General features: G+C 39.7%; 7 protein-coding genes across 14 annotated transcripts; 3 read left to right on the top strand and 4 right to left on the bottom strand.

Annotated features, from left to right (window-relative positions):
- Positions 1-18,432: 18,432 nt before the first annotated feature.
- On the bottom strand, positions 18,433-27,439 carry RBM46 (RNA binding motif protein 46). 2 transcript variants are annotated; one of them, XM_015861017.3, is made up of 6 exons: positions 27,341-27,439; positions 26,686-26,750; positions 25,678-25,839; positions 24,282-24,749; positions 22,887-23,669; positions 18,433-19,403 (listed from the first exon to the last, which is right to left on the bottom strand). In XM_015861017.3, the coding sequence occupies exons 3-6, from the start codon at positions 25,826-25,828 to the stop codon at positions 19,378-19,380; spliced, it is 1,428 nt and encodes a 475-aa protein (XP_015716503.2). In that variant the 5' UTR covers positions 25,829-25,839; positions 26,686-26,750; positions 27,341-27,439; the 3' UTR covers positions 18,433-19,377. The 2 variants fall into 2 exon arrangements, with proteins under 2 accessions (XP_015716503.2, XP_015716504.2); XM_015861018.3 differs by having other exon boundaries at positions 25,678-25,830; positions 27,341-27,436.
- An 8,239-nt stretch (positions 27,440-35,678) lies between these two features.
- Positions 35,679-38,958, bottom strand: LRAT (lecithin retinol acyltransferase). The gene is made up of 2 exons (XM_015860953.3): positions 37,904-38,958; positions 35,679-37,518 (listed from the first exon to the last, which is right to left on the bottom strand). The coding sequence occupies exons 1-2, from the start codon at positions 38,447-38,449 to the stop codon at positions 37,366-37,368; spliced, it is 699 nt and encodes a 232-aa protein (XP_015716439.1). The 5' UTR covers positions 38,450-38,958; the 3' UTR covers positions 35,679-37,365.
- A 3,041-nt stretch (positions 38,959-41,999) lies between these two features.
- Positions 42,000-82,195, bottom strand: LOC107313042 (uncharacterized). Of its 6 annotated transcripts, XR_014945229.1 has the most exons (22): positions 81,994-82,195; positions 81,779-81,879; positions 81,088-81,157; positions 79,724-79,854; positions 78,886-78,974; positions 77,570-77,669; positions 76,043-76,086; positions 74,813-74,890; positions 68,994-69,190; positions 66,737-66,801; positions 66,101-66,207; positions 64,058-64,169; positions 60,225-60,327; positions 54,892-54,931; positions 54,625-54,676; positions 52,666-52,777; positions 52,093-52,143; positions 49,241-49,324; positions 48,605-48,645; positions 47,620-47,743; positions 43,930-44,020; positions 42,000-43,505 (listed from the first exon to the last, which is right to left on the bottom strand). XR_014945229.1 is itself a non-coding variant. In XM_085544799.1 (21 exons), exons 1-21 carry the CDS (start codon positions 82,160-82,162, stop codon positions 43,431-43,433), a joined length of 1,995 nt encoding a protein of 664 aa, XP_085400925.1. In that variant the 5' UTR covers positions 82,163-82,195; the 3' UTR covers positions 42,000-43,430. The 6 variants fall into 6 exon arrangements, 4 of the variants coding, with proteins under 4 accessions (XP_085400925.1, XP_085400926.1, XP_015716437.2 ...); XR_001554753.3 differs by lacking the exon at positions 52,093-52,143; XM_085544799.1 differs by lacking the exon at positions 48,605-48,645.
- A 4,702-nt stretch (positions 82,196-86,897) lies between these two features.
- Positions 86,898-92,117, top strand: FGG (fibrinogen gamma chain). Its single transcript, XM_015861008.3, has 10 exons — positions 86,898-87,053; positions 87,144-87,188; positions 87,632-87,815; positions 87,909-88,002; positions 88,930-89,060; positions 89,584-89,717; positions 89,846-90,030; positions 90,726-91,003; positions 91,342-91,508; positions 91,895-92,117. Exons 1-10 carry the CDS (start codon positions 86,967-86,969, stop codon positions 91,907-91,909), a joined length of 1,320 nt encoding a protein of 439 aa, XP_015716494.1. The 5' UTR covers positions 86,898-86,966; the 3' UTR covers positions 91,910-92,117.
- A 4,702-nt stretch (positions 92,118-96,819) lies between these two features.
- FGA (fibrinogen alpha chain) lies at positions 96,820-103,057 on the top strand. The gene is made up of 6 exons (XM_015860931.2): positions 96,820-96,912; positions 98,697-98,825; positions 99,546-99,729; positions 100,024-100,169; positions 100,789-101,824; positions 102,199-103,057. The coding sequence occupies exons 1-6, from the start codon at positions 96,862-96,864 to the stop codon at positions 102,906-102,908; spliced, it is 2,256 nt and encodes a 751-aa protein (XP_015716417.2). The 5' UTR covers positions 96,820-96,861; the 3' UTR covers positions 102,909-103,057.
- Positions 103,058-105,316: 2,259 nt separating this feature from the next.
- FGB (fibrinogen beta chain) lies at positions 105,317-111,465 on the bottom strand. Its single transcript, XM_015860929.2, has 8 exons — positions 111,342-111,465; positions 110,113-110,316; positions 109,328-109,511; positions 108,502-108,729; positions 107,911-108,024; positions 107,254-107,376; positions 106,789-107,074; positions 105,317-105,913 (listed from the first exon to the last, which is right to left on the bottom strand). Exons 1-8 carry the CDS (start codon positions 111,450-111,452, stop codon positions 105,685-105,687), a joined length of 1,479 nt encoding a protein of 492 aa, XP_015716415.2. The 5' UTR covers positions 111,453-111,465; the 3' UTR covers positions 105,317-105,684.
- A 3,130-nt stretch (positions 111,466-114,595) lies between these two features.
- PLRG1 (pleiotropic regulator 1) lies at positions 114,596-124,019 on the top strand. Of its 2 annotated transcripts, XM_015860928.2 has the most exons (15): positions 114,636-114,679; positions 115,851-115,957; positions 116,503-116,645; positions 116,870-116,923; positions 117,029-117,122; positions 118,105-118,195; positions 118,384-118,485; positions 118,886-118,978; positions 119,327-119,476; positions 119,596-119,697; positions 120,127-120,229; positions 120,808-120,916; positions 121,759-121,898; positions 122,611-122,804; positions 123,447-124,019. In XM_015860928.2, the coding sequence occupies exons 1-15, from the start codon at positions 114,671-114,673 to the stop codon at positions 123,504-123,506; spliced, it is 1,551 nt and encodes a 516-aa protein (XP_015716414.2). In that variant the 5' UTR covers positions 114,636-114,670; the 3' UTR covers positions 123,507-124,019. The 2 variants fall into 2 exon arrangements, with proteins under 2 accessions (XP_085400924.1, XP_015716414.2); XM_085544798.1 differs by lacking the exon at positions 115,851-115,957 and having other exon boundaries at positions 114,596-114,679.
- Positions 124,020-143,302: the final 19,283 nt, after the last annotated feature.

Here is a 143,302-nt window from a genome sequence, read left to right as displayed (position 1 = left end):
ATATTTTGAAGCTCTGATCCAAAGAATATTTCAGAGAATGAAGTGGATACTTTTTCTTTATGGAAACACCTCAGCAGAAGCAAGGGAAAAAAATGATGCCAGCCATTTAACAGTTTTATTAATAATCTAGCGACCTCAAAGCACACCCAGCCCCAACACCTGACCTGGGCAGGGCTTCCCCCACCAGCTCAGGATGCCCAGGGCCCCATCCAGCTTGGCCTTGAGTGCCTCCAGGCTGGATATGGCTCTGGGCAGCCTGGTCTGGTGGTTGGTGACTCTGCTCATGTCAGGGGGTTGAATCTAGGTGATCATTCTGCTCCTTTTCAACTCAGGCCATTCTATGATTCTATTCCATGTGAGCCTCAGAGAGACTTTGCTGCTGAAATCAATCTTCCCAGTGAAAGAAATGTTAAGTCAGGTGTGAGAAAAGGTAAATAAAGTGCTCGTTTCATCCTGTGTCCCCACTGATGGAGAAACCTTTTGCAGACTTCATTGGCGGATGATTTCTGGCTGAGAATTTTTATAGCCAGCTCACACATTTATCGATAGCTGCCAACCCAGAGTGAAGACCATCCAGAGAGCTAATAGCAGACACTCAATGGACAGCCTCTGGAGTTATCCTGGATGCTTAAACACTGAGCACAGTTGTTTTGCAAGGGCTTGTTGGCCTGTGGCTGCCCCTGTGCTGTAGGACTGTGCTGGCTCCCTGGAGAGCTGCCCAGCTCTCACTGCACTGCCTGCGAGATGAGCTTAAAACAACTCATCAAATGTTGAAGCACTTATTTCAGCTAAAACACAGTGTGTGGTAGCATGTCATCTCCTGGCCCTTTGGTTCAAGTCCAGACAGTACATTTTAAGGTCAGTGTTGGAAAAGGAGTAGGATCTTCTTCCTGATTTGCAGGGCTTCCCTAAGCACCAGAGAGAGCTTCCCGGCTGTGGCACATCCCACAGGAGAAACATCCCACAGAAGGAAGGAAATGGCTTCTGAGTGTTCTGCCAGAGGTTCTTCTGCTCACCGCACTACTGAGGCAGGCAGCTGGACTTAGTGAAGCCCTGCAGAACTGAACTGTGAGGGGGGACAGCTGGAAGGACATGGCAACCCCTTGTCATTCCATGGAACCACTGTCCCTGGAAGTGTTCAAGAAACATGTAGATGTGGCACAGAGGAACGTGGTTAGTGGGCATGGTAGGGATGGGTTGATGGTTTGACGAGATGATCTTAGATGTCTTTCCAACCTTAATAACTCTATGATTTTATAAAGAGGAGCAAGCACTCAGAAATCTCATCTGTCTCCATGTTTCTGCTGGAAATAAAATACCAGACCTGGACAAGCATTTCTCAAATAGGTCCAAAGATAGGGGGGAAAAAAATCGTTGTGTTAGAAAGTAAAAAATATCCTAATGATTTTTGCAAGAAAACCACAAAATGCTCAAGACGTTATGACATTTGAGAGCAGATAGACATCCAGAGATGAAATTAAAAAGTCACAGCTGGAATATGAGGATTGTGTGATTTGCAAAATGGTTTCTGGGATGTTCCAGCCGTGTATTTGGCATCTATTCACTGCCTAATGGGCCAGAGTACAATACTCAGTGCAACATCTGATGGGCTTTTCTGAAGGCTTCTGCTCATTTCAGAAGCTCAACTTTCAGAGAGGCTGCAGAGAATAAGCGGTTGCTGCTGGGGCATCAGAGCACTTCTCTGCATCCCGGGGACACTGAAAACATCAATTGTTTTTCCTCTTTTGTTATTTGATTTTGGTTTGTTTTAGAGCTGTGTACTTAGAGCTATGGCTCCCTAGGTTTCCCCAAACAATGTACCTTAATGAGGAGGTGCCATCAATTAGGAGGACAGACAACGGCTGAAACTATATGTCAGTTCAGTCTTTCATATTTTATAAGGAATGTCTGGAGAAGTTCACTCAGAACACCTCTGTACAGCAGCTGCTGTGAACTGCATGAGGGAGAGAGGCAAGCTGTTCTCATGGGAGTAAGTAAGAAAGAAAGAAGTGCAGGTAAAAAAGGCAAAAGAACAAACAAAGGAACAACAACAACAAAATCATACCTCTACTGTGACCTTAGGAATTTATTTATTAGCTCAGCCAGGCAGCTGTAGCAATGGATAGCCTAAAACCAGAAGCACCCTGAAATGCTCATGGTCATGTTAGTTTCTGGCCAAAAGATTAGATCTGATATCCATACACTTATTAGAAGTTTTATTAAGTAATGGCAACTGACAAAGATCTTATAATTGTATCCAAAAATAAAGATGTGTGAGTGTTGCACACACACCTTATACTTGGAACTGCATTTTCTGAAGAATGGAGGAGATCTTATGATGGGTCTCCACTCAGGTCTCAGGATATGGAGATAAACAGATGCACTGAATGGAAAGTCAGCCCATGTAACTGGTGTAAATCTAATTTTAGATTGTGCTGCAAATAAATATACATAGCCAGCGGTGGTGTTAAGACTGAAAGCTTGTCTATGATCAACCTCACTGCAAAGAAATCATGCAGATATGTGAATTATAGCTGTAGTATAGCAGAGCTAAATACTAAAACCTATGACTAGTAAAGGTACTTAGACCTAATGCAACATCTTAACTTTTTATTATTATTATTATTATTTCCAGATATAAAACCTTAAAGGAAAGAAAAATCTTTATTAGCCCTAATAAATGCAATGAGTATCCCACCAGAATTTCTTGAGATGTTTTTGAATTGAAAAATCACATTGTCCTTAACAATTTGACAAAAGTAAAACCTTCCCCTTATGAGTAGAAGCTTAGAATTTTTTATTTATTTTTTTACGGTCAGCATTGGAATTTCCAAACATTATCCAGAGCAACTGTCCCTGCTGAATACCCCTGCAGGTTTTTTCCATGAATATGGATTGAAATTGATAATTAATAGTCACCATTTCCACAACTCTTACTTCTGGGCAGTAGCAGTAAAAGAGTTTAATTTGATCTAACTCTGCCACAGTATTTCAAGAAGGACAGTTATTTTTTACCCCTCCTTGGCAAGCTACTTTAAGATGTCAGTTCAAATTTTTGGCACTGACGTCAAATCTATCCGCAGAAAAGCTATTCCTATCCTATAATTTTCCACTATGCAATTGACAGGTTTGTTGGTTCTGCCATGCCAGAAGAAAGGGGTTTAGTCATTTGTTTTGTCTTGGTGGCATTTTCATGAGGAAGAAGGAGCTGGCTTTGCACACACAGCTTGCTTTGGGGCAAGCAGGAGAAGAGCAGTGGCTGTGGCTGTGATGAGAGCACAAATGTAGCTCACAGCTGTGTATTGTCTAAGAATAATAAATGTATTAAGAGAATCAATAGCTATAATGATAGTGGTGGAAAAGGAAAAAAGTCTTTTATAACAAGGATAGTGAAGCACTGGGAGGGGTTGCCCAGAGAATGCCCCATCTCTCAAGACACATAAGATCAGGCTGGACCAGGCTCTGAGCAACCTGATCTAGCTGTCAGTGACCTTGTTCATTGCAGGGGGATTGGGTGGTTGGACTGGATGACCTTTAAAAATCCCTTCCAACTCAAACAATTCTACAGAACTAAGCTGAACCAGCCTGTAAACCATCAACACCTCTCCTTCCTACCCCCTTTCAGGCTGGTGGGCCTGTGGGCCTGCTCTCCCCCTGTCACGGACACAGATAGGTCTAGATAGCTCTGTGACGCTACACAGTGCGAGTTATTCATATTGCATCAGATCAGGACATCAGGAATGCAAAATATTTAGAAATGGTATGTGATGTGAAACTATCTTAGTTGCTTGGGAGGAGAGAGCCAGCTGCCCTGCTTTCCCTGGTTAGCCAGGAATGAGCGTACCGTTGGAGATTGTAATCAGTCAACAAATGTTCAATTTCATTTCATCCTTTGTATTACATTTTAAAAAGCAGGAGGCAGGTTTTTAAGATTATTTTCCTTCATTAGATATTTGCTTACTCAAGCTACTGTCTTCCAGAGATAGCCATATTAGAGGTCTGCATATCTAACAAAAGCATGCGTCATCATTGTCCCAAGCAATGAAACACAGTGTCTGTCTTAGGGAAGCAATTGCTCCACTACCAGAGCAGAAGATCAGGCTACAATTGTTTTCTTCAGCTTTCCAAATTAAGAGAAAACATCAAATTGCAGCTCCCAATCCAGCCCTCCTTGTACGAGGAAATGATTTTAATGTGTTATGCTGCCCCTGAATATGCACAGGATTCGGAACAGCTGCTAGGGTTTTATGCTCACCATTCTTTTCCTGCAACACCAACAGTTTTTGCCATCTGTAACTGAGCTCTACTTTGGCTTTACAGCACTCAGAATTGTAATTGGGGGAGCTGAAAGATGAGTGAAACATTAACTCTTATACAAGCATTTCCCAAATCACTGTGCAATAAAACAACTACTTTCACTGGAAAAATAAAAAAGAACAGAAAGGACATCTAGTTAGAAGTTCAGGTGAATGTTGAAAGAGCAGAGGAGTGAGTAACACATTATGTAATTATGCTGCAAAAGTGTAAGTATGTCTGTTGAACCAAGAGAATCGTTTAGGTTGGAAGGACCAATAAGATCATCCAGTTCAACCATCAGCCCATGCCTGTGATTGCTCTAGGCCATGTCCACATTGTCATGGTTCTTGAACACATCCAGGGATGGTAACTCCATCACTTCCCTGAGCAGCCTGTTCCAGTGCCTCACCAGATTTCTACTTAAGTGTTGTGTACATACACAAAAATCCTTCAAAACAATGCTAAAGAAGAGCACCGGAAGAACTCCAGCTCTGTTCCTAACTCAGCTGCTGCCCATACTGATCATGGTGAGAATTTCCCAGAGTAATCCATGTGGGACCCAGCAGGTGAGCAGCTGCCTTAGCAGTGGAAGGGTGCAGTGAGATGAGCTGTCACTGGAAGCAGCTGAGTGGGAAGGTCAAGAGATGATAGTTCCACAGCAGACACGTTGTGCTCATGGAGAACAGCGTTACTTGGGTTTGACTGGTATTTGCAGCACTGCTGGCTTGAAGTGAGTCCATCCCTAACTCCTAAGGCTTGGAAATAAGCATAAAATTATAACCGTTAGTAAAGCTGCTGGAGAAAGCAATGCAGCCAGGACTGTCGAACAGGCTCATCTGTTCTTTCCTCAGCATTCATCCTACCGTTTTAAAAATGTTTCTGACAAACAGAGGATGATGCTCTTTTTCCTACTGATGGTTCCCACATATCAAAGCTGCAATTCAATTATCTGTGAAGCTTTTCAAAAATCTTCAGCACTGCAGCAAAATTTAATGTGGATTAACTTCCAGCTGGGAAAATAATAGGTGGAAGTTTTGCTCCTTTACACATAAGAGAACAAAACCATGAATGTTTTTACATAAAATGGTAGCAGTTTCTTCTCTGTGTATAAATTATTGCTGATAACTTGAGATAGGCAAAGAAACGAATGGTTTTGCAGCTCGGGCCTATGTGTGTAATTGGTTAATTTTCTGGTCTTGTTTGTGCTTTTTGCCTGACTCCTCCAGCATTGCACCCCCTCTGTTTGCTCAGGGTTGTGGCTCAAAATGTAGAAAAAAAGACTACAGTAAGAATTTTCATTTCACATCTCATTTCTAGACTACTGACTGCATTATTTACAGTGCCTTAACATTAGGGAGAAAACAAAATGTCTCGGGGTTAAATTCTGTGTCCTATTCCAGTCTTTCTACATCCCTGTGGATAAAAAATCTTTTCTAACCACCATGAACTAGACTGGAAATGAGCAAAACCAGTTACTTCCCCCAGGTGGGCACTGTGGGGTAAGTTACCATTGCTGCCAGCTGGGCCTTGTTTGGGGCTTGGGCAGGTGGTGGGTAGGCTCAGCACCTTGCAGATGAGTGCAGTTCTGCCATTAGCTGTTCTTCTCTTCAAGGGGCATGCTTGCTGCTTTGCACCTGGCAAAGCATCTGTTGGATGTGTGCTGCTGAGAGCTCCACAAGGTCACGAAATGCCATTTTTACGTAGCTTATTTTTAAGCTAGCTTTGTGGTTCTGTGCTATATTACTGTGCTTCGGGTGTCCTTGTTTCTTGCAGTGACTGTGTTTTGCTGGTGCTCAAAATCCCATTGGTGTTGTTTATCAGCAAGTCACCTCTCACTGCTTTTAGCAGTGAAAACTAATGTCAGTGTTGTAAAGGGTCATGAGTTGGTCAGACTGGTGGTTAAGTCTAGCTGTGGAAGAATTGTTGATGAGAGTGATGGAAAAGGGGGGTGAAATCAAGCTTTCTGACTGCTGTTTTTGTTTTTTTGCTTTACTTCCCGAGCTGTTTTTCAAGTCTGTCATGCTTGCAACTCAGAAGCTGTGCTCTGATGTGTAAGGTGGCTATATGGAGAAATGTGTCTGAAATGTAATCCCAGAACATCCCCCTCTATCAACGCCTATGTGTCAGCAAGCGTGGAGAGTTCTACCGGTAGGATGGAGGAAAGAATAGAATAGAAAGTAGTCCTGTCTGATGCTACCCATCTCTGTGGAGCCTAACAGGGAAGCACTGTGAGGACAATAAAGCACATGCCCAAAGACTGGGGAAAAAAGGGGAATGAAACAATACAGAGATTTGAATTATGAGATGAGGAAATGGATGATACCAGTGCCCTAGTTGATGCTAACACAGTGGTGGCTTGATTATGTGAGGAAGTGTTTATGTTAATGAACTTATTTTGTGATTCAATTTTCTTTCAACTTTCACCATCTGCTTTAAAATACATGTTTTCTGTTAGGGTTGTAATAAGTACATGTGATTGAATGCTGCCTTCTATCACAAGTAGCTCTTGCTATTTAAATGTAAATTGTATTTTGCCTGAATCCGATCTGCTAGATCTGGTCCTTCCTTGAATTACCAAAGGGAGGGAAACATTTATAGAAAGATATATTTGTCTCTTCTGCTTTATTTGGAAATGGTCCATCAAAGTGTAGCTGAACTTTGTAATGTTTGGAATAATGTTTTGAGCTGGTGGGAACTGTTTGTAGCAGGGAGATGTCTGGTTTTCCTCATTAGCTGCTGTATGGCAGATTTCATGATTAGAAGTGGAGTGGTTTGGGTATTTCTTTCCGCTGTAAGTAAAACTTAACTATCTGTATCTAAGTGCAAGCCTTCTAAAATGGAAAGTTAGTTTGTTGATGCAGTGTGAAGATTTCCACTAAGCAAGAAAGGAAGTCTATGGTTTTGAACAGTTTTATGTTCTTCTCAAAGGGGTAATAGTGAATGCTCTGCCATCAGGATTTGTATGAAACTCTGAGTACTTGAAGCCTCCAACTGCTATGACACAAATCTATTCTGAGTGGAAGTGGGGGGTCCTTTTAGTAATGGAGGTGTCTGGCCGTGTGCTCTATCTACATCCTGTCCCGCTACCATCTGCCTGCTGAGAATCAGTGACCAGGGTCCAGAGGCTGCAATGAGAGTAGCTGGATTGCATGTCTGTTCAACACTGTGGTGTTCATAAGGAACGTAAGTGAGGCCCTCAGCTCAGCCATGCAATTAAGTATTTTTATTTTTATTTTTTTATTTTATTTTTAAGCAGATCACTGTTTTACTTCCAAAATCTATGAGAAGCGAAGAATACAGCTCAATGTTAAAATGGGCTGGTTGGTGGGGATCTGTATGATTCACCCCTGCTAAAACTAGCTAAGCTTACTTTGTTACTTGTTGCTCAGTAAACACACGCTCCTTCACACGCAGGCACTGAAGGATGGTGCCAACTTTGTTTTCTTGATGACAGACTCAAAAACTAACTCTGCTTACTAATATCTCTGCATGTTACAAGAGGGGTGAGCATTTGGTGTCTCTCCCTGGTCTCACCCCAGCCTGACTGCTGTAGAGCAATGCATGAGAACAGGCAAAACCTAAATAGTAGTTATTACTGGAGATTGGACTCCCACGGGAGATCTTCATGTTTTATAGCAGATGCTGGCCAGTATAAAAATGGGAGCTGATGTTAACATTGCTTTTTTGTCAGAAATGTCATAATCATGACTAACTTAATTGAATTTAACTAACTTCCATACATATGTGTATTTTAAAGATAAGATTTTTAAGGTAATTGCTTTCACGTGTAGCTCTTCTTTTTCCCCCTTTGATTATAGCTGGCACCAGCTAGTAGAGCTGTAGCAGTTTTTGTGCTACTGAAAAACAGACACAAATGCCAGGAAAATTAGGATTCTTTCTCTTAAGAGGATGACCCTTAACTCATTTTTAATTTATTTGATTTTATATATGGACAGTAATCCTAAACAGATGAAGAATCTTTCTGGATTTGCATTTTATATCATTTTAGCACCAGAAAAACTCATCATGACTAAGTTAATTTTTAGCGTCATAATAAAACTTAATCAGAACCAACTGTCTCTCATTCTGAATGTTATACATCACACATTAGTTTTACATCTTAAAAAGGGACTATTTGAGAAGGATTAGGAGGGATCTTCTAATCCTCATTCCATTTCATCTGTTTTATTAATAAACTCTAAATACTCTTTCTAATTATGTCATGCTCTCCATGGGTCTGATCCCTCAAGATGCTGACTGTCTGAGTTCGCAGGGATGACCATCAGTGTTATTCTCCAACATAGATCCTGCTTTCTCAGAAGTCTGGTTTGACCAGAGTCCTTTTGTGCTCTCTGGTCCTGGCTTTGGCTATATGCAGTCAGTGTTTCTTCCAGCAGGATGCCAGCATGTTGCAGTTCTTTTTCTGTGCTTGAAAAGAATGGTGTAGCTGCATCAGGTTTCATGGGGCATGGAACCTGTGGGGACATGTCTGTACTCAGTGTTTATCTCATGTGTTCACAGGGCTTCACATGTGTGCCAGTAACTGCATACTCGGGAAGCATTAAATGACAAAGTAAGATAAAAAAAAAATCGCAGTTATTCATGATTCAGAAGCCATGGCAAGGGAGAGAGAAGGCTCACAAGTATAAGAAAAGAATGTGGGATTTTAACACTAGTATTGAGTGATTTGTGCAATTAAATTTTGTCCACTCATGTCTCCTCACATGTAGCGATTTATAGTCATGTTGATTAAGCTGGTAGGAATTCTGCCTTTAGCTTTGATATTGCCAGACTTCTGCAAATGCCACTACAGGGGGTGAAAAACTTGAAGTGAATGCAAGTGGGGAAAAATAGGAAGGGGGAAAATAGACTGAGGTCACCTTGTGAAAAGGGGGGTGGTGATGGTACAAAACTGCTGCTGCTCCCTTTGCAATACATTTGTGCTGTCAACAGGAGAACAGAAATGAGCTGAACAGCATATTTTGGGTAACTCCATCCAAGTAGTTTCCTTTTTTACTGTTCTTCGCAGCCTTACAGTGCAGCATTGTGCCAATAAATGAGATTGATAGCAAGTCTCCTAGAACAAAACTGCCTCAGCAATCATCCAGGACAGCTTGTCAACTTTCCTGGGGCTTGTCAGGAGTGGGCAGTTAGCCAGACCTGACTTCTTTGGTAGCAGCAGCATGCTTTGGGCCCTGGGGTCTTTCTGCTCTGCAAAGATGGAGCTCATCCAGCCATGGAGTAAGGGGGTTTGAGGAATTCATGGAGGAAGGTGATGGCTGGAATCTACTGTTATTCCCAGTCTGCTCTCAATTTTCCCAAAGAAAGAGGGAGCCATGCAGGAGACAAGACACATGGTGTTTCTGAAGCAATGTCCATGTTAACTGTGGTGGGTTTATATATTTAGCGGAGATTTAGACTGGATATAAGGAAAGGCTTTTTATAGTAAGAGTGGTGAGGCACTGGAATGGGTTGCCCAGAGTGGTGGTGCCCCATCATTGCAGACCCTCAAGGTTGGACCAGGCCACAAGCAGCCTGACAAAATTATTTGTCTTCTGATTTTTGAGATTCCAGAGTTCCCCTGAGCCATACTTACAAGTTTTTCTTTGCAGTTGGAGTCAATAGGAAGACATCACTTAATTGGCTAGACTTTTTTTTCCACCAGTAGCTGGAGCTACTGGAGAAAAACCCCATATCAAAAAGCTTCAGTGAATACCCAAAAGGCGGCGCTAAGGAGTTGGAATCAGCAATTTATGCATTAGAAAATACAAAGGTTAATTGTTTATTTTAGTAATGTAAGGATTACTGCCCATAAACATGAGTGAGTAAACAGCAACATAACTCAGAGAGCGCTGTCAGGAAATACACCAGAGAAAACTTGACCACAAGTAAGCCTGAGCTGCAAAGTGTGAGACAGTCCAATCTCAGAAGAGAAAAGCTCAGGGTGAGTCACTGTAGTAGCAATCATAGTATCACAGAATGGCCTGGATTGAAAAGGACCGTAATGATCATCTAGTTTCAATCCCCCTGCTCTGTGCAGGGTTGCCAACCACTAGACCAGTCTGCCCAGAGCCACATCCAGCCTGGGATATTGCTGCTTTAAGAACAATGCATGGAAGAGTAGGGGCATGAGGGTTTTCACTCAGCACATAAAATAACATCTATGTGGAGCGTGTTAATGTACCTTTGAAGGTACTCAGTAGTGAAAGAATGAAACTTTGAGATGTAAACTCAAGATGATGATCTACACAGTACTTAACTGTGTATTTAATAAAAGTATTATATGTGTTGCATATGCTAGGCTGAGTCTCCTGTTAGCATCATGCAGGCCAGGCACCATTTCAGGAGATGTAAAAGGAACAAGGGCAACTAATTTGAATGTGTATAATTCTTGTCTGTGGCTTTGTTGTTGTTCTGTGGTTAAACATTAAACACTTCACAGCCTTTTTTCTTTTACGTATGAGGACTTCTACAGTTCCTTCCTTCAAATTATAGTGCAGTAAAATGCAATTAGTATTTTGATGTGGATGAAGTGACCTTTCCCATCTGATGTCTCCAACAGCGTGCTTACTCTCACATATATGGCTTTGAAAAGCTGATGTCTGTGCAGAACAGAGGGTTCTACACATCATCCTGACCCTACCTGTAGGGAGGTGTGCTGTGTCCCTAGGGCACAGGTCAAGGATATTTCCTGGTCTTATCGGTGCAAACACAGTGAGCTGCAAGAGATCCAGGAGACTCCTGGAATCTACTGATGATAACTTTCTAGTTCAGGTACTGGATAGACTGACCAGAGGTGAAATGTTGCTGGACCTTCTGCTCACCAGAAAAGAGTTAAGGTTGGAGGTAGCCTGGGCTGCAGTGACCATGCCCTGGTTGAGGTTGTGATGTTGAGGAATGAGGTTTTGGGTGGGGAGATGGGGAAACAAGAAGCAGGGATAGAATTACATCTCGGGGTGCAGCAGCTTGGGAGGGTCTCCAGTAATCCACTCAAGGCAAACTAAGCAAGCTGGGAGGGGAAGCAAGTTATTAAGGATACAGAGCTAGGACTGGCCAAGCTTCCTCTTGGCAAAAGGCTAAATGTGCTAAAACCTGTTGGTCAAAAAGGGACCTCTGAGGACCATCTAGTCCAACTATCCTACAATGAACAGGGACACCACAGCTAGATCAGGTTGCCCAGGACCTTATCCTTGAAAATCTTCAGGGATGGGGCATGATGGGGCATCTGGCTTCTGCTGAAATATGTGGGGCAGGAAAAGTGGGAGAGGATACTTCTGTAGGGGCAGCTTCTCTCTCCTTGCAGGGCCCAAGGGTCCTCTGCAAACCCACTGTGTGCTGCCTTTCTACATGATGCTACTACATAATTATAGTTCATCCACTCAGGGCAATTAAATCTGGTAATTTAGTTGGCTTTTTTCCTCGCTGTCAGATTAATCTCTTAGATGTAGTGTTAGAATTCTGTGTAGGTTTTTTTTTGTTTTTTTTTTAATTCATCTTCTTAAAAACTCATTTTCTATGTCTGTGTATTGGGACCCCAGCTCAAAATAACAGCAGTGTAGCAGAAAAAACCAAGCTGCTTCTGCTAGAGAAAAGCCAGCATCATTACTCGAAATATACTGAGAACTGATAAGACCTGGCTGCCTTAGTGACTTGAAAGACATGTTTAATTTCTTTAAAGCTGGAAGTTAGCCAGATTTTTACCTTCTGAGCATCCTGAGATTTACCATGTGTCTGAAAGGGGAGTTTGTGCACAGCTGCAGCCCAGCACTGCCTGTGGGTCCCCCTGAGGCAAATGTTCCCAGACCTGACATGTGCAGCCTGGGGATCTGCCCAGGCTGGGGCATTTCTGGCACTGCCTGGTTCCCTGGCTTCCTCTATTATAATGTCTTCCATAGTAGCAAAAAATATTCCTCAAGGCATGCCTTGCTTCCCCTGAAATATCCAAGCGAGGGGATGATTTGATCCCAGAAAAGACTCTCCCCATGATGATATGTTATTCAGGTCTGGAACAAAACGTCCTTTGCAAGCAATCTTTTTTTCCTTAATATTTGTTTCCAACCAAAAAGTTGTCCTTGGTGAATTAAAATAGCCTTTTAATTAGCCTGAATTAAAATGCATGCACAAATAGATCGAGGTATATGTCTGAGGCCTATTTAGTGTGCATGCCTCTCAAAATCAGATGCAGATGTAAACATTTTGTGCTAGGGAGCTTAGCACTGGGTTTTGGATGTGGAGATGTCACAGTGAATGCAGGCAGTCACAGTGAATGTTCCATTGCTGCTGGACAAAGCCGTATAATTAATTTAATAATCAGAGCCTTCACTGTTGCAGTCAGTTGTCTTGTCAGCATTGGCTGATTAATAATGCCTGTTGCATAGTGCTCCCTGTCTGGTACTTTGCAAGTACAAGGATTCACCATGAATACCATATCTCGCCATTCACTGCAAGTACTGAGCTGTGCTTTCTTCAAAGCCCAACCTGATCTACTCCCTTTGCTTTGATTTGATCAAAAACTGACTTCAACTTTTGCATGGGACACTGTGAAGAGCCCACTGTCTTCCTGCTGATTTCCAAAATTCTGATGCAAATCCACAGGAAAATAAACTTCTCTGTGAATTAGAAAAGAAAAAAAAAGTCTGCTTCACCAATGACATTTACATTCTGTGAATTAAACAGTTGTAGATTTATCTCTTGATCCCTTATTAAACTGCTGCTTAGCCACGCATTCATATTCAGCTTTCCTAATCTTTCCTCATACATTTTTTCCTCCAAATCCACAGTCACTTTGATGTTTTCTCTGAGCTCCCTGTGAATGTCTTTGTTTTGGATTATTTTTCCCCGGAGGTAATAGTTCCCATATTTTCAAGCCAAAACAACATGTTACTTTCTGTCCTGGATCTGTATGTTGTTCTCATCAATGACTGGAGTGTTTCCAAGCTTGTGGATGCTTTGCTACTCTGGTAATGTGTGTGTTTTCTCATATAGGTCAGGACTTAACGCGCATGTATCAGCATATGCACCAAATTTCTTCCTGCTTTGGGCCAGTTTTTGCTCTACATGCTACTTGTTTACAGCCCTTTTGGTTCTCCACTCCTAACTTAGCAGAACACTTACAAAGGCTGATCTACCTTAGGGCTGGTTAGAGCCTGGCAGGGCCCTCCTTATCTCCCTCTGCAGGGTACCTTGGATTATCCCAGTGCCTCCGCATCACAGCTTTCCTGCGGTCAGATGCTGGAAACCTTTCCTTCTTGGAGTTTTGTGTAGCAGAGACTGTGTCTAACTAAGTCTTAGTGGCCAAGCCTAATGCCTTGAGATGTTAGGGAGCACCAAACAAAAAGACTGGAAGTTAAAAATGAAGTAGCAGTTAAAAATAAAACTGAAACACAAACATCTTAGTATTAGCTTGTTAGTTTGTAGCCTGAAGCCGAGTGCTGCTCTTCTTACCCACACTGGGACAGAGGCACCAGCAGGGTGGTGATAAAAGGTGAGAAAGCTGTGCTTAGTTTTTTGGGTCTTTACCTCGTCTACCTCTTCCTACCGAGATACCAGTTAACCATAAACATTTGTATTCTTCACCTGTACTTCAGTTCTATTGTTGAAGTTTCCTCTTGTAGCCTCATAGATCATTATCAGTACAGACTTTGGCTGACGTGGCTGGGGTTTGTTTTCATACAGCCTCTGCTCCCTGAATCTCCCAGAACTAATGAAATAATTCTGAAAGTCACAACAGGTGTCATGTCAGGTGCTTGGTGAATGGTGTTTGCATACTTGATTCTGTAAAGGTGCTCTTTCTAGCCCATTTACAGCCCCACAAAGCCAGCTGAAGCATTAATCTTGCACTCACATGTAGCACACTCTCTCATCTTGTCCCCAGAAGATAAGCATTTTACTCTTGATCTCTCCCTAAGAGCAGTCCTTGAATGTTCAAGGTGCAAAGTTAGTGTGCTACTGTCTATGGAGTGTTTTGGGTCCTGTCCATCAGAGGGCTACAACAGCATGGATGGATGCACAACAGACAATCCAGGTAATATCAAACCAGTAATAGGCTGAGAAATAATTTTGCTCTTTTTACATGCTCATAGCACCCAAACCACACACAGGCAAAGTAATAGGCAATAAGGTCTTTCAAGCATGTGATCAAGCAAGTATGTCTTAATCCCCAGCCAGTATACTTACTTTTCTCCTTTCTTTTGGTGTTACCACAGTAGCTGTTTGGATGTATCAATATAAAATACATGGCTAGATCATAAGGGACCATTTTTCCATTGGGTAGGTATCTTGTTGCCAGAGAGGATCATTAGAGTATGCGCACGATGGATGTATCAAACTCTCCCTCTATAAAACACTGCTTGTAATGAAAAGAACTGAGATTATATTTGATGCTTAGCAGAGGTCTGTAACATAGGCTTCCTATACCACAGTTTTGTTAAGAATATGAGAAAACAGAACCATCAGCAGACAGAAATGAGCTGGCCAAAGTCCATATGCTAGTAGTGCTGAGTGCATAATCAAAGCAATATCCTGGTAGCTAATCATAAAAGCAACCCTAGATCTGGACATACTCTATATGAAAATAATCTGGAAATCCACAAGGAGCATATGTTGACAGTAAACAGTGTAGCTGAGAGCAGTCAGCATTATTTTATGTAAAAAGAAATTCAGAACCTTTCAAAACACCCTTCATGCTTTTGTTCTGATTCTTTTAAAGAAAAGATAGTATGAGCTGACAATGAAAAAGCAGCAAATAATTTCCACTTAAATACAGGAATAGACTAAAGGCTATTGTGGAAGAATAATCACTGACAGAAGAGAATGAAGGGAAATGCGCCAAGCTAAAGTCTACAAAATTATGCAGAAGCAATGAAGAAAGAAGCATCAAAAGAGAGCTGACAAGTAAGGTACCACAGCTTGGGATACAGTCAAGCTCCCTGGAAATTAGGCCCAAACTAGTAGATGTTTCCTTTCTCTGGGCTTTTTTCTTTAAATATACATATATATATATATTTATATGGCTCACTAGTATCCATCTGTAACCTCCTGCAACATATACTCTTTCATACAAGTCAGTGTGTGTCAGTGGAAGCTGAAGTACCATGACAGCTTTCTAAAGTCCCTCTTCTGCAGAAGGGCTCCCTCAGCTCATCTTGTTCATCTACACTTTGTCATCTGATTCTTTGGTCAGAAAAGGATGGAAAAAGTGGCAGTCAACTATTAAAGAAACCTTTTCCCCTCATGGTCCTGGAGGAACAGGAAGGTAGGAGCTCTTGTACTGCTATGGGAGTCTACGTTGCATGCCCTCCCTCATTGCTGAACACTGAAGTAAACAAAAGGAGCAAGGTTACAATTTGGAAGAATAAAACATCATCAGGTTGAATTTCTCAAGGAGGAAAGCAAAGATGATGAGATGCAGTGAATGTTTTACAGCTCCCCCATGCGCATCTGGCTTAGCCACCACCACAATCTCATGCGTTTGCTAGTAGGTCTATTTATTCCAGAGATGTAATTTTGCTTTCAGGCTCATTGGCTTAGGCTGTCTTACTTCCTCTGTTCCTTGTGAGGAGCTATTATCTATCCAAGGGATACAGAAAGAAATGCTGAGGCATTTCTTCTATCAGAACAGCTTTTTCTAAAAGAAGACAGCTTGTTTCCTGCAGTAGTCACAAAGATCAAGTACCTATTAATATTAGTTATGCTACACCGTTGATTAAACAGTTACTGCATGTAATCACTGAAGTACGTTCAGTTGTTCCTGAAATATTTAATGTAGAGCATACTGAATAAGTTAACCGTAATTTGTCTTTCAGTGTGGTAATGCATGTATGTCTTATCCACATTAAGATTGTTCAGGTGGTATTCTTATTCAGGTATTCTTATTTATAGTCAGACCTTTGCGTATCATAGCATTATGAATCGTAAAACCAACACACTTAAATCAAGCTATGAGGCAGCTATTCATGCAAATGCAATTAAAAATGTTTGCTCGTACTTCGATTTTTTGCTCATAAATTCCTTCATAAAATTTCAGACAAGATAATAAAATTTCCCTGAGGTCTGCTGTTACTCCTCTTCAGGCTGCTTGTAAACTCCTACTTGTTTAGATGCCTTCTCTTCGTAAGTACTAAAGAGGAGTGTGGGTAGTTTTCTCTCATGACTGTTGCTTTAAACAAGAGGTGGCTTTCTTTTTGTCTAGTCAAAAAACAAGCTTTTTTTAATCAGTGTTCCTCTGATCATAGTCTGTACTATAAGACTTCATATGCATAAGGCACTGGTGCTCTCCGCACCCATGAGAAAGCTATTGCCACAGATGAGCTGTTGTCCATTTCCTGACATACCTCTCTTGTCTGTGTAAAAATACTAAAAACTAAACATCTTGTATGTATCATTGTGTGTATGTTTCGTGGCCCTGCTAGGCAGGGGGGTTGGAACTACATGATTCTTGAGGTCCCTTCCAACCCGGGTCATTCTGTGATTCTGTGTGATCTTCTAGGAAGAATTTAAGCTTTAGTCTAAAGCAACTGAAATCGGGCACTTCGACACCATTGTGTGGTCCTTATAACCTGTGTTATCCTGTAACGTATTGAGATGACATTTTTGCACATACCTGAGCTCTTCTTTGCCATTTAACTCTTCCTCAGTAAGATCCACTTCATTTCTGAAAGAGCGCGACACCTGAGGACAGCCCAGGATCCAGAAGTTGCATCCTTTCTTACTGGAACCTCTGGAGCTCTTCTTTTTGGGATACTAATTTTGTCTTCATTGGAGTAACACTACCAGTATCACAGCCCAGAGGCAGACTCATAAAGATCATACAGGGGTAAGGTGTTTCTTTTTGTTTCTGAAGATGTTTCTTTTTCATTTGCCGCTGGCTCAACAAGCTTCCATTTGTTCAGAAAGTTGACCATTTTATCACTTGAAATGTTTTGACTTCTCCTTACAAACTAAATCAGTGAACACCATGCCTGACCTGACATTCTAGTCCTGTGTCCTTGGACACTGTGACATTTCCAGCATTGCAAAGATTAGATGTGCTGCATGTTTTTTATATGCTTAGTGCATACTTCCCTCTGCAGGAAACTCGAAGTCAGTAGCAGCTATAGCCTGTGGCAGCACTGTGCAACATGAAGTGTTAATTCCTATAATCTACAGAAATGGGTACTTGGTTTTGGCCAGCAGTCGTGGTGTTATAGTCACGTTTTGAGACATAGACTCAATGACAGCAACCAAATGCTACTGCTGGTTCAGCTGCTTCTCTTACAACTTCGTTCTGATCTGGAAAACAAAAACTTGTGGCTGAAGGCTGTGTTTAGCTCACACCCTCCCAGTACTTGTTCCGCTGCAGTGTTTGATCGTACTTGTGTACAGTCAAACTTACAAGGAATACTTAAAATAACTGAGAGGTACCTGTTCATATTAGTAACGATGGGAATTGCTAGCCTATAGCAAACTTGGTGGGGTTTTTTGTTGGGGTTTTATTTTTGCACCATAATCCTTTGAAATAGGCAAGTTACAATCCTATTACAACCCTAGGCTTTCTGCAGTACTGGCCAGCCCTTCACCCCCACCACCCTCAGACAGTGCCCAAATGAATACGCAACTTCACTTTAGTTCATGACTTAATTAGCCAATAATGCCATGTATACCCAAACTTCTAATAGAAGTTTTATCAAGACTTTCTCGCACATGCAAGAAGTCTGCTGTATTTTCAAGGTAACTTTAAAGATGCCTATTTGAAAACCTTGCAATAAAAACACAGAATTCAAAGACTTAGGGCAGATAAAAGCAAAGCAGTTTGCAAACCGCAATACTCAGGCTGACTTGGAAAGTAGCTCTCACATAACAGCATAATGCTGAGTTATTCTACCCAAACACTGATTTTTTATTATTATTTTTTGTCTTGGTCTCAGGGACTTCATTTAAACATGAGATAAAGCAAGTCTCCTTTTTCTTCCTCCCACCTGAGCTTCATAGGAAACAGTAAGCCACTAAATTCAACTTCATGTTCGGCAAAGCACTTCAAACTGGAGCCTCTGGCCAAAATTTACTACTACAAAAATCAAAGCGAATCCTACAGAGTCAGTTTGCAAATGCATGTAAGATGCATGTAAGATTCTAGTATTTGAGTACACACACACCAAATGCTAACAGCATAAATTTAATATTCAAATTCAAGTGAAGAAGTAAAACACAATATCACACGTTAAAATTCACAACACTTAAAACGACTGTGTAGCTACCACTGAATACAAATAACGTGTAGGTAGATCAAAATAGGCAATGTATTGATGAAACATCCAACTGTAGTATTTGACTGCATTAGGAAAAATTGTTCAACTTAAAGCACTCAATTGCATTGTTTTCTATCTTCTTTTTTTCCCCCCAACCAACTTTTCAAGTAAAAAAATAAAAGGAAAAAGCTTACAACGATGACTTGTACAGATCACGCCATTATATTCTTCATCTTGATCAGGAGCTGAAAGCATATACCGAGTTTTAAAAGGAGATAGATCCGCTTTTAAAACAAAGAAACAGAATAAATGCATTTTCTATAGACGGAAATGTTTGTAGGAAACCTTCTTCCTATAAAATTTGTGCTGTTACAGAAACAAATCTTTGAGTGTGGTATTTACATTTCAGATTACAGCCAATAACAGAAATAGCAGGAATTATCTGTATGGTTGAAAAGGCAGCATTGGTTTTTAAGCGTTTCCTTAAGATTACTTGCAACACAATCTTAAAAATACTCCGAATGAAACTCATAATACAAGGGGGTGGGAGTCATACCAAACTACTTCAACACTAAAATAGGCTACTGTTGTATAAACTATTACAGATAATGAAATCTTTTAAACAAATTACTTTTAAAACAAATTTAATCTAACTAAAACGATTTAACATTGAATTGCACTAATCTTCAAAATTGAAAGTTTAAAACGTGTCCTCTTGAAAAATCCTTCAGCAGGTAACGTGTAATCTGAATTTCCAGTAATCATGCATCAGTGTGGTATTCTTCCTTTCATGGCAAGATTCGAAGTAACAAATAACACATTTTTTCAACTGCTCAACTATGTTCTTCAGGGCGATTCAAGCTGAGTTAGGTGTACAGCTGTCTGCAGAACAGGAGAGAAAAACGGGGGGAGGGGAAGAAAACCAGACAATTTCAGCAAGCTTACTGCATTACCTATTCAAAGATGGACTTAAGATAAGCACGCAATGAAAGCATTTGATGCCTTATCCCACTGCTGCATTCTTCTCTTTCCTCTGCACCCCAACCCCAACTGAAATCCTTAAGGTTTTTCAGTCAAAAGTTTAAGCAGCATCAGATAGGATCTAACTAAAAATAGAAATGTAAATTGAGAACTTAATTTCAGTTTCTTTTTCCTTTTCCTAAGTTCCTAGAAAGCTTAATCCTGAAATAAAAGCAAAGTTCTTTGGTTCTGAAGCTATTCTCAGACTCTTTTAAAAACAAGCTTTACAATTATGACCCTGCGCTTCACCTTCCCTGAAAGCAAAGTATTAACAAAGACTATTTTAACACGTATATTAGATCCTTGTTTTAAACTGTATTAATTTGTTACATCTAACACTGCCAGAGCAGCAGCCTTTCATATTAAGCCTTCTGACTGAGGTGTACATTTGCTAACAAGTTCTGACAGACGTACTTCATAAATTGTCTTCAACCAACTGACCAGAAAAGGACACTAAACCCACTTCTAGTTTGAAGTGACTGACTCAATTCAGTCAACTTATTTCACACATACACACAGTCCGACCTTGTTCTATCTTTACTTTTCTCCAAGTTCTCCTACCACAGGCTCAGATTTTAAAGTCTATATTCCCTGACTACAAGCAGCAGGGACAGAAAAATACTGACCTTCAGGACAAATCCTTGGTACGTCTGGAAGTTTCCAGCAGCGAAGTTAACACTAAGCATTGATTTAACATTCCCTTATAAGCTTTTAAAACCAGTCCCATGGCACTAAAACAGTAATCCCCATTTTAAAAATGAGAGTGGCCTCAGCGGTGACAGATATCCACACGTTACTTAAATTTATTAGTTGTACTTCTGCAAATCAGGGTAGGAACACAGTATTTCTTTTCTATGAAACAGGCTACCCCAGGAAATAGCCCAAATATCACTACAATAACAAATCCGGTTCTTAATGTGAATCTAAACCTGGAACTTTAAGTGATTCTAGGTATATAAAACATAATTCCTTTTTTTGCCTGCATACACTATAACAATTGACACAATTTAGGTAGGTCTATTTTAAAACAATGTAACATCCATATACCTATAAAATACTATCTTCAGAGGAAAATTCCTTGTCAAACCTTGTGAATAGCACCAAGGCGTCATGCAACTTCTAGGGACCGACTGGTGTTGAAATGCCATTCAAAAATGATGGGGGAAGTTATCACCGTATCTTCTACAGAGCACTCAGTTTTCTTTCTATTCTGTTCCCTTGCTCCTCTCTCCACCCCCAAAACAGTGAGCTGTCCCCTTCTGGAACTTCAGCATGTAGCCATGCTCCACTTCTCTCAGCTGAACACCCAGACTCATCATTTCCACGTATTTCAAAGATCCTGATTTTTTTTGTTATTTTTTTTAACTTCCTTCTTCTGTTCATCTTTCAGTGAAACGCAGGGTTTGTGTTTTAATCGAGTTCGTTTTCCAAGTATTCACCTGACACCAAGTGGCAGGTTGTCGTACTGCTGTCTGTTCAGGACTACAAGGCAGCAACCAAGTAGAGTTACTTAAATACAGGAATATCCTTTTCAAAACAGTGCTTTGCACTAGATACAGGACATCACTCATCATTTAATTAATGGGAGACTATCCAGATTTTAGGTATTTTGCTGAGAGTGTTGATTAAAAACAACCAACTGCTGTTTTACTTTACAGCAGAATAAGAAAAGTTCAACACAGACTTCTAATATTTTTCTAAGCTTGTTTGCATTCTAGATTTGACCACAGCTGTGAACAGCGATTCTCAGACCAACATTGCACTGTAGTTGTTTCTGTGATTCTTTCCCAGCTGAATATAGGAGGGAAAAATCACTTTGTAACAATAGCTGTAAGCCACAAAATGGGTAGATGTGCATGGCCGAGCACAGAACGTGGAGCTATCACTGTCCTTTAAACAAGCTAAGCCTCTCATCCCTACTTCTAGTTTAAAAATCCTTTTGCATTTGGGGTGACACAGGTTATAAAAGGTACAACTCTAATTGTCATAGCTAGGAAAAGAAAGAAACAGGCATTAACGTTTGCAAAACCTGGCCTAGGTTTTACAAAAACTTACAAATAAAATACTGCTGTTTTGTTATTAAAAATATATAATTCTCTAGGGTTATCTAGAGAATAATATAGAGTTATCAGCCTCTTGGAGGTGACCAGTTCATACAAACTGAACACATTGCTGCTGAAGTGCAGACAGTGCATTAAGCTTTAGGTTTCGGAGGTTCTTTTCTCAGACCTTTTGAGCATGAAAAATCAAAGCCAATTAAGAGCAAAATTGTATGCACTAAGAAAAAGACTCTTACATTTCACAGTCAAGTCTAAATTAAGTCTGCTACAAACTGCATTTCAAACAAAAAAAGCCACCGTAAAATAAATTCACTGCAGTACAAAGGATATTCCAGAATAATTGCTAAGTAATAGTACTAGGAAGAAGAGTATCAAAGTATCACTAGGAGAGTGGTTAGGCCCTGGAACAGGCTGGATGCCCCGTCCTTGGAGGTGTTCAAGACCGGGTTGGACGGGGCCCTGGGCAACCTGATCTAGTAAAGGTGTATGTTTGGTGGCCCTGCCAGGCAGGGGTGTTGGAACTACATGATCCTTGAGGTCCCTTCCAACCCGGGTCATTCTGTGATTCTGTAATGCTATTTAACAGTTTGCTATCCAGCAGTAGTGTTTCCAACTCACTAAACAAGAGCGGGAGAGAAAAGGGGGAAAATATGAGAAAGGGGAAGAGGAGAGGAATATAGCAGGCATGGCTCTTTAACAACCTTCAAATCTATTTACCTAAGGTCTTAAATTCTGATTTCTTTTAGAATGAAGTTTGATCAAATTAAGACAACAACAACTAGTTAAATTCCCTAGAAATCCCTTCTGTGTTTTAGATGTATTACCGAATTGAAAAACACTAAGCAGGAACTAGATGTAAAATGCTACACTTGACATTAGTTATTTTTACAGAGCAGCAGCAATAATGTACGATCAGAACTTCAGTGACTGCTTTCTCAGTTACAAAAAGCCTTTGTCATAGAAGCCTATAATATAAAAAATCTTCTAGTAGATATATTGACTTCAGGATACTAAATAAATGTAAATGAAGATTCCAGACTTCGCAAGAATTAAGAATAATTGCATCAATTCTCTCCCATTTTCTGGTTTAAAAAGAATAGAGAACAGTAAGTGACAGCAAATTTTATCTCAAGATCCCACCTTTAGTGCCATCTAGTGATACTGTGCTAAAGTGTTGTCTATAGAGGAAGTAAAAAAGCTTTCCAAAACTATAAGCAAATAACAATTTTAAATAAACACTCATAGCTTCAGTTCTTAAGACCTATTCAGAAGCTTTTACGCTTACCTAGATGTAGAAGTGCCATTCGTGCTGCCAGTTCCCTCGCATCTTCTAATGTTGTACAGAGTTTGTGTGACATGAAGCAACTCTGGGAACCATCTGCAATACTCGGAATAAGCACCTTGCACACCAAATGTACTTTCCCATCCTGACTTGTGGTTGAATACAAGTAGTATTCTGGTGGTAACCAGTTATTTTTGTAGCACAAGTAATCCAGACGCATCACAGCAGAACTGAAGTAACTGGATTTTAGAGAATACATGCTAATTGGAATAAGCTTTACTCCTGGAAGAAATGGGTATGGATACCATTCAAGTTCAGGAGAGCTTGGACTGTGCTGACCATTAAGACTAAGTGGAAGACTTGCAGGTTTCCCTACAGATTTTTGATGACCGTCTTCTCTGCTAGGAAATTCCATGAGATTTTCAGGACAGGGGCTTACGTGACCATTAAGATGTTGCTTCCAAGTACTTTCTTTGTTAACTGGCTTTGCCAGTGTTACCTCAATGCTAGCTCCATCAATGCACTTTCCATTCATTATAGACATGGCAGCAACTGCATCCTCTCGGTTGTAGAAATGAACAAATGCATAATCTCTCAACTTCTTTACGCGTTCAACTACCCGTGGTTTGAACTTGTTGAATTCAGCTTTAATTGTGTCCTCTGTAGTAGAAATCATTAAGTTTCTTACGTACAACACTTTAACTCTCCGCATCGTTTCTGCATCAACTTCTTTCTCTGGGCATGCCCAGTCAACTTGAACTGCACGACCCCAGAGCTGGAACGTTCCTACAGCAAAGAGGCAAAACATCAGTCAAAAAGATGAAAATAAAAATCATTCTTCTATGCTACCTTTAGCAAAAGCAAACAAATATCATGTGTAAAGTGAAACAGCAGTGTTTGATGCCTGCATGCACTAAGCAAATGTGTAAGATACTACTGCCTGAAATAATCAACAAAGTGAGACTTGGCAAAAATTCAACCTTACAATCCTTCGTGTAGTCACACTGTCAAATTTTCTTTTTACCTTTACCTAATCTCTCCTCTTACAATACTTTTAATCCCTTCTCAGAAAGGGTAGTCAGGCATTGGAATGCACTGCCCAGGGAGGTGGTGGAGTCACCAACCATGGGAGTGTTCAAGAAACATCTGGATGTTGTGTTGATGAATATGATTTAGCCTGGAAGTATTGGTAATGGTTGGACTAGATGATCTTGTAGGTCTTTTCCAACCTTGATAATTCTGTGTTTCTGTGATTCTACTTTCCATTCCACTAAGAATAAGCCCATTCCAACACAATACCCTTAAAATAATTTTCTATGACTCTAAGAAGGTGATCACACCCCTTCACCTCTACTCCCCAAAAACACTGTCCTCCAGTTTGCTTAAGAGTAGGTTTACCTGGCAGTAGCCGCCTTCTGGCCATCGCAGCTGCTCTGTGAGACTCATATTCTATGAAAGCAAATCCACGATTTTTAGTTCTGTCTGCGGCATCTGGACACACAATGACATCCACCACTCCTTCCGTAATTCTTTTCATTTCTTTCAGGATTTCTTCTTTCTTCTTTTCTTTTGGGATTGCTCCAATAAATAGTCTGCAGTTGTCCAAGCTTATGCAGACGCCAATAAATCTCCCTGGACGAATTTCATAATTATTAAGAATCTTGATGGCTAGCTGGGCATCCTCTTTAGTCGTGTACATCACAAAAGCAAAGCCTCGATTCTCACCGCTGAATTCCATCATCAGCCTGAGCTCATAGATCTTTCCGGCTCTCTCGAAAAGAGGGACCAATTCATCTTCATAAATGTTACGAGGGATCTTACCCACAAAAACTTCACATCCACGAGGTGGTGGAGGACCTTCCCAACCTTAAAGTTAAGTTGTGCAGCAAAAAAATCTTAAGCCAAGCGTCACAGTCACACCATCACCCAATGCACTTTGTGCTGTTGGATTTTAAGTGTTATTTTTGAAAACTGGTATATTTGTATCTTTTTAGATTCCATAATCTTAAGTGCAAACTGCACACACAGGATAATTCTTTAACATTCATCTGCTTCCTTCCCTTGAATTTGTATGACAAGCCACTGAAACCAGCATTATTTACAACATCACAGTGTTTTAAATAGCAACAGACACAAGTCGGTTGCAAGAGTCTGCATTTAAATCATATCTTTACTTCTCAAAATCATGTTACATATTAATACACCTGATAGAACTTAAGAAAGAACTTGATGTATTTTCTACTTGTAACATTTCCGAGTTATAAGCATTTACCTGCACTTCTTGCCCATATTTTAGGAAGTTTTATTCAGAGTCCCCAGTGCCTGTATTGTTTTCCCCCCAATGCCATTCAAAAGGTCTGAACATTATGGTTCCACCTTCTCCATTCATCCACTATATAAAGACACCCTAAGAAGGTACGATATGGGACAATCATTTTTTTTCAGTGGCCAAAAACCATGAACATTTTTCCTCTTACAAAGCGATCAGTTTTCACAGGTTGGAGCCATATACTACAGGAATAAAATAATAATAATACAAAGATCCACAGAACAGTTCCATGTTTCTGGCCCCTCTGGTCTATAAGGATACACCTAAGCACACGTAGTCTTCATTTTCTGTCTCTGCCATGTGCACTGACAGATATGTTCAACAATGCTATCCTAAACTAGAAATGAAGCCCAAATTCAGCAAAGTCATCAGGCTCAACAGAGTAATAATGGACCAGAAAGTATATTTCTGACATACGCAGAAACACAGTATAGGTATCCTTATGTTACCCAAAGAAAGGCTTACCTGGTGGAGGCCCACCAAATTTTCTTTGCCCGTTTTCTTGAATCATGTTGTATCCAGTCTTGTCTAGTAGGGCCAGTAAAGCAGCAGCCTTGTGATTACCGCCTCTCATTTTGTCAGATCCACTTGTTGCAGCTGAATTCTCCTCATTCATATCTGCAATAGCTTCAATAGTACATTATGGACATTTCTACTCAATCTCAAACTGCTATCTTCATACAGAAACCACCAGAGCACAGAAACATGTGCAATAGTTGGCTATTTCCTGTGGCTTCAATAAGCAGCATAAAGCTACAATCCTATGTGCAGCTGGTATAATCTATGAGCTTGATTTCAAAACATAGTAGTAAACTTTAACCAGCGACTATATATTCCATCCTAAAGTTCTAATTTTATACAAGTCACGTCATAGCTATTTGATAAATATGCCATCTCTTTAAACACAATAATGAATTACTTCATAAAACTTGTCTCAGTTGTAAAGAGACCTAAACGCTATCTGCAGTGACAAAATCCTTATCGCTATATTCTAGGGAGCACCAGTGATTTTAGAAGTGGATTTAAGCCCAAAGAATACTTCTGAAATGCACTGTGTCCACCACTAGTTAATTCAAAGTATTCAAAGAATTTAGTGACAAAAATAATTCAAATAGAATCAATATTTAATCAAACTTGGTGGAACTGTCTGTCAAAACTAAGGGGCGGAGATAATCCCACTTCTGAGTTCCTTGTTTTCATGTTTTTATCCATTTTCATGCTGTTGAAAACCAATAGGGTTGTTACTGCTACATCCACTATTTGGTGGCATGCCAAGATCTCCTTTGGTTTCTGTCATATAGGTCACAGAGAACAAACCAAACCAAGAGGTCTATACAGGAATATATGAACTTCACCAGGCTGTTTAAAAAATTAACTTTAAAGTCAGATATGTTTTTCCAAGGCCTTTCTTTCTCTCCTTGCCCTATGTTTCCTATTCCCCAAATTTTCTGCCTTAAGGTCTGCAATACTTACCCAGGCAATCTTCAACACTTCAGTCCCTTGTCCAAGTGGTAGATCCAAGTGCTACGGTCTTAATTCTCCAAAAGAAATTGAACAAAAACAAAACATCAAAGCAAAACAAAACAAAAAAGACACATCATCTACAACTGTTGGGTTTCTTTTTGTTTGTGTGTTGGTTTTTTTTTTTTAATATCCCTTATATTTTAAGCTTTCTTTATCAATAAGAAATTGAAGCTTCACTAAGCAAAATCCCAAGGAATACCACACCTTCCTGGCAAGTAAAGCAGTTACAATCACATCCATTTTCATCAGCACGAGCCACTTTCTCCTCTTGAACTTGCTGCTCTTGGACATTTTGTCCCATCACTGAACCTTTCCTTCTAGCTTGGTCACCCCAATACACACACAGCTCACTTAACACCTGGCTGTGTAACTCCCTAGCGCTGCCTGAAGCAAGAATTACTACAAATAAAGCCACACATCACACAGTAAACACTATCCACTCCATCTTCAGGCCTCCCTACTAAAAACAATAAAGAGACCTGTGGTAGTTAGAAGTCTCACATACCCCACTACAGCTCCTCAAACTAACATTAGCCTGAAGAAACCGATACGAGATTTCCACAAGACTCTATGCCATAACTACTATTACTCTTTTTTTCCTCACCTCAGCTCACCCCACCACCTGGACGGCCGCTATACGCAGAACGGCGCTGCCCGACCCAAAGCCGCGGCCTAGGCGAGCTGGCAGACAGGTGTAACTGACGGGAGGCAGCAGCCAATCAGCGCAAGGCACACAGCGGGGAACTGCGTGCGAGCGCTTTTAAAACGGGCGGGCGTTGGCTGAGAAGGGGCTGCTAAGCGCGCGGGTAGGGAGCGGGTGTTGGTGTTATGGAAGCGGCTGCCCCTCACAGCCCGGCCCGGCTACCGCAGTCAGCCTGGTCTCACAGGCATATTTGGGCCTCCAGCACAGGTTCTGCTGTGTGGACACGCACTTGTGCACTAGGTCTGCGCTCAGGCCTTACTGTTGGCATTCACGTTTGGACCTGATAATAAAATAATTAGCTTAATAAGGATAAGAGGTCCCCCTGTCCTTTCCACACACACCTCACCCTTCTCCTCCAGATTGTGTGAGGGCTTTGCACTTCAAGCTCAAAATCCCAACAAGTATGGGATTAGGCTGCAAGGTCTTTTAAGTCATAGCTATCAGCACGCTGTGGCCCATTTTTCTTCATCTAGCAAATGAAAGACACTCACAGCCAAAATACCATCAAAGACTTCTCATGTACATCTTCCATAAGCATTAAAGTCAAAAGTGTTCTTCATAAGCTAAAGAATTAAAAAAACCTACAGATATGTGTATCTCATAACCTCAGGTCTTCCAAATAGAGACTGCACACATGAAAGCATCTCATGACTAAAACAAAACCATTTCATGAACCCAGATTGCGCTCTCTGAATTATTGCTTTGCTTGCATTGGAAGTAGGAGAATCCTCACCAAGCAAACCCCTCAGTCAATCACCTAAAAATTAGTTTTACTTAATTTTAATTATGTATACAACGTGCAGTTGTGTTAAGTAAGTTGGAATAGTTGGAGTGGACAAAACTTCTCTATTCCTCTTCCAAACAGATACTTCCTGCAGCACATTCTACCTTGTTTTTAGTCTTCCCCCTTCTCTCACACAGTACTGGATTGCATTGTTCATTCAGAAGATGTAGCCCATACATCATTTGAAAAGCTGTGACAGAAGATGGCTGATTAACATGCTAATACCCATTTCTAGCAGAGACTACCGTTCCCAACAAAGTGTTGCTTCCCTCAGTCATAACAACTCATTCCCTCCGTACAAAAATGCCACTCATCCAAATGAATGCCAAGTTTTAATTCACTCTGTTGTTGTTTTTTTAAATGAAGACATAATAAAGCATTGCAAAAAGGATAAGGTTCAAAAGAATGTTATTTATCAGAGAAGGTATTGCTTTATTGCTTTATTTAAATGCTACCCCACTACGTACCTTTTTAACTTGTGAACCTGATAAATATAAATCTACTGTTGGGTTATTTTACAAGAGCTTTAAGTATTTTTGCATAAATTCTAGTTAGAAAAATGCTTACAATCGCAAACAATATGCTGCCTGCTCTAAAGCTTTATCAAATTCCACTTAGCGTCAAGGAGACCCTGTGTTAGCCTCCTCATGAATGTCTTTTTGAAACTGTCACAGGTCTGATGGATGAGGAACGAAGGCAGTCCTGCCAAGATTGTGCTGTTCATTACTTTGGCTGTATTTGAAAACGTGAAAGAGGCCTTTTCTCTTACATATTTTATTTCATAGCACTGCATCAGACAGTTGCTTTTCTTTTCCGTGTAGGTTATTTTTGGTAGCTGTAACACTGAAGTCCATTATGTTTTTTAACTTCTCTTTCATTGGAATGCTAGCAAGCCACAGCATATACTCCTGGAGCTCCTTTTCCCCCCCAGCATTGTCCACTTCTGTACTGGTGCAGGATTTCTTGCTGCTTGCATCCATAGTGAACATTGGGAAGAAGCCACTGTAGGAAGGATACAACCTAGCAAGGGCAGGCATATTCCAGGCTAAAGAAAGTCATCATGCAGGACACCGTGGGACTAAGAGGTGTAACACACAATAAATTCTTGAAGGCAGCCACGGTACAGGGATAGTGGTGCCAAATGGACCACTTTCAGAAGAATTCCAGTGCAGACCTGTCAAACGCAGTAAATTTCAGTTCCACACCAGGAACACGTGAGAATGTTAAGACCAAGTGGAGCAAAGGTACATGAAATGACTCTTCACTGCTCCCCTAATGCAAGCACCAGGCAGCCAGTTTTCAATAAAGGGCCGTTTTTTGTATAAACCCTGACTTTGCCACAGAACCTTTCAAAGGCCAGACAGATAAACTGAAAAAGAACAACAAGAACAAGAGACGTTTAAGCAGGGTAAATTCATTGGTGAACATTTTACTCAGTGTTATGAATACAAGCCTCAGAACTGGAAGATGATGAATTGTTGTTTGTGGAAATGTTGGACACCGCATCTGGACTCTGCCTGTACCTGTAATCTGTCTTTAAATGCTCACTGCATATTGGCAGAGGAGGGTTCAGGGCTAAATTAACCATTGGATATTGCCAAGTTCATTCCTGTGTTCCCAAACTTTAAAAAGAAAAAAAAAAAAACACCCCTTGACTATAAGCTCAAGACTCTCAAAGGCAGTCCAGCTGTTAACAGTGTCTGGTTGTAAAGGACAATCCAGCACAGAATTGCTGCAATTCTGGATGGAGAGTCCAAGTTTCCTAAAAAATACTGGGAGTAGCCGTGTTCACAAGGAAAGACCTTCAGAAGAAGCCAGCTGAAACATGCATTGCCTCAACTACTAAAAAAGCTAAGAAAAAAAACCCACAAATGGCTGCACAGAAGCCACAGTCTGTAAGCAATTGTCTGAACAGAATTGCAAAATGACCAAAAAATAAGAAAGCTGCACAGCTTTGGCATATATCATTCTTCAAATCTTAATTCAGTGCAAGCTCCTCAGTGATCAGGATGTTCACATATGTTTATGAGGCTCAGTTACACAGTGAGCTCTAAACTGGTATCACAGATTCAGTATCTTTTTCCATAAGAACAGACTGCTGCACACACAGATTAGTTTTTAATTGCGGGATTTAATGCTGTCTGTGAAAGAGATCTTAACACAAATATTCCCTAAACTGAAAATCCAAACTATAAAATTATCAAAAGAAAGTAATTTCTCTGGCTGGTTTGAGTAGCTATTTTCAGCCTGCCTGTATAAAATAATAACAATAGAATACTCTGCAAGTCATAAAAGCCACATAATAATTTTGAAACACATTTCATGACTATGTATCAGATCTATTGCCTGGGTAACTTTCAGTGCTTTCATAGTATGAGAGTTACTGGAATCGCTCAGACACCTGAAATAGAAATGCTCCATTCCTCACTGGAAATTCAGTTTGTTGGCCAAGCAGAATTTACTGCTTTCTCCAGGCAAGTTTTTGAGAGACGTTCCCAGACTAATCCTGGTCTGTCAATTGATCACATTATACAAATACTGATTTAGACTGACAATGGAAGAGCTCTTACGATGTGACTGAAGCAGTCTGCCTGTTACCTGAAGTTTGGAGCAATGCCTAAAGGAGAATAAGAAGTCACCTTTCCCATGCAATTATCAATGCTAAATAGCTAACAGAGAGATGTTACTTTGCCTCCAAGTCACATCTTAATCAGACATTTAGATTTCCACAGGAGCTGAGTTTTGTGCTTTTCCCAAGCTCTGTGAAAGACCAAAAAATGGGACACAGCAACATGACAGAAGGCGTCACAGACTACATCTCCAGGTACTTCAGGTATTGCAGCCTTACTCACTATAATAGCAGCAGGACCAGCACAACAAGTAGATGTTCCAAAAGGAAGAATGCTCACATGCCTCCAAAGATATAGGCTCATAGGCTCCACAAAGGAAGGACCTCCAGCAAAAGATCCTTCCTCAGAGGCAGTCAGCCCTTAAATGTGATCTTCCAGCCATACGGGTGAATTATCTTCACCTGTGCTCCCAGGGCTGACAGAGTCTTTTCCCCAGGTGTTCAATCAGTGGTTCAGGCTGTAACTCAGCAGTTCCCGTACACTCCACCTCTTCAGGGCATGAACCAGTGATTGAGTCAACTGGAGGGTGTGCCTGCCCTAATAACTAATCCAGCACACTGTGACACTTATACAATTGCCCATCACAATAAGACAATTGTTTGTGGTTGAGGTTCCTGCTCTCTCATGGGCCAGTGCTCTGTGGTGTTATTGGAGGCACACAGTTGTTTGGTACAGGTCCATCTTATGTTCCATCAGTCTCACACAGGTCATCACCAGGTGTCATTCTTGATCTCATATCAACATTGGAGCACTTCAATGACATCTCCCTCCTTCCAGTGATCCCAGAGACTTCCAAAGACTCATGGGAAGCAGTACAGATGTTTCAGAGGTACCAGAAGGGAAAGGTCTGCCCTCCAGGGCAAAATATGGGCAGTATTCCTGTCCTGAATCAACACTTCAGCTTATAATGGGGCATGTCCTAGCCAACTGTGCCATACCCTTTGGCCAGATATCTGTGGCTGCATACCTATATCAGGTACCAGAGTGGGGGACTTGATTTGCCACAGGGACATAATGAGGGTCCCCTTAGCAATGAAGACCGGAGTGTTGACCACTGTCAGGCTGTGTACTGATTACCAAAGGGACTAACAAATCCCACACCTCCAATAATCTCCCCCAAGGTGCAAGTAGGCCATACCACTTTGGTCCTACTTGCACCTTCCAGGGCCATTCTGTTTTATGAATACCAGGTTTTACATTCTCAAGGGCAGGGAGCAGAAGGTTATTTTCACTGCCGATATGGGGTCTTATCTGATTGTCAGGGCCCACAATTTAGAACCTAAGAGGGCATGCCCAAGTCACCTGAAGCATCTCTAGGGCACTGGGTCTGCCATCCCTAAGTCTTTCATTCAGTTTTGCCCATTGGAAAGCCTTGTGTTCCATTCTCCCCCAGTTGCCCCCTTTTTTGAGTCTATATAAAAGTCTCAGCAGCTATGCTAAATGAAATATAAAGAAACACCAGTATCCCAATAAACCTAACAACTCCTGCAGCTGCTTTGGTGTTTAGGGACTGGGAACGCCTGAACTTCATCTATGACAGCACTGGGTAGTACTTTAATCTCAAGTGGGTATGAGTACAAAACAGGATCAAGAGATGGTATTCACTCATGTCCCACAAGCTGCAGTGATGTGACAGCATGATGCTAAACCAAACAGCCTTCTTCCACTTGGGCTAGATGCAGTTCTGTTTTCCACAGCTATACTGTTTCAGGTTCTGCAGGCTACCAAGTCGTCACTGGCTCCAGGTTACTCAGTCTGTGCATTACCCCACTGCTCAGACTGACTGTGAATAAGTCTGGTTGAAACCAGGGGCCTCCCTCACCCTGAAGGTACGCTTGGAGCTAAGTACAATCTCGTACAAAAACAGAAATAGCGCAAGTTACTGTGGTTGCTATCTAATTCCTGTCTTTCAAGCAGGGCTACAGGAGACCTCTCATTATCTTCGCACCTGCGATTCTTCACTTGAGAGCAGAAGTCATTAATAACTTTCTTCCTACCATGTGACACTGGCAGACCCACCCTTCTCCATGCTTCTGTGCAGTGCTAAATGGAAATGTACAGGTACAAGATTGAAGGGAATGTAGGTGCAAGTCTGAGTCAGGCCTAAGACTATGCAGAGCATTATGCAGCTTGGCAAGTTTAGCAGAGCATAACCCTTCATTTGCTTGTAATTCTTAATTATATGAAGCAGTATATCTACTTAGCCTCACGGAAAACTCTGGTTTCACAGGGAATGAAGTTGCCTTCTGGTAAGGAACTGTACATCTCATTTATCTGCTATGTTCTATGCAAGAAACACACAATCTTATGCAAGTTAACCAAGTCTTGCAGCTGGCAAGAAGACAGGAAGACGTCTATTCTCCCAGTTACAGACACAGGAAAGACATTTGTGGCTTAGAAGCTATAGGAGAATTAGAAGAAGAAACTAAAGGCAATAGTTAGGTACAACAGGTATCTGAATACAAAAAGAATGCTACACCAAAGTGGCCAACGTTTGTTCTTGCCTCATGGCATTTGCCATCTGCTGGAGGCACGTGCTAGGAAGAGGCTCCCCCGCCTCTCCAGAATCGCTGTAGGTTTCACATTTTGGCAAACCTTATAAAACGTTGCTGCTGTTTCCACTCCCGCACTGCTCAGTCAGGAAGGAACCTAAGGGTTTGAGTGACAAATGGGAAAAGACAGCTATACCTTCAAACTCTGGCTGGGCTAATCAATGAAGAATTGATTAATAACAGAAAAGGAAATCTAAAGCTACGAGGCACCTCACAAACGTGGCACTGTGTCTTGTGACACAGAATCAAAACATAAATCAGTTTTGCTACAGAGAACTGCTGCACTCAGATCAGTGTAACTACGATTTAAGCTTTCCCACAGCCTCTGTTCTCAGCACCATCCCCTAATGCTCCTGTGACCAGAAGTGAAGCTATGTCACAATATACGACAGAAATCTGAGTTTTAAGAACATTTTCCAAAAACCAGCCCTCAACTATTTATATTCCTATAGTAGAACACGTGTTCTGTTCTATAAGCGCAGTATCCTGAAGGATTTCCTTACGGCTTACAGGAAAGCGCAATTCACTACAGCAAAGGGCCTCAAACAAGCATGCTGTAGCATCTTCATTTCAGACCAGTCAGCCCATTCAGGACAATTAAGTGCTTACAGGGATCGTGCTGAGCTATTATTTCAGAGCCAGGAGTCAATGGCTCCGAGAATCACCTGAGAACTTTTTTCATTTCAATGGAAAAAGGTGATGCGAACTAATGAGTGTCTAACACAGTTCTGTATCATTCAGTAGCGCGTGACTATTTAATATGAGGACACGCAGCAAGTAATACTGCACCATATCACTTGTAGAGATGACAGTACTGGTGTTTCTTGTAGCTGCAGCTTGCTTTCTAAAACCTGGCTGCATGCATCAAGTCACGCAGCAGTTTTAACTCCCTGTTCCCCATCCCTTCAGATCTTAACAAGTAATGCTGTTTTTGCTTTAAGAGCCTCTGTGGTATATTCTCCTTCAGCACAGGAGGACCCAAAGGTGAGATCAAGCAGCAGATGACTACTCACCCACAAAATGAGTAATCGGTTATGTTCCAAGCGAAAATAAATACAGACAGAAAGCTCAGTGTTCTAATGTCTTCGTTTAGGAACCTTTCCCCCTGTTTTAAACACAGGTTTTGTAAAAACATCTCGAGCCTCGTGAATGCTCATTTAATTTGTGTTTTCTTTGGAAAGGCCAAAGCGAAACATCTCTCCTGTTCACTTGGTGCCCTCACTACGTGCATTTCCCAGCGGCGCAGGGCAGTGGTTACACCCCTCCATTACACATTCACATTTAACCACACAGCTTCCCAGAACAGCCCCACCGCTCAAATGACCTGCAGCTCTAGATTTACGCTCCCTGTCACCACCACTTAACAGTCATCAGTGAACAGTGTCTCTTCGAAACGCACCAGCTTTCCCAACAGATGAACTGCTCCGCAGTTTTCCACGGCTTTCTCTTACAACTGGCTCCTTCATTTCAGCAGCGTCGTACCTGAGCTCAAGGCTGAAACTCAAGGCTTAATCTTGGGGAAGCGCTTATTTTTACTCAAGTCATTACAGAAAAGAAGTTGACACTGACATTTACCAAAATACTTCAGAACGTAACCACAACCTGCTGAGCTGAACATGAGAATTCATGCCTGCTAGTTCTACTTTTCCCTTAGTGCATGACTTACCTGACTTGTGTCTGACTTCCACAAAATCTCTGTGTCTCTTACAATTGCCATCAGCAGGAAAACCTTCTCACCACACAGCTGGATTTCTCTTCCTTCACCTATGCTATTCCTCATCTCTGAGGTAAGGCTACAGCCCCACAGTCTGCACTGTTTCGTAGTATTCCGTAAGCTTCTTAAAACTTGACAATTTGAAGGGCAAATCTCTAATACTAATATTAGATAACTGCAAGAAGCTGGTTTCATTTCTTTCATTGAGATGCTTATCAGAATCCCAGTGCAGTGCCATGGGTTAATCTGGGTGCTTCCTGTGCAACACAAGGCAGAGCATTGGCCCTTTGGTACAGAACCTAGAGCAGGGATGTTTCTCCACCTTCCAACAATCCCTCTTATGATGTGGTTACTGGTCATGACCCCACTGCGAATGGGGTCATTATATAAGCGAATCATAAGAATTACTGGAATTCTTATAAAACCCCTGTAAATAAAGGGTGAAAGAAAAGCACACTTGTAATCAAACACTATATAAGTGCATGTTAATGGCCCATTCAGTGACCTACTGGGACACATCGGAGAAATGCTATAACATTATACTCCATATCAAGAGACATTTTCAAACGAATAAATTCTATTTATATAGTTACAATAGTGACTGGTGACTACAGTTCATTACCTTATGCACAGCGAATACAAAAAGCTCCTTGGAATTGATGTAAATATTACTGACATGTACTCTATGAAAAAGCAACTCACGTTTATTAAAAAAAAACACCTTAACTTGGAAAGTTTACTAAACACAGTTACGTGGAGCATCTCAGTCTTTGAAAGCAGAACAGAAACTTTGCAAGGACCTGACTGTAATCAATATACAACTTCTTTGGAGTTGGGCTGCAGACTGGAAGTGCACTGAAAGCTATGCTGAAACCCACGCTCAGTTGATGACAGCAATAGTGCTGCTGTTTCCTATGAGACTGGAATTTCACTCTAGTCTTTGCATACTTTGTCAGTTATAGTGAAGCAGCCAGAGAGGAAAGATGATTAGGGAGCATCATTGTGTTTGCCTTTGACTAGAAAGGGAGGCAGGCACACTGTGCTGTCATCTAAGTGCGTGTAGAGCAAGACATTCCAGAAGCTGAATGATATCCTTGCACACTTTAAGACACTGCTGAGGAGGAAAATAAGCAAAAAATAGAAGAAAAAGTATCTTCTAGCACTGAAATCATTGGCAAGATAACATGATTTCCAATTGAGCTTTACACAGTCTTGATCAACAGAAAGGATGCAACATTGGAGATGGAATGTTATTAGCTGGTTTGCTACTGGGTACTTATTTGCAAGAGATGAGCATAGAAAGACATCTTCCTTCACAGTGGCTGCAGGAACCACACCAATGAATGCTGATGCCTTACAACACCCACGTAGCTCTAATTACTGTGGGAAAGAAAGAGCTAAATAAATACGCATTCATTTTCCTCCCCCTCCGTGCCATGTGCCCTGCAAGTCTAGAAACCCATGACATCTGCATGTCAGAAAGCAAACTGTTTTCCTCCTGTACTGCCTAGAAGCTCTCTGCAGCCATTTGCATTAGCCATACCCTCCACTACCAGCAGCAAAGAAAATGCCAAGGGGCTGCAGAATTTCTATACCACCAACCCAATCAGAAAATTGTTGAGCATGCTTTTTTTTTTTGCTGTTTATTGATATGAATGAGACACCTGTGGCCATTTCCCAGGAGGGAACTCAACGCTAATCTGGCCAGATGTGTTACTGCAGCACAGCACCCAGGCAAGGGCCACCTTTTCTTTTTTCTTGGCTATCAAAAATGCTCAGCTTACCTGACTGCATCTTCACAAAAGGACATTTCAGGAACAGAGATAGTAACTCGGGAACATTAATGATATCTACCAAAGTAAGAAGTAATTCTGAATACCCATCGCTGTGTGGTACTCAATCATCTATTTTTATTAATAGCTGTAGCACCCAGGCACGCAGCTAGGAGATAAAAGAACATGAAGGGCATGAGCAGAATCACTTAAGGCTAAAGGCATGCAGCAGAACTGCATCACACCCCTACGCTTTCATTATTTTAAAGGTGTGTGAAAATGTAATGAGATTTTCAGGAAATCTATTATTTGGCTTACACAGTAAGCTATACCTTGTGCACTGTGTTCTAGACAGAGTCGCATTTGAAAGTGGCACACAAGGTTTAAGTAACTTTACACAGCGCCAGCAAGTAATTTGTGCTCTCATAAATACAGTAGTGTACATCCTATATACAAACAGTTGCGGGCGGGCTGTTAGCCAGCCATCCACAGAATGAAGGTAATGAAGATCGTGGGGAGTGTGGTGGAGGGTGCCAGACCGAGGCAGATGATGGATGCTAAGCCCACGAGCACTGAAGCAAGAACGCTCCTCTGGTCACGAAGGATCATCTTGACAGTCTCACAGAACTGCAAGGAAAAAAAAAAAAAAAAAAAGAAGAAAAAGAAAGAAAGAGTAAATCGTCAGGGTTAAGGAGCAAAGTGTTGAGATGACAGCTGGGATCGCTGCTTTCTCTGGTACAGAGGGGGCTGCTGGTGCCACAGCGCTCACATGTTGTTGGAGAGCATGCAGCCCGCAACTCCGTCACCACGGAGCTTTAACTAATGTCGTTAATCAGAACTGAGCCCCGTTTCCAGCCAGCGGAGCTGAGGCCGCATCGTGTCCCGCAGCCCAGCACTGGAGTAACGCGGGGCAGCGCACCCGCAGCCTGCCAGCTCTCAGCGGCACTTCTGACTTCGGGAGCCGGGCACTCGCTTGGGGGATGCTCCCTCCGCCCCATCCCCAGGGCTGTACCTTGTCGGTCTGGAAGCTGACCGGAGCTCCGTAGCGGCAGTAGGTGACGAAGTGCTCGCAGTTGTTCCAGAGCAGGCTGTACGCTGTGGCGCCCACCAGCTTCTCTGCCCGACGGGCGGCCTCCTCGCTGCCCAGCACCTGGTCCTTGAACAGCCGGTCCATGTGGTTGACCAGGATGCTGCCGCCATAGGCAAAGTCCTCCACCGTGTCCACGCGGATGCTGGCCGTCTTGGTGATGACTCCCAGGATGAGCCGCTTGTTGGTCACCACCCGCTGGATCTGCCGGCGGTCGTCAGTGAAGGCGGGCAGGATGTCAGGCATCAGGTGGGCGACACGGTTCTCACCCAGGTAGATGCCGAAGTGGATAAACAGTGTGCGCGGCACCTCCAGCAGGTCACCCCGCCTGAAGCAGCTCGTGTCGTAGTAGCCGGAGGCGGCCGGTGGCGGCTCCCCGCCCTCGGTGCCCGCCGGCAGCGCCCGGACGTGGACAAAAAGCAGCAGCTTCTCCAGCAGCAGCGAGGCCGCCTGGGGCACCGACTTCTTCATGACCGGCCGGGCCAAGGACGGGAAGAAACCGGGGAGCCGCCGAACGGCCCCGCTTTTCTAGGCGGCCGGCCGGGGCGGGGCGGGCACACGGGCCGCCCCATCGGCTGCGTGCGGGGAGCGCCCGCCCCGCTCCAGCGGGGAATGCCGCCCGCAGCCGGGACCGGAACGGGGGAACCAGTCCCCGTCACGATCCAGCTCGTCCCGAAGGGCTCAGAAAGAACGGGAAGAAAGGAAAGGGGCATCGCCGTGCGTTTTGTTTCACGCTAATCCATTATGTGAATGGCTAACTCCTGGCAACGATGCCTACAAAAGAGCGGCTCTCACCGGCCAACAAAGCCGACCCGTCTACAGGGTTCGGTAGCCGAGCCGCTTCCCGCCCGCAGGGCTGCGGGATGATGGATGGGGCCGGCATTCATGGCACCTGGGAGATGACAGGGCCCGTCCGTGCCTCAGCTCCCTGCCCGCCGCCTTTGTGCTGCAGCTTTCTCCTCTCTGCACGCCAGGCGCTGAGCAACAGGGGCAGAAGCGCCGGGTGAGGGGCAGGTTGTTGGAACGTCCGCACTCTACGCCGGGTTCCCAGCGGCTCTTCCCTGCAGGTTGTGAGCACACTTGTGGTTGCCGCACAGCCAAGTGCAAGGGAAGCTGAGTAACATTTGGCACCTCGCCACGGGCAAAGAGATGTGAAAGAGCAAGTTATTTTTCCTACGAAATTACTTTCAAACCGAGAGCCTGGGGACCACGGACAGGAAGCCCAGAAGAACCTCAAGCTGTGGGACTCCTTTGGTTGCTCCAGGAGAAAGGGCTCAACATCCCTTTGCTTTCCAATGCAGAACAGCTCTGGTACGAAGGGCAAGGCCCACCATGACACGTACCCAGCCAAGGTTCAAGGGAGGTTCCCACACACAAGAACTATCAGGCTTATCACTGACACGAAGCAGTTTTTCCACCACTCCTCAGTGACGCCAACACGTTATGAGAACACACTGCCCTCCCCATTCCTCCTGCTCCAAGCAGGGAGCTTCCTGAGGAGCCCAAGATTGTTCTCAGCTTGTTTCACCTACACAGATGTCCCCAGGAACCTCCTTCAGCCTCTAAGCACAGAACAGGGCTCCAGCTCTGCTTGCCAATGCGATCAGGCATTTGGGATTTTCTCTGAAGAGTCTCAGCCAAACTTTTTATGCAACAACGGCTTAGCTCTCTCCAGTCAGTTACAAAGAAGGAAATACCCTGTAGATGCAGCTCACGGTGCTAGTATGAACCAGTGGATTAGCAACAAGTCACATAATTACATAAAATCTTTCAAATCCAGATGTTTCGATACACCTAGAAAGGTTGATGCATTTGCTCACAGCTATTAGTAAATAAAAACATGGGCAAGGAGCTTTATGAACTTTTAATTGGTGCATTTTTAAGGGACTGGAGAAAGGGTGCAGGTTAAAAACACATCATGGGGCTGGTCCAGAGATGGAACACTGTGACACAGCCAGAGGTTTTCAGAGACTCGAAGTCCTGGCACAGAATCATTCATCTCTCTCTCCTAGAAGCATAAACCTTCCATCTCGAGGCTCCCACCATCCAGCCCTACCGTCTCAAGGTTCCCTCTTCTCAGAACTGCTAAGGGCCTGCATGGTCTCTTTTGAAGCAAATGTAATCCTTCACAGCTACAGGTCAGGTCTCTCTCCTACTCAGCACAAGAGAGGAATTCAGCTGAACCCCCCCAACAGAAACAGACATTTCCTAACTGGATCTTTTACTTGGAGACATCCTTTGTTTGCCTTCTTAATATCCACGAGCTTTAATCCCCTAAATCCCCATTTCAAGTAAATCCAGAGAAAAAGCAAGGATGAAACCGAAGAAGAAGAATCGCAATGAGGAGACTCAAAGTCTTACCACGGGGAAGGGTTTCAAAGGAGTAATGTGACAGGTGTGACATTATGCAGTGGTCATTTCCTCATACCCTCATACCAAAGCACTATCAAACTTTGACTCTACCTCCCCCTAAAATCACTCAATGTCAGAGTCTGAAACCCCACAGGAATAAGCACAAAAGGCATCACACAGATGACAGATCTGTGGAACTGCTTCACTCCGTACTCACCTCACATACATTGTGGCAGCAAGTGAAATCTACCTTGATAACACTGCTTTGAAACTGCAAAGCATTCCATACAATAACAAACTCAGTTCTGAAATAAACTCTTCAGATTCTGGAACAGCAAACCTACAGTCCAGCAACAGTCAGCCATCTTTCTCAAACTGCCACCATGCAAAACCAGATTCAAAAGGTATAATTCTTTTTTCCCTCTGCTCAAAAGAGGGGAAAAAAAAACCCAAAATATGTTGTGCATGAAAACTGTTTTGTCAGAGATGGCCAAACACAAAGCATACTTTGTGCCTCAGACTAAGCCTCCAGTTACTTCTTTCCCATCTTCATGGATCACTTCTGTGTAATAACTTGTAGAACTTTAATAGACTGAATTGCCTCAATGCTGGCAAGATCACTTTGACATATGAAATATGATGCAGCAAATAAAGTGCTTGTTTGGACTATTACCTGCTATGGAATAATTATTTCATGACAGACCCCATGATTCGCCTTTGGGAAATGCAGTAATAAAGCTGAAGGAGGTGAAAGAATGCAGCGTCTGTTCTGTATTGCAGATGAGCCACAGCACAAAAAGTATTCCCAGGTAAGAGGCATTAGCCAGTTTCCATTACACTAAAAACCCAGTACATTAGATGGACCCTTACTCTTAGGATTCGAGTCATTACTGTTTCCATCCTCCCCTCACAGTTAACAGAAGTGAAAAGGCAGGAAAGAAAGGCAATTGGAAGTGCAAGTTCTGCCTACACAAGGAACAGCCCTGCTTTAACAAGCAGGCAAAATGCATTTGTTAGCTAAAGTTAGATAAGTCAATGCTAGCGGTATTCACGCCCACCTTCTACTACAATTTATGCTTTAAACAAATGTTTTTCAATTACTGAGTCTCTACTGCAGATTAACAAACAAATGCAGCTTTAACAAGCTTTCAGGTCAGCTGGGATTGCTGGAACAAATACAAGTTCATGAATTTAGAACACGTTAAGGAGGATAAAATCTTTGGATGGGGATTTCTGAGAGTATCTTTTGCAAGAAAAGTACCTGGTGGGCAATGCCATTTGTTTTACACTGATGCCATGAAAAAAATAATGGACAGAAAACATATTTGTGAAGGATGCATACACACGGTGTAATTGCGGGGATAAAAAATAACCCTTTTGTATTCCCATATCCAATCCTTTTGAAGAGTTCTTTTAAGCAAACTGCAGCCTCCTCTGCAGAGCTCTGAGTGCCAAACTCTACAAAAGTCTATCGTTTGCTCATTGCATTTTTGTATCAAACAAAAGCAAAGAACAGAGAAGACAAACTCTGATGGAAGAAGGGAACCAACGAGACAAAGCATGAAACTATAGATAAGTGAAACAACCCCAAAACAAAGAGTTCTAAGAACCTCTGAAATATGTATCAAAGTTCTCCAGTAGAAGAGACAACTTAACGTGGCTAAAACAAACTCATAAATGTATACTTTAATTCCAAAATAGTTGCATACACATTTACAGTCACTTAAGCAGCATATCGAATAAACTGCATATATTTACCGTAGCCTTTCTTATCTCTGCAGGTTTGCTACTGAGGTCTATCTGTTTATTTGTAATTTCCTCTCTTTTCTAAACAAACAATGAATGTAAACATAAAAACCAGCAAAAATATATGAAGTCGCATACTTTTCTGCAATGAAGTAATGACTGATTTTCATGACAACTTCCATGAAGCATGCTGTATGCACAGGTAGGATTTACAGCTGGCTATGAGAGTAACGTGTTTAGATGGATAAAGCTCTCGCTTATACCTTCAAGTCAAAACCACAGAAAAGGTGGGAACAATTTGTTGTATAATCCTCATTAGGAAGCAAGTGGAGAGGAAACTGGTAACAGTGGTAGCACAGTCTGAGATTTGGGAGAACAGTTTGGTGAAGTTTACCCAATAAATGTGCAGAGTAACATCTGTATGGCTTCTGCAGAAGAAATAGAGCTATTTTGGGGGCCAGAATATCCTGACAGTGCCATAGGAACTGTGACATAGATCTTGGGAGTCTTTGCTTTGGGAGTCAAGTGAGAAAGTTTTGAGTACCCTAATTTGGATACAGGGGAAAAGGGTGGATGGAGAAAGGGAAATGCGGAGGTGAAAACTGGAGTCAGAGCAGACACAAGAGAGTGCTTCACTGGTATGGACTTGGCAGGGAGGCTGGAGCTCAAGGATCTTTAAGGTCCCTTCCAACCTAAGCCATTTTATGATTCATTAGGTAGATGTTGGAAATAGTAGATAAATCTGTCATTAATTGGACAAAGAGCTGGAAAGTTGGTGGAACACCACCAAAGGGCTGCATTTACTATTGGTCGCTACATAGTAGTAACAATTGCAAAATTCCATCACCACGCATTAGGGAAAGCTGTTCTCCTGTGCCAGACAGCGCTAACTTCATGGTGATGCACAGCAGGTTATCCAGCTTCACTCTACACACAGGATAAATACTGTTGACAGGAGCTCAACTATACCGGTCTATTTAATTTTCAAATAAAGATTTAGAGAAGGAAAAGAGATGGACGGAACAGAAGGTAATTTTCATCTTGGAACAAAGACTATTTTGTCTCATAATTAAATGTTGTGTTGCAATTTGTTTAGTTCTATTTTACAGGAAATAAATTAATTCTTCATCAAATGTATTATCTAGACAGGAAGTGTCATCAGTCACAGACAAAGCCATTAGCCTGGCATTACTCAAAACAGTTATTAATTTATGCCATATAGCTAAGCCTATGAGAGATAACTGTCACTGATTTCTCTGTGGTGACTTTCAAAAGTCTGACTCAAAAAGCCAGTTCTCCTTTATGACATTTTTATGCTACTCAAAGTGTTAAAAATGTTTGTATCGAGCACCTGTTACTCTATCAATGATTTTAAATCAGGAACATTTTTAATCTGGAAATCCAACAGCATCTGCCCAAGTGCTTTGCCCTGTAAGGAGAGAAGAATAACAACAACCACTTACTATCTAAATATACAGTCTTTGTAAATAATGTTTAATGACAATGTTTTATTTGACACAATATGTACTTAGAGATTTCAAGTGAGTTTTCAATCAAGATCTGGATCATAGATTCACTCAAATCAAACTTATCTTTTTTGTAATTTATATTTATCTCTTCCATTTAATTGCCTCACTTGTGAATTGATGTAATTATATGTGAAAAAGCATTTTATCTTAAACAGATTGAACAGTTTGTTCAATTTGTTACCTACTGCTAAAATAAAGGAGTTCAGCTCTGCTACCACCTAGCATCATCCTACTTTGTGAGCAGTCCCACAGCTTACAACAAACCATTGAGAAAACAATACAATCTTTAGTTACAAAATATAAACGCATTAAATCAATACATGCCTGCGGGTCACTTCTTAGGGACGCCACGCCACCACCACCAAGGGAATTCTTCAAAACAAAATTTAATGCATGGATTCCTGGCAGTTCATATCTGTAAAATAAAATTTATATTCTTGTTACACCCCCTCCACCCCAGAGATTTTGGACAAAAACTCATTTAAGCAGAACAGAAGCAAAAGACTGTGCAAAAACTTGTGTGCTTTTGATAACAGCCTCTACTGGTAAATCAAGCCGAGAAGTTAAACTGAAGGTTAACATTTCCTGCTTTCTTGATTCTTAAAGCGGTCGGACTAGATGATCTTGTAGGTCCTTTCCAACCTTGTGATTCTATGATTCTATGACTTGTCAGTCCTTAATAGTTCTAAAGGAAGATCATAAAGTAATAATTCTCTCCCTATTTAATGTCAAAATTCATAAATTTCTAATTAGCCACTTTTCTCATTTCCATCTCTCCTGTCATTTAGAAAGCTCTATAGGCATGAGTTACAAATCCAGTGTGATTTAAGAAAACACAATGGACAGAAGGAAGTATTTTTAATATTTCCTATATCTGATACTGAAAAAAAAAATTAATCACATAATCCCCAGAACTCACTTTTCTGACGCTGCCTGCCAGCTGATTTGGAAGTCATGCTCAGTGTTACTAAGAAATAATGATGACTCAGTAGCTCAAACTCTTGCAACTATGGAGAACTTTTAACAAGTAAAGCTACATTTCAGCACTTCACTGGAGCCACGTGCTTTGTTAAGATAAAACAATTTGATTTTAGTATGACAGACCCATTTTCCTGTTCCATCCTGGCTGATGCATTTCCAGTTTGGAAACTTTTGTAAAAGTCTGGCAAATGGCTTCATGATTTCCTAGCAAAGCTATTTCAAACTCCATAAATAGGGCTGTAGCATGTTTCCTTTTGCCATTCCTTGCACAGTTTTTCAGTGCTTTGTCTACTTCTGTGTACTGTTCCAGTGCTCTTTGGCTTTTTGCTTTCCTCCATTACTTTCTTTATCTAAGGACTTGATGGCTTTCCTTTTTATTTATTTATTTCCCACCCCCTTCTTAGGAAAGAATTTAAACCCAACATCAGCAAGACACGAGGAATAACTGAAAAAGACCTTATCCAGCTCTTGCTGTGTTTCCAGATGTTTGACTGCTATAGTTTAAATCACATTTCCTCCAGTACTGCTTGCTTCTCTTTAGTCATTTATCTGATCTTCATCTGTTTTCAACAGATTCTTCAAATCTGTTTTCTAAAAAAGCTGGATTTTCTTGCAGTATTCTTCTATGGTCAAGGTTTATCTTCTCCAGTCCCTCTTAGTATTGTAAAAATTAGGGCTATTGTTGATACTATTCAGCATTCAACAGCAATGTCTAGAACAGAGTAATTTTAGCAGTGTCATCTATGTAACTGATTCATAACATAATCAGCAAGGATTACAGAACCTCACAGCATTTTTGTATATGCAAAAGCAATTTAAAAGTATTGGTATCTGCCAAAAATTTATTGTTTTGTTCCTCAGTTCTTCACAGCAAGAAGTCCTTAAAAAAATATCATGACAGATACAGTTCTAATACAAATGCAATTCTGTGTTCTAGAAATAGGTAACTGCAGAAATAATAATGAAAGATGTTGTAGTGGAAATGGTAAGTCACGGCTTGAACCAGTGATGGAGCACCGGGTGGGAAGGCAGAGGCAACCCAGGGGAGCTGAGGTGCATGCAATGCAATGCAATGGAATGCAATGGAATCCTGGATCTCATTTCAGGAATGACAGTGGAGTCAAGGGCATCTTGCTGGAGTTCCCTGCCTACCTGAGGCCTTCCAAGGGTAAGCTTCTTTTCCTGTTTCTGTGCCCATGGCCACTGCATTTGAGCACATCCTTACCTGCTTTAGCCTAGGACTCTGCTACTCTATCATTGCTATGTTTTCCATTGTGTTACAGCATTACAGTTGTGTACAATTCTAGTGCTGACAGGAGATGAGAGAGTTCTCAATAAGAAAAACAATATGTAGTAAACTAGTCAAGTATTTCATTTTCAGGTTTTGTGTGAGAGAAATGTTCCCTTCTCCAGTCATATTCACTCTCTAGCACTTCTTTAGCACAATCAATTCTCAATTTATAAAGCGCTGCATGTGCAACACCACATGGGTAAGCTTGTATTGGCAAAATGAAATGCAAAATGACTAAAGGAAAAATAGACCCTTTCACTTGCAGTATCATCTTGTAGCTACCATATACTTTACCTCAGCACTGATGCTATTTTTTAAACAGCAAAACCATTCAGACTTATATGAGACTGACATCCTCCTTTAAACACAGCAAATTTCTGAGTATCACTCTCTCTTAACTTTGCTTGACTTGGATTAGCCTAACTTTGCTTGCACATTACTGCTACGCACAGGAAACACTATGATTAATTGTTGGGAAGGTACTTCTCTTAAGTGGTGGATGAGGGAAAAAAGCAATTGTACTGTCCTGTCTTTATCTCCAAAAGATCATCTTTTGCTACTGTGTTACCTGAAATTCTGCAAGCTTCTGAGTTGACAGTGTTCTTTGTCAAGAATAATCCCATCTTTTTTTGTTTATCTATTCTAAAAGCCTTAAGGAAAAAGAATGAAAAGCAACCAGCTGACAATCTCTGTTCTGTACTTAAGTAGAACCATAGTTGGTATGTTTTTAATAGCAAAAATAATGTCTATTGTTTAACGACTCATATTTGAAATGAAAGAAAATAAGACAGCCCTTCTTACGACAGTAAAACCTAAAAATAAATGAACAATTTAAAAGAAATCATGCAATCTGAAGCACACAAGCATAATACTTACAACCCTAAACAGTTCCACACATGGATCTATTCTTTTTTCCCCCAGAAGTTTTTCAGTTCTCTCACACAGCTCCACTGTCACATCATTAAAAGAAACCAAACCCAGGAACAGATAATCTAATTAATCAAATTTAATTGGCTTTACCCAGACATAGCAAATTTGAACTTTTATTTATGAACATAAAGAGCATTAGGGAACCACAATTAATCTATTTCTATACGTATCATTAGAAGGCCTGACACTGACATTTTTTTATTTTTTCCCCTTTCTCTGGTCTGTTTCAGAGGAAATTTAATTACTTTCTAAATATTAGAATTCCTTAGATCTGTAGATTTGTTAGCACTTAATGAAACGGTGGATGAGATCTGCATAGATCTGTTCATCACGATGCTCAAAGAGCAGGATTTAAAATAGCTCCAAGTTCTCTGGGCTTTGAGCTGCACCTTTCTGACTCATACTGTTTGACCAAGCAAAAAAGGCACTTATTTCTTGTCATCCACAAAAAGATGTAATGATTTTGGAAAAATGTCCATTGAGGTAGAGGAAATATTATATCAAAACAGGTTTTAGAAAGGTAAAGAGTTTGTTGCAGTATCAAAGTACTTATTTTTAATGAGAAACATCAGTTTTAAAACCTCTCATCTGCTTTCATGGGCACACTTAGAAGAAAGAGCACTACTTCCTCACTCTGTCAGGGATTTCCAGTTCCTCCTTATGTAGTGCCTTGGAGGCACAAGAAGTTTCAGTTACTATGACTCCTGCAGTTTCCAGATTAGGAATATGTTTCTCAAAAGTAGACTACAAGTTATTCCTATTTTGCAGACATTATTAGGACAAAAGAAAAAAATATACAAGTGTATACTCACCTTGATACTAGCTCTTCTTCAGGTTTTTCTCGCTCTAAAAGGTGTTCGAAGTAGTTCTCCAAGGCTTGAGCAGTTAAAGTTTTCTTTAGATATGGATAATACAGAGGATGCCGTGCTATGACACCTGTTAGGTAAGATGAGCATTAGTTGGAACATGAGCTGTTGAAACCTATTGCAGTTATCCTTTCAAAACTGATTCGAGGTCATCCTCTCAACTGAAAATGTATGTATGGATACTCTTTGATGAACTCCTGAATAAAGTAGCAGGACAGCTTTTCCTCTGACAATAGAGAGGTAGTGTGTTGCATGACATGGAAGAAGGCTCTCAAACCACATGATATTAAAACCACAATTCTTCTAGGTGCAAATGAACCCTGCTACTGGAAAACACCTAAAGAAAAACAAAATACCAAAACCAACCAACCATGTGAAGTTCTCTTTCCCTAAAAGGTGTGCAGGCCTTAGAGAAGTAATTGTAGCTGACCATAAACAAAGCATAATCAGATCAGTAGTAAGTGCAACAATGGAAGGTTTTGGTTCTTACCCCCACTAACAGCAAGAAAGGACAGTTTTTTATTGCTATAAGTATGCTTTGATAAAGTCTAGGTAACTTTATGCTGAAGCCAACATTCCACAGCAGGTTCGGGAAAGCTGATTCATGTCACAGATCTCTTTATCTAGGGGCTTAGAATTATTCATCTCATAGGTTGTTTGTTGTTCATTTAACAAAGCAATAGTTTCTTTATATCTGAGAAAGCCTATTGGCAGCACACAAATAATTTATGATCAGGCAATGCTATATTGTATTAACAGAACAAATTAAATAAAATAAACTTAAAAAAAAAATAAAATCAACACCTCTTCACTCTTCAACCCCAAAAAAGCTTCACAAACAAGGACAAGAAAACTGTATTCCTTAAATATAAATAACAAAATCCATCAGTCTTAGCATGACAGCTAATAGCAAATCAAATCCCAAACGCACCTTTAATTCATACTGAGCTTTGAACACCAACACGCTCTCATCTTCCAACAAGTAAGAGAGCCAATTGTTGCATGCAGAAGTAAGGAATAGAAGGAATTATTAATCAATACAAGAAGCAGCATAATCAATGTAAAGCCTGCACACTGAAATACACCACTTGGATTTACAATATAATTAAAAGCATTCCCTTACTTTGAAGAACAACTTCGGTGTTTCTTAACAATATTTAGTCATTTAAACGAAACAAAATTAACATACAGAAATAGTGTACACCTTCAGACAACCAAGAAATTATATAATAGACACAGAGAAGTAGCAACTAATGTGCAGGAGAAACACTAAGAATGTGTTTCTTAATTTTGGGGTGCTTACTCTTTGCAACCCTAAACAAAGCTTTGTAGTTTCAGACATTCAAGGATTTTTCTTAATACCTCAGATTTCAAACAGCTGCTGAACGCAGACCTACAGATACTGAATTAGTTAAATACTGTTTCATTTGGATTATTTTGTTTGAGCACTGAGGCAATAAAAGAAATGATCAAGTTATGTTAAGAGATTTCCCCAAAAAATTAAGGAGAGCACATGGTGGCCTCTTATATGAGAAACTTAATCCACCTTGAGAAGAAAGATAAATACCTATGTTTGCAGAGTTGCCTTTGTCTCCACTTCTAGTATAGGCAAGATCTTCTAAGCGGTAAGTATGGTGACCAGTTGGCAGATCTGTACAATATAAAAATGAATGCGCTGTAACGATAGCTACATACAATGGTACATTTTTAAGAAGGAACTGTCTTTACAGTCTTCCTGCACTGTTATTAGTACTCTCACAAACAACGTCAAAGTTTTTCTGCCCTAATGTGTATTTATAAGGCAAACCTGTTTTACTTTTACAAAGCTGAATGCTGTGCCACACATCCCCTGTATTGCCACCTCTGAATATGAACATTCATCTCCATCATAACAGTGCAGTGTCTCTGAAGGAGGCTTAGCAGATACATGGTATTTCTTGACCAGCTTTTTTCCAGATAACACAAAGATCTCTCCGCTTCCAGTGTGGGTAGAAAATACATTTAGTTACTGATAATTTGCTGTCTGTAGAAAGCAGTCACAATTTAAAAGTCTGAAGACTGTGCATCTCTCTTGCTTTCATACGTGCTGCTGTTAAGGTTAGTTTTTCATTTGCACAGTTTTCAAATAACCAATTTTGCAACTATCTCAGTGTCATATAGAAAAGGCATTTCATGGTCATAATTGCAATATGCTATAGCAAGCTAGTCATTTTTTTAACTTGTCTGCAGTACTGGACTTCCAAGTCTTCATGAACATTATTATTATTGCACTTCACAGAACATAAAGTATTATTTTTATCTACTTATAAATAAATAAAAAAATAAAGCAGTCCTACTCCTGCCCAACTCCAGAAGTTCAATCAATCCACGGAGTTTATGAACAAGGTTTGATGGTTTAGTCATACACCACAGACCTCTTGCAGTTCTTCATTAGTAAGCAGCAGGCAGCCACCACCTAGCTGTTCCCCTGAAGGAGAGATCAAGTGCTCACTTTGCACCAGGTTCGAGTTATCCACTAACAGAGGCCTAATGCTTAAACTTGAAGTACAGTTTATATCCCATATTTTAGGCAGAGAGAATCCAGTCATTCCAAACTTCTTTTGCATCTAACCCAACTTCTCTCAGGACATATCAGCTCTCCAGGCATCCCCGGCTTCAGTGCCAGCATCTCAAACTTATCCATCTATCTGTCTTGCATTCAGAATTCCCATCCTCCAGCTACCCTTTCCTATAACCCCTTCCTGTGATTTTCTATTTTTCTGCACATGAGTTGGCAGGTTATATCCTCTCTCTGCTCCTTGAACACCAGTAGAGGGAACATGTATGGCATGGAAGTGACATTTTTTCCTTCAATGGAGAAAAATATTAGCAGGGAACAACCTGGGGCTGACCACAGCAAACATTTTCTGATCTAGCTGTACCAACAGAAAGAGGGCATTACTCACATTCTAAAGAAAAACACAGAAATGTTAAACTACTGAAATTAATCACGGGTCAGTCTAGTATAACAGCACTTCACAGGTAATAAATAGAACTTGAAATGTTGAAAATACACTGCAGAAGAATTAACGTAGTACATTTGTTTTGAGCCTGATGCTCAGTCCTTTCTACATTCACTTCCATGAAAAACTCAAGTAGAAGCGGGTCATAAAAACTGCCAGAAAATACTAAAGGGTATATATAACATAAAGGGTCTCCATTTAAACAAAACCATTTCAAGATCGCTCTCTGGTGTTCTCATGTATTATTACCCTTATTGATTTATCCTTCATGATATGTTTATCAGGAAGTTGCTTCCATTTAACAAACATCTTAAATCTACAGAAGAATCCTCTTTGAAGCTAAGGCAAACAGTACATTCAAATTCCACCCTTCCAGAACCACATCTAGCAGAATTTTTGAAATCCACTTTCGCATATTTCTCTTATCTGTTCAAAGACAACCAGCAGTCCCTCACACTTGAGATAACCATGAAACCAAGAAAAAATACTTCTCTCCTTACTAAATGCTGACAAAATGCTTTAGCAGAGTTTACTGCTTTTACAGTCTAATCCATCTATTTCTCATCTGTGTTGTCCATGTGTTAAGCCACAGAAGTAGGTAAGAGAAAACATTTCTATTTACAACTAAGGGCAAAAGTTTAGAGGTCCTTCTCAGGGGAAAAAAAAAAAAACAGAGGAGATCTGCTGACCTTCAAAAGTTTAAGAGTTCTGCCTGAATAGAGCCAGAAGAATTCAGTACTTATAAGCTGATGTCGGGCACCTCAGAAAGTCTTCTCTAATGATAAGAAGGCATTTGAAAGCAACAGGAAGTCTGATTGTTTTTTTTCTTCCAATATTTAGTGTTGCAGTCACGTTGAAATTATAAATAAAATAAAAAATCTGTAACTCTGCTAGCCTCTTTATTAGACAAACCATGACCTTCTATTCCTTAACTCAGTCTGATTATGATAATCCCCTACTGCCCTCCCTGGAACTCCCATATATCAAAGAGACTCTGCTATGAGCTTTGATTTGCAACAGACATGATCAAGAACTGAGCACACACTGAAGACTACAATTTATTTCTGCTTGACACAAAAAGATTCCCTTGAAGGGACGTCTGAAAGGACAGAGAAGAATTCACACATGACAGTTCAGTATCAGTGACTTTCAACACATAAACACACAGCCACACATGAATTGGAAAATTTCTCTACATTATATAGAATAGCTTCCATTAACTTACAACAACAGATTCTACTCTTAGTTTTGAGAAATTCCTCTCATTTATTCTGGATTCCGGATACAGATGATATGAAGGCACAAAATGTTAAGATATAATTTTTTTATTTTTTTTTTGGCATATCCACAAACAAAAAGACCTAAATTTTTCTTTCAGAATCACTATTACAATGTAGGAATAATTTGAACAAATTACCTGATTTAGATTTGAAAGGCTCTATCCACAGCTTTAAATTACCACATCTCTCTAGTGAGAGAAATAAAGATTTTGTCTGGATCAAAAGGAAATTATGACGTATGTTATATGTTACAAAATGCAGCATGTATAAGAATGAGACTGATCTAGAGCTAGTAAATTTTCAAGAAAGGATATTAGAATAATGCTTCTTTGCGATCATTTCTGTTCAGCTTTTCTAATCTGTATGTCTGAAGAAGGAAAGGAAGATACTGGGTGAACCGGTGAGCTAAGATGAGCAGGTCTGAACATCTGCAACAAAGTGTTCAGTCTGAGTTTTTCATGGAAGCTAGGTATGGTATCAGATTAAGGATTACAGAACCTCTTAGGTACTAAGAGTTTTTCCTATCCCTTCTAATGGCAGAACTGCTGCTAATCACCATCCTTCCTAAGAAAAGTAGCTCAAGAGTTTTGCAAAGGAATTCAAAATGCACAGTGTAAGGAGGTAAAAGAAATTTCTTGGACAAAATTCAGCACATGATTTTCTAGGAGAAAGATGGAAAATTATATGTTTCAAGTAAAAGATGACCATACCTTTCAATTCACCGTTAATCTTGGATGGATCAAAGGAAACAGCCTCATCTGATGTAAACGTGAGATCCTCCTCAAATGTCTCAACATACTGACCATTTAGAAATAATTTGATCTGGAAAAAAATGCCCATTTCCAAACTGTCACATTAGACCAAGAAATCCAGCACAACACGTGAACAGTCATTTTCTAATTAAATATTCACCTGCAACATTTTAAATAAAACCTTTTAGGTCATTTTACTCAACGGCTTTTGTTAAGATTGTTCTTTGAAAACAGCTAATAGCAACAAAGGCCCATAGAGCTTATTTAAAGGGAAGACTAACAAACAAAAAGGAGACAAGTTATTCTTGCCTTCAGAAGGATTCTTTCTCCTAGCACAAGTTTTAGGTTACCCCTTAAACATGAAAAAGCATACTTGGAAAATAACTCATGTTTGCACAGTAAAACCACTTGTGACCTATGGTAAAATCAGGACAATTGTGTAAGAGCGGTGAAAACAACACATAACCAACGTGATACTGAATCCAACCTGAAATCCAGAAAAGTATTATCAAACACAAAACAAAAGAACCCACTGTGGCAATATTAACGTATCTGAAAATCTCCTTATGTAGTATTTTTGGGTTTAGATCAAATTCTAAGTTTATCTCTATGGCAACTAGACTCCAATCTAGAAAAGCAGTTAATTCGTACCTTATTTACTCTGCAATCTCTTGCGAGAACTTTCTTAATACATAGCTAAAACTTTGGCCCAGGGTCTGAATCACTTAGACCATGCTTTTATATAACCTTTGTTGCATTTCAATGGTGACACAATATCTTTATGAACATATTAGTGTGCTCACCAGATTAGTTCCCTAGAATAAACAGTTTGATTTTCTGTATTGTTAAGAGTAAGAGACAATGCTGTCTTTCCTTGCTAAATGAAGTTACTATTTTATCTTAGCAGGCATTTCACCATACCTGGAACACGGCGCTCATTTGTAATTTTACATGTGATTTGAGAAAGCGGTAGCCTGAACTTCCATAAAGACAATACTTTAATATTACACAAAGACAAGCCAGCCATACAATTGTCAGCAGCAATAAGAATGTTAAGTGCTCCAACATCACAAATCTGCACCACAGAAGGTTCAGACCAGATAGTAGGAAAAAATTATTTACTGTAAGGATGATCAAATGCAGCAATGGGCTTCCTAGGGAGGTGGTTCATTCAACGCCATCAGTATTTAAGAGGCAGCTGGTTAATGCCCTTAATAATAAGCTCCAACTCCTGTTCATCCCTGATGTGATCAGACAGATGGACATGATCTCCATAGGTGCCTTCCAACTGAATGTTTCTATTCTAACTTCTTCCAAAAGAAAAAGGGGTTTTGTAATACTTCTCCACTATCCACAGTTTATCACTGTGGTTTCAAATAACTCCCTTCAGGAAGTTGTAGAGTGCAATGAGGTCTCCCCTGAGCCTCCTCTTCTCCACACTGTACAATCCCAGCTCCCGCAGCTGATGCTCATAACACTTGTGCTCCAGACCCTTCACCAATTTTGTTGCCCTTCTCTGGACACACTTCAGGGCCTTGACGTCTTTCTTGTAGTGAGGGGCCCAAAACTGAACAAAATACATGAGGTGTGGCCTCACTGGTGCTGAGTACAGGGGGATGATTACCTCTCTGCTCCTGCTGGCCGCAGTATTTCTCATGCAGGCCAGGATGGCATGCTGCTATGATGTGGAATACTGATAACCGAAAATCATAAAACCATGACAAGAGAGTCGGGTCTTATCAATGGAAGGCTGAGAAGTTGTAAAATATAGCATGTATATAACAATACCTGGGAAAATATTTTTCCAAGTTATCAGTATACTTTGCAGGACTCAAAGTTACTTAGAAATGGCAAGTCAGCATGATTTTTTTAAAGACTTCAGAAGAAACAGAGCAGACTATAAGTAGTAAGTCTTACCTGGACATTGCTCTTTGGATAATGGAAGAAAAATGGCTTCAAAACTGGAGATCTACATAAACAAAGCAATCATAAATGCATTTAAATAAAAAAAGAATGAAAATCTTCAGATTATTCACATACTTTGCAATCACTTGGAAATTTGAAAGCTTTTAACCCATGATTAGCAACACTTCTCTGAACTATTTTAGTAAGCTCAATGAATGCAGAAATAACTTAAATTTCATTATTAATAAAGCAAAATGTTATTTAAAGAAATTAACTTACATTCTAGGGCGCCCTCCAATAATTCCAGTGAGGCCAGGAGCTGGAGATGAAAATGAAATTCACAATATAACTGTTAAGTTCATCTTCATAATTATCAAAGCTCAACTGCTTAAGGCAGGTAAAATCATTTCTATAACAAAGATTTATTAATACTTGGAAACATCTAGCAAATTACATATGGCATCAGCTTAATATAACCAAACGTTTTAAAGAGCATGTAAAATGGCAAAACATGTGAAAAGCAGTGTGTCTTAAAAAAAAAGAAAAGGAAAAAAAAAAGGTGGTTTTGTCTCAAGATGAGCAAGGCATAAACTGCTTCAAAGGAAGACCCTAGTGATCTTTCTTTTTCTATGCCAATGCCAGTCAGGCAACACAACTGGCACAAAAAGAGGGTTAGTTTTTTTTCACTTTTCAAGAGAGCAAAGAAACAACTCTGACCAGATCCATGCATGATTTCCTGTTGCTTTATTAGATTAACCATTGCAGATGCATCTCTCTCTCAAGCATTTTTCACTGCCTACCTTAGCTGGTTTTAGGTTCCTCTGCACTACAGATCCCATTCTTCCTTTCTCTTTTCTACATAGGCATTTTAGGAGCTTTAAGTCACTAGCATGATTCAAGATTTGTAGTAAATCAGTACTGTGATTAGACTCTTCTCAGCATCTGGTTGTTAGGCTTTACTGCCCTTAAACCCATCTGACAGATCAGTATTCCTGAAATAAACAGTTCTGTTCTTCCTAGCTTATCTTCTATCCTGTCTGCATGGTATAGATAGTATGCATACATGATACATCTAAGTTCCCTACAATTTCTTTCCTCTGCAGTTCTGTAAAGAGTGTATGTTAAATCAGCCTAGGAATTAAGCATCCCAAATGGTGTGTTTACCCAAGTTTATCCTGACTAACATGCGCCCACTTTCCTTCATGCTTCTTCCAGGTGTATTCTCTCTGACCAAATGCCAAGAAACACATTCTCATGGCAAAAAGCTCACACTGGTAACCTCTACCTCTCAGCAAGTTGCCTTAGCTTAGGTTTGGTGCCTTGGCAATGCAGACCAAGTGGTAGCACGGGAGCAACATAGCACAGGTTGATGTTACAGTCCAGATTCATGTTCACTGGAGGAGTGATTTCCCTGAAACTACATTTAAGCAAGATGCCTTACTAAAGTCTTTGATAAGGCATGCTGTTCCATCAATCAATCAATCAATCAATTAATCTCAAATAAATGAACCATGAGTAATCAACCCTCGACCCACCAAGCTCTGCTGCAAATAACACGGATGTGGACAGAATGGAAACTAATCCCTTACAATTACACAGTTTCAAATGATCCAGGGAAGATTAGACTCTACAAACACTACCTATGTGCTCTTTCAAGGAAAAAAAAGAAAATCAATTCAATATTAAAACCAATTGCCATTATTTGCTGACTGAATTATGCTCCTAGTTTATTTAGGTTGTTGGGCAAGGAAGTGGGATATGGTAAGGTCATGTTGAAAACAGGCTCAGAAAGTTAATTTAATATTATCTGTGGATTGTCACATGGCTCACTTCCCACTAGACAGCTGAACTGCTCATTAAGGGTACCAGATTTTGCTCCAAAATCTATTTCAACTTCCTGAAAGCTCGCAAAGAAAGCTCTTCCCTTGTCTGCTCTCATACAGTGAAACTTGTCTCCCAGGACAAAGCAGTTCTCTGAGCACTAACAAGAAAACAATATAAAAATCTAAAAGCATCAAGTACTCACACTCTGAGGCTATGATAACCTCCTATTGCTGCTTGCTATCACTACTTTGCAAACTCCTCCAGCATAAGCTTCTGTAATGCAGCATGTCAGTGCAGAATGTCCTTTCTGAGAACATACTGTAGCTACCCTGCACATAAATGTAATGGCAAAGCAAAGCTATGTTGTTACATGCCAGCAGCAATATTATTCATTTCTATGTTAGAATTATTCAGTCCATTGCTTACGTTAACATACGTAGGACTGAAGCACTTCTAAGTATAATTTAACACATGCACATGCCATTCCTATTTAGACTTTAAGCAGAGAAGATGAACCAGATCTTCAATTGACTGTGGCTTATGGCTGGTAATTTGTCTGGAATGCCTTCAAGTTGATAAAACAGTTTCAGACTTTCCTAATCCATCTATATTCTGTTCATCTGCATGTATAGTACCATCACACCGAATATTTATTTTGTCTCAAGGGTCTGATCCAGTAACAAACCATTCCCTAGAACAATTTCTTTCCCAAGTCTGAGGACGTGGCCTGAAAATCTATTTCAACATGAATAACTGACAGTTCTAGTAAATTCTAATGCATGCCATAGATATGACACTTGTAGATGTCCTTTAACCTATTTCTGCCACAAATCATACTTTTGCACAACTCTATGCACTTTCCAACAGAATAAAATGCGCAATATATGAAAGATGGTAGACTGCATTAGTTCTAATTTGTAAAACATTTTGGAGTACAAACAAAAAGAAAAAGCATCAAAATGGTCTGACTGGTAGAGATTTAAAAGCCTTAAGCAGTTTAAATTCAATAGCTGATACTGTCTTTGAAACTTCATTGTGTTCCAAAGTACAGCCGTGTCTCCTGGTGGTGACTGAATCAGCTCCAACAAAAGCTGGTTAATGTATTTATTGTATACGTTAAGGAATTATCTATATGCTATATATTTATAGTTAGTTCTTACAGTGTATTTTAGCAAAAGTACAAATCATATACTTTCTTTTTAATGGTGGTCAATTATACAGTCTAGTTATTAATATCCTCTGCATACAGCAGATAAATTATCTTTTGCAATATTATTCACAAACAAAAAAGGAGACTGCAATAAACTACGATGTTCCTTGAAGTATCTTCCAACACACTTATGAGATCAGTCATAATATTTACATACAAGCAAGTACTTTAAAATCTCAAGTTGCATTAACCAGCTGTCATCTCAGTGTCAAACTCTGGTCATTTCAATGTGAAATAAGGGTCAGCACATGATTTAAGCTATTAATAAAACACTTCTTAGCTACTGACCTATTAAACTACAAATAACAACACTCATTCAGCAAGGCTTTTCTTGAGATTCTTCCCCACTTGGCTTTACTCAGAACAATCTATCCGAATTTAAAAAGTACACAAAAGCACACTTTATAGAACAAGAAAACAGCTCTAAAACTGTACTGTTAATTAAGTCTGAACACTAAAGACTAAATCGCTAGCAACTACTGTCTTCATCTTCCTCAATGACCTTGATGAAGTTTGCTGATGCTACAAAGTTGGGAGGATTGGCTGACACGCCTGAAGGCTGTGTTGCCATTCAGCAACACCTGGACAGGCTGGAGAGCTGGGCAGTAAGAATCTGGACAAGGTTTAACAGAAGCAAGTGTACAGTCTTGCACCTAGGGAGGAATAATTGCATGCACCAGTACAGGCTGGGGGAAGACCTGCTGGAGAGGAGCTCTGCAGGGAGGGACCTGGGTGTCCTGGTAGACGACAGGTCGGCCATGAGCCAGCAGTGTGCCCTTGTGGCCAAAAAGGGATGATGATCCACTAAATAACCTTCACAATTGCAAAATATTTTAAAATGAATCTTCCTAATTACTTCTGAATTACTGTATTCTGTCTTTAAAGATGGAGTTAAAAAAAAAAAAAAAAGGAAAAGAAAAAAATATGACCATGCATCGATCCTTCTTCCATAAACACAACTGAAAAAAGTACTGTACTACAGCTCTGATACCACTGTAAAGACAACAGAGAGCAAGAGAACATGCTAAGTTCCATACTAAGTTCCATGTGATTTTGAATCCACTAAAATAAAATGGACCAATTATTTAATTGCACAGCAAAATTCAGCCGCCATGAATCAGGATTCTAAATGTGCTACGGAAGTTGACATTCAGGTCGAGTAATTTAATTTGAAGATTCATGTAAATCAGTGCATTGCTCCATTAGGTACAGAGAAGCAATTGCAACACAGCCAAGCTCCAGTCTTCCAAAAGAAGCTCTCCAAATTTCAAATGCATTTTAAAAAGATAATATGAGTATTTATAGTGGAAGCAGCAGTCAAATCCCAGCATTTAAATGTATTCCTTACAACTAAGACAAATACAGTGGTAACATTTAGATTTGACTTGGGAAGAGAAGAGAAGGGGAGGGGAGGGGAGGGGAGGGGAGGGGAGGGGAGGGGAGGGGAGGGGAGGGGAGGGGAGGGGAGGGGAGGGGAGGGGAGGGGAGGGGAAGGGAAGGGAAGGGAAGGGAAGGGAAGGGAAGGGAAGGGAAGGGAAGGGAAGGGAAGGGAAGGGAAGGGAAGGGAAGGGAAGGGAAGGGAAGGGAAGGGAAGGGAAGGGAAGGGAAGGGAAGGGAAGGGAAGGGAAGGGAAGGGAAGGGAAGGGAAGGGAAGGGAAGGGAAGGGAAGGGAAGGGAAGGGAAGGGAAGGGAAGGGAAGGGAAGGGAAGGGAAGGGAAGGGAAGGGAAGGGAAGGGAAGGGAAGGGAAGGGAAGGGAAGGGAAGGGAAGGGAAGGGAAGGGAAGGGAAGGGAAGGGAAGGGAAGGGAAGGGAAGGGAAGGGAAGGGAAGGGAAGGGAAGGGAAGGGAAGGGAAGGGAAGGGAAGGGAAGGGAAGGGAAGGGAAGGGAAGGGAAGGGAAGGGAAGGGAAGGGAAGGGAAGGGAAGGGAAGGGAAGGGAAGGGAAGGGAAGGGAAGGGAAGGGAAGGGAAGGGAAGGGAAGGGAAGGGAAGGGAAGGAAGAGAAGAGAAGAGAAGAGAAGAGAAGAGAAGAGAAGAGAAGAGAAGAGAAGAGAAGAGAAGAGAAGAGAAGAGAAGAGAAGAGAAGAGAAGAGAAGGAAAAAAAATTGCTCAAAGTGATGAGTTAATCAGTGTTCCTGGAAAGCTATGAGAATCCAGTGAAAATCAGTGAATATGTGCAAAGTTTTTCTTGGAACAAATATCTACTAACACAAAAGAAGCATAGATGATTTCATAACAGGTGACCCTTGTGCAAATACTTAAAACTGTATAATCTTAAAACTAAGACGGACTTTTAATTAAATCCTGGTGTTTTGTCTTTACATCAGAAGTCAACGGAAAAAAAATCCAGTACAACACACTCACTCAAAGGCAAAAGTTAAAGGCATTACTGTGAGGCTAGACATAATAGTGCAAGATCAGAATTTAAGTTGGGGAGCTAATATGCACAGTGTGAATGAAGACTTAGATGGAGACTATTAGCATTCTCAGTGCAGTATACTATTTAAAACTTTTTAATTAGATGTGAAAGTTTGACACAGGCAGCCAGATTATATTGTTAGAGAAAGTTGTGAGTGTTTACCCATGCCAGTTCCAGCCGGTGCAATCTCTTTGGAGAAGATTTCTAAAGCTTCTTTTTGCTTATGATGTACTGCAATCCAAATAACAGCTTCCCGAGGACCCTGCTTTGAAAAAGCAGATTAGCTTAGCAGCAGAACAGCAGCAGATATATCTGTCAAATCAAAAAGTAACTGTAGCTCAGCATTCAGAGCAAATCTAACGGACATCTCATGCTCAATATTAACTATAATTTTCATTTAGTGGCTTTCCATCAAACATATCTGTAACTTTCAGTTCATGTTTCATCACTTTTACCAGTAAATCAACTGTTGGGTACTTCAGACTGTTACAATGCTGTGCATCAAAACACCCTTCAAAATCAAGTGCTATAATGAACACAGATTCGTAAGGAAATTGTTTCACTCAATGAGGTGGGCACTGAGAATGCTCTAGGGCCAAGGCTACTTCTCTTAGCATCAAGAAGTAAATAGATTTGCTCACAGAAAAGTAGTCAAACCTAATCCTTGGTGGTTTAAAGAGAGAACAGAATTAAAAAATACCAGATTTCCAACAAAAACACCTGTGAACACCTACAGCCTCTTAGCAAGTTTTAAGACTCAAGTAAGCATTTTAAACTTAAATGCTTTCCTCTTCAAAATAACTAGAGACAGTGCATGATGGATCCAAACTCCTGAACTGCCTGTCTTTTAATATATCTCCTAACTTTAGTCCTACTTATTTTAATTGTCAATGCTTCACTAGTGGTGCATTCTTTAAAAACACTGCATAAAAGTAAACAGTTTTTGAAATACAGATGTCTTGTAAGTATAATTTCCGAGCATATACAGCATACATGTTCACAAAAATAATACTGTAGATCATGACAACATCAGAAAATCTCAAGTCAGTCTCAGGAACTCAAGTAACTTCAAAGATGGAAAAACACGGTTGTGTTTCCTATTGACAGCTGCTGAAATGGTGTTCAGAATAAATGTTGCAGTATTCCATGCCAGTTATTGTGGCTACTGTAAGACTGTCCCAAAGAGGCAGTTATTTTAACAGACTACTAATTCCTTTACTCTAACTCATATACATACTAAAATTCCAAAATGAACAAACTCATTTATTCCAGCTCACAGAGACACAGAAAATTCCCAACTCTCCAGCTAAAACACAGCAGCAAAGGGCCCTGCAGAAAAACACGTGGCTATGCTACAAATAGAAACTGTCTTTCCTCTTTATTTTTAAATCCCCCACAAAACTGTCTGGAGATTCATTACATTACTATTACTAATAATTAACAGGAAATACTCTTGCAGAAAACATGCTTACATATTCACATCTGCTTCCTGCTTCTAAACTGCATGAACTCTTGAATGCTGCATTTAAGCCTGTGAGAAGTAGATTGTGTTTTTGCAGCACATACTGCCACTATTTCTGTATGTACCATAGGATAAGTTGCCTTTCACAAAGAAAGTTGCTGAACAGAGTGAAGTTGAAACTGGGGCGTTCCATCCTAGTTAAAATTGGCACAGGCACTAGGTAAGGTAGTTATGTAGGGTAGGGAAGAGGCCAGCATAGGCCGCTTATCATCATAAAAGATACAGAACATACCCAAAGACAACAGAAGCGTAATGTAGCAACAGCATCGGAAGACTGCGAGCCTGAGGCGGTCAACCAATGAGTGCCAGGAGAGGTATTACCTGCGTCAGACCCAGGGTATATAACAGAATGGATTTCACTGACTAGTGGCGCAATTTCTCTCTTGTCAGTAGCGGTGTGCGCCCATTACTGCAATAATTAATAAACTGCTCTGCACAGATCCCACACCCAGAGCTGTTTTTATAAACCAACAAATAGGTCGGGTACTGTTAATATATAACTTTCACGTGAAGCACATCCAGTGTTTCTAAATCATGAACTCACTGATACTGTGACATTGCCATAATCCCTTCTTCCTCAAGAACAGAAAAATCAGAGCAGGAAGTATTAGCAATTAAATACCACCAGAGTTATTCAGTGCTGACTCTGATCCACAGCTTCTGCTGATAAAGCAAGCTATCAGAATGGCAAACAATAGCTATGGAAACAGGTGGAGTGACTGAGAAAAAAAAAGGAAGCAAGAATTTTTGTATTTCTCAAGGCTACCCTCTTTCGTTGGTAATATTCAGTGCTATACATAGTCTCACTCTACACTAAATGGACCCAACTCTGAGATACATAGTCAGTGCACAATTTAATGGACAAATATTCAAAGCATGGACTGTTTCTCTTGTGTGATAATATACCACCAAGCACAGCATGCTTTTGACCACTGTTACTTGCAATCCAAACAAGCACAACTAATTTTGTACAGAAAGACATAATCAGAAAGAGTAGAATATATCTACTAAAGGGCGTATGTTTCTCTCATGAGCTTACAGCTTTGTTTTAAATAGTAAAGCAACCCCCATTCTTCCCCCATTCCTCTGAAGCTACTGCCACCACTTTCCAGATGAGGTTCCTCTATCAGAGAACCAGTGTGAAGAAGATAAGGTTGTAAAGCAGCTTCCTGTGTTTCAGCTTCAACTTTCACATCCTATTGAAGGCATGTATGGAAAGCACGTACAACAAAGATACTGCTGCATTTAATTTTATTGTAAAACCTGGAAGCTGAGGCTAAAATATGAGAAATACTGTAAATATTCAACTTGGTTTGAAAAATGTCTTCAGTATACTGCAAGCAAGGCAAACTGAACAGGAAGAACAGAGAAGCTGTTCTTTTCCAAATCATTATTCACTCTAGTGAGCAACAAACTTCCCATGTAATGATATCATTAAAAAATGAATGCCTAATCAAATGGAACTGGTACAAAGAAGTTTAATATCTGGAAAATATGCTCCTACGTTCCAATATTTTCCTTCTGCAATCTCAGTACAACACTTAATGCAGCAGGGTTTGTCATCCTAAAAAGACCATACCATAGATGGCTCCACAGGAAGCAACTCCTGCTGCTGTGTAGAATAAAACTGAAGCTCAAGAACTAAAGCGCATACAGCTCCAGACACAACTTGTCAACTTCTCTCATTTCTAAGAGTAATTAATTTCTATTATAAAAGTTTCACTATCTTTTTATTTTTCCCCTACATAGACACATTTTCAGCTATTTCACACACTGGCATTGCTAAGATTAAACTCACAGAGCTGAGTTTTGACAAACATACCATAAGGTTTTTGCAAGACTTTCATTGACAGAAAAGAATTAGATCCTACTGTTTTGGAACAATCTAAACTGTCTAAATATTTTAAGTGCATGTAAGTGGGGACAAAATTTACAGCCTTCTTCCTATGAAAAGGTCTTCCATTCCTAGATAAGGAAAACAATCTGGATATCACAGCTGCAGAGGCTGCAGCCATCATTCATATTCTTACAGATGAATTCAACATGTCACAAAACACGCTGCAGAATTATGTAGTTGAAGACTGTTTCGCATATAGGACCTACAGAGCTTCAGCACAGGCAACAATAATTCTGCGTTTTCTTGTATAATGCTGTTTTCTAGAGTTGTGCCATATAGCAATTAAAGTCTGCATCGTAAGAACGTTTAAAGTATTTCTTGACATGAACAACACTAGAACAGATCACAACATTTCTGTAAGTTTCCTTATCAGTGCTTCTGGAAGACCCAATACTGCAAAGACTTTGTCAGTGTAATTTTGTACACTAAGTACGACACTGAATTCTTTGCAAGATGGTGGGGTGAAATTCCCAAGATGACAGCAACTTCCTTTAAAGTTATGGAAAAGACAACGATATGGAGAGATTAAGAAGAGGAGGTCAGTAAAAGTTTAAGAACACTCCACTGAATACTTACACCATCTATACTCCTTCTAGCATGCGGTCCATATGTATCTTCAGACCCTAAAATCTGTATGTTAACTGCACTGTAATCTTCGTACCCGAGCTGACTGAAAATAAGACGCGTCCTGCAACAAATGATTTTTTTTTGTTAATTAGTAAACTCTCTCAAAGCAATTCTCTGTAGTAGCTCTGTGCGGTCACAGGAATTTGCTCTGCAATGTAAACTGGTTACTAGTAGCTTTCACTACACAAATGAACAGGAATATTAGATCCAAAGTGATACGGACTATGTCACACCTCTGAATTTCTCCCTACGTTTAAGTTTGAGCCTTTCTTTATTCAAATTATATGACAGATGATAGGCAAAGCCAAACAGATGGTCTTTTATCTTAAAAAAAAAAAAGAAGTGCTTGAAAGGCTATTACAGTACATGCAGTCTTCCTGGTTTTCACATTATTTCTTACCTCTATTTCTCCTGCAACATTATACCCCACCAATAAATCACCTCACTACACCACAGCCACCAATGAAGCCACCTTTTATTCAAAGGTACAGATATTCAGTTCTAATTAATGAACATACAACACAAATGCCAAGAATCTGACAAAAATTGTAAGAACTCTTTTTCATTACTCACACTTGCCTACTCTGGCCCTGTGAATTTCCTCATACTAATTCTGTAAGGCTATTTCTCCCCAAAGCATGCTGTTTCAAGAATGCTACATTTGCTCAATGGTGATTCATAATGAAAACTGGCTTTTTAAAAATACACCTTAACAACACATGCTGCTTTTAGAGAAACAGCAACTGACACTTTTTTGGGGCAGGGTTGACAATTAAATTGGTATTCCTAGAGGTTCGTAAAAGGCAGCCTAACTTTCAAACACTGAACAAACTGAGAATGATCTTCATCTTTTGTTTTTTTAACAGTCATATAAAGTCCAAAACCCAAAAAATTACAGCAAAATAAATATATGAGAGGAAAAATGCTTTATCGTAATAAAACTATGATAAGTAGTCCAAAATGTTAACAAGTTGCAGACTGGAAAAATGAGTTAAATACTGAAGCAGCTAAATTGCTTTTCCTTTCCTTCTTTGTCTGGAAACCTTCTGGCTGTTTGAGAGATTTAATCAGCTGAAACACTGGACGTACTTTTAAAAATTAAAATTAAATTCTTGTAATTATACATTTTCCATCAATTGACTACTCTGAAGACACTAGCAATATCACCACTGCTGTAAATATTAAACATGGCACCTGGAACATTATATAGGCTTAAATCTAAAGTGAAATTCTTATTGATATAAGAAAAAAATGAAGGTGGTCACTATGCTACCACTGAGGCCATTTCTCTTCCAATGAGCATGGGACAAAAATACTCGATTTACTTGATTTCTAAAAGGTGTCTAGCAAAGAGAGCTTGTTCCACAGCTGTATAATTTGATGAATGACAGAGAAGAAGTCTTATATAAAACTGAGAAGAAAGCAATAGCTCACATAACTAGGAAGCTTGGATGCTATTGGAATAAATGTTCCAAGACTTCTGTGAGTACAGACAATTATATTTAAAAGGAATCCCTCCTACAAATATCCTGGCATGACAATATGACTAGAGGTTTATCAGACTGTTTTCCAAATGGAAAATTATTCCAGCAAATAAAAACAACATTAGTCCCATTTTTCAAGGTAATAATATATTTTGTCTAAAACAATTCTGGTAAACTGCCTACATTTTATAGCTTTGAAATTTTGATAAGTTCCGTGGAAAAGAAATGAAATTAAAATGTGTCTGGAATCTAATACATTTGGGTCATAGCTGTCCATTTTGAACAATATTTGCTAACTTTTTCCTTTCTGACAAACACAGTTTAAAAGTGTAGTTACAGGTTGTTCAGGAAACCTCTTTTCAGTCAACTAAGGTCTTGAAGCATCCTCCCGACTTCTGTCTTTTATGGTTCTTACAAGGTTAATGTGATTACCATCATGTCACCGTTTTATTTTCATTATCTATGAATATCAAATAACCAAAACCCCTTTCGAGCAACAAATACTGACCTTTTGAGAATACTTTCTGCAGTGAGCTTTCCTTTTTGTACTGCCTTTGGACCTCCCACTGGACAGACAGCAGTAGCTCTGAAACCATCAAGGTAAGTGGCACTTACCTAATGAGAAAGGGATTAAAAACTACATGTGATTCAGTACTGATAAATGCTCTCCAACAGTTATTTTCTTTAAAATCACAGTAGTGGAATGATAAGAAAGCATGATAATCAGTAAACTTACTCTATTACTTAAAATGTGAAAAGTCAAACCCGTAGAACTGTAAAACTCAGTATTGCTTCTCACTGTTACCTTAAATCATCTTGAACCTATACATTTTGATACACGAGATACACTCTGGAGCTGAAAAGCTGAATAACATATCACAATTTATTCTTAAAAAGAACCATTTCAGCCTCTTCTGGCTATATCTGGATTTGCCTGTTACATAAATAATCATGTTTATGCATCTAGTAATGTATGTTTGGTCTTTGTCTCTTTGTTACTTATCCAGCAACAACATGGGTGCACTTGTTTGTGTAAAGATGTTAAAGAGGCAACAATTTTTGGCAGAAAATATTTTTATTTTCTCCAAAATATCAAACCTTAAATGAAGCGTAAGGTATTCCTTAGTTAGAAGGAAAGTAATACCTTATAAAACATTGAAGGAGGTGATCCTTTTGCTCCGTGAACTTTCACTGCTCCGCCTTCAAAACCTGGAGTGGTCAAAAAAAAAATAAATCAATACTTGAGCTTCTTCAAATTAACTTTCAAAGACGTGCTCTTATGTTAATCAAATGCATTTTATCAGAAAAACAAATCACTGTACTACCCCACAGAAGAGAGAACCTTCTATAAAATGTTCCTCTCTGCCTTCTGAACTGAAACATGATGGCTATGTTTCTAACTTCAATGAGTCTTTTAGCAAAATGCTTGAAACATTTATATTAACATTATAAATTCTTAACAAAAAAAGAGACCTTAAAAGTTTAGATCCAGTAGTTACTTTCCACAACCAGACATTGCTTACACACACAGAGCATGTCATTTACTGCAGCTTGCTGAAGTGGACGACAAGTGTGAGTCCCTCACACTTGGCAAATAAACAGAACCAGAACAGTGGTAGCTTATTTGTTCAGTAAAGGAATAATTTAACTTCAGCCTTCTCGGTAACAGAAACAGAACAGTCTGAATATATGTTCTAGTGCAAGTACCTTGTTCAGTATTAGGTATACGAACAACAAAATGAAACAAGAAAATGCTGCCATGTCATCAGGTTCAAGTTTGAACTGGAATAAGTAGGTGAAGTTCCTTAAAAATCAGCAGCGCAGGGCCAGCATCTCAGGTCAGACCTGATATACAGCATTACACTGTATCTGCGCTTGCAAATATTTAGGAAACTGTTTCAAGCTTTACAGAAATACTCTGAAGCAATCAAAACAAAAATCCCTTCAGAATACATCTGAAAAACGGAATCATATGAACTCACCTTAGTTTTAAGTATCATGCACAAATATCATCACTCTCTGCAAGGCTGAAATGAGGTTTGTTCAACAGAGGAAACTGATTTATTTTTCAACAAAAAAAGATATCCCTACAGTCAGTAAAAATTTGGAAGACTTTCATATGGCTGGGCAAGGAGTAACATAAACAAAGCCCACAAAACAAAATGCATAACATCCATTGACTAAAAGAAAACAGAAGCACCTCTCAGTTCATTGTCACTAATCCAGCAGGACAATAAAATCAGCAATGTAAACAGCAAAACCAGATAGCATGCCCTGTTTTTACTGGTGTACGTGTCAAAGCACTTCAAACTAAAAATATTTAAGAAATCTGTCTATTTTCCATCTGCTATATTTCTAAGAAGACTAACTGAAAGTTCATGTGAAAGTTCATTTTAAGTTCAAACATGTCATATCAGGTCATTTGCAAGCTGAAAGTTCATAGGAAGGTTAGGGTTCTCTTTTCCTTTTTTTCTTAAAAGACTGCTTGAGCACAAGGTTCACTGTATGATTTTACAGTACTTTTGTTATTGAAGCACTGTATTTTCCCTAGGAAGTTCTTAATTGGAAATTTCAGTTGTTCTAAGTTTTACAAAGGCACTCAGCACGGTGAGACAGGTTAAATTCCATTAGAGTGAAAACGAATATACATATTACAGGTGCAGTAAAACTTCAAATGATTGTAGCTGAACATTTTTATCACACACGCTAATCCAATCAACAAATCTTGTAGTTGAGAGCTTTTAGGGTTTTGTTTTGTTGCTTTGCCTTTGAGTCCAAACTTGGAACAAGAGTTATAAGCAACTTTAGCCTGTTGGCTGTTCATATGACTATGGTAGGTTTGAGGGTGGAAAACTACTGCTTCTAATAGGTTTCTCAGTGGATGTCCTCTGCCTAAGCAAGCCTCTACTACTTAGAGTGATGCAACTAATTATGCCTAGGGAAAACACTCTTATTAAGTGACACATAGAATAATACAGCTGTTCATTGTTACATTTCTAATGTAAAATAAAACAAAACAAAACCCACCTTTTTAAGCAAATAAACTGAGCTATAGTTTGAAAAAAATATGAAATCACAGTGGAGCACAGTTCAAAGTCTTGGCTGGTGTTAGAGATGCCTTGAAAGTGAAGCAGATAGAGAAGCAATCGAAGACTTAGATTAGAAAACCAGCAAGAAAAGTAAGAGTATGGTTACAATTCCTTAGACAATTTCTAACAAAGTCCCTTGAAAAAAAACAAAGTCTTTTCAAGGCAATCTGTTTCTATGAAAAATATCAGTTACATATCATGCCATAAGAAACTGATATAGCAAGGAATACGCAGATAAAAGATGGAAATTACAGTAATAGCTTTAGTTTGATCATCTAGTTCGCACATCTCTTAGCATAAAGGCAGACTAACCTGGAATTTCAGTGATGGAAACTTCAGAAAAGTCACACGTGACATCTGGTAAAAGGTAGTGCTGAGGATTGCCCACTTCATACACCAACTGCTCAGCCACAGTGCCAAAGGAGATCAGTCCCCCTGTGTCCGGTGGTTTGGAAATAATAAAGTCTCCTTCAGAAGAGCACTCTACAATGGGAAAGCCTATGTTATGCCTAAAAAAAAATGAAAACATTGGAAAAAAAAACACTATAAATACAGGGTGAAAAGAAGAATGACACAGCAGAATTTTATGGTAATTGATAATCAATTAAAATTGATCAAGATTTAGAATGTAGTTTGGTGCTTCTGCAAAAGTGCAGGAAAAGCACTGTACAGGCTAACCAAAATAAGAGGATGCATATTATTGCCCATCAAAGAATAACACATGTAACACCAAACACCAACAGTTTCTCAGAAAAGTTATATATAGAAGACAGAGGAACACATGAAAGTAAGATCTCCAGCCCAAAACAATAATAAAATCAGGAATTAACAGAAAATTACAAGGCATTACAAAGACAAAAGCAGTAAAATAGAAAACTATAATCATATGCTCTCTAGATTAATGTACAGTAAGCTATCAAGTAGCTCGCAGTATGAGATACATGCTGATTTATATAGGAGTAGAGTAGAATTTTCAGGGTTCTGTGGAAGATATATTTGCTTTCGATGTTGTAAGGCTTTTTCATTTAGAGATCATTTCTCCGAGCAAAAGTAATAACTTACAATTAAAAAGCTGAAAATTAAAGCAGTATTCATGCTCTCACACAAGGGCTACCTGGCTCTCTTCCATTCAGAAGAAGTTAGAAATTTGTGGGAATACAATGTTAGAGAGAAAAAGAATCCAAATAAAAGAGATAAAGCTCCTTGAAAAAACTCTTCTCAAATAAAAAGGTGCTTGATATCACCATTCCCATTACAGTCAATGATCTTCAGGTCCTTTGTACATAATTAATGCTCATCCCTGAAATTAATTATGTTTGGGTGCTGGAGGGAACCATGTGCTGAAGATACAACCAAACTTGTTACTAGCAAAGGTTACAAGAACATAGTTTGCATAACATACATTCACAAACTTTTAAAGGAAATAAGCAAAGAAACCAGTGAACTCTGAAATGACATTAGCAAAAGTTCATGGGAGTTTGGACAGATTCCTTATCATTGGGAAGCTTAAAACTTAATCCTTTTTTTAAATAATGGAGAGAAGCTCTGTTACCAGAGATCAGCAACTTTTAATACTGCTAGCATACAAAACTTTGAAAGAACAGTTGCTGGAGGACACCTAGAAAAGCCCACCAGGAATCAGTAAGGATTATACTTCATTTGTCTGGACTTTGAAACTATTTAAACCATGAAAAAGATAGAGGGTATTAAAAAAGGATTAAAAAAAAAAATGGAGAAAAATTGGGAAAAAGAAAAGACATAAACCAAACCCCGTGAATACAACAAATTGAATGAATAAATCTGATTCTAAATGATTACAATATGGGGTTTGTTTGTTTTTTGTCTGTTTGTTTGGAGGGAAAGAAAGGGATGAAAGTTGGCAGCAGGATGTAACATTCTCCATTTTAAAATGGCAAGAAAACATCCAAGAAACCTCTCAATTATTGGTCAAGACCAACCATCTATTATCTATTCTATAATATCTATTAATGATCTGTAACTATCCCAACTTTACAGGTAATGAGATGCATTCAGGAAGCAAACTGACTCACATAGTGTTACAGAGCATGATCAGATACTGTACAAGATGAGAATGAAAGAGCTGTCAAATGCACAGTGCTATTCTCATATCACCTGTCTGCCTGCATCTGAGGCCTTGCTAGCAGGCTGAATGCAGCTTATTTGAATCACTTACCTAAAATGAAATAACTTCCACTGAAACAGATGATCCAATCTGCCCCACTGCACCAAGAACAGACATCCCTACTGTAACCTACTGTAAGTCATTGTCGTAAACAAGATGTTCATGTACCTACTCCCCAGTGAACTTGTTTTGAAAGAAGAAGAGGTAAGCTGCAGACACACACCTTCCCAACGCTGGTTCTGAACTACTAATATAGACTAAACTTCAGCTTAACCAAGCTTTACCCTCAGAAGACTCAAATCATTACACAAAACATGACTGCGAAAATCCACGTGTCCTATCTTGCCTCAGAGATGTCAGTAACAACTCATATTAAAATGTGCCCTCATAAAATAAACTTTGCTAGTAGTCAACAACAGTTACAATATCCAAAGTGGCAGAGAGTGAACTGGCACTCTTAATAAAAGAACTGCAGCCATTTAGTGACAGAATCATAGAATGGCTTGGGTTGGAAAGGACCTTAAGGACAATCTCATTCCAACCCTCTGCAATAGGCAGAAACACCTTCCACTAGGACAGGTTGCTCACAGCTCCATCCAGCCTGGCCTTGAACACCTCTGGGAGGAGGCATCCACAGCTTCTCTGGGCAACCAGATACATTTTGAGCAGTTTTTAGTAGTTAAAATACAGAAAGAATAATGAACATGAGTTTGCAAAATGAGAGAATAACAAACATCATTTCATCCAAAATGTGTTTTGAGTTGCATTTTTGGTATTTAACAACTAATACATATATATATATATATTATAATTATATTATATTAGCAAGCCACAGAGCTGAATAAATCCAAGCTAGGACTAATCCTCAGAAACTCATTCCAGTTGTTTAGAGGAGGATTTAACAACTCCTCACTGACTACAAGGGTAACAAAGGCCCCAGACTGGTTTTGCTGAAGAAGCCACCTTCTGATTATTGGCAGTAAAAGATAGGACAGCATACTACTGTACATTCACTAGCAGAAGATCACAAGAAAGATAAAGAACCCACAGTACTACATACAACATGAAAGCAGACCAGGGTCCAAGCCAGCTTTGGTATCAACGTTTAGCTTTATAGACAATGCAGTTTCCTGGATGACTCAACAAACATTAAGCTGAGGTGAACTCTAAACCATGTGTCTCAACTCCCTGGACACCTATTTTAGACTCAGTGTTATTGGGCAAAAAGTAAGAATTGCTACCACTTTCAGAAATGTTTATATAACCCATTCAAAACTATTAATCTGTGCCCAGCAAGGTCAGCACATGCTTTTGGATAGCTTACACACATGCATATCTACATGGAGGTACCAACACAATTCCCAAGCACTGCTGCACCCCCTGTTTTAAGAAAGTTTACTGATCATAACACCTACCTCCTGTAACTAGGGCATTTCACAGTATACATTGCATGTGCACACTAAATGCCTTGAGAATCTCAGGCCAGACTACCAGGCAGTTTCAGCTGCGTGGAATAGATGATGCTACAGACAAAAAGGCAAACCACACTGCTTAATCTGGGCCTTGAACAGAATCCAGCATGCAAGTCCCAAATAATAATCTGGATCCAGCCCTTAAGAGACTACAACTACTGACTTACCCTTTTGGTTATCCCAGGCCAAAGGATTATGAAGTCTCAACCACTGTACACTCTTGGCTTAGGGCAAAATTTCAGTGATTATCATCTCCTCAAAATGATTATTTTACTGATCAGCATAAGCTTATTCTCTCCTGCATTTCAAAACAAAACAAAACAATGCACTAGTCACCCACTGACACTAAATAATAATGAGACAGCAACGTTTGGGATTAATTAAAGTGAAATACAAAGCTGTGCATTATCAATATACTTCTGACATCACAGTCCATTCTGACACTGCATGAATTCCCTGAGTGCCATGCACTAGAGATTAAATAGGGAGTAGTGATGTGCTACTCAATTCTGTTCTTCACCTAATATATATTACTGCACAAATAACATAAAAAGAGTAGGGGTCTTTTTTGACAGCATTTACTTACAGACAGTAATTTAAGAATGTTTATTAGTTATCTACAAACTCAATGATTCCTTCAATTTTCCCTGCTAAGCATCAGATAATCCACATAAGGAATGACTCAAGCAGCCTTTGTCTAACTGGAAACAACAAGTAGTTAAGTTTCATAGGCCTAAAACTTTATCTATCTATCTGTAACTCATAACCAGTAGTCTTTATTAGCAGTGCACTTAGATCTGCTTTAGCAGCCAAAGACTGAACAGCAACTTGACTACTGTTCAAAACCAAACCTACCTTCTGCAATAAAATGTGAATGAATGAGAGAGGTTGCCTTCTAGCATTCACTAGAGAATAGTCTAAGTATTGTGAAAATATCCTTCAGCTCTAATGTAAAGGTCCAGTAATTGCCTGCAGACATGAATGACAAGCATTCTCAGATGCATGAACATGTGTTCTCATGGTGGTGAGAAATTAAGGTGCCTTTCACATACTAATGACAAGAGACATTTCAATCTGTTTTCTTCTTCCCACATTTAATGACTCCACTGGGCTGATGTGGATATAACCTCACATATCGTATATAGTCTGATTTATTGAGATTTAGATTACACAGGTTTACTTTCAGAAGATTTAAAAATGTAGCTCTTTTAAAACTAAGTACAAATCACTAACAGACTCAGAGCTCTATCAACCTAGTGGCTATTCAAGTTATACTGAAGTCAGCAGGTTTCCTAACTTTTAACATTATTGAAGCTATGAATTTGACTATATAGATTTGCGCACACTGAAAATGGATTCAGGTTGACCAAATAATCAGAAAAATTCATACCTTTGAGTTTCTTTAACTTACATTCAGGCTACTACTATGCTATCAAATGGAAAATTCATCTACTTGTAAACCATGAGCTTTCATAATGGATGGAGCACTCCCAAAGTAATGCCTCCTGTTTATTCCTACACAAACTAAAACAAATACAAAGAACAGAATAACGTTTTCTCATAGAGCAAATTCTCAGGTACAAAACACCATTTTTCAACAGTCACTGCTATCAACTATGTATTTTCACTAGCTACAAACAAGAGCCTACAACTGCCATTTCTGATAGAAAAATCCTCAAAAGTACATAGCTACCAAGATTTTTAATAGGAAAAATGTATCCTGTGGGTCCCTGCAGGACCAGAGCCAAATGAAACCCATCCTTTTCTCCTGTATCTTTTGCACAGTTCTTCAGCTCTCGATCATGTAAAGGTTGCACTGACTTTGATAGACAGTGCACAAATCAAGACTCCTTCCTTTCATCATAAGGAAAACAGGAATAAACTGCAACTGGAGAATCACTCATTGTGTGTCAAAGACGCTCCCCAGCTGCTTCTAAGCTACTCTTAAAAACAAGTTAATTAAAAGCAGACTACATGAGTCCTTCCTCATGGCAATTCTCAGCAGGCAGACAGACCTACCTAACAAGCGGGTCTCATCCAGGACACTTGAACACAAGTAATGTACGTAACACTTTTTCAAAGGTCAGTAATGTATATGCAGACACCGACAGTTCAAAACTGGGAAAGTGGGACATACAGGAAAGGAGGAGAGTGGAATATGTAGCAAGAGAGGTCTCTGTCATCCCTGACAAAGCAAGCTGTGTGAGACTGGACAATGCACAGCTCTGATCTAACTGAAGACTGACAAATTAGCATCTCAAATATCCTCACTGTCCTTTCCTTTACACACACACACTCCTCCCATGGCAGGGGATTGGAGGCAGATGATGTTTCAAACGAAGCCATTCTATCAGTAGAATGAATGAGAAACTGATTTTTACAACATATGACCTTATATCTGACCCTGCCTGTGGAAGAGGGGTTGGAACTTGATGATTCTTGGGGTCCCTACCAACTCAAGCCATTCTATGATTTGGTTTACTACAAACATACATGGTGTTGTCACAGTTACTTACCAGTCTGGTACCACATGCCAGTCAGTGAATATTCCACCAGTACACTGAGCACCGCATTCAATAAGATGACCTGCAAGGCTGGGAAAACAGCAGGTGTTCAAACAAAATATTCTGTAAAAGGATGTATCACAAATCCCGTCTGAAAATGTAATCATACGATGGAAATACAGCGACATTTTAGAACATGCTCATTTTTTTCCTCCCTAGAGTTTTGTTTATAAACTTGACAATAAATATATGTAGGAATTCTGCAAGATGACTAAGAAGAGGTTAAAAGTGTAAAGTTTCATATGAAAAAATGTTTGGTATGTTCCACCAAAAATCGAGTTTTGTGAGTCATTTCAAAAAGTATTGATCTACAGTCAGTATTTTAGCTTTTCACATTGTAACTGAAAACACGCAAGACATGTTTTTAATCAAGAGGTGTACAATCTCACACAGCATGAAGGATATCTTTGAACAGAACACATTATAACTTTCAAATCTTTAATTGTGGTATTTCATAAGTGTGTGAGAGAATTATAGGCAAAATCTTGATCTCTCAAAACTAGTTACTGACTTCAATTCCAAGTCAGCAGAGCTGGAGTTTCTTTCTGCAATAATTCTCTAGCAATAGGTGGTCTAACACCACTACTACTAGGTGCAGTCAGGTTACTTAAGTAGCCACACATTTTAATGGACTTCAGTGTAGTATGATGATGCAGAAAAATGAAATTAGATGACAGGATTTTACCTAGCACTTTCTGCAACAGATTCCTAACCTTAAAATTTATAGCTAGGGTTTGCAAGTGGGGCTATTCATATTCAGCTTCTGCTACAGCAGGTAAGGATGCTGACCTATGACCAGGACTCCTTCGGTATATCTTTGAAGACAGTAGTTGCAGTCAACCTCAACTACTCAAACTGATGGACAAACAGAAAAAGCAGGAGTCGCTGTTCTGTACCATGAGATTTCACAAAACAGAGAGGAAGTTAACCTGTCAAATCAGTAATTTTCTCTTCTTATTTTACTGAGCTGGTTCCAAAACAATAGTGCTTAAATTTCCATTTTAAACATAAGAGTATTAGGCAAACCTTAAAGAACCATAACCAAAACCTTCATTTTGAGTAACTTTCTAATAAATGAGCTCAGTAATAATATCCAAATTCCCAAACTGCTTTAAAAAATCATTATTCTGGCATTATACAAGATGAAATACAGATTTACCCATTTCTTCTTATATCATTTACCTTCCTGCTGCTAGCAAGTCAAAGTCATCCCTGTTCCAGCCAAACTAGAAGAGAAATACAAACATATTACTTATACGGACTGATTTGATTAACAATATATTTATCATTGACTGCAGCAAGAACAATCTAGCTAATGGTAGGAGCTGTAGGTGTGTTTGAGTTGCTAAGCAGTAAATCTGTGAAAATACTCTGATGTATTTCAGTTTTCATCGAAATTTTTAGTACCAGACCTCTCAAAAATATAAATTCTTAAAGTCACACCCTGTTCAAAAAAGTCTAGCTTATTTTTTTTTAATGTAAGCAAAGCATAAAAAGCAAGAGATAAATCAAAAACAATCAACATAACAGAAACTTCCCTGATGTATATTTTTCTTGGACCTTGTTCTCACTAGCAAGGAGAGTCTGACTGAAGAGGTGAAGGCTGAGGGCAGCCGTGGTCGCAGTGACCAGGAGATGGTGGAGTTCAGAATCTCATGTGGCAGGAACAGAATACAAAGTAGAATCACAACTCTGGGCTTCAGCAAGGACAACAATCGCTAGGGGACATCCCACAGGACATGGTACTTGAAGGTAAAGGGACCCAAGATAGTTGGTTAGCATTCAAGGACCACTTCTTCCAAGCTCAAGATCAGAGCATACTAACAGGTGGGAAGTCAAGACAGGGAATTGCTGGGCAAACTCAAGTGGAAGAGGAGAGTCTACAGATCATGGAAGGAGGGAGTGGCAACATGGGAGGTATACAAGACTGTTGTCAGAGGATACAGAGAGGCAAATAGGAAAGCTAAAGCCTCTTTAGAATTAAAACTTGCAAGAGGGCTCAAGGACAACAGAATGGGCTTCTGCAAATACACTGCAGATAAAACTAACACCAGAAGCACTGTAGGCCCACCGGTGAATGAGCTGGGTGCCCTGGTGACAGAAGATGCAGAGAATGCTGAGTTACAAAATGCTGCCTTTGTCTACACTGCTGGAGGCTGTCCTGAGAAGCTCCATACTGAGGCTCCAGAGGAAGACAGAAACAAGGAGTTTGCCCCAGTTGATTAAGACTGGGTTAAGAACCAATTTAGCAATTTGGACATCCATAACATGGGTACTGATAAGAGGCACCTGCAGGTGCTGAGGAAGCTGGTGGATGTCATTACTAGGCCACTCTGTTATCTTTGTTAAGTCACGGGGAATGGGAATTACTCACCGTAAAAAGACCATACATCCCCCACCACAGAAAACCAGATCTACTACTGCCACCTTGCGGTACTGAAAATACATTTGTTCCTTAACCTTACATTAAATTTTAAAGCTGGGGAAAAAACAACCCAAAAACAAGAGTGAAACGCTGGTGAAACGTGGCAAAGCTCCCTACGCTTCATTGAAATAGTTTCAAATTTCATGATACTTAAGAACAAATATGTCTCTGTTTTAGTAGCAGAGAAAAGGTAGCAAAATTTCATGTGTGCACGCAAAAAATAAAATGAAACAAGAATGAAAGAGCTTCTGTTCATCATCGCCTTGTAAATAACTTGTACTTACAGAATGAATGAGTGGTCCTAATACAATCCCACTGTCGACGCATCTACCAGTGATTACAATATCAGCCCCAAGGTCAAGAGCTCTGCTTATTGGTCTTGCCCTAAAGGTAAAATCAATATGCATTCTTAGTTTTTAACACACCATTTAAAAATCAGTTCCCCATCACAAACAAAATAAGAATCACTTAATGAGTCTGCATGAAATCAGCTTTGTTCATACAACAACTAGGCAACTGTTAACGTTTTCAAAAGCAAGCATCAGTATATCCAATCAGTTTCATGAGAATTGAAAGACTTGTCTGGACATTCATACAAAATGCCCTGAAACACAACGTAAAGAGGATCACTTCTATTATCAGTAATAGAAAATCCAAAGTGTTTTTCAGAGTAAAACGACTCATGCTACTGAGCATAGCATTATGTAGTGGCTATGTGAGAAATGCAAATGGGTTTCTATGGGATACTAAGTAAGTTATGTAACTACATCTAAAAAGCAGTCAGTTAGTAAGCTTGCATCTTACTGAAAAAAACACATGAACTCAACTCACAGATCATAAATCAGGGGGGACAGAAGAAATATTTCATAATCTATAACAATAATTTTTCAGATGTAGCTGATGCAGTGAACCAAGAATCAAACTGTAAACATAACTAAATTTATGGAATTTAAAAAATTATTTTAATTATCTACAGAACTTAATTTTATCCAGCATACTATGAAGTTGATTTGTTTTATATATATATATACACACGCACACACACATATATAAATATAAACCAAGAGAGACATTTATACAAGTAAGCATCCAATGTAGATGTTATAAGAGAAAAATGTACATTATGAAGCTGTGATTTAAGAAGCTGGATAATAGCTTTAGATTTCAATGCATCCCAGATGAAGGGGCCCATAAAGAAATTCTGTTTATTTGAAACAAATACAGAAGTAAAGCAAGGTCAAAAATCACTTGTTTTAGCTTCCATTAGTAAATCAGAGCCATACGCAATGGCAATCCTTAGCAACTGTACCATGCAGTGACAGGATGTTCCACTTTTGGAAAAAATAGTTTTACTAATTGCAATTACGGCAACTTTGTCTTGAATCAAACCTGAGGATTCTCAGGAGACGTAACACTAAAGTCACAACTGGCAAGGTTCTAACATAAAAGTCCATTTACAGGTTAGAAGAAGAAAATATTTTCTAGTTGCTTGAATCATAAGAAGATGAACCTTAAGTGCCCAAGCAGTTCTACTTGCAAACCAAGTAACATACTAAAAGTTATCTTTCCATTCAAAAAATAACTTGTTAAAGTAACTCACCCAAGATACACATTCATGCTATGAATGCTCTCTGGAAATGGTTTGCCACTTTCTAAATCAGTGATGCCAGCTCCTCTTAGGTTCTCCTTCTGTTAGAAAACAAACCACCACATTGATGAGTATTTTGTAGCATCTACTGTAAAACTTTCATTACTATCAAACAACAGATTCGTTTCACAGCAACTCTAAGAGAAGTATTATCATTAAAACTAACAAAAAACACAAATCAGTTCAATGACCAGAAGCTCTGACACTTATTTTTCTGAGTGCTGGAAAATAAAGATTTTAAAGAATGCTTTTCCTTCCAAAGATGATCAACAACCACAAAGCAGCATACTCCTTAGGCGTTCAAATCACCTTTAATTCCTGTAAGACTGAGCAAGTCAAACCTTGCCAGCAGAAATGTCTACTGCAACAGCAATGGTGATGTGGCCAGAAGTCAAAGATAATTCTGCAGCTCAAAGCAGTTAATTTCAGAGCACATTAAGCTCCCAGAGAGGCATACGCGTGCTTTGCAAATAAGGAGTTGAACTTAACCTTCTTCATCATTACCTGTGCATTAAGAAATTGAAAATGCTTTTAACAGTGAATGCTCCCTCCCTGGAAGCATTCAAGGCCAAGCTGGATGGGGCTGTGAACAACTTGGTCAAGAGGGAGGCCCATAGCAGAGGGGTTGGAACTAGATGGTCTTAAAGGTCCCTTCCAACTCAAACCACTCTATGATTCATTATATGAACAAAGATACTACAGAAAGAGGCAAAAAATAAATTCAGGCCAATTTTTTCTCTATACAGAAAACTTGCACAGTCCTTCAAAGCCTAAGGGCGAAGTGCCATACCTCACTCATTATGTCATCTCCAGTAACAACAGCTATTTTCAAATCGACGCCTGCCTTCTCTGCCACCTCCTGAAGAGCAGCTGCACAAGCCAGGGGGTTCACTCCACCCGCATTACTGATGACTCGAACACCTTCATGAAAAGGATGAACCAAGCCCAGAAGCATTAACAATCACTTATATTTCAACAACTCAAAGCGAGCAGAAAGACAAGCAAGATACAAGCTTTGCAAGGTACTGAGGCATCTAATCAAGTGAAATATTAATCATAGAATTACCCAGGTTGGAAAAGACCTTGAAGATCATCAAGTCCAACTACAGCCTAACCAGTACCCTAACTCTAAAAACCCTACACTAAATCATATCCCTGAGTACCACATCCAAACGGCTCTTAAACACAACCAGGGATGGTGATTCAACCACCCCCCTGGGGAAGCCTATTCCAGTACCTAACCACCCTTTCTGTAAAGAAGTTTTTCCTAATATCCAACCTAAAATGCTATGTTAAGTCTTGAGCCGCAATATGTTTGTAAAATGAAAGGATCAGACAAAGCCAATGAGGGACTGTCTTCAGAACAGTTAATTGTTGTAGACAGACTTTATGATGTGGATGACCCCACTGTTCCTTGAGGTGTAATAAAATAAATGTTTAGATGCTGTACTGAGGGATATGGTTTAGTAGGAAATACTGGTTGGAATGGATGATCTCAGAGCTATTTTCCATCCCTGGTGATTCTACGATTCTACAATTATCTTCTTCCCTTCCTGTAAGAAAGGTGAAAGCGACCACCGAGACAAACATGATGAGGAAGTGACAGCATCATGCCTGTTCCTACAGGTACAACACAGGAGAACAAACTTTTAAGGCACTCATACTTTCCAAACAACTTCACTTTATCACAAACAGATGTTTCTCTGCATTCCAGTACATTAGCGTGGTACTGGGTGCTTAGAGGAAACGATTCATCTCTTTCACTCGAACTCAGTAAGTTGTAAAGATGTAGTCATATAAACAAAAAGAATTGCACTAGGAAAACAGAAGTATATGAACTACTTTGGAAAGCTGACAAATCTTTAGATTGCATTAAGCCATGAGATTTAGATATCTTAACATGATATTTTCCCTTCTCAAACTAAAGCTACAAAAAGAATTACCTGGAGACATGCAAACGCATTTATAATTACAGGCAAGCATTTCATATGTGCCTATATAGATTCTACCACCAGACGAGCACTTCTTTTGAGGTTATGTCCATAAGGCAGCACAACACCGGTGTGACAAACAGCTGTTTACAGGAACGCAACCCACACAAAACTCATTTTGCGGCTGCACTTCGTTAAGGTGGGAAGACGAAGAGGAGCGTACCTTTCCTGTGAATATCTTTTATGTATGGAGCCATAGCAGTGGAGACGAAATCCGGAGTGTAACCCAGCACCTGCAATCGCAGAACCACAGGGGTTGGAAGGGCCAGTGGAAGGGCCATAGCGGTGCCCACTATGTTGGTTGGAGGTGCCAGCCCCCACCACCACACCAGACCCTGGCCAACAACAGCGCTGGATCATCTATTTCTTTCTTTTTTATCTTTCCAGGTTCCTGCAAGAATGAACTCTAGCTGAGCAGCCAAAGAACCAGAAGAGGCCGACTGCATCTGTGGCTTGTCTCTGTCTCCAGTCCCAGGCTGGGGCCAAAGACGCATCACCTCCAGTAAGACACAGGGTAGAAAGAGAAGACTGGTTTCCCATCACCATCTCCAGTATTTTCTCTTCCAACTCACCTTACCAAAGGTCACGAAGCTACTTCCAAACTGGACTTTTAAACCTGAGCATCTCACCCCACTCCTGCTGGAGAGGAAGAAAATAAATCCCTTTCCTCTTACTATTAGCAGTTCCTGTCTGGCTGTGCCAGAGACTGGTTCTACACAAGTCTGTGTGGTGCTTGGTTTTGTTTGGCTTTTCCTTAGCCCTGTAGGGCAGTGATCAACCTGCTTTTACACATCCGCATCGCGGAGCCCGACCCTGCTGCTAAAGCCGGCTGTACGCCGACAGCCGCTACTCACGGGAGAACGGGCTTTGGCCGCCGTCAGCAGCGACATGGTGATCTCGGAGAGGTAATCGAAGACGAGGAAATCCAGCTTCCCTCCATACAGCAGTTGCGGCACTGCAAGCAAGGATAAGACTCCGTTAACCCCACTCCCCGCTGGGCCTTGTAGCAGCCGCTTATACAACGGGGCCTCCGGGATCCACCCGGGCCCGGCTCCTTGCGGACACCTACCCGCGGCAGCCGTGTCCCCCCAGAAGCCCGAGGCACAGCCGATCCGCACCGCGGCGCCCGCCGGAGGCTCACCGCAGCTGCTACGGCGCCGCCGGCTCCAGCGCTGCGAGCGGGGAACCGGCCGCAGCAGCCGCGGCCCGCGGAGCCTCAGCAGCGCGGCGAAGCTCATGGTGGCGGCTGCGGCAACGGGCTGGAGGGCGCCGCCCGGGACTCCGGCTCAGGCCCCGACCTGCGGGGAAGAGCCGGCAGGTGGCGCTGCCTCCCCGCTCTGTAGTTCGTCTCCATTTGGTTTCAAGATGATTTTCTTTAAATCAAGACAAGCCCCGCCACCCTCCCAACCCCCGATCATCCATCCTTCCTGCCTGCTAACTCACTGTTCCCCCGCTGAAGTAGGTCCAAACCCATGACCAACCTCGCTATCTGTTGCTGGGCTCATTCCTGTTTTAACACCAACTTTTTTGGTGTGTAGGGACAAGCGCAATATTCAAGGCACAGGTGAACAGGAGACGCACGACAGCCTATAGAATTTCCTGCTTTGTTCTGTGCTGCCTTTCTTGCAGCTGCAGCCCAGTGTTTGTGGTTTAATACTACCTGAGCACTGATACAAATGTTTCCACTGAGTTTCCTGCCAGTTCCATCAGGAGCAGCAACGCTTGACTCCTTATACATAAGAGATTAGGGTTATTGATAGAACTAGAGGGAATGGTTTTAAGCTGCATCAGGGGAGATTCAGACTGGACATTAGGAAGTATTACTTTTCGGAAAGAGTAGTCAGGCATTGGAATGCACTGCCCAGGGAGGTGGTGGAGTCACTGACCATGGGAGTGTTCAAGAAACGCTTGGATGTGGTGCTGAGGAATATGATTTAGCCTGGAAGTATTGGTAATGGTTGGACTAGATGATCTTCTAGGTCTTTTCCAACCTTGATAATTCTGTGATTCTGTGATTTTGATGAAAGCAGAGGCAAGTCATTCGCATTGTCTCTTCTATAGTAGACTTGGGAAGCAATGTCCCGTAATGTTGAGGTTTTGTCCTCTCTGTGATTGCAGATTGCAGAAAGTGTTGCTCTTTGAGGACGTCAGGTGGCACTGTGTGATTTGGAGTGAAGCTGGCAGTCAGCAACAAGTCTGTGTGCAATGCTAACAGAGGTACAAGTTAAAACTTCTCCTCGCTGGTTAAGGGACAAAGCTTAATCCAAGTAAATGCCATAGTTCTATTGTGTGGTAAGGACCTACATCCCCTTCCTCTATTGCTTAGTGCACAGCTTGTAAGACACATTTTGCTGTCATAAACTGTAAGAAAGAAGATAACGTGGCTTTAGGTTTTACGTTGGAGAAAGATAAAGGTTCTGATTTGTGCGTGAGGCACAGGTGATGTGTAAAGGAAATGTGAGATTAATCCTTCTCCTACCACCATCCTGAATTACTAGCAGGATAGTGCAGACTACATTGTTCCTAAGCAAATAAGCCTGTTCTGTCAGGTTTCCTCTGCCCTCAAGACAGTACAAGCAATGCATTTCACGGGCTCCATTTTAATTGTGAAATGTATCACATTTTTGCTATGTGTCTGTTAATGCCACCGCAAATAAGTTCCTCTCCAAAACAAAGCTATCGGCGGACACCAACAAATATTTTGGTTTATAAAGGAGGTTCTATTTGTCATTTATTGAGGTTCTGTCCTCTCGACAAATTTCAAAATATTCAGCAAATATTTGAATTTATTACTTATCTTATTCCCACAAATTAGTGAATGCTTTTGTTTAACAAATGGAGTTCACTGCTCTTCCCTTCAAGGTAAAGCATACATTGCAATCTCTCTTTTGCAGATAGTCTAAAAGCCAACCTTTTCTAAGTGTATCAACAGCTGAAAACGGTCCCTGTAAATCAGTAAAGGGAGAGAATTTGCAGTGTTGCACCTAATAATCCTTATTTAAGGCACAAGCTGTTCAGGGCCCAGAGATGATTCTTAGCTGATCCCAGCTCATCATCCAGTATGTTTGCAGGATTTTTAGTGCATTGAAGTATTACATCCTGTGCTCTGGAACTTGGAAAAACCTAAAAGCAAGAAAACACAACTATTATTTCTGCATCCATGCTGTGCATGCAGCAAAATAGCTTCTGTATTTTTTTCCAAAGCACTCCAAATGAAACCATACTGTGAATGATGTGGATTTCATATTTTTCCTTGCTCAGCTTTCTAGGGAACAGAACTCTTTGCATCCTCATTTGAACAGAAGCATAGCCCATGTCTGTGCTGATTTCATAAGTGGAAAGAAATAAGAGCCTCTCCCATGCAGAGCATCTGGCAGCCAATATTTGGGGACCCAAATCCTCTAGGCATTTCTGTTCAGGAAGGCTGAAAGAATACCCACTACACAGAGTGGACTGTTGAATTGGCTAAAAATGTTGCCATTTGCCTTTTGCCTATGACTCAAATAGTGAAAGAGAAAGATGACTTTCTGAACCTTTTCCTTTTTTTTTTCATTTTCACTTTGCTATTTGTAAAGCAGTTTGTTTCCTAACATACCAGAAGCATAACATAAACACTAGGCAGCATTTTAACCATCTCTGTTCCTCATCATAATTATCACTTGGTCATTAGTTGACCTAGCAAAGAAGCTTGTTAGTAGTAGAAGCATTGCGGTACATATTTGTGATAAGCTGCAAAGCAAAACAGGCTTTTTATTTTCTATATTTACTTCTTGAGGTTTTTAACATTTATTTTTTTGTACTTATTTTTACATTCACGTTTCCATTAAAACAACAACAAAAAGGTGTTGGATCACTGTAGCGTTTCTGAGATTTTATGAACTGAAATTTCATATTAGATTCTTAAGACACATACATGTGAGTCATACATTTGGAAAATCGTTGTTTTCCAAAGGCAGTCATAAGAACAATCTGCTATTCAGGAACAGATTTACAAATACATGCATATTTCTTCTGTGCTTCTGTGATTTACTGCGAGTAACGGGAAGGCACTGGATAGTTTTCCAGTGGCTGTTTGACAAAAATACTAATTGAATCGAACAAGACACTTTTAAACAAATACTGATTTGGTTTTATCACATAAAAAATAAACAGTGAGGAAAAGTTAAACTGAAATTGAGAACACTCCATTCTGCCTTTGTGGTGTTAATCATTCCTCATTTGTTAGCAAATCAGGAAAAAAGCTTACCGGAAAGGAAAAAAAAAGCTGACAACATTACTAATATATGTCGGGCACACTGAAGGGTAAATCCAGGTCTCTAACACATTTGTTTTGTAAATGGGTCAGCTTTATGCTGCCGGGACTAAATGAGAATATGTTACAAAAGTGAGGAGAGGACTACCCTGACGATTCATGTTAGAACACTTACTGGTTTTGACCTAATGAAAAGTGGGAAAAAGTCATTTCAAAACCATGCAATGTGAATTAATGGGAAGAAAGAGAAGGGAGCAAAGATATGAAGGGATTCATTACTCAAGGCCACACCATGACCATGTAATCAGCAAAACAAACAAAAATGTTGTGAGGCTTAAATATTTACATCTTCTGCTAAGAAGTACCAGAGGTTACAACCAAAACTACAACTGGACAGCTCTTATAAGTGCAGCATAAAGATATTTAGTAATGATTAAATAAATTATTTATATTGATTTCTTCACGAATGTAGATCTATGTGGTGATTTTATGTAAGACAAGAGCCACACTGAAAGTTCATAATGATTCTCTTGTTTTTCAGACCCGATTAACCAACTATCTACAGCAATTAAGCTTTGTTGTTGTTATTGTTGTTATGTCAGATACTGGTAACTTCAGCAAAAATTATCGCATTATGTGCTGAAATTATTTTATCACAGCCCTTGTCACATTTTAATCCTAAAATGTTAGGAATATTTTCTCAAAATTAACGAATATAGCTCTCTGTCAGGGTTGACTGTTGTCATCTTTTCAGAATCCTGAAATTCTTATCTGGGGATGCTGGACAAATTTTACCACGTTCCATGATGAAGTATTCCCTTGAAAAAGTTTCATATCTACGTGGACTATTTTTAGTGACAAAGGAGAAGAGTCTGCTCCATGAAAGAACAAGGGATACCTGAGTTGCATTCTGTCCCAAACACTGTAGTGTTCCCATCTGCCCTGGAGGGTACATTTGTGATTTAACCTGACCCGGTTTCTGGCAGAGTACCAGCACAAACTTGGAGCCAGTCACTGTCCCTGAAGACAGCATTTTTATCTGCAAATGTTCTTTCTAAACTTGTGGTGATTGGAAAGGAAAGATTTGATCCAGGGATGGCATGTTTAGCTCCCAGCAAGGAAGCTTTGATCCAAGTCATTCACACAGACTTCCTAAATTAGAGGGCAGAAAAGATTCATGCTTTCACTGCCTGTGAGAGAGAACATGGGCTGCTTCTCCAGATATTCCACTGCCTGGCATGGCCTTATAACTCTCTCTGCCTGAGTTTTGTCATCTGCCAAATAGGAAGAAAGATGTTGAATGCCTTTGAAAAGTGTGTTCTGCTTTGTGGAAGGAAGGTATTATACAACCATGAAATAGTGTTTAACTTTAGGCTATGGATAGGTGTTTACATGTAATTAGGTAGTTACCTCTGCTTTTCCCTATGCTAGTTAAATGACTACTCTGCCTGCCCTCACCCAAAAGCCATGTGTACATTTGCTTATGCTTGAGTTACAGCTTCTGCACACTGTTTTTCACCTTTCTGCCTCCTTTAAGACCTGGCTGTAACAGAGACAAAGCAGATAAGTGGAAAGCGAGTTCTGCAAATGGGAGGAGTAAGAGATGTGTGCAAATTCTGGGAATCCACCTCATCCCCTACTCCACCTCTTCCCGCTACCTCACTGTGCCCGCCCCCATCTCCAACTGCTCCCTTAAACCTCTGCTGCTCTGCTCTGAGGCCAAAGCTGGCAGCCCATAAAGGTGCTGCCTCTGCTGCTGGGGAGAACTGTTTCGGCTGCTGACAGTACAGATGGCACCCAGTGAGATGGGGTTAAAGCTGGGCAGATGGGTGCCTCTGGGATATCTCCTCTCCATTCTTTTCTCCACCAGCATGGCGGTAAGTGAAGGTGCAGAGTGTTAGAAAATGTGTCAGTGCTGAGAATGCTTCTGGAGACAACTCACTGAAAGTGGTCTTGTTTCTTTCCAGTACATTGCTACCAGAGAAAACTGCTGCATACTAGATGAGCGATTTGTAAGTATCAGATCCGTTTTCTCTTACATTAAGAGTCTAGTCAAAGCCTGCCTACGCTACTTAATAACTGCCATTTGTATCTTCTCATTGCATTCTCATTGTAGAACCTCACTGTTTGCTTCAAAGCTCATCAAATGCAATATGCTTAAACCTTTTCTTGATAGGTAACGGCAAACATTTGCTGAAAAAGGCAGCTACGCTGCTGATAAAAGTGCGTTAAAGACACTACAAGTAACACTGTGTACAAATTTCTTTCTATGTGTGGATATATATACAGTGAGAAACTACAACCTCTCTACAAATTCTGTAGTACTGCAGACAGAGGCAAATGTCTATGCAATTTTTTCCCTGCAATCATTTGTACAAATCGTTCTCCTGCCCAAATATTCTGTTGTCCATTTTTGCTACTGAAACATTATCCACTGCTATTCTTTTCTCTTTAGGGTAGCTACTGCCCCACAACTTGTGGCATTGCAGATTTCTTTAACAAATACCGTCTCACTACGGATGGTGAATTGTTAGAAATTGAGAGACTTCTGCAGCAAGCTGTTAACTCTACAGGATCGATAGAATATTTGATTCAACACATCAAAACCATCTATCCTTCAGATAAGCAGACACTACCACGTGAGTATATAAAAACTATTGAACAAATTGTCACTGTCTTGTTTTTCTAATTCACCAGACTGCAATAATTTCATACCTTTGTCTCTTCTACAGAATCAATTGAGAGTTTGACTCAAAAGTCTAAGAAAATAATTGAAGAAATTATCAGATATGAAAACACTATTTTGGCTCATGAAAATACTATACAGTAGGTATATCCCATAGCGCTTTATAATCCAAATCATTTTCTTTCTCTTTTACTAACAACAGTTAAGGCTTCCTCGGAAAGGGGTTTTGAGCTAATGTTGACCATTAGATACCGTCATTAGTAGTTCACTTAAAAGACACATAACAGTCATGTGGATCTGAGAGTGCATTCTTGATTCATTGGTGTTATCCATTAATTGTGCAAGTACACGATAAGAATGTGAGGAAGCCTGGGAATGGTTTTATTTATGTTTCTTTTGCTGTGTTAGATGTTGATAATCTCTTTTTTCATGAGCTATGGAGATTTTATTAATATGAGTTTGTAGAGCGTATGAAATATTTCTACAAACATTTACTCTCACTATTTTTGCTGCATATATCTGAGAAAATCAGCTCAGTTCCATAGGTATAATTCATAAGTTATTATAAACTCAGTGGTGGTCTTCAGTAAACCAACACTGAAAACAGAATTGAAAACATCATTAGCTTTTCTAAAATTTGAGTCTATTTTAATTGCCCTGAACGAAGCAAAATCTCTATTTCTATGGCATTATATCGAATACAATTTAAACATTCTAATCATTGAAGCAGTTAATGTAATTTATGTCAAATTCCATACTTATGGAAGAATGATTTATGATTTGCTAAGGAGAGCAAAGGAAAACATTCCACAGCATCACAATCATGCATTAATTGCTGGTTTCAGTTTTGCTGATTAGAGGCGAGTCAGGTTTTACATGAGATTAAACACATACATTCCCATTTTGGCTGTTTTAGTCAACTTTACATACCAGTGCTAAGAAGCAACACTTTTGGGACATATGTAGCAGCATGCTATCTCAGTCAGGCATATATGCAGGTAAAAATGCATTACTGTCAGTAAGAAGCAGCTGAAGAAACAAGCCATTTTTTGTGTCTCTCTCTCCAGACAGTTGACAGATATGCATATAATGAACAGCAACAAGATCACGCAGCTGAAACAGAAGATTGCTCAGCTTGAGTCACACTGTCAGGAACCATGCAAGGATACTGCTGAAATACTGGAGACAACTGGAAGAGGTGCACAAAATGTTTCTTGAATGGTGGAGGCTTGATTTAGTTACAAGCATTACCAGTTGGCATTGCAGTGATGAGGTTATTGTGACCTGAAGGGCCATAGACTCGTGCAAAGATGTAAGAGTGCAAGTTTTAGAATCAATGATTGTATCAATTTTAGGAAGATAACTTATGAACACATTCTGTTTATTCACTTGGAAAATTTTAGCTCCAGAAGTGCTGTTTTTGTTGCTGTAGAAATTGGTGCTATGACTGTATTCTGCATGTAAGTTGCTTAAATTCCATGTGAAATGAACATTCTCATTTTACACAGGTCTTGTGACCTTCAGCATTTTTTATTTATTTATTTATTTTTTTAAATGGCAATGATATTTAAACTCTTAGACTGAACAACAAACTTGGAAACAATATTTGAATTAACTGAATTTCTTACACTGAGAAAGTTACCATATCAAATGTGAGGATAGAACGTGAGGATACAACTATAGCTAGATTAGTAACAATCCTTTGAATATCTTTACTTCAGATTGTCAAGATATTGCAAATAAAGGTGCCAGAAAAAGTGGTCTTTACTTCATCAAGCCTCAAAAAGCTAAGCAGTCATTCCTAGTCTACTGTGAGATTGACACGTATGGCAACGGTTGGACAGTATTACAGAGGGTATGTCTCCAGGGTATTATTACCATAAGGAAGTGTATTGCATCAAGTGCTGTTTTCATTTGCTTACCTAAAGAACACAGCATGGTGGGGGTTTTTTTGAGGGTTGGTTTGTTGTTGTTGTTTTACAGAGATTGGATGGGAGTGAGGACTTCCGGAGAAACTGGGTTCAGTACAAGGAAGGATTTGGACATCTGTCTCCAGATGACACCACAGAATTTTGGCTGGGCAATGAAAAGATTCATTTAATAACTACGCAGTCCACTCTGCCATACACCTTACGAATAGAGCTGGAGGACTGGTCCGGCAATAAAGGGTATTTGCTCATGAAGCCTCTGAAAATGGCATCTTAAAGCCTACTGCTTTTTCTAGTAGTTTTAGTTTGTACAGATTTAAAAAAAGCATGGCACTACTAGGTGTGTCAAGATGCATAAGATGCCACGTGGGCTCAATGGTTGGACTGGGTGATCTTTTAGGTCTTTTCCAGCCTTGGTGATTCTATGATTCTGTGAACTCACAACTGTGACAGCAGCCCTCATGTGTACATGTCGGAAGGCCACAAGCCAGAAACCGTAGTTGATTTGGCAGAATAGATCTGTTTCTTCTTTTCAAAATTTCTTCACTTATGTCTTCTGTCCTCCAGGAGGGCTTACTACCTTTCCTATTTCTTGAGATACCTATTTCTTCCTCCCACCAAGAACTTCCTCATGACACGAATAAGCCTAAGCTGTAGCAACTTGGGAGATAAACACATATGTAGGTGTATAATGTAGGTCTTCTGTGCATCACTGAAGAACAGTAGAGTCAAAAAATACATCTAATGGTGGATGACAAAAATTGGATATCTGTCATTGAACCAGTGCACAATCATTTAACAATAATCCTTTCACAAAATTACATGCTAGGATGCTCTAAATCCCTTTTCTGCTGTTCTAATATCTGTGTATATTTCATTTGTGAACATACTAGGAATGCAGCATGCTTATACTCACTATTATCCTCTGTTAATAGCACTGCTGACTATGCGGTATTCAAAGTGGGATCTGAAGAAGACAAGTACAGATTGACCTATGCCTACTTTATTGGTGGTGATGCTGGAGATGCCTTTGATGGCTTTAATTTTGGAGATGATCCAAGTGACAAATCCTTTACCTACCATAATGGCATGCGCTTCAGCACCTACGATAATGACAATGACAAATTTGAGGGCAACTGTGCTGAGCAAGATGGATCTGGATGGTGGATGAACAGATGCCACGCTGGTCACCTCAATGGAAAATATTATATAGGTAAAATATTCTAAGTACCTATTTTCACATGGACAAATGTAACCAAGTACAACACATTTCAATGACATTGAGTATATTTTGCCACCTGTTTTTTCCAAAGCTGATGTGGTCCATTCTTTTCAATGACTGTTTATATTAACACCTGTTTATGGCAGTTCTCCAGCCCAAAATGGAATCCTTGGTTCTGATAGAAACAAAGAGAGGGAGAGCAGCACTGTGTGCAGCCTGTTAGTGTGACCAGGGATGCCATAGAGGTGTTGGTACCACAACTACAAATGGGATGGTCACATTAATCATGTAGAAACAACTGAATGTTTTTCTCAAATTGCTATTTTTAGGTGGTGTGTACTCAGCTAGAGATGGTGACCCAGATTCATATGACAATGGCATTATATGGGCAACATGGCGTGACCGATGGTACTCCATGAAGAAAACTACAATGAAAATCATCCCATTCAACAGACTCTCAATAGATGGACAGCAACACTCAGGAGGCCTCAAGCAGGTTTGATCATTGGACAGAGGAGATATTTAAAATAGCAATAAAATCTGGTTATAATTGCAAGTACAGAGCATGGACAGCTGAAATGTTATGCCTACTGCATCTTAGAGGCATCAGCTTTGTTTACCATTTTGTCACAGAAATATTTGCGTTTTGATTTTAGTTATACCTTCCTCTTCATTGTTTCTCTTAACAAATAGATAAGTAGATCGTCCCAGGACTAAAAATAATTCTTTGTCTTCATTTGTTTTAATTGCTGAACTTTAAATTTCCAATTAGTATAATTATGCGTAAACACTATCAACATATCATTATCAAGTCTTATGTACTTCATCTTTCCTTAGAAGAACACTGAAATACTGTCTTTTTTTCTTCTTTTTTTGTTGCAGGTTGGAGACTCATAAAGGGACAATTTAGTAAAAATTGATCTGAAAACAAATCTTTTATTTGTGTGACACTGAACTTATCTCACCTTCCACAGTTTGGACATCAGTGTTGTGAGATACCATTGACTATAAAATGCCCAACGGTTTTCCTTGAGCGGTGCTTACCGATTTATATGGTTATTTTTTTCTGTACACATCCCCAATAAATTTTTGATTATTACAGAAAGGCTGAGCTTGCTATTTATTTTCTACTGTTAACCAAACACAACACACTAAACACTGCGACTGCTGGAAGGGTACTCTGATCAAATCTGGTTCAGTTATTCCTTCTCTTAATTTAGAAGTGTGAGTTGGAGCTATTTCTCCATAAAACATGGTTAGCTTTCAACAGCCTTCACTTTGTTTTCTGATGAAATTGTCAATTTGTGACACAGATCAAAGTACACAGCAACTTGAAAGGGACCTAGTTTACTGCTGAAGCCACTTAAGCAAACATACCGCAGGTTAGGAAGTATACTATCAGTGACAAAGATATTTTACTCCAGAGCATGCATATTGGTTTCTCAAATATTATTCAAAATACATGTTTGGCTTTCTATATAGCACATAGTACTACAGTGTGCAAGGATTACACCTGAATACTATGTTCATTAACTTCTTATTTTAATGTTTTCAGCATCATTTTCAGACCAAAAAATAAAATAAAATTGTAGTGTTAATTATGTTTTAGTTCCATTTGCTTTTGCTATGTGTGGTAATAATTTTCCAGTGATCCACGCTGACAGCACAGATCAATAAAAGCAGGGTTTGAGATGCTGTCTGAACATAATCACTCAGAATGTTTGATGAGTATTTATGGGTAAGAGGTTTAGAAAATCATATTGCTTTTATGGACACATTTATCAACAAAATATATGTATAGAGAGAGCTAGAATAGTATTTACATGTGTCAAGCTTATTTATAAAGAAATGCACTCTAGTCCTTATTTTTAGCTACCACTGAATAACGAGGAGTTCACCTGGCATTTCTCAATAGCACATTTAAATGGCTTTTTTAGAGACAGGGAAACATTATACGAATAAGATGGACCTCAAAGGCCATTTATGCCACCTTGACACTTTTCCTGCTGAGGTGAGCAGGTTTATGTCTAGTTTGATGCCGAGCTGCTTTCCCTGAGTCTGAATGTCCACATCACAACAAGCTGCTATCCACTTACTGCGTATACTGAAGTTGTTTTGAATGGCCAAGCCATTTTCACTTTCTGTTTTCAGTTTAACCCCAACTATGACAGGACTTTAAAAGTTGTTTTATTTATATACGTACAACATGGGATTAAGAAGTTTTCCTTTCCACTCTGGTACTTTGATCTCTGAATCCACATTCTCAAGGTCTGAACAGTTCCCCCACTCTTTTTGTTGCAATGCCTTATTTGATGAGAATCTGCTGTAAAAGCAAATATTCCAATGGTGTGATCTGGCATTTTATGGATTGCTAATCAGAACTAAGACTGACTCATTCTTTCATCTGGTTTGCTGATTGGTGTTCTGAGGACTCACAAATAATTTTGAGCAGGGCTTATGACAGGGTCTGCCAGACACTGCAGTTATATTCTCTGGGCCTTGAAAGAAGACCATCAATTTCAGAGATCTTTTCTACTGCTTCCAACTGTGGAACTATCAGAAAGGGACATGAACAGATCTTCTGTTTCTTCTGTCTCTTGGAGAGAAATTAATACTTTCATGTTTTGTGGGGTTGTTTGTTAGTTTTTGTCTGTATTTTTGTTTGAGAAGTGAATATATTGTGTTTTGACTTAATGCCTCTACTTTGTATTCTGAAAGGTTCTATTTCTCTTTCCTAAATGTCTAAAATTGCAGAAGGCCTTCACAGCATAGCCTACATAATATAGCACAGCACTTTATATTTAGGCAAATCTATCCCACTCTGAGTTTATAAGATTTCATCACAGGACTTGGGTGCTATCTACATTGCCTTCCTTTCATACCTTATGCTTGCTGTCACCCTTCCTGTTTGTCAAACACCACTGTAGCATAAAGCATACGAACTGGGAGCAGAAATATTTTCCTTTTGGCCCTGCTGGAGCAGGAGTTGGACCAGATGGATCCAAAGGTCTCTTCCTACCTCATCCATTCTGGGATTCTGTCATTCTGGCTCACATTCTGGGCACACAAATCAAGCCTAACTCCCAGACTCCCCAACTATTGCTGTGGCAACCTGCCAAGAGTAGGGTAGCCAAACAGTAAACTGCACTTCTGTCCTTTGATCGTGAATTAAAGGTAAATCCAAAGTTTATCTAGCTCTTAGCCTGTAACCTTTACGAACAAACACACCGAGAAGTGACTGGATGATTGCAACAAGAAAGCAAAGGTACAGGCTGAAGGTCAGGCACAGGTTCAGCCATGAACTGGAAAGTCTGAGAAGCTCCTCCTCTACCTCAGCTTCATACAGCAATCCCCTTTACATGAAGCAGGAAAGCCCTGTTAGTTAACATAATCCTTATGGTCAGTTGCTAGCTTTTTCCAGTTCCTGCACCTGGTGACTGAGTTTTACTTGGACCAGAGCTTAAGATTTTCATGACTGAAGGTCATCAGAGGGCCCTCTCAGCCCCTCAGGCATCTTAGAACTGGCTGCTCCAGAACTCCTGTGTTAAGCAGAGAACTAGAGCTGGTGTCAGTGGTGTCTGCACTTACAGGGTACTCCAAAGTCTGAGAGTACCAAAATGGATCCCAAAAGCTACTAACTACTTTAGAACTTAGCCTTCTCACCAGGCTTCTGCAGCTGTGAAACAAGTAAAGTAGTGCCCTACGAATAAACAGTAGGCACTGGAATAATTGAGTGATGAGCACAGTAAGAAAATCTTCGACATTTTAAACAGTTGGCAGAGAACACCACACAGATTTCAGCAGCACTGTCCACGTTAAATGTAATCAGGAAGAGGGCGCGTTTAGCAGGAGCACCCCAGGTGACACAACAGTACAGCAGACTACGTGACTGTACACACAAGGAGGGCACACAGGGATTGTATGTGTAGTTCTTGTGCTCCTGAGAACAGAAGGCATAAGGCTGTGATCTTCAAGCAGAGACTTTGATGTGGACACTGGCAGATGTTGCATATAGCTCATTTAAATCTATTCTTTTAAATAACTCATCACAGTCCTGCAATTCTTCCTCTTGTTGTGATCTTTTCACCCTTTAAGCATTTTATTGTTGTCTGAGCTTTTTATGATTCTTTAAGATTGTTATAATTCTTTCACAGCACCATTACAAAAGAGTGTACAAAACTGCACAGGACTCAGACTGGGAAGGCATCTTCAGTCTTGCTGCTGAGATTAGCAGTGGACTATGTATGTGTGCCATTGAACTAATGTACACAATCATAAAAATAACACGTTTACAAAATTACATGCTAGGATAGCTTAGAATGGCAGTGGAGCACTTATGTGCATAACCCTTGTCTGCTTTGAGTTCAGGAGCTTCCTTATGGACAGAACAGACATGGCTGGCTGATCCTCAGACAGTAAAGATAATGTGGAGTCTGCTCAGACCTGGGTTGCTGAAGTTAGCTGAGCTCTTCTGTTTCTGAAATGAGAAGAATTTTGTTGTATTGTGGTATTAGTGGCACTGCACAGAATTCAACAGAACACTTCACAAAAGGAGCTGTAGGAAATTAAGATCAACAAAAAACCTTCTTTCCAAGTATGCACAGGTAAGATTTTGCCTTAAATATAACAGAAACCTCCAGTCATACAAATGATGGTGTAGGTGTAAATCAGTGACTTAAATCAACGTAGCACCATCCTATCGATCTGCTGTGTTCCTTATAACTTGAGAATACAACTCACTGTTAGTGTTGTTTACATGAGTTCTGTTCTAATCTAAGAGGGTTTACGGAGACAAGAGAAGCATGCAATGCAAAGCCAGACATGGGAGGAAACAAAGGGTACAGTTCAACTTCAGTGAACCTTACGTGGAGGTCAATGAAGCCTTCTGAAGGCAGAAAACAATGAAAACAGTGGTAGCAACTTTTAAGATGGGCAGCATCTTTAAGCATTTGACAGTCATGTACAACATTCCCCAGTAACTCAATGGCTTGTTATAGACCTCACAGTAGCAACACATTTTAATCAATACCTATACACAAACTACAGCGATTTTAAACTTACTTATTTTCTTCTCCTTAAAAAGATCTAGTGATTCTCAACTTAATTTTTTCTTTTGTTTCTTTTATTTTCCTGGGACATTTTCAAATACCACTCTGTTGTGCTCTTCATAAATATGCATGCAAGTCACACAGTTCATTTCTATCTCATTTCATAAAAGAATTACAAGAACTTCGTGTAAGAAAGATGATGCTGAACAAGGTGTGTGTTACACAAGCACCAGCAATGTCCGGTTGTAGAAATATACGCAAACTGTGCTCTGCAGTCCTCAGGGATTTGTTCTCTTTGACAAACCATAGTACACTTTCTTACACTAGTACTTGCTTCAGAAGGCCCAATGGTTTTCATGAGCATGGAGCTGCAAAGAAAGGGCAATGCCTTTTTTTTTTTTCAAATATCAACTGCCTGATTGTATTCGCTAAATTCCTGTCACACAACATGTGTTTTCCATTAGTTAAGTATTGCTGGCTCCTGCTAGGACCCGCATACACCCTAGATGAACAACAATTTACAAGAAATCAAGCTTGAAGCTGATATGCTTTTTTTTTTCTTTCCTGGAATACATGGTGTTGCTCTCATGGTGGTGCTGTACAAATTTATCTGGAGCAAATAACACCAGAAACTTGTGCAAGAGGCCTTAGGTAATCGACTCAGGACATTTGGCATGTTTTGTCTCCAAACAGAAGGGAGAATAATGATTAATCTCTGCTCTTCAGCAAGGTTTAAATTGCATCAAAAAGACCAGAGGAGAGAATCCTCTCATCCACAGTTCTGCTTGCTCTCCTCCGAAGATGATACCAGTGAGGATACTCTGTGTGTTGCTCTGCCTCAACTTAGCTTGGGTATGAGTTTCCTTACTTCATTCTTTCCTTACCTTGCTGATTTGAAGAGTAAAAATTTATTTAATCTGCATGAATTAGATGCATGTTTGCTGGCACCTATCTTGTCAAATTCAGGGCACACACATACGCACAAGCCTAGTGTGACTACTTAACTGCTGCTCTTTCATGACAGCAGTTCTTGTATATCCAGTTCTGTTTTGATTAATTCAGTCTTGTTGTACCCGCCTGCCTTCTGCAAAGCAAATAACACAAATTCATAGATTCACAGGTGCTGCTGTGAGCCTTAAAGCTGGCTGAATTGGATGCTGGAGGCCCCAGCCAGTCAGGAATTTTCAAGTTTATTTTAATTCTACTTTCCTTTTCTACTTCCTCACTTTGCTTCAACTGCACTTTCTAGCTACAAATGATGCACAATGGTTTTATTATGAAATTCCGATTTGAAAACAGTGATTCTTATGGCAGCAACATCAAATTAAACTAGAATGCAAGCAAGATGACAATAGATTATGGTCTATTATATTGCAACACATAATGAAGCATTTATTACCTAAGATAAGCAAGAAGAAATTTTTAGATGAGGAAAGTGATAATCATAATTTTCAACTATACTAACATATCCTTGACATTTTTTCACTTATGTTTCAGCCATTAATCTCATGTTAGTCTTCTTTATGACTGTATTTTGAAGGAAGTAAACGCTCTCACAAATTGCAGAAATTATGGGGAGCAGATCTGGCTAAACACAAGCAGTTCTGCTGGAGCTGCCAGTGCTTAAAGAGCACAGATGACCTAAAATTAAATATTTTATTTGTTATTTTAGGGGACTCTTTGGCCAAGATGAATTGAACCAATGTGAAACTGCTGAGTTAAATAATGACATTCCAGTTCCACAGGGCTGAGGTTCTGGCTCTGAAGGCTGTAATTAGGAACACTCTCTGCATGTGAATTAATCATACATCTTTTTCGGCATGAATTATACTGTTTGTTAGGAACGTAATGCATATGAAGAGAAACCTAAGCAGACCTAATTAGATCTCAAGCAATCTCCTTTACATTTTATGAAAAAGAATTATTTTCCAGTTCTTTACTAAGCAATAATGCAGTAAGAATCCTTACAGCATGTTGGCTTAGAATTAGCTGGTATAATTGCACTTTTGTTTCTCAGATTTCAAGAAAAATCTCAGTTCATTTATTTCTGTTCCTTCCATTAACAAAGTGCAATCCATCCATCACTGACATTATTATTTTCATTACAGTGCTATTAGTATTCTTGTTCTTTATGTCAGGCAAAACAGTGCTGGGAGCTTATAGGACTAAAAACAGAAACACTAATGAATGGAAATAGTAAATTCATGCATATCTTCAAGCCAGTTTTGAGTAGGAAGAAGGAATAGGATGAAAACAAAAATTTAAGAATATGAAAGCAAGTGAAAATGGAATGAAGATGTTTCAAAGTTAACTTAAGTAACTTCAATCTAATTTCAAGCTAATTTTGCATTTACATACAAAGCTCAGGATTATTTTGTAAAGATATCATCATTATCATCATACTCTAAGCACCATCCATTCTCCATATGAGCATTAATTTTAAGAGTGGAAAAGCTTTATTCTGACAAAACAAACAAAACCATGTCTTACTAGAAATGCCTTGACACTATTGGATGATGCATTCCACATGGCTGCAGTGCTACTGAGTGCTTGAGGATGTCAGCTTTTCATTTCCATTTTCTTGACCAGTGCTCCAACACTCTCAGTTTTGCTCTTCTCTCTACTCCTCCCGGCAGGCTCAGGATGGGGAGACCACCTTTGAAAAGGAGGGAGCAGGTGTGCGTGGCCCCAGGATTGTGGAGCACATGCAACAGTCCTCCTGCAAGTATGAGAAGAACTGGCCGATCTGTGCGGACGATGACTGGGTAAGCAATGAGCCATAGGGACAGCAGGACACACAAGGATCCCTGCCCTTGGTTTAGGAGGTCTGATGACAAGATATTCAGTAAAAGCTTCTCAATGGCTGACTGAATGTCTGTGTATGAACTGTTGGTTTGTCTCTCTCTTGCCTCTTGCATCTCAACTCATATCTATGCTACATTTAGAAGATGCAATCTTGCCTAAGAGTTATAACGTATAAGAGCATGGGGCTTTTCTGAGGATAATTCTGCTTAAATGAATGAGCCTAGGTCACCCTTGATCAAGCTGGATCTAACTTCCCTTTACAGCAGCCCTTTGGGAAATAAATGTGGTGAGATTATTGTTTTGCTTTTATTATTGTTGTTATTAATATTGTTATTGTTATTTTTTGTTTTGTTTAATTTTGTTTTTCTACTCTTAAGGAACAGAGGAAAGTGAAAATTAAAGGTTCCTTTGTCACCACTTGAAACAGGATTCTATGCATACGTTTCAGCAATTCCAATGCACCAGTGTCAGAGGTGCAAGATGTGAAGGGGTCAGCTGTGAGGTGTCCTGCTCCAAGTCATACAAGCCCTTGTCAAAGTCATTGGATGGATAGGACAGAAGAAGTCGCATAATACTGCCCTAAGTCATATTAGAGTGTTTTAATTGCTGGGTATTGATTTAAAAAACAAAAAGACAGATTCATGAAGATTTTAGCACAATTATTTCTCTTCCTCTTTCAGGGTATAAAATGTCCATCAGGCTGCAGAATGCAAGGATTAATTGACGACACAGACCAGGATAACAGTCACAGAATAGACAAAATTAGGCAGCAACTCGCAGACAGTCAAAATAACTATAAAGCATCCAATCGGGTAATTGTGGAAACCATAAATATACTAAAGCCTGGTCTGGAGGGTGCCCAGCGTAAGTATTCCCCCTACTTTCATTATCCGTTGCTACTTTTTGAGTGTGTGCATGTTAGCAGTACTTTGTGGAAACACATGCTGCACTGGACCTGATTACCGAAAGCTGGAACAAACATGGTGATACATGACTCTTAACTACTAACTAGTAGAAAGTAATGTAATTTTTACCAGCTTTGTGTTACGAGAAATTTGTTCTTAAGTATCTGCTCATATTGCCTATTTTAAAACATGATGCACTTCTAGGACAGGAAATCACACCCGCCTACCTGAACATGATGCATCTCTCTTTCAGAGCTTGATGAGAATTATGGTCAAGTATCAGCAGAACTGAGGAGGAGAATTATGACATTAAAGCAGCGAGTTGTCAATCAAGTGAACAGAATTAAAGCTCTGCAAAACAGCATCCAGGAGCAGGTGGTGGAAATGAAGCGCTTGGAGGTAGGTAGCCATTGCACCATTTCCACTGTTTGCACAGCCTGTCTACAGGAGGGTCTATTACATTGTGCGTGGTGAGCAGTGCTTCATGCAGAAAGAAAATACAATGCAGTTCTCTCAGGATCTGCTGTGGTGAGGTAAATTCCCTAATAAGTTGCTTTCTGTGTTATCTTTCCTGCTATGTGGGAAGAGAGATGAACTTAGGAGGGTCCTTTGACCCATCTGCTCTAAGACAGGCAGCTGGGATTCCTGATGCTGTATCTGCTGGTAATCAGCTCCATGCAGGGCATTTCTCCACTTGTAAGGAGCTGCTGGGCAACAAAGATCAGGATTGAGGCCCTATCCTTCTACGGTGCTGCCCATCAGCCCCAGGAGCACACACTTAGGTCCAAAATCAGAAGGAGCAGAAACTGTAAACATGCCACAACATATCTCTCCATGTATGGAGATGTGTATTGTGTGTGCCAGGGTAGATTTCAAAAGGGAGCTTCTGAAAAGCTTATCTGTAGATGGAAGGTACCAGGGCAGCTTGCACATTTTTTCCAGCCCAGATAAAGGACACACTAGCTTGAGAAAGTTCAGGAAAGTTCCCTAATGCAGTTATTTCTCTCTGTCTATGTAGGTGGACATTGATATTAAGATACGAGCTTGCAAAGGAAGCTGTGCTAGAAGTTTTGATTACCAGGTGGACAAAGAAGGCTATGAAAACATCCAGAAGCAGCTTACCCAGGCCAGCTCCATTGACATGAACCCAGACTTTCAAGCAACTGCCTTGAGCACACTGAAAATGAGGCCACTTAAGGACTCGAATGTTCCTGAACATTTTAAGCTCAAGCCTCCACCAGAAATGCAGGCTCTGAATGCATTTAATAACATCAAGCAGATGCAAGTGGTATTAGAAAGACCAGAAACAGCCTCAGCCTCCTCCCGAGGCGAGACCTTTTACCATGTGGCAGAAGGAAGGGGGGATTCTTCACCTTCCCACAGCAGCAAATTAGTTACTTCTGCTCATGGGAGAGACAACCCTAGCCTGGTAGACCTAACTTCCTCTGTCCATAGATGCACCAGAACTGTCACCAAGAAAGTCATCACTGGCCCTGATGGTCCTAGAGAAGAAATAGTTGAAAAAATGGTTTCCTCTGATGGCTCAGACTGCTCCCATTTACAAGGGGGACGAGAAGGAAGCACGTACCATTTTAGTGGGGCAGGTGACTTCCACAAGCTAGACAGGCTTCTGCCCGATCTAGAGTCATTCTTCACCCATGACTCTGTATCCACTGGTAGTAGGCACTCTATGGGCTCAAGCACCACTGCAACCAGCAGCCGTGTGACTGGGGCAGGCAGCAGCCACCTAAGCACTGGAGGGAAAGACAAATTCACAGACTTAGGGGAGGAGGAAGAAGATGACTTTGGAGGACTTCAGCCATCTGGATTTGCTGCCAGCAGTGCAAGTCACTCCAAGACTGTAGTGACCAGCTCCTCTTCTAGTTTCAACAAGGGAGGCTCCACTTTTGAAACCAAGTCACTAAAGACCCGTGAAATATCTGAGCAGCTAGGTGGGGTGCAACATGATCAGAGTGCAGAGGACACCCCAGACTTTCAGGCACGAAGCTTCAGACCAGCAGCAATGAGTACAAGGAGAGACTACAATGGGAAAGGTACACAGAAGTAGTAATTGAGGTAGTGGAGCCAAATTCAATTCATAACCAAACTGACAGAATATTTTTAGATACTGCAGTATAACAGTGTGATGATAAAATGCCAGAACGGTGTCTGTTTGTTACCACTTTGGAAATAAAAGGGAAACTATATCACTAATACTTGGGTATTGGATAGACAATTAGCAATTTAAGATCTGTGTAAGGTTTTCCTCTCTCAAATCTTTTTTAATGTTGCCTGTCACTAAACCTTATGTAGTCCAAGACACATTTAACAAATTCCCCTCAGATCTATTGCTGCTTGGATTCCTCTGAAGTTTTTTATTAAACTTTACTGATAACTCCTGTCAAACCAGATCAACTTTTTTTTTTAGACTGCGATGATATCCGCCAGAAACACACTTTTGGTGCCAAAAGTGGCATTTTCAAAATCAAGCCAGAGGGATCCAATAAGGTTTTGTCAGTTTATTGCGACCAAGAGACCACTTTGGGAGGATGGCTATTGATCCAACAGAGAATGGATGGATCAGTGAATTTTAACCGTACGTGGCAAGACTACAAGAGAGGTTTCGGCAGCGTGGATGGCAAAGGGCAAGGAGAGTTGTGGCTGGGCAATGAGAACATCCACTTGCTGGCTCAGAACGACACTCTGCTTCGAGTAGAGTTAGAGGACTGGGATGGAAATGCTGCATATGCAGAGTACATCGTGCAGATAGGGACTGAAGCGGAAGGCTATGCCCTGGCTGTGTCCTCCTATGAGGGGACTGCTGGGGATGCACTGGTTGCAGGCTGGCTGGAGGAGGGCTCTGAGTACACGTCCCATGCCCAGATGAAGTTCAGCACCTTTGACCGGGACCAGGACCGCTGGGAGGAGAGCTGTGCAGAGGTGTATGGGGGTGGCTGGTGGTACAATAGCTGCCAGGCAGCCAACCTCAATGGCATTTACTACCCAGGGGGCCACTATGACCCCAGGTACAATGTTCCATATGAGATAGAGAATGGAGTAGTCTGGATACCATTTAGAGCTTCTGATTATTCCCTCAAAGTTGTTAGAATGAAAATAAGACCCCTGGAAACCCTGTAGAAGGACAGGCATTTAATATATGCATCACAACTAGAAGTTGGAAACATCTTTTATATACCTATGTAAACCATGTACCTTTACTCTATGAATTGGAAGACAACATGGCACATCAGTGGCATACAAAATAAACTGACTAATTATTAACAAAACAGCTCTTTCATCTTGTTTATAACTGACAAAACCTTTCAAGGAAATGTTGATTTTAAAACCTTATATAAATCTCTGCAACCTTTTGTCCCGTTAGTACTTCTTAATACCATGTTTAGTTTGAGAACTTTAAATGTCAGAATCTCACAGAATGAAACCCCCAATATCCTCATGTGTGGTTAGGCAATCCTTCTGAAATGGGAATTGAAAAATGACATTGTGTGCTGTGATATTCTGGACTACAACTTGAGTTCATCTTGATGGTGATGGGGAAGAGAAATCTTGAATATTTGGCAATGGTAGTGACATCAATCTGCTGAAGAAGTAATTCAAAGTGACAAAATGAGGTGCTCTTCTGAGCAAGTCAACAACCCTTACTCCAACTTAATAATATTTTCCAGAGTTGATTACTTACTTCAGCTGAGGAGAAAAAATGCAAGTGGCACCTGCATCAAATTTGCTGTCTCAAATTTTCTCACAGTCATGTAATATTTAAAAGCCAATCTTACAACTTCCCCTTTACAACTAAAAATCCCTTTATTTTCTCTCAGGCTGATTCGTTGTCAAAAACTTAAAAGGCCTCATGGCTGGAAGATTTTATTGTTGTTGTTTGTACTGAATGGAGTAGGACATACAGAGTGTACTGCCTGCATTTCAGTAGATACTACCCCACAGGCACCCCTATCAGGTCCCATATGGATGTCCCAGAAACAAATGTTTAATAATCTCACGCACGCTGGGGTGGCCTTTGCCAAGACCAATTGGCAGCCTAGTCATATTTTACTTCAATTGTGGAAACAACTACGAGATGATCAGAAATTTCAAAATACTCCCAAAAGGTCAGGAGTATGAATAATTCAACAAGTACCAATTTGTTGAATTGGTGGACACAGGCCTGGAAAATTCAGTTGTCTATAGTGATCCAGTTTCAAGGAGAAAGAGTAAAGATTGATGGTTTTGGGGGACAGACCATTCCTGTCACCCAAACACGGTTGAAACTGGGGGTTGGGAGTCTCCTGCCCTGGAAATGTAAAGCATCTATTGCCCCAGTCCCAGAATACATCTTGGGCATAGACATTTTATGGGGTCTGGCTCTCCAGACAACCATAGGAGAGTTCAGACTCCGACAGAAGTGCATTAGTGTCTGGGTAGCGCAGGTGATATTAAGAGTGAAGCATGAGCCTATTTGCCTGCTGGAACCACTCTGGACTACTGAGACTCTGTACTACCAAGTCAGTGGAACTTCACCAGGCCTTGGTGCAAGCAAGATGTTGATCTAGTTGATCTCTGTTGATCAATGGGAGCAGCATGGGACATTCCCTGTGATGAGGCTGCAGTAATGAGCCTCAAAGTCACATGGCAACCCTGTTCCATTTACCCCTGATAAGTTGTGAGGATAAGGGAAGAATATAACAGGCAGAGGCTTGGTGGGTTGAAAAGACAAAACAAAAAGAGTGACCAAAAGGGGGGGAGCCAGGATCCATCCCTTTCCAGTCCTCATTTAAGGTTGACAGTGAAGGTAAGGGTATCCTGATGAAGATCCCTGCTTACCTGAGGCCCTCCAAAGGTAAGTAATTTTTCTTCCTTTGTTTTTGTGTCAATGCCTGCTGTGTTTGGGTTTGTTCTCATTTGTTGCAGTCTAGGATTGTGCCACCCCACTACTGTTGCTATACTTTCCATCACATTAAAGCATTACACCTGATTACAGCCTCTCTGCTGTCCCATGTGTAGCAAGGATGTCATACTCCATTTTGGGTGCTCCTGCACACATATAGCCAATGGCAAACTGGCAAAAGGCCCTCAGTAACTTGATCTAATTTTGAAGTTGTCCCTGATTTGAGCAAGTTTGAACAAGACATTCTCTAGCATTTCCTTTAAACCAGAACTACACTGTGACTGGAATCATGAATTGCTCATGTTCCACAGCAGAGACTCAGTGAAAGACATACTGTTTATGTCTCCTAATACTGTATAGGATTCACTGTAAAGGATGTGGGATGTTGGAAATCGTGTCACGAGTCACGGTATGTGAGCTCGGTTTCAGGAAAGTACTTATCTGTTCCAGAAAATAGGATTTGAACTGGCAGTTGACCTACAGATTTATTTATTTATTTAGATTTTAAACTCTACTCCTTCTCAATATGTTATACGGGTAGTTTACCATGCCTTTATGATATCAAAGAAGAAAGCAGTCCTTTCTATGGTGGGATATTTGCTTCTTCCCAGTTTATGTACAAATACACAGGAATTGTGAAGAAAACTTCAGTTTCAAGGCTTCATTTTATTTTTAGAAAACATTTTTACAGTAATCCATTCCCTCTTCAGATTTGGTATGCAACCTCTTTGTAAAAGAGTGAAGCAGCTATATTTTTATATGTATTATTGGCCTTAAGCCTTATTCTAGACCAGTACTTTTGTCTTGTGAACAAATGAAGAAAATGAACAAAATACTCTTTATGGCTTATGTTCATGGTTCAGCCATCATCATGTTTCACTTTGGGTCATGATATGATGGGACCTGCACATTTGGTTCTCATATGCAATGACAAGCCTGAATACCATACCAAAAAAACAAAACAAGGTACAAATATGAAAAGAAAATCCCTGATTCTATACATTTTGATAATGATTAATCTGGGAAGTATGGCTTGATTTTCAAGCTCATCTTCTTCATTGAATACCATGACCCCTTCCAATTCATCCATACAATACCATCATCTGTACCATGTTTTGCCATATCCCAGCTGTAAGTCCCTCCCCAGTAGTATCTGCCATTAGGGTTGGCTGCGTGGCAGCGATTGTACCACCATCCACCACCATCTTCTTTGGAACACTGTTTTCTTGGATCTGTAGTTAACCTGATGAAGTAAAAACAGGAGTTAAGAGTCACAGATGAACTGTAAGCAAATAGGTCTGAGTATGTACATGTGTCCCTGTACTGAAATTTTCAAATTACAAGTACTTCACATCTTACCTAAACTTCCTATAGAAGATTGTCTATTACAAGCATGTGCTTATGCTGTGCACTTGCAAGTGAAGCTGCTTATTAGAGATGCTTAAAATTTTAGTTGTGTCTCTTTAGGAATGACATTATAGTTTACCAATTGATAACTACAGTTCCTTCAGTTCATCACAATTCAAAGATACTAGAAATAATGACAATTGTATGTATTCTCAAATCTATTACAAATGTATTATTTTTAAGATTAAAGCCCTAACACATATAATTTAGCACTTGATATCTGAAATGTCTTCTACAACTGAGCTCCTGTGTCTTCTGAGTAGGCAGAACTTTTATCGTAATCTGTCTCTCCCCTCAGGACTCATCTCTGTCCTTCTGGAGTAAGTACCAATATTCCTACTTAACCAAAACAATAGTCCTAAGCACTACCACCATCAGCCTCTGATGACGAGTATATTGTATTCGGACTGACACTTTATCTATTGTAACATCATTCCTGGAATCAGTAAAATTCAGTATTCATGTTCCTTACTTGGCTATAGAGCAGCACTAGCATAATGTAGTTTTAACTCTTCTTTGGCTATGCCAATTCTTCCCTCAGTAGCAAGCAACTTAGAGTAAGAAAACATATTTTAAGATACTATAAAGTGCTGTGCAAGCTAACAGCAAGTTAGTTGAAGTATTCTTTGTTGTTTTTTGTTCATTTGTTTGTTTTTAAGCAAAAACATACAGTCTGGTAATTTCTTTTAAATGTCTAATGCAAGTACATACCATCCATCATTGTCTCTGTCGTAAGTACTGAAGAACATGCCATTGTGAATTGTCATTGTCCTGTTTTCTCCATACAACTGTGAAGCTCCTTCCATCAGAGCATTGCCTGCATTTCCTTTGTAGTTACTAACAGAAAGCTGATATTTGTTTCCTTCATTATGTATGGTGAAACCTCCATAAAGAGCTGATACTTTATCACCATTCCAATCTTCCATTTCAATTAAAACTTTTGTGGGTCCTATCTTGGTAAGTTGGCTGATTTTGTCATTTCCAAGCCAATATTCACCTGAGAAGTAACAAAGGAGAGTTTGGTGAAATCAGTTTCAGAATATACTTCAAGGCAGCGTTAAGATTAACTTTGACAGACTTGCAGGCAAATTAAAAAGTCAAAGAGAAGTACAAGTCAAGAAGTACAGGAAAATAGTTTCATTAGGCACTGTTCATGTTTCATGCTCAGTATTTTACCTGGTGTATCACAGTATTTCTTTCCTCCACTCTTTGCAGTATTTCCAAATCCTTTCTTATATTCGTCCCACACTCTTCCAAAATTAACGCTGCCATCCTGGCGATTCTGAATCAAAGTCCAGCCTACAGGAACAACAGGACTTAGATTAATTAATCTTAATTAGATAAATTATGAAAGGAGCACGAAGTCTTAAGATAAAGCCCTTCTACCACTACCTCAAGATGAGCAGGTGACTTCTTTGTAGCAAGACTGCATTTTCTCTGTTTGAGTTCAGCCTTGCCATTTTTACTCACACTGAAGCAGTGAGCTGCTTCATGAGGAAATGCAGAAGAAGCAGAAGGTGAAGAAGCACCTCAGGTTTTCTTGTATAGCATGTAGTAATTGGGTAAGAGCCAGATCCTCCACTTCTGTCCACCAATACATTGGTATTAGCTACACTAAGACATGTTTTTATTTACCCATCCTCCCACACTTATTCATTTACAGTTTCATTATAGCAATATCCTGCTGGGTATCTGACAAACATGACTCTTCTGAGTGACTCAGACTTAATTCTCAACTCCATATTAGTTTGTGTAAATTGAAAATTATTAGTATATTTGTTCTGTTTTAGTATTCATATTAATTTTCTAATGACCTTGTTATTTCATACTAACCTCCATTATCTGTTTCCATGTCACAGTAAACTCTGTATGGCTTGGTAAAAGGATCTGGCTGGATGAGGTACATTTCAGATGTTTCACCTCCCTTTCGGTAAATATCCTCACATTCTGCAAGAATAAACCAAGAGACTGTTACTAAAAAAGCTCTGAACTCCTTGATTTGCTCATTACAAGGAAATGCTTTTAAAGACGTATTTAATTCTGCTTTGATTATAATATCTGTAATACACCATCTGGAAGAATCAAGGAAGAAAGGACAACATACTTGTATTTTCTACATTTCCAGATAGGCATTTCTAAAAGTTCAAGCCAAGCATCTGAAGATTGTAAATATTTCAGTGACTTTTTGAATTAGACAAGCTTGTAAAAGAGGAATCTTTCATAACTGAAAAAGGAGCTGAACCTAAAGACTAGATATCAAGTAAGAGAGTTTTTTCATATTGGATAATTATCCATCCTTTCTGCTACCTTAATCATTGTTATGGGTTTCAGAGAACAGTCGCTCCTATTGAATGGTGCATCCATCAACTTGCACGGAGATATAAAGATAAGAAGAAAGAGTTGTCATTATAGTTAAATGATTACCTCTGCCTGAAACCACTGGGATATTACAAGAAGAAACACATGGGGTACGGCAGTAGTCTGTCTGGGTTGCAATTGCATTCTCCAGTTTCTGTATCTTTTTCTGTAAAGAATCTACGACTGCACGAAGGACCCTGAGGCTAGAGGGGATGTTATTGTCCAGGTTATCCTTTATGTAGTTATAATGCAAATCCACTTCTGTGTTATACTCAGAAATTATAATATCATTGTCTAGAAAAAAAACAAATAGATGAGAAGTACATTAGTTTTCTATGTTTTCAAGTTATGAAACAAGGAAAAATAAACTAAGCATAATTTGAAGATCTGCTTGTTTTCTTAGTGGGAAGGAAGTGTAGGCATGTGTTTTGCTTGCTTTTCCCATATGTAATAATAATAATAATAATAATAATAAAAATAAAATATATAGAGATGCCTGGAAAATTATTTCTTTGTACCAAAATCGTTATTTCTTGGCAAGCTGGTAGACTGAATGGTGTTGCTGTAAGAACTCGCCAAAGAACTGTAGCTTCTTCATGGGGAGCCATGCTGCCAAGCCAGGAGCAGGGCATAAAGGAGTTGGTTGATGGATCTTAGTATCATAGAATTGAGAGCACAGGTAAGAGAAGGGGAGCCCCTGCATTTAGAGGCCTCATGTGAATCTTGGCTCAGTACAGGATCCATTCTGTTGCCTCTCTCAAGGGAATTCTTTTTAAGATTTATGATTACATATTTTTAACTTTTAAAAGAGTACTGCTAGCAAGCAATAGTAGAAATATCAATTGAGCTGTAATATTATTAACATTGATGAATAATAATAATAATAGCATACCTTTTCTTTGTTTTTGTGTCTTTACCAGTTTATCATCTATCATATTCACATACTGATACATAGTTGTAGAGGTGTCAGAAAATTTGGCCACTCTGTCTTTTAGATCACGCAGAACTGATGTCACTGTTTTTTCCTGTTTTAGCAGTGTCGTTTGCAGTTCACACCCAGTTGGGCACAGTACTCCCTTAAAAAAATTAAAAGAACTGTGTATAAAGATCAAGACAAAAAGAAAAGTTTCCAAACTAGTCAGCAAATGACTATACCTAAATGTCGAATAGCTAGTAATATTTGACCACATATTTAAGCATTTAGATAAGGACTTAAGACATCTATCTGCTACAACAAAGCTGCAGTTGAGGAGGGAGTGCTTAGGCTCCCAATATGATCCTTTTGTTGAATCCCTTGGACAAAGCCCCATTTCTGGGTCCACTATCTGCTTTTAGCTTTTCTGCACAATTAAATGTTCCTGGAGATAAAGAACCTGCACTAGGACTACATTCTGTCAGGAACAACTGGAGCCTGTGCCTGCTGCCTATTCTTTTCTTCTTTAGCCTCAGAGAATCAAGGTGCTTTTCCACAGCTTGGCCACGTGTATCTCTCATAGGAAACAGACAATTATGTTGTATTAACAAATGGCCATCTTAAGAAGCTGAGCACTGTGGAAGCCTGGCCAAATTCAGGTGGAAAGACACAGAGTTGGGCTTCTTTAAATGCATGACCTTGCTACGCTTGTTAAAGAAAACGCTGTCTTCAGCACCCTTCCAGCCAAACAGGCAGACACCTACCAGCTCATCAAGAGCATGCTTGCAGCCTCCAGCATCAGGGTAGACAATCCGCTCCTTCTTCATGCCCTGCTTGTCCCGCTTTGGTGGCCGGGGCTGGTATCCAGTGCCAGAGATGGGGGGTGCCACAGGCCTGAGTGTGGGGGCTGCTTCCCGCCGCTTGTCCAAGGGTCGGTGGCCTCGAACATCGATCAGAGGGCCGTCATCCTGCAAAACCGGGCAGAACAAGATCTCTGAGCCTAGGCTGAAGCCTGCCTGCAGCTAGGGCCTGTCCTGGAGAGAACACTGGCCCTACGAGAGCTCTACTCCATTGATAAGATGGTGTGCCATGTTTAACCATTTCGCTTCTTTGAAAATCTTCCATCATCTTCAGCCTGAGAGTCTAACAGGCTGAGCAAGGAGCCTACGCCCTCTGTTGGAATAAAGCCTTTTGAATCATGGGACAACTGCATCAAAATCTTCAGTCACCTCCAATCCCATTAAGGCTTAGCTGCAAATCGCAGACAGGGATAATCATCAGAGGCTTCAGGGAGTTCCAAATGCAGGCAGCATGCAAATCACAAAATGGATGCAAAAGGCTAAAGCAAGGTAATCTCATCAGTGGTCAATGCAAACACATACACGCATCCTGTAACGGAAAATAATCTCTGCTGGGATTTTTGAAGTATAAATATATATACATACATACATACATATATATATATATATATATATATATATATATATATATATATATACTAGAACTCTAAATGAAGTTTTTCATGAAAATATTTTACACAAACCAAACTAAATATAGGTTGAATTGTTTTTCTAGACTGATCCTCAATGCTTACCTTTCAGTTTATCAGTGATCACCTCTCCCTTTCAAAGAGAACAAGGCAGTAAACAAACAGACATTTATATGCCTTTGCACATCATAGATGAGTTGTCTAAAACGTCACTAGCCAGCACTGCTAAATAAATATCCTTAAATACATTTATCTAAATAACTAATCTTACTGATTTCCATTCAGCGTTTGCACAAAGAAAGAAAGGAAATAGAAAGAAAACAGCTGTTGCATGGTAGGATATACATGAAGAAATAACTGAAAGATTATTTGAGTGGTAGAAGAATATGCATGTATCATTTTCTAACTGAGCTAACTCATGCAAGCCAAGTAAGCCATCCATACAATTAAGTAAAATTTATCATTCTCACTCTTATTTTCATCAATTCTAATCAGTATTACAACCTCATTATCGTATTCAACAGATGCCTGGGGTTTAGCAGCAGGGATGCAGAGCAGGAGTAGTAGGAGCAGCTTCATAGTGCTGCACACTTGAGCTGCTTGCTGACCTCCCATTAGCAGCTCTGATAGAGCTGGATCCACTAGGTTCCTATATATGCACGTGGCCACCCCAATTTTTCAGCTTGGTAGTGATAGGACGAACCCTCCAGAGCAATCATTACTCTGTTAATATTTAACCTTTCTCTTCTCTGTGTGCCTGAATACATCTGATGTTGAGCAATTCCTCTGGACAACCCTTATCTGCATGTCCCAGAGACCACTGTGGCTGCTGGCATTGACTAAACATTTAAATCCTTAAAAGTACATCCTACACAGGTTACACAAGATTACCTTATTCTCAGAAGTCACAAGTCTTGTAAAAAAGCCAAACAGTTGAATGTCCAAAGAAAAGAAATGCTGTCAAACAGGAACTCGGACATCTCCTTACTCGTTTTCTCTCTGCTGAAAATTTGAATGTTTTGGGAATATCATATTAAATTTGAATTAAATTCATCCCATACCAAATGTCACAGTCTTCTAAGCAGGTCTGATAGGACCTAGGTAGATATGCAAGCTTTCAGCCTCTGTTAGTACAGTACACCTGAGTAAATTGGTTTTCTTCATAAGAAAGTGGATGTAGTACCTCAATGAATATTCTGAACATTCACACTGATAGAAGATTGATGTTTTATCTTTATTTTCATTGCTGATAAGCCTCCTTGTACACTATGTGAATTAACTATCTTTAGTAGCACTTTAAAACAGTACGGTATGAGGTTATCTGTAATCATAGTGGAATAAAAAAATGCTTCCTGGTTCTTTTTAAGAATTTGGTGTGTTACTTCCCTCATGTAAATAGATTTAACATTTCAGTGTCTGCATATCCTATGAATTTCTAACTCATCATAAATTATAAATAACTGAATTATAGTGTATTAGTAAAACATGCACACCACTTTGAAGTAAATTCTATCCATGTCTGAAGACATTAACAGAAGTAAACCATGGTCTGAGCTTCCATTTCAGAGACCAAACAGGTGGGGAGGTAAATTTTGTGATAAACAAAAACAGAAATAGCTAAAATTGCTTGTTTTAGGCCTTTTTCCTGTATTTGTGCTGTTGTCAGAGTTCTGGTAAACTATGGAGGTTCCCGAAATATGAAAACAGTTTAAACTGATTAGTTTAATCATTAAACAGCTTGGCCCAGAATCAGCCATAGCTCAAGGAACTCTTACTCTCCTGTATTTGATCCCTTGCAAGATGACATCCCTAACACTATTAGATTTGGAAGAACACAAACTTCTCTACATAGGAACTAAGGGAACCTGTCTGTGGTCAAAACTGTTGTCATCAGCATGTTCTTTATACGTAAATATGCCAGTCAAGACACTGCATGCCCATCATTATCTCTGTTTCTGGGCATTCTCCAACCTTAAATGCAATTTTCATCATGCCATACCTGGCGGAAAGTTCAGTCACCACCATTTCATGTATGAGGCAGAGGCACAGTGATGCTCAGTCTCTTGACCAAGGCTTACAGGTAGAGGAACAGTGGAGATCTAACATGGGGCCGCACTAGCTCTGAACCAGGAACTTGACATTGAATTATCCTTCCTTAGTCCATATGAATCTTAACGATATTTGTCTTGAATTTATTCTGAAACCACCACCATATTCTGCAGCAACTTTAGGTGTCCTTCTTCAGGCACTCAGTGATCTTTGGTCTGTGGTGGCTGTGTCCATGCCAAGCATGTTTGGCCTGGGAATCCCTTAGCTTCATCAGCCTTCTGATAGGATTTTCTCTATGAAATTCAGCCTTTGACCCTCCCCACTCCAGTATTTTCATTGGCTTCCCAAAGAGAGTTAGCCAGCTGTGTCTCCTCGGGGAATTACCAGGAACCACAATGAATGAACCACATGCCCATTGTGCCAAGACTGGTGTGCGGATTTGGGTTGAAGAAGCATCTGTCCTAGAAGGAGCTGTGTCTGCACCACAAGGCTTTTTCCTGAAGAGGCTTTTCAGCAAAGCTCCACCTGCATGGGGACATGACTTACACTGGCGAGAAATGCTTCTAGCATGAGTCACAATCTGGAACTGCAGGGGGAGCAAGGTATATTGGAAAACATACATGAATATAACAAATATTTGGGGAGCAGGACCTAATCTCCATTAGTTGGCTTGCTGGGTGTGAGATGGGATTTTTCTTTGATGCTTGCAACTGTTACAGCTAGGCTGACACTGTATAACGACGGGAGAAAGCCTTATGAACAACCAAGAACATGGTTTAATCTTCTTCTTAAAATGGTGTCAAGGAGGCTTTGTCTCCAAACAGAACATCTTTCTTCGTTGTGTTTTCTTCACTTCCTCCCCAGCTCACATGGTTAATGAGAAACTCTTCCTGAACTCACGTAGTGTTGATAATGCAACAAATCTGCTATGAAGAACTGCGAAAAGAAAGCATTGACCTGATGGTGTTCCGGAACATCTCTTTGTACACTGCTTTTGTCCTGGAGAGCTACTTACTGGCAGAGGTGTATGTGTGTGTTTTTAGGAATGAATTTTCATGTGCCGCCTCTCGTGTTTGCTTTGCCAAATCATCCGCCCATGGTGCAACACTCTTTACACAAACCCCATCCTTGTATGTTGGTTCCTTTAGGCTGAACACATCCCAGAGGTAATTTGGGCCAAGGGGGAATAGAGCCATCTTGGGCCACTGATAGCTGTGCCAGTAAATGTGATTTTGAAAGGAATCCAGTTGTTAGCAGCTGATTTAGAAACGTTTTTGGAAGCTGCTGGCGTTGTACATGTCACACTGTGACAGGGTTACTGTAGAATTAGATGTTCAATTAGATGTAGACGTTTATGGAGGGGGGTGGGGGGGCTTTAAAAAAAGAGTGTAATTACAGGCCTCTGTAAAATCTAATGATGCTGTAATAAGTAGCACATGTAAGTGAAGTTTTCTTACAAAACACAGATCTTTCTTTTCTCGGATTGCTACAAAGCTCTGTATTTCAAGGAGGTTTTCCTTTCTAGATGCACTAAAAACGAGCCCGATTCACTCAGCAGACGACAGCACGCAAAGTGCCGAGACTGTAAGTTCAAAACAAAACAAACCAACATATTATTATTAAAACAAACCAAGAACAAAACGCCAGCGCAACACCGCACCCTGGCGTTGCAATCTCCTCAATGCAGCCCGGCGCACCCGATTTGCGTCACTTCCTATGAGGTATAGAGCAGGAGCCGGACGTGTCTCCATAGCTGTCGGTGGGGAGCGGGGAGCGACGGCGCCATGGTGGAGGTGAGGGCGGTTCAGTTCTTGTGTTACTGAGTGTTGTTGGTAGGAGCACAGAAGATGCTGTGCAGTTCTCCTATGTAACAGTTCTTTTACTGGGTGTCATCACTGTCCAGAGATATCTATAGTTGTTCACCTCCTGTTGTGGAGGTATTGAGTTACCTATTGCTTTTATTGCGACAAGCAGACATTTGCTACTGTAATTCCTGTTTCTTTTTGCAGTTGCATGGAATTTCTAGTTCCCAAGCCCTATTATAGATGTTCTTTATTTGATATCTAGATTTTACAGGTCCTTCCTGAGCAAAAAGTTTTGTGTAGGCCCTACTGAGTTAGGGGAGTATGAAGTGTGGCAGAATGGGGCAATGAGTGGGTAAGCAGAGTCCAGGGCAGGAAAGCAGAGCTTAGTGGAGGAAGCCCCAGCTTAATGGAGTGTGGAGGCTGGGCAGCTGAATGGTAACTAGAGCCCGAAGTTCTTAATGCTTCCACTCTGTGTTGCTCCTATTTGTGACATACAGAGCGAGCACAAAGAGGCTCATACTCTGATTATCACATCTCTTATTATTTATTTATTGTGCCCTGAGAGGAAGGTAGGAATTAAAACCTGAATTGTGAGGTCCTAAACAAATATTCTATATAAGCTAATAGCTTTAAGTTCTACTATTTTGGCCCTGACTTAGATATTAACAATTATTAGCTTTTAGTAGCTAGTAATTTCAGAAGGATAAGAGGCTTTGTCTTATTTGATCCCAGGATTTACTTCTTATAGTAAACATCACTGTTCTTACATAGGGTGACACTGTGCAGAAACTGATGTTCATTTTTATGGAGGTAGTGCAATAAAGGAATGTTTTCAGAATCAGGTACTTTATTGTTTAGGTATAAAAGCATCTAGAAAACATGAAAGATAAACGTATTCATGTATTTTATAGATGATAGTGCAAAATTTTTCCGGCTTGTCATTTCTGAGAAAGTGGGATTTACTTTGACCACACATTTAATTAAAGCAACTAACAGATATACTTAAATCTGTGGTTTCTAAGAGGAGTAGTGTTTTCTCTGATGTGAATAGTGTTGTATCATATGCAAGTCTGAAATTGCTACTCCATTTCTTTTTCAGATTTCAGTTTTTCATTTAAGCGTGGCTAAATTTATTTAAATATGCTTTCCTTTATTTTAGGAAGTCCAGAAGCACTCTGTGCACACACTTGTGTTCAGATCTTTGAAGAGAACCCATGATATGTTTGTAGCTGATAATGCCAAACCTGTACCGTTAGATGATGAAAGGTGAGTGCTGTGGCTGAGTTTTACTTTGTTAATAATTGTTCTATAGAATCATAGAATCAGCAAGGTTGGAAAAGACCTAAAAGATCATCTAGTCCAATTGTTCACCTGTTACCATTAGCTCCCACTAAGCCAACACAATATCCAGTCGTTCCTTGAACACCCGCAGGGTCGGTGTCTCCACCACCTCCCTGGGCAGCCAATTCCAGTGCCTGACCACCCTTTCTGAGAAGTAGTAGTTCCTAATGTCCAGCCTGAATATCCCCTGCCACAGCTTGAAACCATTCCTCTAGTCCTATCACTAATGACAAGAAAGAAGAGGCCAACCCCCAGCTCACTACAACCTCCCTTCAGGAAGTTATAGAGAACAATCCTATCCAAATCAGGAGTTTGGGTGTTCAGTACAATTAGCAGTTAAGGGAACTGAAAAGCATGAAGATTGTAATGTTATCTGTATGAAATGTTTCCTGTTTTTTAAAATATTTCAAAGCTTAGTAGCAGTTCAAAAATCAGAATTTAATCAGGATTATGTTCTGTTCTTCCAACAGCCACAAAGTAAAGATGGCAGTCAAGCTGCGTACTGAGTATGGCTCAGTGTTGCACATGCCTACTCTTAAAGAAAACATGAGAGAGAAAGGAGGCCCAGCCACTGGGGATCCATATGGACATAAACAGTATTCCGGAAATGAAGGTTTGTTATTCCTAGTACCGTGTTTTTTCTTTGTTTTCACAAAGAAACAGTAGGAGACTTAATTCATTAGTAAAACAAGCAAGTTTTAAGGTAATGCTAGTGTGTGCTGTATTTGGGTATTAGAGAGCTGATAAGGGTTGAGGATGTTGTCAAATTGAGGATGCTTTGCACCACCTACTCTGTTGTACTGTTTTGTTTGAATGCGTTATTTTGTTGGTCTTTAGGAGAAGAACTGGAGTATGTGATAACTGGCACACATCCATATCCACCTGGGCCTGGTAAGTAAAATTCTGTGTTTGAATCAGGTATGTCAGAGTTAAACTGAGATTTTTTTAAAAATTATTTTTTAAATTTTTTAATTTAATTTTGTTTTTTTTTTTAAGGTGTGGCTCTGACAGCAGACACTAAGATCCAGAGGATGCCGAGTGAATCTGCAGCTCAGTCCTTAGCAGTATCTCTTCCTGCTTCTCAGTCCAGGTACTGCTTTATTACTTCATTAACATTTGCATAATCTACAAGAACTACAAGGCAAAACAAAGTACTTTGAATATTCAGCTTTATAAAATACCTGAAAACCTGATCTAATGGTTGGCAACCTTGCCAATGGCAGGGGGGTTGGAACTAGATGACCTTTAAGATCCCCTCCAACTTAAGCCATTCTGTGATATGATTTTAAGTTGGTCAGATATCATCTTGGTGTATGCAGTGTTCTTTCTTGGCTGTCATTAGAGGCAGTGGACAGAAGGGGGAGAATGGGGATCACAGAATAACAGAATTGTAGGGGTTGGAAGGGACCTCTAGAGATCATTGAGTCCAACCCCCCTGCCAAAGCAGGTTCCCTACACCACGTTGCACAGGTAGGCGTCCAGGTGGGTCTTGAATATCTCCAGAGAAGGAGACTCCACCACCCCCCTGGGCAGCCTGTTCCAGTGCTCCGTCACCCTCACCATAAAGAAGTTCTTCCACACATTCGTGTGGAACTTCCTATGCTGTACTTTCATCCCATTACCCCTAGTCCTGTCCCCACGCACTACTGAAAAGAGACCAGCCTCACCACTATGGCTCCCACATCTCAGGTATTTAAAAACCTGGATCAAGTCCCCTCTCAGCCTTCTTTTCTCAAGGCTAAACAGACCGAGTTCCCTAAGTCTCTCCTCATCCTGGAGATGCTCCAGGCCCTTTACCATTTTTGTGGCCCTCCGCTGGACTTTTTCCAAGAGATTCCTGTCTTTTTTGTACTGATCTAGATCTAGATAGGAGACAAAAAGAGGAGCTTGATTTGTGGGTCCTCTTGTAAGTTGAGTTGGTCAGAGACTGGAATAGGCTGCCCAAAGAGACTGTGTGGTCTCCGTCCTTGGAGATGTCCAAGACTCAGTTAGACACTGCTCTGTGATATCTTATCGCTTACTTTTTAAAATAGAGTTGATTTCAGTTGGTTGACTGTTTTCATTTAAACTAGGTTGGATGCAAATCGGACAGCTGCTGGTGTGGGTGAGATTTACAGACACGCTGGGATATCTGAGCGTTCACAGCCTCCTGGGATGTCTGTGGTGAGTTTGTTGCATGTCTGATGTGAAATATTGGCAGGTGCCTTTTGGTTTCATTTCTGTATTGTGTGGAGATCTCCTTGCTGCCTAAGCTTCATTGGTGTTGAGGTGTCAGGGCAAGAAGGTTTTAAATTTTATGTGAATAGGTAAGTTATGAAGTAGATAGATGTACTCTTCTTTTTAATTTGCAGGCTATGCTGGAAGCTGGTGGAAACAAAAATTCTGCGTTAGTACCAAAGAAGGCTCCAACCATGCCCAAGCCTCAGTGGCATCCACCTTGGAAACTGTACAGAGTAAGCTGCAAACTTAAAATGTGAATACAGATGTGAAAGCGTATGAATTAAGTTCTATTAGGGTTTGGTTTTGTCACTGTTTGTTTAAATATAATACTATATACAAACAGATTTTCAGGAAAATCTTCAGAATGCTGGAGTATTAGATAAACACAAAACTAATTGTTAAAATCAGTGTTTATGAGAAACACTTGAACTCAAAGGAATATGTGTTGATTCTGCATACAACAGTGTTAGAACGTGCTCTATGTAGGAATTAAGACAAATTCCACTTCAGTGCAGTCTGCCAAACTGCATGTGTTGAAGCGTTCTAACAAATTCCAGTGTTGGGGAATGGAAGCTGCATTGGGTGATATGTGGGTGTTATTTCAAATTTAGGACTTTTTCTCTTTTTCCAAAGGTTATCAGTGGTCACTTGGGCTGGGTGAGATGTATTGCGGTAGAACCAGGAAATCAGTGGTTTGTTACTGGCTCAGCTGACAGAACTATTAAGGTAAGAGGTTGAATGAGGTTGCTGCCAAATGAAGCTTCAGAGGGTTTTTTATTGTTTTTGATATTTAAAAATTTCTTCAACCCTTGGAAAAAGTGTCTCACTATACACAGGATGCCGTGTACAGAGCTGCAGAATATTTTTCTTTTACTTCATGGTCACAAATGGAAGAGAATTTGTGGAGTATTACTAATACTTGAGGTTTCATTTGTTGTATATTAGTAGCTGAAGAGCAAATGCTTGTTATTGTGATTTTTATTGTTAATTGATCTTACTGCATCTTACCTGGACTGTTTGCCCACGCTATTGCTCTGTAGCTTTTAATTGTCTACCTCAAATATTTTGGTGCAGATTTGGGACCTTGCTAGTGGCAAGTTGAAATTATCTTTGACGGGACACATCAGTACTGTACGAGGTGTGATAGTAAGTGCAAGAAGTCCATACCTCTTTTCCTGCGGAGAAGACAAACAAGTGAAATGCTGGGATCTTGAATACAATAAGGTAAGCTGTGGTTTCTTAAATTGGAATTAATTGGTAGTGGCAAGCATAAAAAATAAAAGCATTTGGAATATTATTTTAAATATTTGGTTAAAACATGTATTTTTTTTTTATTCATTTAGGTTATCAGACACTACCATGGTCATTTAAGTGCTGTCTATGGTTTAGACTTGCACCCAACAATAGATGTCCTGGTAACGTGTAGCAGAGATTCAACAGCACGAGTAAGTATAACTTTGTGTTTTAATATCTTCCATTTGTGGAAGGGGCTAGTTAGCAGGAGTTAAGAACACACATTAAAATGAGAAGTTCGTGTTAACTTTGTTTTCCTTTGTAGATTAAAAAACTAAGCCTTCAATTATACCCCAAAAATTGTACTCCAAATTATTCCTTAATCTACTAGATAAACTCCCTAAAATATACAGGATTACTCTGTGTGATTTATGTGCATATCTGGAGATTTAAAGGTACGCTCCCTCTTGAAATATACCCATTTAAGCAGTTCATCTTGTGATGAGCTGCTTGGTGAACAAAACAATTTAAATACCTAAACATATGGCAAGGAGATAGTGTAATCAATTGCAGTGTCTAAAATTCATAACATATGCATCCTTCTTGGTCTATTTGCTTTTTATTTTATTGTAATTTCATAGATTTGGGATGTGAGGACAAAAGCCAGTGTGCACACGCTCTCAGGACACACAAATGCTGTAGCAACAGTGAAGTGCCAAGCTGCAGAACCACAAGTTGTTACAGGTAGAGTGGACATGATTTTGCAAATACCATAAGTAATAAACCCAATCTTAGCTGTATTTGTCTTGTATTTCTGTGAGGTTCAGGCCTTTTCTCTTTGTTAATTTATTAAATTCATTTCTCATTAGCTTTCTTTTGAAAATGGGCCCTGCAGTGGTTAATTATACCATTAATAGTATGACTTAAGGAAATATAGCTATGTATTGTTTGAATGTCTTTCTGCATTTCCCATGCTGTAGTTAATGAAGTGCATCTTTTCCATTATGCCAAAATTGGAGCTGCAGCAGCAGCAGGGATCCATAGGCAGGGGATTTCAGAGATACTGGAAGGGTGGAAGGTAGATTCCTTGCCCTGAGCTCTGTCCACGAGGGTGTTTCAAGAAAGTCAGGCCTGTGTTTGGATGGGCTGGCATCCAAGGCCTTCTCTGCTTCAATTTTCTCAGGAAATAAATGGAATTAATGCCATAGTTTCCTAACAGATACATCAATAATTGTATATTTTTCACATATTAATTTTTGTATGCTTTATGAGAACAGTAATAAAGAGAGAATAAATAGTGTTTCTTTTTTATTTCATTGCAGGCAGTCATGATACTACCATACGACTTTGGGATTTAGTGGCAGGAAAAACTCGTGTTACTTTAACAAACCATAAGAAGTCTGTAAGAGCAGTAATATTACATCCAAGACAGTAAGTTTTCCTTGTTCTTTTACCTTCTCATATAATTCATGGTGTGGTGCTGGAAAGTCAATGTGAGCCCTGATTAGGAGTAGCAGGGCATAATGAGGAAAAAAAAATTACAAAAACCAAAAAGGCAAACAAACAAACAGAAAACCCAATAAGCATATAATGCTTAAAAATGTATATATCAGTAAGCTATCTGTGTAGCACCTTTACTGCTCTGGGCTTCCCAGGAATTGGTTTTCATACCCAAAATATATTGCAGTCAACAGAATTTCTTTTGCATGTGCTTTGGCATGTTCCTTGAAAAATCAGCAACACTGAGCATGATAAAGCTAATAATAATTTAAGTAACTGATTGGTTGTTAGAAGAAAGAGACACGTTTCTGTACAGTTTCTCAGCTGTGAATATTACTAATGGAGGCAGTGATTAATAACAAGTGATTTTTTTGTAATGTGTGCATCATTGCTTAAGATGTTTCAATCCTTGTAGCCTTAAAAAAAGAAAACGTTCTTGTGGGTATTTAATCTTTGACGCAGGTGTTGTTTGCGATGCTGTAGGTTAAGATAACTCTGTTTTGATACATCCCAAGTTTATCCAGATAAGTTACCATTAAGACAATGGAGAAAACAAACTTGCATAGAATTCGCTTTTATTTCAGTACTTTGTCCTTGCTTGTGTGGGTTTGGAAACCAAAACCTTTTTTCCTCTCTGATACCTCTGCTGATGATGCCCTTCTACTGAATTTCTCAGAATAACAACAAACGAATGTATTATCTTCCCTGCTGTCCAAAGAAATCTTTTATACCCCCTTCTATATCTTCAATATTCTGTGCTTATTTTCTTTCAGTTATACATTTGCATCTGGTTCTCCAGATAACATTAAGCAGTGGAAATTCCCAGATGGAAACTTCATTCAGAACCTCTCTGGTCACAATGCTATCATCAACACATTGACTGTAAATTCAGATGGAGTTTTGGTCTCAGGAGGTAAATGACATTCATATTCTTTCCCACTCCTCACAATGTACATATGACTGAAGGTTCTTAGGGTCAGGATGTTCCCTTAGCTCTCTTGGACTTATAAACCTGCTATAGCCTACATCTTTGTTTTGAAAGAAGTAGAATCCCATATATTTTTTGGTTCTGCATGCCCAAAAATGTGTTTGAAAGCAATCTGAAATCTCCAGTAGGGAAGATATTTCTGAACAGAGAGCTTAATGTTCAGAATATCAGTCTTTTCTTTGCTTCCAAAGCAGCGCGCTGCCTTGTGGGTTATTTGATTCAAAACGGGATGAGATTCTGAGGAAGCTTCACCAGCCTACTTAAACAAGATGAATCTTCCCTCTTAGCTAAGAAAAACAGGAAACCTGAGCAACCTGATCTAGCTGTAGGTGTCTCTGTTCTTTGCAGGGGAGCTCTTGGCTAGATGGTCTTTGTAGGTCCCTTCCAACTTAGATGATTCTGTGTCTGTGTTGTACTTCAAATGTTGCTTTCAGTTTTGGACTCATAGAGCTTCTCTTTACAAGAATGATAGTCGCTCAGACCATGTGCAAAGAAGAGCAGTGAAACTGGTGAAGGGACTATAAAATAAATGTTATGAGAAGTGGATGTGGAAGCTTGATCACAATATTGTTTTTAGAAGAATGGTAGAAATTAACTGGGTGAAGTACTAATTATTTTTGCTTTGATTTATTTTCAGCTGATAATGGTACTATGCATCTTTGGGACTGGAGAACTGGCTACAATTTCCAGAGAGTACACGCAGCCGTACAGCCAGGCTCTTTGGACAGTGAATCAGGAATATTTGCTTGTGTTTTTGACCAGTCTGAAAGCAGATTGCTAACTGCCGAAGCTGATAAAACCATAAAAGTGTATAAAGAAGATGATACTGCGGTATGCCAAAGCATCTCTTTTATATATTTTCATGAAATTAAAAGATTTCAAGTAAACTTTAGGCACAGCAGCAAGGAACACGTATATACCCTTGTTGAATCTGTTCTGTTAATATTTGAAAAGAACATGTATGCATAAATCTAAAGAGGACAGCAGGTTCCTCCTAATTTCTTATCAACTGCTATAGAGCAGATAAGTTGCATGTCCATCAGATCTTCTACTCAAGTCATTTTTGTTAAAATTTGGGAAAATCTACCCAAAACAGCAGCAGATTTTGTGTTTAGAAGGTGCTCAAGGATTTTTTAGGTGTAATCATTAAAACGTGAATTAGCAAGAGGGTTACATTTTACATACACACACACACACACACACGTATATATATGCGATATGGGTTTATTCCCACCCATCGCCTCACAAAAACAGGAAGAAAAGATAAAAGCAGGAACAAGTTCTGCTGTGTCTTTCAGGCAGGAATGATATTGTAATTTAATTTGGTTAAATGAATTGGGTAACTTTAATGCTGTGTATAACATGGAGTATATATCCTATGTAAGTAATATTTTAGACTAAACCCTAATTACAGACTATTCTCAAGTTAAAAACAGAATAATTCCTTACGGGGCTTCTGTTCTTCCCTTTCAGACTGAAGAAACTCATCCTATCAGCTGGAAGCCAGAAATTATCAAGAGGAAGCGATTTTAATGCGGCAACATACTTGTGCTATATTGTCTTCTTTTTGTCTTTTTTGAGAGCTTTCAGTCACATTTTGTTCTGCCTACAACAGAAGTGCAGGAAGTCAGCCAGTCTTTGCTTTTTCAGTCTGTTTTCCAATAAATTTTATTTCTTTCTTTTTGTCTTTTTTTTTTTTGATTGTGTGATCCTGGATAACAGGTTGCAGCTGTCAACCTTCTTTTTGTGGAGCATGTGCTGCTGTTCATGAAGAGGATAAATGTGCAGGTGGTTACTTGTTTTATATGCGTCTACTGAGTGTGAATCTGAAAAGATTTTGGTGAGCTGGAAGGCCCTTGCTTTGTTCCTAAAGTAACTGAATTCACCCTAGCGTCCATCTACAGGAAACTTCTTGAGTGACACTTTTAGATTGTAGAGCAATGTTGTTTACTGTGTCTGTGTTTAGTAAATACTGTAATGGAACATTAAATATGCTCAATTGCAAAATAACAGGTTAACCAATAAAGAAATGGGATATTACAGTAATAACGTAGTTTCCTTGGACAGCACCACACTGGCAATCCTCAGTGGCTTTGTTACTGAATAAAATTGGCTTTCCAAGAGTTTCTTTCCCTAGGAAAGCTTTCATATGCAACTCCATATCTTTGCTTATTTCATTTTGCAGTGGACCCGATATAATGAGAGCCACTGTCAGATTATATTGCTTAGTTAGCACGGGGCTAGGACCAGTTGACTTTATAAATCATGTGTCATGCTTTCTTTCAGTTATCCGAAGTATTTGTGACATTCAGTTACAGGGAACTTCTAAACCTGAGTTCTGAAGAAAAGCTCTTAAGTGATTCCAGTCTTAATTTTATTTAGTTTTGTCTCCCTGTGATCTTACAAAGGGTTTAAAGTACATATATGCCTGTATGTATATACACACCCTGAAAGTTTACTAATACTCCTGAAGGGGCAAATGTGTCGTGTTTACCACAGTCATGCAACTAGCAGTATCCATTGTAATGCTCTTTGCTGCAGTTTCTCTTTGTTGTTAATAATGTTCTTCATCACCTACTAAACTTTGTTCTTCAGATTGTTACACTTGAGAACAAAATAGATGGGAATGATGGTGTTCTTAGAATAGAAAAATAGAACGTTTTAAAAACATGGATTGAAAACAAGCATTCACTTCATGAACAGCCGTATTAATTTCAGTTTACTTAAAATAACTTTCAGGAATTCTAAAAATTAAGTTTTTATTTTCTTGTGATGTTTAGAAGTGATGTTTCAATGGGAGATGGGAAGGGAGAAGAGTGAACTACGGTAATGTGCGCAATCCCCTTTAGAATCATAGAATGGCCTGGGTTGGAAAGGACCAAAATGATCATATAGTTTCAACCCACCTGCCATATGCAGGGCTGCCAGCCACCAGACCAGGCTGCCCAGAGCCACATCCAGCCTGGCCTTTAACCTGCTTCTCTTTGGGTATCTGCCTGGCCTGCGGTTCCTCACTCATACAGCATTAGTTTTCTTGCTGTCTTAGAGCACGGAGAAAAGTACACTGCTTATCCTTCATTAAAAAGTGAACGTTAATAGAAGATATTCACAGGTTGAATTCCTCTTCAGAACCTGTGTTTCTTCCCTGAAGGAATCTGCTCGCACAGAAGCAGTAGTTGCCACAATGTTCTCTGTAGTGCTGTTGGTAAAGATGAGGTTTAGAAGTGAAAGGCTGCGTCACCACTGTGTTGAATTGTCCTTTTCCCTTTTGGCTCTGTAATATGCTGTCCCAGTTCTCAGTGTGACTTGTTTTTTTTTTTCTCAGTGTATTCTTTACCATTTGATTTGCATGTTCCTTTCCTTCCCGAATGTTTTTTCTTCCACTAATGTGAATAATGTAACATATACTTGTGTAATTATTATCCAAGACATCGAGATTCATTTAAAAAGAGATAAATCAAAGTTTATTTAAGTGCTTCTGTAGTGCAAAGTAAGCCAAGATGGTGAGCTGATGCACACAAGTCTGATTGTGTAGGATGCACAGTGAGATTAGATTTGCCCACGTGGTCTGGAGGTAAAACCAGATGTCATCCTTGGGATATATTTTACATGCTGCAGTGTGAGTTAAAGGAATTCTGCAATGGAGTCTCAGCTTAGACAATTGGTACATCATGATATCTGATGTCTCCTGAATGGGATCAAATCATGAACATTTCTGACGCAAAGCTCGGGGTTTGTTTTATACTGTACAGAGTTGCAGAGGAATAAGAAAATGGGCTGTTTGTGTGTGGTTTTTTTTTTCAATGTAATAATTTTTACAAATGCATAACCAGTAATAGTGATAAATTCTAAGATCACTCTTTGCTATATAATAAGGCATATGACATAAGCTCCGCAGCTGGAGTGCTGTCATTTGCTACAGCCTGAAAGTTGTGCAGAACAGTATGTTGTTGGCAGCCTAAAGGCTTACAGAAGTAAATCTTTAACAGGCATTTTCTTGGTCCTGTTAGATAAGAATTAAAGTGTTCACCTGATATAAGTGACAGCATTTTAGCCATCAATAAAACCTTCAGTATAATATGATAATAATTTCGTGTCTTCCTTTCCTGCTTGTGCTAGTAATTCTGATCAAGGGGGTCAGTTTTGTTTTACAGTATGTAACACTCTATTAGCAGGACTTGAAATGGGTGAAGATAACTATCTATGGAAAATGGTCCAGAAGGAGAATATATATATTATATAGACATATACACTATATATATAGTTAGTGAATCGCTTCTTTCCTATGAGAGCAAACAACTCTGATTACAGTGAGTGTCACTAAAGTACCAGCACACATTTTAACATTACATTTGTATTGAGCTGTCTTCACAAACCTGGGATTTTAGTGTCAGCAACAAGGTACATCAAAAGACATATGGTCACTACTTGTCATAAGATTAGTGCTAGCAAATTAGTGCAAAGGTGAAAATGAGCAGCAGTTCCAAAATGGAAGTTCCAAAGGGTTCTGGCTTTATACTATATCTCCTTCTGGCATTGTCAGACTGCCTTGTTACTTCTGTCTCCAGCAATATGTACGAAACTGATGATTTCATGCAATACTTGAATTGTAGTGGAGTGATGGAGTCTAAAGGATATTCCTCTTCTGGTTAACTAAGTGGTCCTGATGATCCATATCAGTCCTTTCCTGCTTGAGATATTCTGAGGAATGTCTGAGGATTTGGGATCGTTACTCTTATTTTATTAAAAAATATAAATCCTGAACCTTGCCTTTCCATTTCAAATGAGCTTGAACCCTCCGGGAGCTACATTGACTGATGCCTATTTCAGTTGACCTTAACTACACACTCTGTTACTTCAAATGGAAAAGCAAGTGTTGGTCCTTATGCTCAAGCCTCTGGATGTCCTCAGTCACTGTTAGCTTTCTCTATCAATTATGTCAGTTTTAGCAATATGTTAAAAGTATTTGAATGGCATTTGCGTTGTATTCTGTTTTTCCTATCTTTCCTGTATTGCTTTACTGGGATTTTGTTTCCTGAAACATTATATGGAACAAAATAGCCTATGTGTGCATGGAGACATACTATTGGGATATCAACCAGAATGTATGAGAATACTGATATAGCAGTGCTAGTGTTTTGAAGCTGTCACCAAAAAATGCAGAGTGTGGACCTGTCTCATTCAGTATAATTGTCTCTACATAGTGTTTCCCTTTGGCAGTCTGTTATATTTCTGCCTGTGAGAGAAACCCAGAAGGGACTCGTGGAGCTTTAAAAACATGGAGTTGCTCAAAAATAACAGAACAATGCTGGAAAGCGTGATGCGTTGGTTGTTAGAACTCTGTTCTCTAACCTGCCTGCTCAGCATTTGACCATATTCTACAAGTGCAAGTATTTTGCCATTGCAGACAAATAAAAATGAATATCAAAATGCTTATATGTGCAGCTAACTAAATTGTGTGTGCAGATTTGGAGAACATAAACAGCTTCATGCTCTCTTAGGTGCCTATGGAAGTATGGGTCTTTGTGAATGTTTTCTTTAGTACATCTGCACAGAGTTTACTTTTACCACAGTTGCTTGTTAGAATAGCAGCTGTTCTGCTACATTACTACATTACTTTGTTTAACCTGCCAGCACACCTTATTAAAAATCAATGTACCAAAATTGTTTGCAAAGCATTTTAAGCTGTTTGACCCTTCACTGCCTCTTTAGAGACCATGTCTTATTTCTCTCCATGTCCCTGCTGGCCAACTGTCATTGAAGATAGGAGTAGCAGTCCTGGGGTGGCTGCTGTTCTCCTGATTCTCATTACTAATATGAGCAACATCAATACAAAAACAAGCAGTTGCTTTGGCATAGGGTAAGCAGGTGATAGATTATTTACTCAAGGAGGTGAACCAGTTGAGTATGAGAAATCCAAGTGACTGTAGCAGGTTCCCTTTCCTTTGTGTCCTGCTCCTTCTCACTCATTAGTTGTGATGGATCATACGGTGAGGTGATGAGGTATGTAGTAACTGATACCCGTTTTTCCCCCATGGAAGAGGACATAGGATACTTCCAGATCAGTGCTGTCAGAGGGAGTTGAGTGCAGCCCGGCCTCTGTCATATGCTGAGAGATCAAGCTACAGAATCACAGTCACAGCCAGGGACCAGGGGTTGCCTTCCCTTCAAGGACAGGCTGTTGTTGACATCCAGGTACTTCTTGGTATTATATGAATGGTAAAAAAAAGCAGTGAAACAGTTTTGGGAGAAGCAAAAAAAATAAACTGAAGATAGGAAAAATTTGGAACTAAACATGTTGTTTTATAGTATAGTATCTCTTTAGTTTGTTTTTCTCTTGAGCTAGGAAATGAGAGGGCAAACTCATTTTTGTTTTGAATGCAGAGCAGCATTGCGAGTTGCTTCATGAATGGAAGGTGTTTATGCATTAGTAGGAGGCCATTACAAACACTGGAAAAGAGAAGGAAAATATCTATTAGCGGTGTTCAAAGTTCCTGTATTTGGATGCCTATGATTCAGTGGGTACCTCTTATCTCTTTTTCTTTTTCTTTTTCTTTTTCTTTTTCTTTTTCTTTTTCTTTTTCTTTTTCTTTTTCTTTTTCTTTTTCTTTTTCTTTTTCTTTTTCTTTTTCTTTTCCTTTTCCTTTTCCTTTTTCTTTTCCTTTTTCTTTTTCTTTTTCTTTTTCTTTTCCTTTTTCTTTTCCTTTTTCTTTTTCTTCTTTTTATTCTTCTTTTTATTCTTCTTTTTATTCTTCTTTTTCTTTATTTATTTTCTTTCTTTTTTTGGCATGGGGATGAAGAATAGAATTAAGGAGCATCTGGTTAAGTACTGTTTGAACTCTGCTGTAGCATGTCAAGTTTGTTTCCTGGCTTCAAGGCATACCTAGTATATATAACAACATAGATATAATAAAAGCATACATATAATAACATATTCACAAGTAGTGAATGATTAAACTGTCAAGGCAAATACTTATCATTACACTGCCCCTGGTAGCATTGGGAAAATATGGTCTTCATGTTTTTATTACAGGTAATCCCACTTCCCACATGGAGACCTGTCTTCTCTCAAGATTTCAAGCACTTTGTCATACCTGTAAACTGAAAACCTGCTCAAGTGTTAACTTCTGTGAAGTTGCTTGGTAATCATCTGACAGCTAACAGAAAACTGTGTTTTAATGTTACTGAAGATGACAGTGATGTTTATTTTGAAGTAGAAAGTAGGACAGGAGACCTTCTTCTTTACAAGGGACTTGACTATGAAACATCTTCACACTTCTTTTTGCAAGTTATTATAAAGGATTACAATAATAATCCCCCACAGAATAATGCTGTCTTTCTCAATGTTGATGTAGAAGATCTGAATGATCACTCTCCATATTTTGAAGAGGACTTCATAGTGATTGGCATAGAGAAAAATGTACCTGCTGGCACTCTGGTTTACACATTCAGTGCAAAAGATGGAGATGGCAGTTCTCCAAACAGCAAAATACAATATTCCATGGAAATTAGTAGCATGGCTGAAAATCCGTTTGTTGCTCATCCTTTGTATGGTACCTTAGTTACAGCATCCCCACTAGACAGGGAGATTACTCGCTCTGTAATCCTTACGATGTCAGCAACAGACCAGACAATAAATGTGGTTGATCGCAGATGTGATTCTCTGACTGCAAGAATTGTTATTTTTGGATGTCAATGATAGCAGTCCTGGCTTTATATCTTCACCTCTTTGCTATGTCATGGAAGATGCAGATGTGGGCCTCCTTATGCACCATGCAACTGCAAAGGAACCTGAGGGAAGAAATGGACATGCTATGTATCGCTTATTTTCAGGCAATGAAAATGGATCATTTATATTGAATAGAATCACAGGTGCTGTAACTCTCTTGTTCCTATACTGTGCTTATCATGGTGACATTTGGGAGTGTATACAGTGCAGTAACAATCGTTTCTCAGTTTCTTAACAGCAAACATGCACTAACGTCTTCTGACCAGAGAGGGGCAATGTCAACCAAGAATTTCCAGCACTTGAACTGTGAGGGAATTTTGAAAACCACCCTGGATTTCCAATATAGTTTCACATACATGCTGAAGTGCACAGGATGTTACAGATAGTTGGGTCTGGAGATAGTTTTGCCTTCATTAATGCAAAACATGGTATATGCAGTTGGTGGAACCTGAAGCAGTTACACTGAACCTGTGATCTGCATTAAAATAAGAAATGAGGAGAGATTTTAAACTCTCAAATACTACTGCATTTGTCCCAAAACTTGTCTCAGCTCTGTGAATGGTTTTCTCTTCACCATGGGTTTGCTTTCTGCACATCTTTACAATTGTTTAAGATTGTGCTATACAAAAATAAATAAATAAATAAATCTTGTTAGCAAAATGGCCTCCTGTCTCCAGTAAGATGTCCCATTTTAAATCAGAGCATGTTCTGATTACAAAAAGCTGATGGGAGATACACAGCTCAACAGAAATGGAAGAGCCATTTCCCCACAAGAATGTGAAGTATCTGAAAATTAGGAAGAAGCCAATATTTGTATATACGAAAATCTTTGTGATAGCTGAGCAGCATTACTGTCTACTTCTGTCTCCCTCACTCTTCATCTATTTTGTTATTGGATCATTTGATAAAAACAAATTAGCATCTGATGTAAAAAATGGATGCATAACATAGAAAAGAAATAGCTATCTTGAATTCCTCTTTCTTCTTACGCCACCCCTCTTCCTGATATTATTATTATTTTGTATTCTGCATTTTATGGGAAGTACAGCAGGAGATGCATTTTGTAAGCCTTTAGTAGGATGGAGCACTACTGGCTTGGCTGAATGGAAAGGCACTTAAGGCCTGCTGGGTGGCATGTGGCTGGCCAGTGTGCGCCTGATGGTATAAGCATGTTAGGCTTGAGCAGCACTGTTGCTGATGGTTCCTTCCTGGTTAATTCTGTCTGTTTGTTTAATTAGTATTATTTTAATTTATATGTTTTCCAGTAACCAGAGCCCTTCTGCTGGGGCTTTTTACCACATTTTCTATTTTTGGCCCAGTGTCATATGTAGCAGAACAGTTCCAAATACTGAAAGAGATGCTCATAACATAAGAAAATGAGATTTATATGGGAGTCATGCAAACATAACTCATTTTTATTACTTTTTTGGGACAAAATTTTTGAGTAAGAAGACTCCTCATTGTGTCCTTGATTTTTTATTTCCTATTTTTTATATCATTTTTATTTGCTCTTTAAGTTGCAGTTCAAATCCCAGGAATATTTGTGTAGTCTCAGTAGGGGACTTTCTTCTCTTTATTGTTTTTTCCACCTTATATGTTCCCTCAATGACCACAGGGAGGAATCATTCTTACTGACCATCACAGCCATCATCAGCCTTATGTTTTATTTGTTCTCCTACTTTATGTATTATCTGTGAAGAGAAGAGCAAGTAGCTGTCATCTGCTTCGTGTTTGCGCCAAGCTTTAAGCTTGATTCCACTTTAAAAGGTCTTTCTGTGGAAATCACTGCTAAAATTTTTGCCTATACTGATTTATTTTTATTCACATAAATCATCTTACACTGCTGATTTGTACCTGCACATTACAACAGGAGCACCATGAAATCACCCTGCTCTTAACGTCTGCAGGGATAGAGGTCCCTGTCACTGGAGCCCTGTATGTTTTGGCACCTGTGTTCTTTCAGCACTTCCTGTAAATAATGCCTACTGTGAAATCTGGCAGTCAATATGCTGGGCTGAAGCAGTTCTATTGCAGAAGACAGACGGCTAATAGTTGATACCATCCCTGAATCCCACATGTCCTGCTTCTTTTTTTTTTCGCCCCATCTGTGGTGTGTTTAGGTAATTAAGGGTAGAAAAATGCAGATAAAGTTGAGAATGGCCTTTTAAAGTTGGTTGAGTAATTTGGATAGGCTGTATTGGTAATTAACAAAATGTTCTCCTTGATTGCCCCAACAGCTGTGATTTCCACCCCCCACCCCCCTTTTTTCCTCTGGAAAGCTGGAAAGATTTCTGTAATTCTTTTGTGTGTGTTTTTTCATGAATAAATCCCTTCCTTGAACTGATTTAGATGAAAAAGCATTTACAGTTATAATTCTTTCAATCAAATGTCATTAGCTTTGTTAACTATTTAGCAAAACTATTCAAAGGAAAACAAAGGCAGTCATGGACTTTTAAAGCATAGGCTCTGTTTCTTCTCTTGCAATGGTATTTCTCCATCAACTCCAGCTTAGATTGTCTTATTTTCTGCCATTCTAGTTGAGAACAGAATGCAGTGTTAACTCTGACCAGCAAGTTTAGTATTACTAAGAATGCTGCAGTTTTCCAGATACGCTGTTCCTACACTACCAGAAGATTGTGATGGATGAAAAAAACAAAGAATTGAATGAAATTTAATTAAAACTAAAAGGGCAAATAAATGAGCACGATTGTACAAGGTGAATAGTAGTTGCATTTCATGTAGAATGTGGGATTAAACTCACTAAAGATCTCATAATAGAGAGTATTTTCCTCTGAAGGGTGTTGAAAACAGAAGAAATATGAGAGTCTGTTTTATGGTCATAACTAGTAGGAATGTGGAACCTCATTTCTCGTTCAGCTCAGGCAGCTTTGGAAGCATGACTTGTGAAATCCTGTACAATTTTATCCTGCTCTTCTACTATCCTGCTACTCTAGATAGTGTTAGGACAAGGGGGAATGGTTTTAAATTAAAGGAAGGGAGATTTAGATTACACGTCTAGGGGAAATTTTTTACTGAGATAGTGGTCAGGTGCTGTAACAGGTTGCCCAGAGAGTTTGTGGATACCCCATTCCTGGAGGCAATTAAGACCAGGTTGGATGTGGCCCTGGGCAACCTGATCTAGTGCATATTCTAGTGGCTGGAATCCCTATTTTGGAACTTGATGATCCTTGAGGTCCCTTCCAGCCCGAGAATTGTTAACAACTGTATCACCAAACAGGGAAACTCAGGAGGTTTTCAGTATTAAAGGTAACAGCATGAAGTATCTATGACTGCTTGTTCAATGTGAGGTGAGAATGGATGCGGTGTTACCATCAGAGTTAGTCTGGCTTACATGTAATTGCTAATATTTTCAGGAACAGGGGAGTATGTCCTCAATGATTAAGATTGTAAGAATCCCACGATTCTTCACAATTTTAAATTTAATTGCCATTATTACATGTTATAAAGTATGTCTGCCATTCACTGCAAGTGAAAATGCTGATTTTTCTTCTGTCAACTGCTTCATATTTACCTCCCCCTTTCCTCCCCCACAAAATCAAGACCTTGAAGTGCAACTATTCACTTCCAAGAGACAGGTTTGTAGAATAGAGCAAGAGCAACTAATTGCAGTTGTCAGCAGCGCCTTATAGGTTTCTGGAATTTGTAGCTAAGGTTGAGAAGAGGTCACCTTGTGATACAGCATAGTCGTAGGAGTCTTTATAATGTGTGCAGCTTTGGGAAAAAAAGGCACACACCTGAAAAAATAGCTGTTCTGTAAATTGATATTCTGTATTTACTGTCTTTGACATCCACTGATTTTATATGAAATTATTATAAGAGTAATAAAATACGCAAAAGATGCACAAGCACACCAGCTGCCCTTGCAATTGGATCATATTATTGTAATAAACATGGTGGTGGGCACAAGAGATTCTTTTTCCAAATGCAATTGTTTGCTGTGATTTTATTTTTGTGTGTGGAAAAGTGGAAATGTTAGAGAATACTTCACACTAAACAATACATCTGGAAAACTGTAGGTCACTCATATCTTCGACAGGGAGGATGTCAGCAATTTTACACTTGTAATTGAGTGCCATGACCTAGGCAGTCCATCAAGTCCAGCAGAAGTTGCTGAGCAGGGGAGGCAAGAGAATGACATGTTGTGCAAGGACCTGCAGCTTAAACTGAGAGAAAAGAGGGATATGTATTTTGTAGCCTGGGAAGAGTACAAGGCTGTTGTCTGCGTGTGTAGAGATAGGATGAGGAAAGCCATGGCAGCTGAACTTGGCAAGGGATGTGAAAAATAACAAGAGGGGATTCTACAGGTACATAGGCAGGAGGATACAGGCCAAGGAGAGCATTCTCTCTCTGATGAAAGGTAATGGGGGGCAGGCTTTCTCAGACATAGAAAAAACTGAGGTACTCAGTGAGTGCTTTGCCTCATTCTTCACGGGTGGTCAGGTTTCCCATGTCTGCTAGGGCCCTGAACATCTAGCTGGGGATGTGGGGAGTGGTTTCTGTCCCACTGTAGCAGTGGAACAATTCTGAGACCTCCTCATGAAACTGAATGTATACAAGTCCATCTTATCTACCTTAGAGTTCTGAGAGAGATGATTGATGTGTTTGCCAAACTGCTCTCCATCATATTTGAGTCTTCAATGAGAAGTAAGGTGAAGGCCCTGGAGTTTCATTCTTTTCTTGAGAGTTTGGAGTGATCTGCATTAATTAACTGATTATTACAAGAAAGAGCTAACTTTTTTTCTACCCAAGAAAAAATAATGACAGCAAAGATAGGTTTTGTTAGGAAACAAGCTTAAAGGAAGAAAATTAAAATGAGAGTTTTACAGAAATTATTCAACTATTGTGATCCTAAAGGTTCCTAAGTGTTCATTCACTGGCCAGGCCAGACTAGGCAATCCAGCATGCAATTATGCTAACTCCTGAGGATCTGTGATAACAAGAATGCCACAGTTCTATAGTCCAATCTGTAGAAAAAATGTTAATCGGATTCAGCACGAGATGTTTTGATTACAGGAAATTTAGCAGAGCTTCAGATTGAGCTAGAGGGCTTTACCTCCCCAAATTTTAGTTTGTATATTTAATTTGTGAAGAAGATCAAATTCTTTCAAGAGTATAAAGGATTTTACCAAGTATTAATATAGTTCTTGCTCTGTTGACAACAGCATTTTTTTATATATTTATTTTTTATATTTTTATTTATATAATCATATGTCAAATACTTTACTTTTCAGAGGAAAAAGAGGAAAGCGTAATTATAATTAAAAACCCCATAAAAGTTAGCTTATAGATGTATGTGATCTGGGACCCCTTCAAGTATGAATAGTTCCAGTGTATTCAGTCAGACGGAGATTTATATTACATACTGATTATTTGTAGAACTGGTATTAATAAACGTGGCTTTTCCTCCTAATTTTATTTCTACCTTAACTAATAGAGTGGGAAAGCTCTAAGTTTATTTTTAAAAGAATTGAAACTCAAAACAGTGTAAACAAAGAAAGCCAAAGCCAAGCCTGGAGCTTTAATTTCATCATTAATTAAATTAATTTCACCATGTTTTGGGTGAGTACCTCAGGAATTTCTTTCATTAGCAATTAAGAGATCTCAAGAAAAAAAGGGCAAGGATGAATCAGTTATGTGACCACAGAGGAAGAAAGAGACTACAATACTCACTGCAGAAGAGAGAATGAAAGCTATGATATAGGTGTATTATAATTGAGAGCAACGTTTTGTTAACTTAACCCCAGAAAAGCAGGGATTCAAATGAAAATACAACTGCTTGCTTTATTTCTTGTAGTGTTTCTTCTTAAGCCAACAAATAAGCCAACAAAAAGACTGCTGACAGTGTTAGGAAACAAATATTAACATCCTGAAGACCTTGATTTATGTTTTCTTTCATCTTTAGCTGGGGACGCTCTAAATGATTGCTCTTTTGCTGCTTTCTGTTGTAAATCAGAGTTGCCCAGCAAAGTAAGTTCAACCTGCTATCAGTTAGAATGCACCCACTGTTTTTTCTAAAAGAGACACTGTCTATTTTATATCCATCTGTTGTTTGGTTAGATTTTATTTACATAACATTTCTAGTAAATATCCTATAAATATGTTTCACTAGTGCAGGAAAAACATTTTGTTATAGTTGGTGTGTTTGTGCTTTTGATTCCCAAATTTTTAGGAGTAAATTACAATGCATTTAAAATGAGATTTCCTGGTTTTAAAATGGGTGGCTACCAGTACCCTAATAAAGCTTAAGAAACCCAAAATGTAGGAGATAGAAACTAAGAACATTTTATAAAGATAAAGCACTTCCTTCCAAAAATTTGCATAAGCAGTGTGTCCTTTGTTATGTAATAAAATAGCTGGTTTTCTGTAATGCTGTTAGGAAGGTTGTATGGTAACATCACTCCATCACAGCTGAATGGAATAAATTAATTTATACAATTCAAATATATTAAATATCAATTGCTATCTTGAAAACAACAGTTGTTTGGAAGTCTCAATAACATCTTTACTATAGCTTGCCATGATTCTCTTTAATATTTCAAATAGGATTTATGTTTCACATATTTTGTATTCTGTATTAAATCATTACTTGTTTTATAGAATTGAGATTCAGCCAGATTCAGCTGCCTTTGACACATGGCTGCGCATGTAGTTTCAGAATTGCATTCTCTCTGACATAAAATGGCTACGTAAAACTTTTACATATGCTTCATTGTAAGTATTTATCAAAAATCCAGATAGAACTCAGATAAATGGCAGGATAAATGTCTTTTCATTACAGCTTTCTTCTGAATTTAGCTTCCACTTGTAATGACAAGAATAGGAGTCATGGATGTATAGAAGTTGTAAATTACTTGCTATTTATTTTGTTTTTTGCATTCCGTTTAAGAACATTTGTCCCAGAGCATAGGAGTGCTTAAAGCTTAATGCCCCAGTGATGCAAATGGGAAATCGTTTAATCTCTGTTGACTCCAGGCTTGATTCGATTATCACTGATGGTCTGTTCTGTTTGCTATTCCTAATCTGCAAGTTTGACACAGGACAAAAGTTGTCTGTATCCAATCTCTAAATCTCACAGAAGCAAACATCAAGCTCTTAAGATTCTGTGCCTCTTAGCTCTGCCTGGATGTCTCTCTGGTGGCCCCTTCCTCCTGTGGACTGCAGCTGTTGGCTCTATAAAGACCGGGGGACTGTGCTTCAGTTAGATATTCCTGTGGAAGTTTGTGACACTATGCAATTAATTAATGTCAGCTAAATATATATCTCATTTCCACATATTGCTGTGTGGGAAAAACATGAAAGTTCCTGTTCCAAGTGAAGAAACATGCTAGGGGTATGCTGGCTCATAATGTTTCAGATGTCCTGCCTGGTATTACAGTGATTCGTGTATCAGCAACAGATGTGGACTCTAGCCCAGCACTTCAGTTTGACTTAACTGATAATAAAAGTTCTGGAATGAAATTTGCTATCAGTCAACACACTGGTATAACCTCAGTGGCAGAACCACTGGATTTTGAAGAAACTGCTGTGTCTAAACTGGGAGTCATGGTGTCAGACTCTGTCCATCAAACAAAAGCAGAACTCACAATCCATGTTTTTCATGTCAATGATAACCCACCAGTGTTTACTCAGGATTTCTATCAGGTGAGGAAGCAGCAAACAGACAACTATGTGATGTCTCTCTGCTGTGTGAGGACAAGCAGTGGGAGTACACATTCATCTTTGTGTTAAAATTGCATTTGATCACTATAGAGAAGGAATGTCTCTACAGAGCAGACTGCACAAACTGCTCTTCTCAGAAATCCTTGCCCTTTCCTAGGAATTCTGAGAAAAAGACCAAAGGTTTTGTTCATTTTTCATGTTTGTGTTTTGTGCCTTCAGAAGAACGGTGGTGGGAATGCCAGCTGTACTCCTTGTGCTGTGCATTCATCACTCAAGGTATCTGGATATAATCCAAAACTGGTTTGCTGAGCAGTGTCCATTGCTCAGGACTAGTTGTTTCTTCTGACAGCAAAACTGTCAGGTACCTGAGTTGTTAGGATTTGTGTAAATCATCCACTTAAACCTGTGAGTCAAAATCCCAGAAAAAAAATGCACTTGTAATGCTCAAGTGATTTTTAGGACCTGGCCTTAAGTTTTCTTTAACTCTTGTGTGTGTCTGATTTTGAAGAATAATTTAGAAATGTTCTTGCTTATGCGGGTGCTAGGAAAGGTTGTGTGGATCAAAGTGAACCTCACAGGCAGGGTTATGACCTGTTGTAAATCAGTGTAGCTCTACTGCTTATGCTAACAGAAACAGCTGAACTCTCTGTGCAGTCCTGATGATTTGATATGTTGCTTGACCAGTAAGATGCACTGCTTCTTCTCAGTCAATGGTATATATAACTCCCTATTCATAGCCCTGTAATTTTTATCCTTTTGTTGTTCTTCAAAGTGTTTTCGTATTTGTACTATATATGTCTGAAGTTGAAATGATTTGAACTAACACTTGAAGCAGCTGCCTTTGTAGATACTATTAATTTGAACTGATAGGAGAAAAGCCAGTCCTAGTTGCAGTGCAGTGTGAAGTATTCCTCTTGTTAATGTATTACTGAAGAGAGAGTCAGGGATTCACTGAGCCTGAACTAGATTAATTTTACTTCTGTTTAAATGTTTCTATAAAGCCTGTCTGTGTTGTATGCATCATTTTCAATATCACAGTTCTTTATTCTTTTGTCCATTAAGGAAACAGCTAGGTGAAACCTTTTCTAAAGATAAGAACTATATTCTTTTATTTTTTCCCCCTCATTAGATCAAATGAGTGAAAAATATTTATTTTCAAAATCTTTCATGAATTTTTGATAAAACTTTCATTTTCCTTTATATTGACAGGTGAGCTTGCCAGAGTTCATTTCAGTGGGTATCACTGTTCTGAATCTCTGTGCTGTGGACAAGGATTCAAAGCATAGTGGAGTGATTTCCTACAAAATCCTCTCTTCCTCAAAATGTTATCCCATTGTGTCAGCCTACAGTCTGACCATTAGCCTTTCTGTCTCATGATGTTCCTGCTGCTTGCCTTGTTTGCCAGTGTTATTGCACTTGTTCTGAGACATAAGCAGAAAGATATGATGAACTCTAATGTGAAAAAAAAAAACCATTATCATCCTCAGCTATTGATGTGAATTTGGCCAGAGAAGACATGGCTCTCAAGGACTGCCAGAATATCCAAAGTACTGAGAGCAGTACGCTTACCATGGGTGCCATAGCAGACTGGCTGAGCTTGTCAGAAATCAGAGAGAGGAAAGATGATGTGCCCTGCAGGCATTCAGGCTTCAGTGGCCAAAGTTCTGTGGAAGGAGAAACTGCAGAGGATGAAGAAATCAAAAGGATCAGTGAACATCCTTGCAGGAAGAGTGCTGGCTCCACACTGAGCAAGTGAGACTCCTGGATGCCAGATTCAGGGATTCCAAGGGAGTCTGACCAGCTCTCCTGCCTGTCTGAGGAAACTGATATTGTGGCTACCATGCAAAGCATGGAGAGCATATAGGCTGTTCAAGGTAAAGATGGAGAAGCCTGTGATGTAGCCTATGCAAATAACAAAGTGTTGTGTCAGAGAGTTAAAAAAACAGAAATAAGAAATAAGGACATATTGACAGACGTCATGAGAGACTATGCCTTGGTATCAGATAGGCAGGACTCTGGGTGTGATTTACTCACAACTCTTGGCACATCTGTTGAAGACCTCAGAGGCAGTTACAGCTGGGATTGTGTATGTTTGGTGGCCCTGCTGTGTATGTTTGGTGGCCCTGCTAAGCAGGGGGGTTGGAACTACATGAGGTCCTTGAGGTCCCTTCCAACCCGGGTCATTCTGTGATTCTGTGATTCTGTGATTACGTGCTCAGCTGGGAACCCAGATTTCATCCTCTCTTCAGTCTTCAGTGACACTGCAAAACTAAAGGATGAAAGTGGATGTGTTTTGTAGCCTTCCTAAGGAGAAGCCTTTTGTTTTCCCTCCTCCCTTGGCAAAACCAGTAGCTCAACCTGCCATAAGGACAGTTCCAACACAGATGCCAAATGTAATATCAAGGAAAGCATTTAAAAAATGCCCTTGTTCTCCCCTTATCCAGTCTTGAATACCCTCCACCAGTGAGGGCCCTCTTTTTCTCCTCTGTCTTTGCTTACCATGCAGACACCTACTGCTTCTATGTTCATATCTGATGGGAGAAGGGTAGGAATATGTCTTATTTGTCTAAGCCATGAACTTACAACAGAGGAGGAAATTCAAGGCTTAGATTATTAACTGATGGCAGTTTGTAGAAGACTATATGGCTTGAAATGTATTTTGTTTATTTTAAAGAAGCAAAACATGCCTGTAAAAACTGGATTACTGCTATCTTTCCTGTTCTCATGAGCTGAAATGGTTAATATATAACATAGCCACAAACTTTGTAACAATCCATCATGCTCTTCACAGGGTATGCTGCCAGTCCATGAGTTTTCTCCTTTTACAGCTCCCAACGAGTGTGTTTTCCCATGTAAATCACACAGCTTGGTGCCTGAAAACCAACTTGATGATCAATTCTAATGTGTTTAACAAAATATGTTAATAACAAATTAATGGTAGTAACTATTTTCTGTGGAAATTTTCTGTGGTTGCATTATGAGAGGGTAGAATTATAGAATATCCCAAGTTGGAAGGGACACACAAGGACTGAGTCCAACCCCTGGCTCCACACAGACCACCCAAAATCAGACCATATGACTGAAAGAGGTGTCCAAATGCTTCTTGAGTTCCAACAAGCTTGGGGCTGTGCCCACTGCCCTGGGGAGCCTGTTCCATGTCCACCGCCCTCTGCTGAAGATCCTTTTTCTAACCTCCACCTGACCTTCCCTGATGCAGCTCCATAGTTTACCAGCACTGAAGTGAGACTGACAGGTCCATAGTTTACCAGTGTTTTTTTCTCTTCTTCCCTTCTTGAATATTGGAACAGTGGTAGCCAGCTTCCAGTCAACTGGGATCATTCCCCGTTCTCAAGACCATTGAAAATAATTGAGATGATATTGGCCAACTCTCATAGAACCTTGGGATAAATCCCATTAGGTCCAAGGACACGTATGTATCCAGGTGGAGCAGCAAATCACACGCAAGTTTGGAGTTGGCATGGATTTCATTGTTACTGCAGTCACAGCCAGAGCCTGTCACTGATGTTGAAGAGGCAAATGTCTCTGCTTTGACTATGTCTCTGTTTTTAATATAACCATTCTCATCAAGTAACAGATCAGTGTTTTCTCTGGTCTTCCTTTTGTTGCTAACATATTTTAAAAAAACAAGATACCAACAAACAAATAAACATTCAGTTGTCCCCTTCAGTACTGGCCATCTCTCTGCAAAGGCAAATGGCATCACTAGATCCCCTCACATTGGCTGACCTTGTTTCCAGTTGCCATATACTTTCCACCTATGCTCTAGAATAAGATCACTGTTCAGTCAAGCTGGCCTGCCCCACCTGCTTGAGTTCTGACATTTTGTAATTGTCTGTTTCTGTACAAAGACCCGAGAAAGAAGTGGTACTTTAAAAGTAACCAGGCATTAGAGAGTACTAGAGTGATGTGCAAGTTTGGCAGTTTGGGCAGTGACTGAGCACCTGGTGGAAAGGCAGGGCCAGCTCAGGGGAGCTCAGGTGTGTGCAGTGCACCTGACTGATGGAAGGGGTGGAGCCACAATACAGCCCCTCCCAGACCTCATTTAAGGGTTGGTAGTGGAGGTGGGCATCTCTTGCTGGAGGTCCCTACCTACCTATTGCCTTCTAAAGGTGAGCTCTTTTCCTTTGTTTCTGTACTTGCTGTATTTGGGCTTCATGTTTGCTGTGGCAGAATTTACCACTCTTCTATTATTGTGGTACTTTTCCATCCTATTATAGCATTATAGTGGTCTTTGAATGTGATCCTGTTTCCATAGGTGTAACTGCTGTGTACAAATATATAATACAATCCTTACTGCTGTGCAAGAGTGCTTCATTTAAAGGTTTGGTTGTTGCTGTACTGCCACAGTTGAAGAAGTCAGAATGGTTCAGTGATTTATTGGGGTAAACGGATCTCACTAAGAAGGAGAGAGGAAGTTAAGTTTTATAGTTGAGTGAAAGCCTGTGTCAAGAAGGAAAAGGTGAGGTGAGGAGTCATTCCTAGTTCGTATCTGAATGTGGAGTATCAGTTCAAGGCCATTGCTCCAGTGTGAACTGAGTCTTGATGTTGGGAATGAGAGAGTTGTGTAGTAGAACTTCCTAGAACCTCTGTCTGAAGAAGTCAATATGCTTTTGCACTTCTATGTGGTTATAGGATGCATATGTGATTGTGGAAACTCCGAGTTTTCTTAATGAGCTTTCAGAGTGGCTTGTTCTGTCAAATTTTTGCTGCAGTTGTTTTTGCAATTGAATGGGTTATAGGAATTTTTTTATTCATATTTCAGTGGGAAATTTATGTGCCTGAAAAGCAACTGTAATGTATGTGATGAAGTAGTATTAATGTGTAAATGTTTGGCTCAAATAACGTAACAGTTTTTCTTAACATAACCTTCTATGGACATCATCCACAGAAGTTATTTCTACCTGTTAAAATTATGCTATCTGCAAACCTTTTGGTGTTTACTTAACACCTTGAACTGTAACTTCTAATAAGAAGTGTCTGTTGCGATGTTCAGTATGTGTGTTTGTAGTTTCAGGCAGCACTCATGGCACAGAGAACCAGCTTTTCTGTACAGTCATCATCTTAATTATCTTGTTTTATGCTGCCGTGGTCAAGTGGTGGTTTCTCCTCTGAGCAGCAACAAAAAGCATATGCTGTTCTGATAGAGATCATCTTTGCAGTGGTTGTTTGGAGGAGCCAGTTCTTCACAAAGCAAAATGATGTTTTATGTTCACTTTCATGAGTAGGAAATAGTATCTCAGATTTTGTTTCAAGAATAGATTCCAGATTAATAAGTAGCTTTATATTCAATAATAATGCTGCTGCAAATGATATATTAGTGTTAATGATCTTTAAAGCATACAGCTGTAATTTATACAGATTTAGGCCTTACCATGCTAATCTCTGCTTGCTACAATTCTGCCTGAAAAGTGAGCAAATCCTGTTTCTGTCTGCCTTTTTCGCTCCTCCAAATATATTTTGATGCCACACTGAAAGACTAAGTATACTTGCATCCAGTCTCTCATGCACACAAATTAACCAACATATGTTTTGTGTTCCTCCTAAGTGTTACGAGTCTTTTCCTTGTCTGTATGTGTATTAGCTCATTCTGTATCTAACAGGAAACATTTAGTTGAAATATTGTTTTGTATATAGTCAAGCTTTGAAAAGTGACCGCTGAGATGAGTGTTTGCAATAAATTGCATAGTTTTTTTACCAAGTAAACAGTATAGAACATTCATAATTTACTGTGAGCTTAATATTTAGCTTGAATTGAAAAGGCTGTTACTGTGTGATTCTACACACCAGTTTTAGCACTTTGGAGAAGGTACAGAACTTGTTAGTGGAAAATTGTATTAAGCTCAAAATGCACAAGGTATAAAAGACAGTTGTCTCTTCTGGAATTTTGGCTGTCTGCCTT

This window comes from Coturnix japonica, chromosome 4, assembly GCF_054131305.1.
Source record: "Coturnix japonica strain WE chromosome 4, WE-NBRP24, whole genome shotgun sequence".
Lineage (NCBI taxonomy): Eukaryota > Metazoa > Chordata > Aves > Galliformes > Phasianidae > Coturnix > Coturnix japonica.
The sequence above is the reverse complement of the archived record's forward strand: the minus strand, read 5'-3'. Positions and strand labels throughout refer to the sequence as shown.

Bases quoted from the DNA above. Each gene is read 5' to 3' on its own strand.
- FGB (XM_015860929.2), bottom strand. From the start codon at position 111,452: ATGGGAGGTCAGCAAGCAGCTCAAGTGTGCAGCACTATGAAGCTGCTC. The intron at 109,512-110,112 runs GTAGGTGTCTGC...AATTTTTTTAAG, and splicing joins AGCATGCTCTTGATGAGCTG to GGAGTACTGTGCCCAACTGG. The intron at 105,914-106,788 runs GTATGTACTTGC...TTACTTCATCAG, and splicing joins GACAGAGACAATGATGGATG to GTTAACTACAGATCCAAGAA.
- RBM46 (XM_015861017.3), bottom strand. From the start codon at position 25,828: ATGAATGAGGAGAATTCAGCTGCAACAAGTGGATCTGACAAAATGAGA. The intron at 24,750-25,677 runs GTAAGCCTTTCT...CTTAACTTTAAG, and splicing joins ATTTGGTGGGCCTCCACCAG to GTTGGGAAGGTCCTCCACCA. The intron at 23,670-24,281 runs GTAAACCTACTC...TCTTTGCTGTAG, and splicing joins CAGAAGGCGGCTACTGCCAG to GAACGTTCCAGCTCTGGGGT.
- LRAT (XM_015860953.3), bottom strand. From the start codon at position 38,449: ATGAAGAAGTCGGTGCCCCAGGCGGCCTCGCTGCTGCTGGAGAAGCTG. The intron at 37,519-37,903 runs GTACAGCCCTGG...TTTTCCTTGCAG, and splicing joins TCAGCTTCCAGACCGACAAG to TTCTGTGAGACTGTCAAGAT.
- FGA (XM_015860931.2), top strand. From the start codon at position 96,862: ATGATACCAGTGAGGATACTCTGTGTGTTGCTCTGCCTCAACTTAGCT. The intron at 96,913-98,696 runs GTATGAGTTTCC...TCCTCCCGGCAG, and splicing joins TCTGCCTCAACTTAGCTTGG to GCTCAGGATGGGGAGACCAC. The intron at 101,825-102,198 runs GTACACAGAAGT...TTTTTTTTTTAG, and splicing joins GAGAGACTACAATGGGAAAG to ACTGCGATGATATCCGCCAG.
- PLRG1 (XM_015860928.2), top strand. The intron at 119,477-119,595 runs GTAAGCTGTGGT...TTATTCATTTAG, and splicing joins GGGATCTTGAATACAATAAG to GTTATCAGACACTACCATGG. The intron at 120,917-121,758 runs GTAAGTTTTCCT...ATTTTCTTTCAG, and splicing joins GTAATATTACATCCAAGACA to TTATACATTTGCATCTGGTT.
- FGG (XM_015861008.3), top strand. From the start codon at position 86,967: ATGGCACCCAGTGAGATGGGGTTAAAGCTGGGCAGATGGGTGCCTCTG. The intron at 87,054-87,143 runs GTAAGTGAAGGT...GTTTCTTTCCAG, and splicing joins TTTTCTCCACCAGCATGGCG to TACATTGCTACCAGAGAAAA. The intron at 91,004-91,341 runs GTAAAATATTCT...TGCTATTTTTAG, and splicing joins CAATGGAAAATATTATATAG to GTGGTGTGTACTCAGCTAGA.
- LOC107313042 (XM_085544799.1), bottom strand. From the start codon at position 82,162: ATGAGCTTCGCCGCGCTGCTGAGGCTCCGCGGGCCGCGGCTGCTGCGG. The intron at 81,880-81,993 runs GTAGGTGTCCGC...CCTTGCTTGCAG, and splicing joins GGGGGACACGGCTGCCGCGG to TGCCGCAACTGCTGTATGGA. The intron at 52,778-54,624 runs GTAAGACTTACT...ATTTTTTTCCAG, and splicing joins ATCCAAAGAGCAATGTCCAG to ATCAAATTATTTCTAAATGG.